Raw genomic sequence first — 144,179 nt, 5'->3', positions numbered from 1 at the left:
CTTTTTCAGAGTAAGTTACTAGGTTATTAATTACTAGCCGCCTTTGGCGACCAGTCGGTTCGCCAATCTTAATGCTCGTTAAAATTTTAATAATTAAATATTTTATGTAATTCCTACTTTAATTGCTTCTTCATCAAAATATTTTAAAACTTCAAATTTTGATAGTCATATAATTTATTCATAATATTATAAGGGCCTTCAGCCATACCGTAATATCTATCTCCCTAATTTTCTGTTAGCTCCCGTAGAATTTATGCTTTAAATGAAAAAGGAAATGATTAATCTGCAATTAATATAATAATATTTTTTTACTGAAACAAAGCATTTTTTATAATATGATTACTGAAAACAGAGTCACTGAGCATTTAAACCTTATGGGCACTAAAGAATATCTTTCTTAATTTATATAATATCTGAAGAATTTGTTAACAAAATTTCATGAGCAGATTCCTCATGGGCAGATCGATTCATTAACAATGTTTAATTTTAAATGCATCAAACACTAAGAAAATAAACAGAAAAGTTTAAAATAATAGGTTGAAAGCAGGTTAAAAAAAACTATTTAAAAAATATGCTTTAAGCATATATAAAAAATATATAACTAATATAAATACAATTTAATTACAAAAGCATACAACAATCTAAAAATAAATTAAATCAAGTCCGCATCTGTTTAAAATAGTTGTCAACAATCAGAACACAATACGCATGCGTGAATTTTCAACTATAGTTATGTTAACGCAAATGAGTGAATTTTTCTTCACCAGTTGGGGTAACGCTATGCTGATTAGAAATTTTTACTTTCCTTTATTCTGTTCTATTTTAATTCCAAAGTACTTCAGAATGAATGTAAAAGATTGATTAATTAACAATGTTTAATTTAAAATGCATCAAACATTAAGAAAATAAACAGAATCATTTGAAATAATTGGTCGAAAAATGTTAAGCGTAGCCTCATTAGCGTAGGAAAAAAACTGAAGTCTTACTCATTTGGCGCTGAGGAATTTTTTGGCGGGAAAGTTAGTTTCAAATTAATAATTAAAATTCTAATGAAAAATTCATAAAACGGGACCCCAGGTACACATTCCCGACCTCCAAGGTATACATGTACCAAATTTGGTAGCTGTAGGTCAAACGGTCTGGCCTGTAGAGCGCCAACACACACACACACACACACACACACACACACACACACACATTGAGCTTTATTATAAGTATAGATTAGGTTTCCTGACTTCAGCTGGGACGCTATACAATTTGAAAAGACAATTGGTGAGAATTGGGTGGGAGGGGGGGATATTAGGTGAAAATAGAAAAGACTGATAAAATAAAGATTAAGAAACAATGATACAATAGGTTAGTAAAAAAAATTCAGCAAAAGCCTTTTCTTATTTCTTTTACTATTTCTCCTTCAAGCTGATTTATTCCCTTTGGTCATATTATATTTTGTATTATTCTAAGCAACGTACTGTGAAAGGTAATTCTTCAGAAGCTACCTTTTTGCATAATAGTTCCATCTTTTTGCTTTTTGTTGACAAAGTATCACAATCGTCAAAAAATTTGATTCCAGATTTTGACGAATCTCCACTTTTCAGACCTTTGAGTTCGGAGAACACAATTTTGGAGTTATGTCTGTCTTTCTGTGAACAATGAATTTGATGTGTGGTCTTTATACCAAATTTATAGATTTCTATCAAATTTTGAATGCAATCCATGCGATTTATGATTATTAATATCTATTACATTTCTATCAGTGTCTGCCATTACATCTTTTCCTTTTCCTCCTGGATATCCCCTGAAACCATTGTTCATACTCCTAGGGAATGCGTAAACCACAGATTGAGAAACGCTACTATAAAAGAATTCCGAAAATTAAATGATTACGAATTTTTTGGTTTAGTTTTTTGGTTTTCCTTTTTTTCTTCTCATTCGGTCTGGTGTATAGATTATTTAAAGAAATCATGACTCTAATTTTAGCAAAAATTCAATATTAAAACGCAACAACACAATTTTTTTTAAGAAAGGGTGGTTTTTTTTTGTTGTTGTTTTTGTCTTTGGAAACCTATCTTTATAATTCATTTGTTGAATTATATATTTTTATTTGAAAAAAAAACTGAATTTTTAATACTGAGCAGAAATATTTTGACTTCTATTTAAATAAAAAAAATTAAAAATCTGAAATAATATTAATATTTTTAATTAAGAATAATTACAAATATACATGAATAGAGACCAAATTAATAAGCAGAGCAAAAAGAATTCTGTAACACGATTTTAAAGGGAGAACGGAATATTTTATCATTTTTTATCTTTATAAATGAAACACGATTCAAATAGATAGTGTATTTTCTTTCACTTGTGCGCCATATAAAATTTGGCTGGAAAGCTAATTTTCTATTTCGATCGCAGATTTTGTCTTTCGATTTATTTCTGTGTACTTGTTTTTGATTTCGATTACTGATTTTGTCTCTCGACTTATTTCCATATACTTGTTTTTCTTTTGGCAAAATCAGTCATTTGAAGAATAAAATGTCTAGGTCGAAACTTCAGCAAAACAAATATAATTAAGCAACTAGATCCGGTTCCTTAATCGTGTCACTTAATTTCAACCTCTCCCACATCTTATAATACTTTCACTCGTTTTCTAAGACAGTGTATTAAAAATTTAAAAAATCTTCCTGTTTTCCTTTACGTCAAAAAAATTAAAGAATATTTCACCGTTCGTAAAAGAAAAAGATTGATTTGTGTTTTTAATGCAATAGCGATACATTTAATTAATTCATCTGTGAAATTTCAGATTTAAATTCAGTGTTGATTATAGTGTTAATTCTCTTAAAGAAGTAATACAGTTTCAAGCGGTGTAGGATTACAGTAGACGTTCAAACATATTGTAGACTTCAGGACTAACAAAGATTGAAGAGGCAACAAAAACTTTTGATTTATGTGTTGCGTGCGCACTTGAGCTGCCCAAATTCAAGTTTTGCGACTTGCCCATTTTTCTTCCTGGCAACTTATGCTTTGCACGACTGGGTGAACCGGGCCTGCAGGCAGCCACTAAAAAAGCATTCTGCTCGCGTTCATTTTCTACTGAGTGCTGAAGCTTATAATTAAAATTCAGAAAATATGAGTTCCAATGCCTGTAGATGCTCATAACCAATGATGGATTTTTAATTGTTTTTTATTCCATTATTTATTTATTTTCTATTTCTCACACCCCATCATGTCCAAAGGGTAAAAAGCTTGTCATTCGGCAGTATCCAATCGGTATGACACTTACAGGATCATAGATAATGAAAAAAGATTCGATAAAAAAAATTGTGAGGTAATATCTGCAACGTTTGACGTCAGAATACTAATCAATATTGATTACAACATAATATAGTTGTTTAATTTCAGCATATGTTTCGCTTTATGAAGATCAAAATAAAAAATCAGCTGGCTTTCAAAGCATCCGCCACACGAATTTTGAAATGATTTTGTTGTTTGCGCTTTGTAGTAGAGCATCCAGTGATCAAATATCACTTTTGCATAAATTTATTTAAATTTCTTTCTATTTCGTGAGTAAAGATCTTTTTTTAATAATCATAAGGATGAAACAGTGAATAAAGAACAAATTGCAACCAATTCTATGAAACACAGAAAGAGGTATGTAAAGAAATAATTTATTTCAATAAAAGCTTAAGTGAAAAGTTATGAAGAACAGTTCTGCAAAAATGGATTCAAAATGCTTCATTCTAAAATTAAATATTTCCGATTGATCCTTATTACTTCGTTTTTGTTGATTGTTTTTTTTAAAAATTTCATCGTTGGAGATAAAATCTTGTTGAAATCTTCTATCTCATGCTTTAATTAAGATCGAATCTTCTATTTAGCTTCCTCATTAAGAAAATAACGCCGACGGCCACAACTAGGGATTCCAATATCGGACAAAAAGTTCAATACCGGTATTCGGTATTTTTTAGATTCTAATACCGGGATACCGGTTTTAATACCGATAGTAGAAATTTTGAAAAACAAAGAAAACACAGGCGTTTCTTACTTTTATTTGCCAGTTTTATTAGAGAGTGTAAATATCACACACACAAAAAAAATTTGTAACTTATAAATTATAACAGTATATAAAGAATCACAAAAAAAGTAAAGGAATATCTTATTTATTTAAATCACAAAAAAGTGGAAATATCACTATTCAATCTGTGATACTATTCCAAATTTTTGAAACGCGATCTTAAAAAAACATAATGCATCAATTGTACTGTCATTAAGCCTGGAACGTAATTTTGTGCAAAAATTACCGGCTGTCGAAAACGCTCTTTCGGTATCTACGCTAGTTGGTGGTAATGTTAGCAATGCGCGATATACTTTTTACAAGTATTTACCTCTAAATCCCTCATCTTCAAATAAATCGATTTCTCGTCGGATGGTTTTGGATATAGCTGATTTCTGTATTGTATTTTGGTTTGTTGAAATTTTTTTTATTTATCGCTAATTCTAATTTTTGTCCAAGAGACAATTCCTTTCCACTCTCAACATTATGGTCATCATAATCTTCGATAACAGTACCGAATTCTTCTGAATGTGGATAGGTTTGTGGTTAAAAATTTTTTAGAAAATTTTCTATAAACTTGATCAGATTTGAATTGGTTAATCTCTTTTCTTCTTTTTCATTTTTATTTTTAAAATCATTATAATTATGAAAATACCGTAAGACATTTTCTATTTCGGTATGCCTTGCTTCTGTGCAATTTTTAATGTAATATATAATTCTTCAGATAGCAATGTGTGCTGTTCTTTCAGTGACTGCCACACGGAATTTATTGTTGCATTAGCTGTTAATAAATTAAAATCCCTCCGACATCTCCTCCTTTCATCTTTCCTCTCATCCCTATTTTGTCTAATTAAACATATCCTAACGAATTTTAGAATCCGTTGTCAAACGGCATTTTATCACTTCTCTTGACTGTACGATGCAACTTTGTATTCACAGTCTAATCAATTTCGCCCGTTAGGCAGGCATAAAAACAAAAACGTATACTATTTTGCTATGATGGCGATTCCTGAACAAAATAGTCAAGACAATTTAAAAAAATTTCTAGTAAATACCGAAAAAACGGTATTTAAACTTGTGAATACTGGTATTACAAAATTGTGCAAATGGCTCAAAATACCAGTATTCGGTATCCCGGTATACCAGAATTGCAATCCCTAGCCACAACAAAATGGTGCTTACTTTTTTTCCTGTTCAAACCGGGACGGTTCAAATTCTATCCAGAACCGTTCTGTGCAGAAAATTGTGTTATCCAATTCTTTTTGCCCTCTCCTAGAATTTGACCTCCATTGACCGTACTTGCAATTATGTCTTTTTGACCCCCTGATAAGATGATGCTTTTTAAAGATGTAATCATCTTTAAACTCTACTTCATTTATTCTTGTATGTAATCTATGCAATATAATCATTACTCACCAGAACTTCAAAAAAAAATGAATAACATTCTCGCTTTAGTAGTTTTATTATTTTTTTTAGTCATTTAACTGAAAAAAAGAAGATCATTAATTTTGAGTTTTTGAAAGCCAATCAAGCAAACAAAGCTTCACCTTAGTTTAAATGGATTCACATTTTCCTAAATAGAGTCAGTGATTCCGTAATTGCAAATCTAGTTTCACCGCATGAACGCCCTTTTTTTTTTTTTTCGGCCGACAAGCGTAGGTGTGAAGACTATTATTCGGTAATTAAGATCTCATTAATCAACTATGCTGTCTGTCCTTCACCCACTGATTTCTAAATTTACCTAAAGTAGGCTTAACGGCTCTTCAGGAAGAGCGTAAAAATGCATTTTTTTTTTTGGGGGGGGGGGGTGATTCGTGCAAAGAGTATAAATAACCCGACACGAAATTTGCAGGCGCAACCCATGAAAAATGAAAAATGCCATTATGAAATGGTCTAAGATGAGAAAAAAAAATGAGAAGAAACATGTAGGGAAATTTTTCGAAAGTAGATTTTCCTGTAATGATACGATGAAAATTATGCAGAATATTTCAAGGTTAAAATCTGTTAGTATGTTTATTTCTTATCGCGATTCTGAATACTAATAATTCTTTTTCATTCCTCAGTACCTCGTCAAGTATCATAACTTTTATTTTAGAATGGATTACTGTTAGAATTTCAATGGCTTATTTACTTATTTCAAACCAAAGTCTTTTTCTTTCATGCATTCATAAATTAAGGATTCGTCAAAGCGATTGCAAAAGAACTCAAAAGGAAAAGTTAATTTTAATTTATCAGAAAAACATGCTTATTTCCTGATTTTAAATCCAGTCTTTAGCATATTTGATCAGCTTATCGCCCATTCCTTTCCCGTAGTTTGTTTGTTGGCTCTCTAATTCTCTACAGACAATTTTATTTTTTCTTCAATCTTTTTCGAATATTAGTATTAGAGAAATGCTATGTGTTTCTGTCAACAGACCGAAACAAGAATAGGCTGAAGAATCTATCTAAAAAGCAAAATCCACACCAAAAAATGTTTTTATTTTCTGTGCAAACGATTACCAGTCAAAATCTAACAGTGGTCTAACTCGCAGCACTTATAATTCACATTCATTGAAGGGCCGCTGTGACCTAGTGGTAAAATCTCGAAATCAGGGCCAGAATCGCGATCTTAGATCAGAACTGGTTCAAGTTCAATCTGAAGTCGTAGGCCAATTGTTCTCTCACTGATGTGGCGCGGAAGTTTGGAGAGGAGGGTGCAAGCTCAGGTGTCGTCCTCGTTTTCTGACCAAGGCTCTAATTCCATAATTAGAACCCCGGTTCCGCTCCGAAATCATTCTAGCGTTGCTTTCAAAAGGGATGTTAATATGACTAAATTAAGCCCTTATTCATTGAAAGCAACCATTCATTCCACTAATATGGCTTGCTATCGCTCTGAAACTGTATGTGAATGTGGAAACAAGACACAATTGGAGGTCTCGGATGGCTCACCGAATATTCAACCTTTCTCATATTCCATTTTCAGTGTGCGTACTTAAACGTAGAAATACGGTGTGAAGTAAATACGTGTGGTAGGGAAATTTGGGATGCTTGATTCTCTCTAAAATACGAAATCGGGGAGACTGACACGGCACGTTCGTCAGTGCCCCTACTAAATTGAAGGATTTAAAAAATTGAGAGATGTGGAGTAACATGGCGTGGAGTGGTCTTGAATTTCTAACCAAAGAAAAAGCACCGTTTAGTTAAGGCTTAATAGGAGCTAACTTCACTGAGTAAAGAATTCCATTTCCGCTCAACCAACCGAATGGAATTGAATGGCCTATCCGCTCAACCAACCGAACCAAAATTTCAGACATGGTTGTTTGAAGGTATGCGCTGGAGATTGTGATGATTCTAAACAACACAGGGTTCACGGTTACAGTGAGAGAATTTTGAAATTTTCGAATGGCAACACCCTTTTTTTCCATTTCAATTTTTTAAGCAATTTTCTAGATTTTAAAAGATGGGTTCATTCTGCAATACGAAACAAATAAAAATACATACAGTTCAAATTCATGAATAAACCTAAGCTTCTACAAATATCTTTTTTAATCTTCCAATACTATATCCCTTTATTTAAACGGATTGGAAATTAGAATTATTTCTACTGGTTAGTGCGCTTACTTTTTATATAGTTATAGTCTGTGGAGAATTACCAATTAGACAGACGCTAGGAGTGCTCGGCTAAGAGGGAACCACAAGCACCTCGCTTTAAATCTTTATTTTCCTATTTGACAAATAAATTTGTAAGATCGTATGAGTCATAGCATATTAAATAATATTAACACTTTAACAAGTAAAATAATTAAAGTCTCCATATGTTTCATCAAATGTTCTTAGATATTAGAATATTTATAAAACAGAGCATCTGTTTCCATAATGATGTTAATAAACGTGGAGTCGTAACAAGTAAATAAAAAGAAATGCAAATCTTCGATGTTAATAAAATGAAAAATATATTAAGCTAATATAAATCATTAGAACGTTAAAAATGTATTGAGGTATGAAAGTTAACTAAAAGGTTAATGTAATGAGGTTAATGTAATGAGGTTAATGTACTAAAACAGGGACCTGATAATGTGCGTTGTCTAGAGTCATAAAATACTTAAATCCACCCTTGGTTATAGCGGTGCATATAAGTAACAGTTCACTTCGTTTTGAAAATATGGGGACTTGCTTGTAAGCTTTGCATCTAAATACTTATTTTACAAAAATTGACAGTTACAGGGTAAATTTAATTAAACTGTCCGATCTTATTAAAATACTATTTATTAGTTTGCTGACGCGGAAAATAAATGTTTTGAACTTCCCTGTTTCGAAAACCTTTGAATATTAAATCATTATTTACAATTGATGCTATTAAAGTATACTTGAACTTCTGAATAAATTAATACTAAAAGTGGATAGATTATTTATATTTTACCAGTAGGCAATTTAATTTCTCAGATACAAATAGACTTATATACCAAATAAATGGAACATTTTGTTGAAAATTAATACATATTTTCTCTGTAAATAGTTTGTAACTTCTGAAGAATGATACTGTATAGATTTGAAAAAGTCTTTTATAGTGTTTATGTAAAGAAATTAGTAATATACTGTTGAATAATACTAAATAGCATGTTTTATGATGTATTGTGCAAAAGCTATTTTTGAATTTTTATTTAGTTTAATATTTGTTAAAATGGAATTTTGTAATCAAAATTTCACTCGCTTGCTCATGTATTAGAATTTGCAAATTTTGTACACTTGGGTGTTCTCGATGAAAATATTCGACTTTAATATTTCAGGCTTTAATTACAAGTTTATTGATTAATTTATTTAAATTTTGATTTCGTATTAGTTGAACCACTTGGAAGTGAATTTAAGTAAAATGAATTCTAAGATTCTGTAATATTTATAATTATTGCATTATAAATTAAAAATTAGAAAATAATTTAAATAAAACGTTTCTACATTTTAGTGCACTTATAAAAGTATGCCGTTTTTACTGTTCTTACATATTTCTTTACTTTTAACCCTCCCGTAACCTGCACATCCCGCAATTTCCGCGGATTGTCAATCAGTCCATTTTCTGTTGCATTCCACGTTTTTAGCAGTTTAGAGTGTTTATTTTACGATTATAGAATTTTATTATATTATATTAATATCATGTAACATATAGTACCAGTTCTTTGAAAAATATTTCAACTTATTTGCAAACATCGCATCTAAATAGTGATTTTAAAGAATTACGTAGCCAGAGGGTTAATGTATTATGAATGAAATAGTTGGATGTTCTAAACTTCTTGCGGGGAAGGAAGGGGAATATTAGGCAAAATTTAAAATATGTAATTAATTGAATAAAATTAAAAATTCCAGAACCATAAGATACTTAATTATCAAACGTTTTTTAAAAAGTGGGAAGAGATAAAAAAAGCATAAATGTTATATTTTTTATTAGTTTTACATTTTTCCTTCAAGCTATTTTATCCATTTTGTTCTAGAAAAAAATGACCTTATTCCATGTTTAGTGGAAGTTAAGGAAGAGAATTCTTCAAAAGATTTTCGAAGAAAAAAATCCCAGACTACCTTTTTCTTAATAAACACTTGAGAAGTGAGAGACGTGTTAATCCGAGGCATTTATATTCGATATATTTTTTCAATCCGTTGCAAGAGACAAAATTCACGATTGGTCTTAATAATACAAACCATTTAGTTGCCAAAGCACAGCTAAAGCTGGGAAAATTCATTTAACTTTTTTAAAGATTAAATTTAATTAATATATATATTTTTTTAATTTCAGCTAATAAGTGAAATTTGGAATAGTCTAAAATATTTAACATTTTTTTTTGGGGGGGGGGGTGTAAGTATAGTGGTCTACTGTAATGAGTTTCATTTTTCTTTTAAAAATTGTTTACACTCAAATGGTATGTTTTTCTTTTCTCTGTATTTGATCTTATTCTTAATGATGATTTTTGACTTTATTGTTTGATAATTTTTTTGTAGTTTGATTTGATTTGATTTGATTTTGCTGTGTTTTTACTGGGTTGGAATTTTGAAATAATTTTGTCTATGGTGTTGTGTATTTTGTTTACTGTCTGGTTTTAATGTCTTTGCTTTGTGTTCATTCACTCAAAAAAAACCGAAATTGCTGAGATTTTCGAGTCACGAGGGGTCAATACTTAGCCGAAAGTCAAATCCCTCACAGAAAAAGTTCTTGGTTTGAATCCATGCTTAAAGATGATCCTTGATAAAGTCTTCATTCCGGTTTCATTTTCTTACAATTTAAACTTTATATTTCGCTAATTTGATTAATTTCATGGTATTTTAAATGTAGCAGCATTAGGGTGCTCTAAACACAATGTTCTTTCCTTTTAAAGTTTTCTTTAAACTTTAAAAAGATTTACTTTTTAAACGACGTGATTTACTTTTTAATTGACGTGATTTCATAAATATTGCTTGAATTTTTGTTTGTAGTTTCTAAAATATTTAACATTTGTGACAAAACCTTGATTGTCGGTCTAATCCAGGACATCTCACCCCTGATTAGTCGGATCATCCATTTTCTCTTGACCTATGAATTACGAGTTTTATGTAAAAATCAAAATTACTGTCCATTTTTCTAAAAATAAATGAAAAAGATAATATTTTTAAAACACACTTTATATTTATTTTTTTACTTTTTAAACTTCAGTTATTTATAATTATTTTGAAAACGAAATCACGTTTCCTCAAATTCTCTAGCAATTGGCGCTATGAGTATAGAATCTGAATATAAGTAAAGTAATCAATTAAATGATAGCTAATTTCTGGAAATATTAAAGTTGTATATTATCGTTGAAAATACATGAATGTACAAAATTCAAAAATTTAATCCAGTAGAAAATAAGTATAAAATCAAATATAAAATTCCTACTTTTGAACGTGAATAAGTTAAATAAAATTGTATAATAATCGAAGAAAAGCATTAAAGTGTTTAGAAATATTCCACGACAGGAAAATGACCCATAACAAGATACTGACGATCATTTATTATTTCAGCATCTCTATGATTATAGTGTATGTCACTATCTTTAAGAAACAAGCATAGATCTATGTAATAAATGAAGTAACAAATCGTTTTTCAATGAAACCGAATCGAAAGAAACTATGTTCTAATCCCTACCCAACTCACTTGTAGACGAATTAAAGAAACTCCTTATGACATTTAAACAAACTCATAATGAATGAATATTTGCTCAGGTTGTAAACATGATTGCTCTGATAGAGCTAAAATTGCTGAATCGAGAGTAATTTGGTTTAATACAGCGACAACTAAAGATAGCCCACAGATGTTTTCTTTGTTTACTTTTCTACTGTATTTTTTCCTCTCTCTCTCTCTCTCTCTCTTGTTGCCTTGCGTGATGAAGGGAAGAAAAAAAACAGACGATTTTTTTTTTCCACATCTTTTACGACTTGCGAAAAATATATCATCCTACCATTAACCTTTCCCTCCTTCATTTGATCTTAACCGGTAGATTCTAAACACATACGATTTTTTTTTATCTTGTACTTTAAATGGGTAAGGCAAAGCATGGGATATTCTTAAGCTACGATCAGTAAATTTGAGACCTGTTTAGTTTGTTAGGCATTATGAATATTTTAAAGTTCTATTTATATCTTAAAAATAGATAAATGTATCTATGAGGGAAATTCATTACGTTTTGATGTGTTGCGCATTTGTTAAACTTAGGGATAGTTGCTAATTTGTGAGTAATTAAAAAGTCTGTTAGGATCTTGAATGTAATAAGTATCTTTGTACTAATAATAATCTTTTGTAGTAGTAGCAACCTTTTGCAGTAATTCGTATTTTTGTAATAGTGTTAACCTTTTGTAGTAGTTCGTATTTTTGAAGTAGTAATAACCTTTTGTAGTAGTTCGTATTTTTGTAGTACTAATTAATCTTTTTTTATTTTATTTTTTAGTTTTACTGTTTTTATTTAAATATTTGTCTGTTATTTTGAATAGAGCCATCAAAAAATAATATTTACATGATACTTTCATAAAAATGTAAGAACTTATTACTTTTTTTTTTTTTTGCCTTACACAACGGTAATAGTCATTTAGCAGAATTGAAAGCACAATGCAGAATGTTGTAATTTATTGCGCAATCAACCGCATCGATCCATTCAATCAAGCGAAAAAAAGCTAAGCTAAGTAAAAAAGGCATTTTAAAGAATCTTTTTACGTTTTTTTTAATCGTTTTCATTCATTTTTCTTCTGAATATAAACTGTTTTTGCATTTTTCATATACATTTATTTATTTTATCTATCATAATTTCATATAAATATATATTTATTAATTTTTAAACTTTTTTACATGACAGAGTGAGGCATAAATGTTGCTTTAAAAGTAATTCAAAATCTTATTCTGGATTAACTGCTCATTAAAGTCATTCAGGGACTGAATTTTGAAAGGTGGCCTGGTCCAAGGCTAAAGTGCTTTTCTCTTGGTTTCAATGGAAGTAACCTGATCCGTTCCGGCTTTTATTCTAATCCTTTTGGGAGAACAAAGCATTAAAATAAAAGATATAAAAATTACTGCGAAAGACTTGGATGCAGACGAGAAAATTTCTGAAAACTGTTGTTCTAAAAATCTATGATTTATAAAAAAAATTCTTTTTAATGTCAACTTCTTCGCTTACTCGTTTTGCTACATTTATTTTTTTAATTTTTCCTACAATAAATGTTAAAAAGTTATGTTTAACTTTCCATATCCTCATTATCTAAAACACGCATATTCTTTTCCAGTTTCAACCATATGTAATTTGTTCTATATAAAAGTTTAAAAGCATTGTTTGACCTTTAATCTTTTACACACATATCTATATTAGCAATATAAAACAAGAATATTTTAATTATAATTAATATTTATAAATCCCTCTTTCCGTTACTAAAACTTGTATTTTCTTATATCCAGTTGATGTATATATTTATTGGATATCGGGATTTGAAAAGAAATTCTGACATCATTTCATCCTTTCCTCCAGAATGTAATTATAGTCACATCAAAAACATTTTTCTGTTGTTTTCTATTCTTTGTTCCATTACTCAAGTGAACACGTCAATATATGTTGCAGTATGTCATGTTTTGAATTGATGAGAAACACGTTGCGCGATTTGACAGCACGCGCCTGCGCAACTTATTTTAGAACTATTCTAAGAAATTAAGATACGAAACTGGGGTTACTCTATGAAATAAACCAACAGAAGTTATCTCCCCGAAATTTTCTAGAACACTTTCTAAAAAAAATGTATTATCTCTCTCTTTCCCCAGCATAAAAATTATGTACCTGGGCACAGCCATGAACGCCACGAGTCGTCAAATTTTTTATTTTCAGTGTCTCAGAACATGAGCGTTTTGTGCTTCGTAGCATAGCGAAGAAAACCGAGTGTGCATTTTGTGACTTGTTTTCGACCGACTGAAAGCAAATTTTGTCACTGAGCTAAAATTTTAGAAACAAGATCACATTCCAAATTCCATTTATCTAAGTTGTGTTTTTAAAGTATCATGTTTACATGCATGAAACTGTACAAACGGTCCATCTCATGACATATTTGTTTCAAAATTTGATCAAATCTGCAATTTAAATGCTAAAACTGTGAATCAAATTTGTTTCACCTGGCTGCTTGTATTTCGTATTTAACACATCCATTTGGCATACAGGCAAAAAACTTTCGACGTACAAATTTCGTTCAAAATTTGATAAATATTTACATATTTGATATAAAGACCAAATACCAAATTTCATCTGTCTATCTCAAGGCTTTTTTGAATTGTTGTGTTCATAGCCAGACATAATTTTTAAAAAATGTATTTTTTCGACTCGGGCATGTCTTAAACGAGGAGATATGTCACAATCTCAAGGTCAAAATTTTTGGCGACCGAAATATTGTCTCTTTGCCCGTATATACGAGAAAGAAAAAGGTCGATTGTATTCAATGTATAGTAAAATCCAGCAGCTTCTCTTAAATTAAGTCAAATGAATCCTCTTAAAAATTAATATGAACAGTCAGTTTAAAGTTTTAAAAAAACATGGTTAATTCTGAATGTTTTATTCAAAATCAAGAAGAAAAATTCCGGAATAATTTCCCTGGCTGGTACAAAGAATCTAAAATCAGGACAGTCCTGACTAGTTGAATGTCTAATCACTTTACCAATGGCACCACTGATAGCCGATATATCAATAAATTCCAATATACCAATAGTAGAGTGTAGTAATATTAAAAAAATAACTAGTATGGATATCACTTAAAGAAATAGGGTAACTATATTGTATGCATTAGTAAAAATGAGGAAGTAAAATTCATTTGGGACTTTTTAAAATTAAAATCAAATCAAAATGAGGTAACGCTATTGTATGCATAGTAAAAAAGTGGAAATAAAATTAATTTTGGACTTTTTAAAATTAAAATCAAATAAATCTTTTAAAATAAGAAATATGAGCAATTCAGTTTAAATAAAAAAAATAGTAACAATTCGACGCATTATTTATATTCCGAGACATTTATCCAATCTTGAACAAAAAATTAAAATCGTGAATGCCAATTATTATCCAGGACCTCTAGTCGCATGATAACCAGCCTTAACAGAATTGTCGAATCGTGATGATTCTTTTTTGTGTGTGTTAGTACGATAGATTCTCAATAAGAGACGAAAAAACTGCCAGGTATGCAGAATAAAAAAAAGTACAGAAAGATAGTGGAGGTTCATAAAAAAATGTATTTTAACTGAAAAACCTATTTTTTTCTCTCACAAACTTATTCTATATTTAATTAATATTATAAAATATGATTAAAAATCTGAACAGTTTCTTATTATTTACGCTGCGCCATGGTCACTTACACGCATGCATAGATTTATATTCCTTTAACGCTCCACACAATGAAAACAACAGTCTACAAGAGACTGGATAAAGCAGTGGCAGATTATTGAGAGTCTACTGTAATTGTTTTTAGTCAGTTTTTATCAAAATATAGCTGATCCGATACAACGGCGGAGACCGCAGTGGTCTGGTGGTAAGGTTTCGGCTTCCGAACTGGAGAGATTCAGGTTCGAGACCCGATTCCCCCGAAGATCCGTCGTGTAAGCGGGTCTGGTGCAAGTTAAATCCGTCGGTACCAAACGTCCTCCCGCGGGTGTGGAGCGGAAGTTTGGAGGGGGAGGTGCGTCCTCGTCATCTGACCGCTGTTCAAAATTACGAGGTCTGTCCCAAAATAACCCTAGTGTTACCTTAAAACGGGGTGTTAATATAACTGAACTGATGCAATGGCGGATTTCCGACTAGGCGACCTAGGGCTGCAAGCTGGTCGATTATAGCAAAAGAGATTGGATAAAACAGTAGCAGATTAGCGAGAGTTTATTATAATTATTATCAGTCAGATTTAAACAAAGTATAGCTCATCTTATGCAATGGCGGATTTCCGATTAAGCAGAATAGGCAGCTGCTAGGTCGATTAACAAACTTTATTTCCCTGATTTCCAAATAAATGTATGTAAAAATACAATTTCTATGAATTATAAGATATTAAAATAATGTTATCACTTTATCAAGTATAATTGATCCGATTCCTATATGCTTTAGTTTATGTTCACTTACAATGTTTAGAGGCACTGGTCATTTGCTTCAATACTGTTGTGTACAAATGTGGATGCTGGTAGTTTGGAATCATAATATATATAAAAACAAATACCTATTCACACAGTTAATAATATAAAAAAAAGGTAATGTAAAATAAATCATTAGGATGTTAAAAATGTTTTGAAGTGTTAAATGTCTTCAACAATTTATCAACCCATTGGCTGCGTAATTCTTTAAAATCTCTATTTAGATGCGATGTTTGCAAAGAAGTTCAAATATTTTTCAAACAAAGTGAACTGATACTATATGTTACACGATAATAACATAATATAATAAAAATCTGTAATCGTAAAAATAAACACTCTAAAAGGCGAAAAACGCGGGATGCAACAGAAAATGGACTGATTGCCAACTCTCAGGAATCGCGGGATACGCAACTGGAGGGTTAAAACAAGAGCCACTTCCTAGGACAGCAAAATATCGAAATCCACTACTGATGTCTTGGAAAAACTGGGACAACCCCGAAATTTGTCTGTTTTCCTCAGACCAAAAAAAAAAAAAAAAATGTTCCGCATTTTACTTATAGTTCATTCTAAAAGGACTAATTATATTTCATTATTAAATTAATTAATTAAAATAGTTTGTTCTAAATAAATATAAAGTAAAGCTGAATTCTACTTTCTACCTTTTACTCTGGACTACATGTACTGGATAAACTAGAACAGTTACAATTGCCGATTCTTTTTCTTTTCTAGAAAAATAGTCCTGAATTGAAATAGTGCCCTTTATTTGAATTCAGTTTCCTGAAAGATCCCAAATTATACCTATTAGCTATTTCCCGAAAGAAGGGGACTTTACAAGGATGTGGATGAGAGGTCGCGGAATAAGTAAATGGGTTCTCGCTTCTTCATGATATATAATAAAGATTTAGCGTCGAGTCACCTCCATTCCGATGAAGGGACGTATTTCCTGCAGAATGGATTAGGTCACAGACAATTAAGGCTCTTATGATCCCATGCTTTGATGTAGTGATGACATTTATATTAAATTTGAGATGGCGGGAATACTCTTTATGGTTACACCTATTAGTTAATAGTCCCAGTTAAAAAAAAAGATTAGCTTGATTTAACGTGTAAAAAAGTTAGCTTCTGGAGAATTCTCCTCTCGAACTTTTATTTTACGTAAGATCAAATTTCCTTAATGTGACTAAGGTAGTTAAGGGAAACGGAAAGAAAAATATCGGAAGTAAAAGTAAAATACAGAATGGCTATAATATAACTTTTTCCTGTTTAAAGGTATCTGCAACGAGTTAACAGAATGAAATCAATTTTACGTACAAACTGTGGAAGGTGTAGGGTGAAAAATTCATTAACAAAAGAAAAAAAAATATATTATTAACAGGGAAGGTCATGTTTTACATGGTTCAGGAAGCTCTAATTTTAATTAATAAAGAATTATTCCCTTTTATTTTCCTACTACACATGTCATTTATTACTTTATATTAGCATATTTATTTCTCAAACAATGATGAATTTTTGCTAATCATTAATGTATGTTCAGCGTAATTTTTTACCTTTTTTCAGTTAAGTTTGCGCCAAAATTTTTCCTACAGCAACTTTTAGAACTTTTTTTTTTTTCCTGTTCGTTTCTCCATTTCAGTCTGCATATGAAACTCGATTTTGTACTGTTCATTAGTTTTAAATAAAAATGCCCCCAAGCAGGGGAAGTTATTTTATGGGCGATCATATAATTTATTTTTGCTTTTCAGATCTTTTTTTTATGTTCTTTTAGAAATTTTTATAATTAACTATTTCACTGTTAATTATATATATACTTAACTATTTTAATGACTGACTTTTTCATTTTTTTAAATCGGTGAGGATTTTATTCAAGACCATTTCTGCTTACCAACACAGAATGTTTTCTCGGTCTCTAGAGCATCCCAGATTCAATTCTAGAAGTGAAATTTAAATTTCAAAACTAATGACTAAGGCTGTGCCAATTTCCGATGTATAGAAAAAAAAAATAGATTTTTCGATGCCAGTCTCCGAAAAATATCGATATATCGAAATCATGATCATGAATAATAGTTCACGATAAATCGCGATACAATAAATCGATATTCACAATTAAATTGCGTTTTCGATTTCGTTTTTGTTGCCGTTTAATATTTATTGATGTTGCTCTTCATTCTTATTGGGCTTCATAGAGAATTTTTGTTAATATTTCTATAAATACTGTCATATTCTAATATATAAAAATACTTGTTTTAAACGCAATGCTATAAATTATAAAATACAGATATTTCTTTGGCATTGACACGCTTTATTAAAGGTGTTTTAACAAAATTATTTTCTAATTATTTTTATTCAAAAGGAAACAAATGTTTTTACTATATAAATTGAAACTTCCTTTTATTTGGCGTCGTTCTAATCAGTCAATATGTTAAGAGATATCATTTATAACTTATAATAGCTATAAATAAATAATGATATCACGATATATCGAAAAATATCGATATATGCTGGACGATACATCGGGATGATGAAGTTCCGTCTTCTCCCAGCCCTACTAATGACTACTACTAACTAATGACTTTAATGACTACTTCTAGATATTGTTAACTATACACTAGAGAGCTTTTTTAGTTGCTCTATTTATAAAAAAAGAGGAGGGAAACTGAACACTCATTATCTCGACCTTCAATACAGAGCTTGCTTTGAAGCGTTTGTTCCCTTGGGGTTTGCTCTGATAAGAATTCACTTTTTCTTCCAGAAACACAAGATGTAACCTTGTCATGTGTAAATATGTTGGTCATTAGGGAAAGTATACTCTAAACTTTTCTGACTTTTTTCCCCGACTCAGCATGCTATGACATGCAAGTGCACGCATTCATTAACATGATTTCTGTCGAGGCCAAACAATAGGTGTGGTTCAGTTCAGATACTGCGTTTTTCAAAATTATGTTATTGAAAAATCTGGGCAACTGGAAAGTATATTCGTTTGCAATCTTATGAGTGTACAATACTAAAAAAGAAATGTACATGATTGATTTTCTGAAAAATTATATGCTAACATAATTCTTTTGGTTTCTGTGAAGTGTTGCAGAAATTGAATCTTTGGAAAAAGTTAATTGATAAAAATGTAGTAAATACTTTTTCAATTGATTTCAAGATTCATTCAATTAACCCGTTAACGCCCAGCATCCTATTTATAAGACAGTTGCATTTTATTTCCGTGACTAAATCGAAAGCATTCATTTTTTTCCCACCTAACTAGTCAAAATATATATACTTAAATTCCTAAATAATTTTTAGCTGATGTGTTACCTATTTGCCAGATTTTGATATCAGAGATTCGTTATTTTGAATTTTTTTTTCCTTTGGTTTATTTCCAAACTTTATTTCGCAATCCTACGCATACATGTAAACCATTGCATAACCTTGATTAATCACTATTATGAACCATTTTCTGAAAATAGTGGTGAAACTAACGACATTGGGATGCAACCTGGTTGCCGAAAAGGAGAGAGAATGTAAGGAAGACAAAAATAAAAAGAAAGGTTTTTTTAAATCTGGCACTGTGTGTTTTTTTATTTTTTAGAATGCAGATACATAAATCTAAATATTTTAGATTTAGGAATACATGCAAAATGATTTAAAAATTAATTTTGAATTTAATCTTTAATTCAAATGAATTGATTGAAAGTTTTCAAATTAATTAATTAGAAGTTTTAAAAAAATTCTTCGCTACAAATCTTTTACGCTTCAAGTCAAAATTGTAAGAAAAAATAGTTATTAAACCAATTATTAAATTATTCAAAATCAATTGAAAAGTTGCGAAATATGTTTTAAATATGAATCATTGATCAGTGCAGAACTAATAAATAATATAAAACATTGAGAATATTAATGTTTTTTTAAGCCAAAACACCCAAATTATAGATCTGTATCATATTTTGGACGAAATTCAATGGGGACTGTTGTCTATGAGCCTGCGCAATATATGAAGATGATAACTCAAAATGCCAAATAGATTAAGTTTGGTATATAGCTTTATCAGCAGAATTGTACTGTACCACATTTTGGACCAAATCCATTGAAAGATTCATGTACTTGTAAGATTGTCTATTCCTGTGTGCGCAAATTGCTGCGTTTATCAACCTAAAAACGCAACAAGGTTGATAAATGAAATTTAGTGTGAAGTTCCTTCGCCAAAATTACACGTCCGTCACAAAATTTGGATCCAATAGCTGAAAAGGAATAAATGTCCCCAAAAATAATCGCTTTTTTTTTCACTATACTTCTATAGAAGATATTGTTCACTTTACTATCAATATACTTTTTTCACTATACTACTATACTAAAGAAGTATAAAACGTTCCGTATTATAAAAGAATACTAAAAAGACTAAGGGGGCGCATTCTCCATGGCTTACTTAATGTTTTCAGCCAAATGAATTCTTTATAAATAATAGATAATAAAAAATATATTAATCAAATAGAAATTAATTATCTTTATAATAACAAAAATAATTTTTTATAAATAATAGCTTTTTAAATTCAATCAACGGAAACGATTCGACCCCATGTGACATACGCATTAATACAATTTTAGAACTGTTTGCGCATCCTGTTGGATCGAGTAGGAGATGACAACATATCATACCATAATAACACGCCGTTAGATGACAGAAAAAGTGACGTCAAAATCACCCGCGAGTCGTGTGATTATGACGTCATGTAAAAGGAGTTTATTGTATTTTCTAAAATTTATTTATTAAAAAGTTTCAATAAATTTTATTTAATAAAAATCAGAGACACAAGTAAATATTTTGAGTGTATACTAAATGGATTTTGTAAAAATGAATACCATGACAAATGGCCTGTTTTTTCAGCGATTAATTTTGAACAGCGGCTACAAAAAAAAAATCTAGTTACAACGAAAATATTTATCTTTTTAGACAAAAGCGTTGCATTTATTTCAATACATTCATTTTATCGATATCGTGTAATCTATAAATAAGTAGGACGGTAAATATTTTAGCTTGTATAATTTGTCTTAAAAAATAAGATGCTTAGCTAAGGAATTTTATCAAAAATATTTTATCCTTATAAAAACATAACTCGATAAAATCATATAATGAAACTGACACCAATATGAGGATGGATATGGGGGGGGGCGTCATCCATGTCATGACCGATTTTCGATTTATTGAAAAAAATGGTTATTTTTGAAACATTGATTTTTTATGCCAATTTTCGAAAAATATCGGTATATAGAAATCATATTCATGGATAACAGTTCACGATAAATCGCGATAAAAAAAATCAATATTCACAATTAATTTGCGTTTTTGATTTCGTTTTGATTATCGGTTAGTGTTTATTTTTGTTGCTTGTCCTTTATACAGTATTTTTGTTAATATTTCTATAAATGCTATCATATTCTTATATATAAAAACACTTATTTGACGCATATCATTTTGGAATGAACTGTTTTCTGTTCCCTAAATGAATGATACCATTACGGTTATGGAAAAATAATTGCGGTTATCAGAAGGTTGTAGGCTGTGCTTTGTTTAAACGCTAAAAATTCATCTTTAGAAATAAAAGGGTAAAGGATTAATTTAGATCAAATTCACAATTTCATTCGCAGCTCAAATTTTCACACTTAAGCGCACTCGCATTAAAAAAAAAAAAGTATATTTACGCTTTTGCCTAGCCGCTAACGATAAATCGCGATACAATAAATCTATATTCACAATTAATTTACGTTTTCGATTTCGTTTTGGTTGCTGGTTAGTGTTTTTTTTTTTTCTGTTCATTCTTATTGAGCTATAATGCAATGCTATAAATTGTAACATGTAGACATTTCTTTGGCATTGACACGCTTTATTAAAGGGGTTTTAACTAAATTATTTTCTAATTATTTTTATTCAAAAGAAAACACATATTTTTACTATATAAATTGAAACTTTCCTTGGAGTCGTTCTGATCAGTCAATATGTTAAGAGATGCTATTTATAACTTATAATAGCTATAAATAAATAATGATACCATGATATATCTAAAAATATCGATATGTGTTGGACGATATATCGCGATGATGAAGTTCAATCATCGTTCAGCCCTAGTCATGACCCCCCCCCCCTACCAAATATTTAAGCATTATTTTGAAGTCTAGAAGAAAATGCTTGCCGTATGCTTTATCGCATTTAAGCAATTGATTGGGCCATATATGGTTTTTTGATGATGACAAAAAAAAAAAAGGAACCTTGATCGAAACCGATTAAGTGAAAGAACTAATTAAATTGGTTTATTTTTATAATCTTTTTTTTTGTGTGTGTGTGTGTGGCCTTACATATCTAAGCTTCTTAAAAAAGATTTTAAAAAACTAAATTCATGAACAGTCAATTCGTCGCTGTGGACTCTGGTGTTAAGTCGCTGTTATGAAAACTAGATATATATATTCTATGTAATCGAGTCAAATGGCATATATGATCGAAGTTCGGGGTAAATTGAATGTTGAAAGTTAACAATCATGGAAGCTTTAACTGGTTATTTTCTCTAATAATTCCATTTATTTTCTACGATTAATTAACTAAAGCTTGAAAATATCATCACTAATTTTGCGTTTAACATAAAGTTATAAGATGTATACGGCACAATTTAGTCCCAGACGCCTTATTTCCTTCCGTTTTGATGTTTTTTAATGACACCCAAACCCTTCCAAAAAGTTTCCGTACTCGGAACTATATTCTTAAGCGTGGACCCCCACCCCACCCCAAAAGAAAGGTTAGTATGTATCCACCCCTGCACCGATATCTATCAATCTCGAACAAGATTTTTGAAATTAATCTAAAATCGAAACGATTATATTTCTTCATTATCGATCAATGTAGTTTATTGGCAAAACGTGAATGGATGAATCAGCCATGAAAAAAAACCATTTCTAACTAGCTCTTATCTTTCATTTTACAAGAACTGAAGACTAAAAGTGATAAATGATTTACTAAAAAATTTAAATAGCATTTTTCACGTTAAAGTGTAAAATGAGCAATACTTTATAATGTGGTAAATGTTTTGAGTGCATAGTAATCCACTAAATAATTCACAAAAGGGGATAAAGAGGGCGCTAATGAGATGGATTGATCGATTTTTTTTTAATTTTATTTTTCATTTCCGAACATTTTCACTGTTGGCATTTATAATGTCCACTATTTTTAACTATCTTTTTATATCTTTCAACTATCTAAATTTAACTCTTTGCACTCGGAAAAGTAATTCGATGCATATTTATTCACTTAAGACAAGGACTTGTTCATTGCTCTGAAAAATAAATATATATAAAATTGTCTTAATTTATATTTTCCAGAATTATTTTCCACGTCTTCTTACCATTTTGTTTATATTTTTAGCAATTAACATTTAAAAATAAATAAAACGTCAAAATGATGCACCGTCTGAGAGTCACCATCCGAGTGCAAAGGGTTAAAAATAATATTCTCTTTATATCAAGGAAAAATAGCTAATGTTTTTTTCACCAAAAATACAATAATGTGTTTTTTACACAGTAAGTAGTATTAGATCGTAATATTAAGGTAAATAGAATCAAATCATGTTGGTGGGATACATTTCAAATGAGCTGCGCCAACTTCATTTTTGAATCCACCGTGTGACTTTTAACACTTTCATCTCTACCGACGAGATATCTCGTCTTTCAGATACTACCAGTTACAGGTTTCTGTGGGCTAAAATTTACCTCTTACGCCAGTTTATATAGGTTGAACTTTCTAATACATAATTGAAAAATACCTTTACTTTTTTCATTTATTTATTTATTTCTGTATAAAAAATGCCAACAGCAGGAAGAATTGATATTTGTCTTTTCATGGAGTTTTTATCTAATTCATTTTTAGCGATGAATGTGTTAATAGCTAAAAAATGTAAAACCAAGAACAAATGCATGTTAAATCGAGTGTAATTCCGGTTGCCATTACTTCCCGACATCACGCGAATAGATTCTTTTTAGATTAAACACAATGTTCATCAAATATTTTTAAAAATATAATTGAAAACATATACGTTTCAATCTCAAAAAGGATATTCTCTTGGCAACGTGGGTTCAATAATGAAATGCTTGATTGCAAACTGCAAAAAGGCAACAGAAGCATTTGAACAGGTTACTAGAATATTTGATCTTCAGCCTAGGTAATTGCAATCATTTCCTATCTTTTTTTTTTATCACAATGATTACTTGAGTAGCCTCAGCCTTCACCACTACAAAATTGCCTTCCTGTATCGTTTCCTTGAAGATTTTTTAGATAAGGCTGGTGAGCAAAAAAAAAAAAAAAAAAAAAAACTGGTTGAATCCGCCCCCACGAAATCAGAGAGCAAAATAGCAGTGTCTGATGTAACGACACTTAAAGTAAGCTAATGACAGATATTAAAAAACGTTACGTTTTCTGCCCGAAAAAGCATTATCATTATTTCGTTCAATTGTCAATATTATTATACGTCACTGTGTAAGAAAACGTGTTCGGTTCCCATTTCTTGCTGTGAACGTCGTGAATGACTAGTTTTAAAACGTGAATTACGCGTCATGATTTTACTACTCTTTAATTGAAGAGATTAGCTTTCTTGGCTGCCAATCATCTATTCACTTTTTCAGTGACTTGTTAGCTGCCGGATTAATCTTTAAAAATTGATTTTTAGTTCAGACAGTGAAATCAAGCAATGAAGAGCTGCCTAAATGTTGAATATATTAATGGCTTTCAGTTTTGCTTTCTCCATAATCTAAGATGACACCACCCCTTTTGAGAATATGTTGTATTGCTGATCCAGTTTAAGAATCCAGAGAATATCTGAAGTGCTTGCGCGTAATTTTTGTATCGAATTAAAGAGTCTGAATAATTTAATTTCAGCTTATAAGTTTGAGAAGTGAATGTTTAAATTGAGCTTTATTTTATTGTGATTGCTTTAGATAGTTTTCATATATACAGGATGGTTATAATTAAAATTCCCCTATAAATAGTATCCTACAACGCGAACGGATTGCAACGAAATTTGGTGTATAGACTAAACACAAGATGCATTCACGGAATTTTGAAAAAAAAAAATTTAGTTCCGAAATGTCCACCAGAGGGCGCCTTTTCAGGGGGAAAAAATTAAATTTAACACAATAAATGACCAAAATGAAATACAGAAATGATATTAACAATCCAGAACAAGAATTATGAGTAATAAAATGTAAAACCGGAAAAGCTGTCAGTTCTAGGAAAAAATGTCAAGATTTGCATACTTGCAAAGAAGAGGAAGATTTGTGCAAAACAGGTTAGGGTAAGAAACGTTTTCAGTCATTGTCATGTTTTATGTCGATGTTTCCGGCTGTAATGATGACAGTATCTTGTTGCGACATTGAATGACTTAAAGAACTGCATATCGCTTCATGTGCGAAGCATCACAACTGATGAGTTACGATCTGCTATTGAACACACTGTCCATCGACTTGAAATGTTGCAGGTGAATGAAGGTGATCACTTGGAGCACCTTTCCCTACATCATCCTGGATACAATTAACAACTGCTCCTCTTTTGCAATTTCGTCCTAATCTGTTCTTGCTTCTGCAAACTGAACTGTTGTCGTTTTTTTGGGGGGTCCCCTCCCCCCTCAAACAGCTTACTGTTATTTTTTTTCCTTACCTTTACTTAATGTGGTTCGATGACAAGGTGATCAGAAACTAGTCAAAAAATGTGAATATTGTGTTTGTATTCCGCTTTTGTCATTTATTGTGTCTTTCCTTGGAAAGAGCACTCTGTTGGACATTTTGAAACTAATTTTTTTTTTTTTTCGAAATTCCGTGAGCGCATCTCGTGCATAGTCTATATACCAAATTTCTTTTTAATCCGTTCACCCGTTTGCGTTGTATGATGCCGTTTATAGGAGAAGTTTAATTATAACCATCCTGTATATATTTGTTATTCGTTGTTTTATATTTATATAGAAAAAAAAAAAAGATCACTTTTCGAGAGTGGGTCATTTTTGTTCCATCGTCTTACTCTCTAAGCAAGCAAAGAATCAGCTGTTTAATAACTTACCTGTGATACTCGAGCTTGTGGCGTATCGAGGATAGCAAGCTCTCGGGACATCATACAGTTTTTCACTCCTAGTTGTCATCAGAGCATATAGAAAGAAAGCATGGAGCTTGGCATTATCTTTTCGCTCCTTCATGATATTTCATTTCAGAAAATATATACGTACTATTTTTTTTTCCCAATGACGCACTATAAAACTTTTTCCCGGGGCATTTTGCACCTCCCTTGTCCCACATTCTCTTAGCCACTGACCCGAGCCTCACTCACGCATTAAATAATGATGCTTTCCAATAAATAAATTCAAATTAAATCGTTCAGAGGTGTTACAGTCCGATAGAAAAGTGGCGTGGAATGTGTTAAAATCTGAATATTCCATGAATTAATTGTAAAAAATGCGGCAATACCTTCCTAAAATCCAAGGTATATTTAACCGAATAGCAGTGAAAATAATGCATTTATATTTAAAGAATTGATTTTTATATTGTTTAGTCACATTCTAAATGAAAATGGGAGACAATTTCGAGGAATTAAGCATATATATTTTACTATTTGGATAATAGATATCGTGTAGCTGAAGAGGTGTGCATTTTCAAATGAGAAACTATGTGGAGAAAGTGAATTTACGATCACAGGTAACCAAAATGAAAATTTTAAGAAAATGCATGACATTCGGAACATGTTGTCAATGTGTTTCTGCATACAAATTTATAGTGTAGAAATCATGGACTTAAGTCTCTAAAAATCAATATTTTTGGAGGAGGAAGAAATGGAGATAGCCAAGACACATATGCTCAACTGGCATTGAAGCTAAGAGAAGCAACCAGCTGAGTATTTTTTATAATGTTAATCATATAGTCATAATGTTGGTCATATCATTAGTTAATCTATAATTTAAATAAGGGTGGGAGGCTCTTTTAGGGATAATGAAGCATGTACTTCCCATTAATTTTACTAACTGGGGTAGCATATGCTTTTCGCATTCTTGCTAAGAGATAACTACAAACAAACGCTAATGCAATAATACTTTATTTTGAAAAAGAATACTATAGTGTTTATAGTATGGAAACTTACTGTCATGTAATGTATAATAAGATGTAAAGCATGTCTTTTTCGGAATGTGATTATTATTATGATTTATAGGTAGTATATAGTCAACGACAGTAATAGTAGCCTAATTCTGAAGCTACATGAGGGCTATTTTGGGACAGACTTCCTAATTAGCATCAACGTAGTCAGATGACGAAAACGATATCTGAATCGGTACTCTCTCTCCTAAATTCCATAGAACCCTTCAGTAGAGCAGTAGGACCCTTCATTCCGATAGATTTAGTGCGCTCAAAGCCCAAGTACTCGGTGGATCTTTAAATATACTGTATCTCGAACTAATGATTTCCATTCTGAGGCCAAGATTTCCTCCAGAATATCATCCTGTGCATTATAAAATTGCTTTTTTGCCTTGTGTCATTTTTCTGAGGACCCTTGGACTACATATGTGTTTCTTAAGCAATCTAGGAGTTAAACATCTGTTCTTAAGAGTTAAAATCAAATAATGGCAAATTACAGTGGTGTAAAGATGGAGAGGGTGCAAGAATGGTATAGGTGTCTTGAGGGGTGTATACCATATGGACAAAGCATTACTACATTTATGTCGCTCTTTTAAGAGAAATACAGGGTGGCTATAATTAAAGTTTCACTTTTAAATGGTCATAAAATGAAAACTACTGAACCAAATGTTATCTAACTTGGTAATAGTTTAAAAGAAGTCATGGGAATTTCTTTCCCGCCAAAAAAGTTCAAAAACTTACAACTAGGGGTGAAATGGCTCTGCATGCAATATTATTAAGCAAAATATGACATGAAGACATCGGTTTGAAGTTTGTTTAATCGTTTCTGAAATGTGTTATGTAAAGCATATTCAATATGGCGTCCACCATTTTCTGAAAGCAAGTTAATGCATATTACTGCATTCTCAATCGTAGCTCTTAGCATATCAGGAGGAAAGTTACGCACAAGTCGGTGCATCGCTTCTTTCAGTTTCGCCAAATTGTTTAGATCATCAACCTAAACAATGCTTTTGAGATAAAACACATTAAACATGTTTTAAAACACGTTTCATAAACGATTAAACACATTTTAAACTGATGTCTTCATGTCCTATTTTGCTTACTAATATTGCATACTACACAATTTCACACCTGGTAGTGAGTATTTGAACTTTTTTTTTGATAGAAAAGAAATTTCCATGACCTCCTTTAAATTATTACCAAGTTTGATAACATTTGGTCCAGTAGTTTTCATTTTATGACCATTTCAAAGTGGAACTTTAATTATAACCATCTTGTATATATGAGAGAGCGAGAAAATGTCATTCCCCGAGCACCCCCTGTTCTCGCTGTGCCACTGTAGCTATAAGAACAAAGAGTGAAACTGCTTTATAGGACGAAATGCAAGCAGTAGACTGGTATACAGGATGAGGAGGAAAATCATGAGACAAATGTTAAGGCTAGATAAGGCATACAGAAAAAGACCATTTTTTTAACAGAACATAGGGGAGGGTCGCATGTACAAAAAGGCGGCCGAAAAAGCTCTTTAAGAATAAATACAGAAAGCTCTTGGTCATTAAATTAAATAAAAGAAGCGGTTGCATTCGATAAAAGAGAGCAACAAAAATTTAACGAAATGCAAATTCATAACACCACAACAATACAGTAGCATGAATAAATCATCACACATTGTAGACAGTATATCAGATACAGTGGAAGTAAGACGTAGCATGAACAACAATCCTTTGAATTACTTAAAGTGAGACTTCAAAGGATTTGCTGTCTGAACTTATACACATTTCGCTTGTTCTTATTGTTGATCCTGTGTTGGTATGCTATTGTAAATTTGTGTTCCATTAATCTTGGGGTGCACACTTTATCTGATGTATCCTTTTCTCTTGCTTAACCCTTTAAAGGGCCATTTTTTTCTAGTCATATTATGTTAAAATATTTTTTGGCTTGAAATTAGAATAAGAAAAGGGATTCATTTAGCTTATTAGATAAATTTAATTTGATTAATTAATTAATTTGGTTAATTAATAATTAAGTAACAAATCAAGACTCATCATTTTGTGTGAGATAAAGAACTGAAGCTTCTAAGTTTCTGTCTTTCTAAAAAAATTTGTCAGAACTGATGCCAACCTACACAAATTCATACAAAGATTGATAAATTTGGTGGGAAGCATACTTCCCACGGCCCTAGAAAGGGTTAATTAATTGGCAATAATCCCTCTTTAGCGCCTCCCCTCCTATGTGTTTGCGAACCTATGTTCTATTGTAAAAATAACTTGTCTCTATACGCCTCATTAGGCCGCCAATAGCCTAACCGGGCCTCAGGAATAAAATACAGTCATGTTCCCCATACACACCCTCAGTGACCCCCTTGCCTATCCTTATAATGAAACAGTGGGATCCTCTTTCTGAGTCAGGAATATTGTTTCCCTCTCCGTCTCGGTAGCCTCGCACAACACAGAAGTTTGAATTTATTTGATTAGAAAACAATTTAAATATATTAAATAAATATTTACTGAAGGAGCTCCTTCCCTATACTTGAGAACTTTCAAAAATATATTATAAATATTGAGTTAAAAAGTTGCGATCAACTTGGATACTAATAATAGCAGTCTGCAGATGAGAATAACTGGTTAACCTATATTTGAAGGACAAGTTTTATTATTGAATTAGAAATTAGACAAAAAATTAAGGTATGCTTGATACGGATTTAATACATTTATTTTCTAAATTTTTCTTTAAAAATAATATTACTAATATAAAAGCTTTGAGAAATCGTGGTGATTTGGAAATCTGGAGCACAAATTCTTTGTCATTAACAGGCGAAAAAGTGAGGATCTTTAATATGGAGTGGCAGGAGCTGCCGCATTGAGTGATAAAATTTATATAAAAGCAATAAAGACCGTGAAAGTCGACCATTCTCAAGCCCTGCAAGATTAAAACAAGCGGTTTATGATCAATCGATATAAAACTCTTGAAATCGGAAAGGTTAAAACTAAATAACCATATTACTGCCATCTACGAGAAGAAATGGAAACTAAAAAGGTATTTTTGAAATCGATTGCTATTTTACATTTGAGAGGTAAAGAAGAATAGCCAGGTTACCATTTCCAGCAAAGGAGAAAAACCTTTACAGAAGTGTCGCCAAATCTGATTCAATTTGCTTTACAAAAGTGTCTGGCTTTACAGAAATGTCGCCAAATCTGATTCAGTTTGCTTTACAGAAGTGTCTGGCTTTACAGAAATGTCTCCAAATCAGCCCTGTTATTCCTGTCTTCCCTGTCAACTGAGAGCTTTAAATTCAATCCCAAAGTTTAAGTTAAGTTTCGTGAATATATATATAACATGTATATTAATGGCTGTATTACACTGAGAGATGTTAATTCTAAATTCCTTATTATTGTTATAGATCATGTTTTACATTATAGAGTAGAAAAAGTATCAATGGAAGATAGGAAAATTTTAAAGTCTGAAATAGCGATACTCGTTCAATTAGGGAGAGCGATTTGATGTGCTAGATTAAAATCTCGTTTTTGAGTTGAACGAAGAGCGTAGCGATAGGGGGTGGGAGGAACAGTGGAATATAGATGACCCGGCGCCAGTATAAGGGGGCGCGAAGGAGAAAAAATGCTGGCACGTACTGTTCGTTTCAGTATTCTGAAATGACCACTTTTCGATGATTCTATCTCATTAAGGGGAGAGACGCGGAAGGATGAGAGCATTTCCGGAATTCTTCGTCATTCTTTGACCTTGATTTTCGCCCTATTAGATACTTTTTCGTTCAATTTCTTTTCCACATGTATATGAGTATCGTGTCATTTCTGACCGTATTATTTTAATTCAGTCTGCGAGCAATCCGAGTTTATTTTATTGTTAAATATAAACATCCCCTCCTTTCATATTTCTTCTCACCCCTATTTTGACGAATTAAATCCATCCTAACGCATGCGCAAAAGCGCGGAGGGTTTTAAAATCTGTTGTCAAACAATACATGTAACTTTTTAAAGAAAAATATGGTGAGGGTAAAAAAATATCATGTCCCGAGCGCGACTTACACTTGTGAAGCCGTCGCTAATGGCTAGAGGCGAAAAAGAATATAATACCCCAAGCGCCACTTTAGTCCTCTTTGTACAGTTATTTAAGGCTGGACATCAAGTTCGACCAACAAATAGACGGTAAATATTACAGCTGAGGCAGCATTCCATTTTCCAAATTACCCTTCAACATCGAGATGAAAAGTTAAATACAGGAAGTTTAACGCACTTAAACGTCAATCACGCCCACATGCACAACAGATTTTCGAAAGATCCGGGCCTCGAACCCGTGATCCTGTAACCCCTAGACTTTATCACTAAACTACTGTGCGAAAATAATGGGGGGGGGCTTATTACTGAAACCAATGAAGAATATACATTATAAATATTTATGCAAAATTCATAATCCGTGCTTACAAATAAGAAATTTCATATAAATAATTTGAATGATATTTTTATATTATTTAACACTTTGCACTCGGTGAATTTTCCCGATTTAAAAAACAAATACTTTTAAAGTCATTTCATTGGTAAATTTAGGAATTTTGAACCTTTATACAGGGCGCATTATGAGGTCCTCTTTTAATAAACTGTTCAATATAGATTCGCATTTAGATACGTGTTTTGTTAATTATATATTTTAGATTTTTTTTTTATTTTGGTAACTTTATTGAAATACACATTATTATTTATATATATATTGACTCATAATTGCATGTTTGTTCACAATGATGTTTTAGCAAATATTTGCTGTTTATAAATAATGTAATGAACGTAATGAAACAAATAAGAACAGATTACATCTGGCAAAATGTTAATATAGTCCTAATATTTTAGAATTCATAGAGTTCTAAAATAATTCAAGGCGAATGCTGAAATCAAATCGATGAATTTTATTATCTTTTTAAAATTTTTTAGCAGTTGTAGATGATAAGGCTTTCATTTTTAATAATTCTCGTAAGATTTTACATACCGTTCTTTCATTTTCTAAAAAAAATAATAATAACGACAAAAACAACACGTTTTCTAGCACACAAACATTTATCTACTATTATCGTCATTTTTAACCACTTCGAAATCCTTTTGTCAGAGAATCGCCAACGACGAGCTACACACGTCAGCAGGCAATTGTTTCCGATGTAAAAATGATGTTCGTGACAAGTCGACTGAGATTGTTTGCCCGGACACAGTTTACAGGAGCACAGTTTTAAGTCGAAAATTAATTCTTATATAAGATATAAATCTTTTTCCTATTTCTATAAGATATCGGATACTTTGTGTGGCCTCGCTGAAAAGTTTCAATAAACTGTTTTGGCACGCGCATCTAAGAATTTCTTGCCACCGCAATCTTCGGGGGCATTGTCATCTTTTGAGAGAAGCTGGGAAAGAAAAAAAGAAAAACGTGGAATGTTTTACTTTATTTCCATGTATAACTTTAACTTATGTATCACAGTTTTGAAAATGTAAATTTTTAAAATTCAATCATTTGTGCTAACCTCGCATTTTTTTAGGTATCTGGTATTACATCAATTTAACCCTCTCGATTCCAGCGGGGCGGTTTGAGAATTTACCCCATAACATCCACGTGGGTCGGTTTGGGGCGGCTGTAAGCCGTTTTAGGGGTGATGGGTATTAAAAGAGGCTACTCTACAGAACACTCCAGGAGGTCCTCGTTATCTTTGACAATCGCGGCTTTTTCACAGTAGTTTCCCCTGTTCCTTAGGGCGGTAGGGGTTGAGGAGGAATTCACTAAATGGGTTGTTGGCGTACATTTTGTATTTTGAAAGGGTTTTAGTTTCTGTTTTCACGTGTTGTTAGCTCAAAATTGGAAAGATTTTATGGCCATTTATAAAAGAAATTTTCCACTGAAGTTCTCTGGTAACGATGAATGATATATAAGGATACCGACACGTTGTTTATTTTTCGGACAAGCATCAAAAGCCCTTTTCAGTAGTAAGACTATTGTAATGATATAAAGACAAACCATTGCATTGTCAATGCGGCCTATTCACATCGCAGTTTTCTCACAAAATGGGTAGCGACAGTTGTTACTATGGAAGGAAGTCGTTTTACACTCCAAGCATCTTATTCTTTCATCAAAGGACTGTCGGAAATTCTGAGGCCGTGTACAAACTACCGCTTTTAAAATAGAATTAAAAGATTAAAAAAAAAAAAAAAAAGATTGGATGTATCGCCCTCTTTAAAGAATGAGATAAGTTATATAAATACTGAGTTTCTTTTTACAATGCCATTCTGAAAAAATTTTTTCAGTTGTGAATTTTTGAATCTTTATTTTATGTACTGTGAATCGGGTGTTTGGATTATCAGAGTAATTTTTCTATTGAAACGTTTATTATTTCTTCATTATGAGTAAAAGAAATCGTGAACACACTGAAGAAGAAATTAAAGCAATTTTACTTGATTCTGATGAAAGTGACAGTGATCTATCAACGAAGATGATGGTTGGCCAAAAAATGATACTTTAGCTGATCTCTCGTTTATTCTAAGCAAAGAAGCAGGAGATGAAACTAACGAGGGTCAGATGAACGAGACAGATAGAGATGAGGAGTCAAAAAATGCTATATAATGTACATATTATCAAAAATTTGCAAATGATTCCCTCGTGTGGAAATTTAATATGAAGCTTTCGTTCAAAAATTTATCTTGTCTTAACAATACTATAGAAAACTTCACGTAACATTTTAAAATCAGAAATTCAGCTTGAAAAATTCAACATGACAGTTCATACTAAAAATGTAATATGTAATTTTAAATGTGTTAAATCTTCATATTTAGTTTATGAAGAATGTAATGTTTTAGTAAAATGTTCAGGCTGAAAACTGAAGGAATGTATTTTCGAAATATATTTCGCTGAGTAATTTTTCCCCCGAATTTTATTTCATTATTAAATGAAGTTTTAAAAATATGTTATCTGATCTATCGAAACAATTCGATAGATGAGATATATAACGTTTGACGTAATATATTCCCTTGGTTAGAAAAAAAATTTAATAGTTATATTTTAAAAGATTAGTAAAAATAAGTGGCAAAATAAAGATATTTTTGGAATTTATATTTACCCTACATTCTTTTTCGATTATTTAATGTAAAAGCAAGAATGCGTAAGGTTTTGGGGGAAAAAATGTGAAAACTTCTTTAAAAATTTAATTAAAGTTCTAAAACTTTTCTCTTAGTATCACTATCGAAAATGCAAAGTAATATTTTATATTTAAAAATTCAATAAATATAATCGTTTATACTAAAAAAAAAATGCTAAAGACAATAAAAAAAAATCTTAGCTGAGTGTTGAAAGAACATATTATTTTCGAAACATCTTTCAAAAAGAGCAATAACATTTTTTTTATCCAACGATTGTTTTTATTTCGGTATTAAATGAAGATTTAAAACATTATCTTGTTTATCACTCGAAAGCATTGACATCTATACTATGTAAAAAAATGTACTAATTGCATTGATATATGTATAATGTATGTTTTACATTACTATGTAAAAATTTTTTACATGGTAATATATGACATATTATTTAATTTTGGCAATAAAAAAAGTGTAAAAGCCTATTAAGAATTAAATGGAACATAAAGATGTTTTTGAAATTGCTAGTAAAGCCAGTTTTTATTTAAATGGTTTGGAAGCCTAACATGAAACTTACAAAAAAAAATTTAATTATAGAATAAATTTCAAATTTTTTGTAAAAAAATATACCCCACAAAGATGATGAGCGAAACACTTCACACTAAAAAATATAAATACATTAGAAACAAACTCTTAAGCTGATGGAAAATGAATCTCGTTGTCGAAAACCGCAAGGCAATTATTCAAGGTAGAGCGTCGACAGTTTTATTACTTCAGAGTGCGGGGGGTAACTGCCCCTCAGCTAGGAAGAGTCCATGTCTTTCAGAGACACGTTGAGAAAGTCTGGATGTTAAAGGGAGTGCCACTTGAAAAGTGCTTGGATGTTAAAGAGTTAAAAGTCAAAATACCCTATATTCAGTGAATAATTTTAGATCTTATTTTTCGAAGAGCAAAGTGTTGACCGGAGACTTGTATTCCAAGTAAAGCCTTTCATAACACATTTCATCATTATTATTAGAACTAACATTTTGAATTCATCTTTCTATATTTATTCTATGATGTTAAATTAAATGTCGGGACTTAACTTATATAGAAACGCCACTCCTAAAGAACCCCTGAGCACCCGAGGGCAGAAGTCTGACTTCTAGCTCATATGAAGATGACACTCACACACTCGCTTGCACAACCCCTTTTACGGCGGGGCTCATTCACACACCTCACAGATAGAACACAGGGTGAAGAACGACCATACCCGAACCAGGACTCGAATCCGGGACGCTCAGATCACGGGGAAGACGCGCTACCCCTAAGCCGGCTAAAGAATCCCTTGACTCACGAAATTCCTAAATGGATCAAACATCCTATTTGACACATTTATTGTTATTTTAATTCATATAATAATAAAATCTCTTCAGTATCTGAAGTGACCTTCATAAGTGAAATTTGCATTTTAAATTACTTAATACTTTCACTTCGTTACACGTTTAAAACTAAAAATTCAGTAATTTGATACGCGTGTCAGATACACCATTGCATGCGAAAGAGTAACCAAATTCGGAACTTGACAACATTTGATGTGTTTTTCCGATCTTTATATTTAACCGAAATTCAATTTGTTATTCCAGTCCATTTTAGCAACATTAATAATAGGCGAAATTAAAATACAATATTCAACTTTTATAATATATCTTAGAGTTCTCACGACAATGCTTTCTGAAATCTAGAATAGAAGTGCAAATGCTCTTTCGTTATGCTACTTCTTTGAAAAAATGAGTATAACATTAAAAAAATTTCAAGATTTTTTTTATTTCGTAAGCAAAATGTTTTGTTCAAAATAAATTCTATAGCCTCAAATCATCTTTCTTCTATTGACAAATCAATATGGAGGATTATCATTTCCTCTTTCTCAGTAAAAATAATAGATTGTGAAATTAGGTTGTATGATAAATGCTGTTCGTTTCGGTGTGTATGACTACCTTTCTTATTGAAAGAATTCGTGGGCATCATATATACGTCTGCCAGTGAGGACACATCAAGTTCGAAGGTGAGTAAATACATTGTAAGTAGGCTTCTGGTTTCTGAGGCAGCACAATAATAGCAGTGTGGTTGATAAATGGTCCCATCGCTGATGATGGGAAATACCTTTTTAAAAGGGTTTCTTCACTCCATGCGCTTGTATTAAGGTCTGTTTTGCTAGATTATCATCGCTTATATTGGTATTAATGGCGCTTTGGTCATTCTGTATAACAACAAATCTTATGGCTATGCAGTAATTTTATAGATATATTAACCGGTTTCTGCAAAATAAAGTTTCAGAGACGTGTCATAAGTCAATTTAAAATAAAGTCACTTGTCAAAAATAGAGTCTTAACAGTGAATTCACAGCATCTCTAGCAGTATCCTGTCTACAGAGAACAAAAAACAAAGCTCATTAAATTGTTAAAAGACCTATACTACAAAATTAGAAAGAACCAAAACCAAAACAACGCACTGTGTAAAGATATTTACATTAAATTTAAGGTTTAATAAACCCTAGTGCCATAAATTAAATTTATCTTTGATTGTCCAGCTATTTATAGTCATAATATACATTGAAGGCAATAATGTACCTACTAGGAAAGAAGGAGGGGGTATATATGTTTTAGACGACGCCATGGAGACAAAAAATTGTGTTTATATCCATTTTGATGAGGGGAGAAAAAATAATTGCATGCCTCATTTACCTTTGCTAAACCATCGATCAGGATTGGGGACAAAATAATCATTTAACACCTCCAGCACCGCTAACCATCACAACCTTACACATTAAAAATCTATATTTTGTTGTAGAACGCTTGTGAGATGCTGGCTGCAAAACTGGATTCATTTTTACAACTAGAAAGTATATAAAAAGTATGATTTTACACAGAAAAATAGATTGTTTCATATAAGAGCGCTGTTTTCATCAGAATTTTAAGATGCTGAAAAAAAGTCAAGAAGTGAATGAAAAAGGAGGTATGATGAACAACCTTCGAGATGGGGTTATAGGGACAATGAAATATTTTTTAATGAAATCGTCATTATCACATGTTTTATTTTCATTAATATCGTTTTGATAACTTCTATGAAATTTTCCTTCAGTTTGAATACTGTAATGGTGACACTATCGCACAGAATTTTATAGGCGAGCCAGTATTCAGAAAAAGAATGGTCTAGGTTATATCCTGGCTTTATATTCTATTTCCTTTAGTTGTAAATAAAGATTCATTTTCTTGTTCAGCCATTGAAGTTACAAATAGCATTCACTGGATGAACAATCATTTGCTACAAATTTCTTTTCCTCGCTGAAACTCAAATATAACATTCTATTAAATTTAGAGAAACGATTGGATAACCAACTTCAAAACTTTTACAGGTGTATTAAATATTAGCATAATGTACTTGCTCTTCTTGAAAGAGATTTGTTGGGGTCTTATGAGACAGTCAGGAAAGAAATAATGAAATGTGTTCAAAAATGTATAATGCCTAACTTATTAACACACACATTAAGCAAATAAAACGCATACATGATATATTTCGTTCCACTGAGAGCAAATTTAATCAACCAGAATATATTTATAATTTTTTGATTGTGTATGCAAATAAACAGAGAAAATTATAAATAAAAGTTTTAAAATTAGATATTTTTTCTGGTACTAATCATGTTAATGAAGTAATAAGTATCACGCATTTTTAACATCAGAATATAAAAAACAGTCGGTATCTTTGAAAATAATCACATAAAACAAAGGTACTTTTGTAAATTACTAGTATCAATAAATATGCAGACACACTATCTATCCTTTACATTTCAAATACTAATTGGAAGCAAAAGTTATTTTCAATTGCAAAAAATATTTTTAAAAAAACAACGATAAAGACAACAGACAATCCTGGTGAGAAATTATTTTGTTCCACATGGAATCGCAGCTGTCCTCTCTACTAAAACATATTTTAATAATTTTCAAAATCAATTTATCACGAATGTTAAATGATTGATCATTACATCTGTAAAATGAGACAACGTCACAGTATAAAATTTAAAAATAAAGAATTTCTTCATAAATGATTAAAAGTGGTAGGTTAAAATTAATGTCAGAATGGCAACTAAGACCAGAAGTAAATTAAATGTCATTTATTTTAAAGAATCGGCCATATAAAATGATATAACAAATTTAAATAGAAACAATAACAGTACAAGACTAACCTTTACTTAAAACACTGGCGCACAATGCTCAAGACATTATGAGTGAAAAATTTCTTTACTTATAAAAAATTTAACTCCCTCTACATATTAAATAAAGAGAATAAATAAACAATGAGTATGTGACATCAACTATATTTTTAAAAGCATCACAGTAAAAGTTTTCTTTCGTCACTAGTACAGAAAATACTGCTACTTTGTGACACAGAGAACATTCAAGATGAGTATTATGGAGCAATATGTATTATTTACACTATGAAATACGATGGATTTACATAAAAATCTGGTTCTTGTATACCTGCTAAAATATATTTTTGGTTCACATATGAAAATATAAGGCTAATATTACAAACTGAAGTGCACAGGTGAAATAATCATTAAAAAATTCATTATGGGAAGGACAATTAAAGAAATTGCCTTTGATATATAAAATTATTTATAATTAAATTATAAAAACAACATACAATGGAAACCATTACATTGGTATATTAAATACAAATTGAATAGTTGTGATAAAATAAATCTACTTAGTGGGGATAAATACAAACATATTATGAAACAACAAATGTTTTAACCATTTTTTATGTGCCTAAAACCAGACATTTTTCATTTTACAATACACTTTTAGCTCACCAGTGTACAATAAATATATCGAATAGCACATTCATGACTTAATATATAATTTACTTACTACATATGATTTACAAGCAAGCTCAGCACAGACTAGGAAAAAAATCAATAACAATATCCTTCCTTGAAAAATCACACGTTAAGGATGGATACAGAAATTTGCAACATACATTTATCCATAAATTTTTAATTATTGATCACATTTTATACAAAAGTTAGAGGTAAATCGAAATAATTGATCAATGAAATATTAGCAACTTAATGCTATGCTGTTACTATTGCACTGGAGCTGCACAATGAAACTGATTATTCCTCATGGAATCTTCTGTTAATGCAAGTGTATTCTTATTTAATTTAATATAACATGCAAGAAAAATAACACCCCAATTTAAAAACAGCAATAAAACCAAAAACAAGAACGAAATTCAACAGATAAAAGTTACCATAACATTAGAAATAAATATTAACAAAGTTTTTTTCTTAACAAATAACAATTTTTTGAAGACATAACATATATATAAACTACTTTCAAGTTTTACAAAATTAGTAAGAAGAAATAGTTTTAATCATTAAACCTTTAATGGGAGAACCTTTAACATTAAAAGTAAACTTCACAATAGTCAACATTGCCTTAAATCATAACATAATATGCCGGATTTTTCATTCCCCTCTTCTCTTTCAATATAAACTGTGTATTTGATGAGTTAGAAATCGCAATTCAGAAAAATTACGATACAACAGAATACAAGAAACAACTGCTGATTAAGCCAATAAAAAAAATTCGATTATAAATATTTAAATATAATTGTACAAAATGAATAGTATTAAAAATATTTTACATTAACTGTTCCCAATAGAAATTCATTAAATAACACATCAATGTTTCACAGAAAGCATTCATTTAGTTTGTACCATCTAGAATTTAAATAACGCATTTTTATTCATATTATGTACCGAAAGAAAATAAAGCTTTTATATTAAAAATTTAAAAAATTATGGTAAGAATACTTTTGAAACATATCATTAAATAAACGCCTTATGTTTCAGGTATAAAGATTTGTCTGAAGTGGATTTCAGAAATTAAACAAGTAGGCAACGTAATAAAAATGGAAAATTAAGTAAATTTAATGCCAGTAATCTGTATCGCTTTGATGATTTAAGATGTTTTCAAAATCAAAATTTTAACTTTTGAAATGTAGCTCAAACGTATAGTAATAATTTCTATCCAATGCATTGTACAAAATGGAATAAAATTGTACGAAAAAATTCATTAACATTAAAAATTTACTTCAATACAGTTATAATCTTTTTTATGCATAAGATTATAAGTGATAACCGGTTGTAAAAAATTGTGTTAGTTATAGGAGGTAGATAATCAGTATATTTTGCATATCAATACTTTTAAAAAGATTATGTTGATTTTAATAGCATACAATATATTTATAAATAAAAATATAAAAAGACTAAACTTATATCACACAAGGTAAATTTTATTTTATCCACAGAATTTTTAATGCACACAGCTCTTGGTAGTATAAGGAACAATTTGAATTTGTTGGCAGTTCTGGACATAACACAGCAAAAGCTGCCATTTTATATATTTTATTGTAGAAAATACACAAGTAAATATGTAAATCATATATCCATTACAGAACTTCTGGATGAATTTTTAGATTCATTAGATACTGCATGTAATAGAGGCGCTTTTTGATGCACAGCATCAAAAGCACGCTTGGACTGTACGAGTGCTTCTTGAAGATTTCTTATAATTTGATTTTGTTGTTCTACCTGTAAATAAATTTAAAAATATATATTTAATTGATTTCTTATACTATAGTCAGATTAATATAAAAACATACACACTAATCCGAACAATGGTACATATTAACTCTTTATTTATTAAATTATTTTACCATGAGTTTTTCAATTTTATTTTTGCATCATTAGTTAAGTTTAGGTATAAAATGAGCCGAAGAATGAGGAAAAAATTGCTTCAATTAAAAAAAAAACTTTATTAAAATAATTAATTTAATAAAGTTTGCCATTAGATACAAAAGAAGAGTATTTAGAAAACAATACAAAAAATAAAAGTTAAGGCTAAAACTATTGATATCTACTGCATGCAGTTGGAACTAAGCTCATCATATTCTTTTGAATACCGCCAGGAAAAATAGTCAAATTAGGAAGATGTCAGCCTGATTTACTTTTAAGTACCGTTGATAAAGCGAAATTTTGCTTAACCTCTTATTTATCAGAGATGAAGGCAATACAAAAAATAAAAGTCAAGGCTGAAACTATTGATATTCAAATGATTATTATACTAACATACTAGAATCGGAATAGAAATTTCTACTTGTCTTTATCGTCATTATGTAACAAAGATGAAATTCCAAAATAATCTTTAAAACAACATGGGATTTTCTTAATAAATTTGAAAATTTGCCATTTCAGAAACTGATATCTCGTGTTTAATGCTTCGACAAGCACAGAAAAAGTAAGCTACAACTAGAACTACAGAGCAATAATAAGAAATAAAGCAATATCAATGCAAATAGTGAATATTTTCTGTCCTTCTTGGGATACGACATTTTGGTTCTAAACGTATAGGCAGTTCCTTAAAATGATTAAATATAGTTCAACAACGGATTGTAAAACCCTCCGCGTTTATGCGCATGCGTTAGGATGGGTTTAATTCTTCAAAATAGAGGTGAAAGGAAAGATAAAAGGAGGAGATGTTTACATTTACTAGTATCTAATAGGCGAAATCCAAGGTCAAAGGGAATACCGAAAATGCACTCATCGTTCCGCGTCTCACCCCTTAATGAGATGGAGTCGTTGAAATGTGGTCGTCTCAGAATCCGTTGACGAACTATAATCATGCGTGTTTTTCAAATGGCAGTCAGCAAAACATATTTAATTAGTAAAATTTAAATGGTCATAAGTACTGTAACATATTGTAAAATATTTCACTCTGTTTATTTTCTGTTTTATGTATGTGTTCAATTTATGATTGTGCAATATTATTTTCAATGTTTGAATTTAAACCATCCACCTATAACTTAGGAAATAATTGTTTTGTTTTGATTTAGCTTGTGCCATATGGCAACATCTTGTAAATAGTGTAGTTTGTTTTTTAATGTGTTTGTCCGTTAATAAAGAGCTGTGATATGCAATCAGGTCGTTAATTGCATTTAAGAACACTGATTTGATACACTTTTTTGATAAGTATATCACTCATCTGGAGATCTTTTGATCATTTGAGTGAATTGTAATAGAAAAGGCGTCCGCAACGATATTTTTACTGACATTGTTTACATTTCTGGCTTTACGCGACAGGACATTGTTTTTGAATACAAACATGTTTAAAACAGCTAAGGGCTTCTTGAAAGAGGGCTTGTTGTTTGTAGCAGAAGAAATTGGAGAGACACTGCCTGATAAGGTAAAAATTTCTGAACTGAAAGATATTATTTTGAATAGCAAAGAGTATTTGGATGATCCAGACTTTGTGACAAATATTTTAGAAACGGCCGTGAGCCAGCGAAAACTGAAAGAAGAACAAAAACAAAAGCAAACAGAATACGAAGAAAGTGGAAAAATAAGAGAACACGAACTGGAATTGGCGAGAATCAGAGCAACGTTGCCAATTACAGGTGAGTCTCAAAATACTGTTATATCTGGTGCTAAAAAGAAATTTAATCAGCCAAAATTAGAATTTAGACAGTTTAATGGCGATATTAAAGATTGGCTACAATTTTGGAGCCAATTTCAACACATTCATAACGATGATGAAATCGCGCCTGAGAACAAATTTCAATATCTTGTGCAAGCTACTGTAAATGGATCACGAGCCCGAGAAGTAGTAGAAAGCTTCCCGGCAACAGCAGCCAATTATGCCAAAGCAGTTGAAAGTTTAAAAGCACGATTTGGGAATAATGAACTATTAGTAGAAGTTTATGTTCGGGAATTATTAAAGCTGATAATCTCAGTTCAGAAACATGAGAAAATATCGATGACATCTCTCTATGATAAACTCGAATCTTATCTGAGAGCCTTAGAGACTTTAGGAGTGACTACTGATAAATGTGCTTCAATTCTTTATCCCATGGTGGAGTCTTGTTTTCAAGAGGACTTTTTGAAAGCATGGAATAGAAGTGCTTCTTCGGCAGTCTCAACTGATGCTAAAGACCGTTTAACCAACTTGATGACTTTTCTTAAAGCAGAAACGGAGGGCGAAGAAAGAATTAACTTGGCTATGGCTGGTTTTGGCTTGGGTGCAGATGAAAGATTTTCCAATGAAAAAGGTATCTACAGCTGCCAATTTATTGACTACAGCTTCAAACGAAGTGAAGAAAGAATGTGTTTTCTGTACTGGGAAACACTTGAGCCCAGACTGTTTTCAAGCTCAGAAGATGAGTTTGGCTGAAAGGTATAATATTTTAATAGAGAAGCAATGTTGTTTTGCTTGCTTAACACCAAAGCATACATCTCGTTCTTGTAAGGCATTTTTAAGATGTGTAATATGTGGGAAAAAGCATGTCCCACTTATGTGTGAGTCTCTAGAGGCTAAGAATCAAGATTCATTCAAGAGTGAGAATAAGAGTCCAAATGTTGAAGTTAATATGGCCAACAACACTTCTAGTCCCAGGGTGTTCCTCCAAACGTTGAAATTAAAAATGGTGTGTGGCAACAAAGAAATCCCAGTTAGGGCAATTCTAGATTCTGGGTCACAAAAGACTTGTGTATTAAAGAATGTTGTTGAGAAAATGGGATATATCCCACTCAGAAAAGAAATTCTGATGAACTCATTGTTTGGGGGCATTAAATCTGACAAGTGCGAACATAATTGCTATAGGATTAAGCTGAGAAATCAAGACAACAGTGTTACATGCAACCTGGAAGCATTAGACCAGCCATCTATATGCGACAAAATTTCATCAGTCACTCCAGGTTCATGGATTACAGAGCTTCATAAGATGAAGATCAGGCTATCAGATATAGGGGAGGAGCCACAATCTATTCAAGTGCTTCTTGGTTCAGATGTGATAGGGAAGCTCATGACTGGCCAACGCAGAGTTCTATCCTGTGGGCTTGTTGCCATGGAGACACTACTTGGCTGGACTCTGTCAGGTAAAGTTCCTGAGAATGAGATGTCGTCATACAATGCTATGCTGGTGGCCTCCCTATTTGTGAAAGAGATGGATATCTCCCAATTATGGAGATTGGATTCTTTAGGGATTCAAGATCCTTCAGAACAAAAATCCAAAGAGGAGCTTCATAAGGCGTCAATGGAGCACTTAAGAACTGTCAAGGTCGATGAAGAAGAGCGATTCCTTGTCTCCCTACCTTGGCTCGACGGTCATTTGCCTCTTCCAGACAACTTCAATTTGGCATTCAAAGGGTTGCAAGTGACAACCCATAAGCTGAAGAAGGAAAACTTATTTCAAGAATACGGTGATGTCTTTAAAGAATGGGAACGAGAAGGCATAATTGAAGAAGTTTCCCTAGAGGAAATAAAGTCTGCTTGTCACTATCTGCCCCATCGACATGTAGTGAAACCTAACAGCACTACGAAAATTAGGCCCGTCTTTAACGCTTCATCAAAACAAAAGGGAACGGTCAGCGTCAATGACTGTTTGGAAAAGGGATTAAACTTGATTGAATTGATCCCTTCCATGTTAACAAGGTTTCGACTGTATAGGTTTGGCATTTCTGCTGATATACGGAAGGCCTTCTTACAAATAAGTCTATATAAGGAGGATCGAAATTTCCTGCGATTTTTGTGGCATAGTGAAGTAAGAGAGCTCATACATTACCGACATTGCCAAGTGGTGTTTAGTGTTTCCAGCAGCCCGTTCTTGCTTGGGTCAACAATCCAATACTACTTGGAGAGAAAATTGGAAGAAGCGAAGCAAGACCGGGGAAGATACCCTGAGTGCATTATTCAAAAATTGATGAACAGCTTTTATGTGGACAATTGTTTAGAAAGCGTCAAAACCAAATCGAAGCTAGAACGATTTATTGACATAGCTACTGAGGTCATGGCTGAAAGAAAATTCGACTTACGAGGGTGGAAGCACTCTAGTCCATCTGATCCAATAACAAGTCCTACAATCATTCTGGGAACGATTTGGGACAGGCATTGTGATACTCTTTCAATAAATATTCCTGATTCGAGAGAACTAATGGAAGAGGTTATCACGAAAAGAAATATTCTCGCTGCTTCCCACAAAGTGTTTGATTCCTTGGGGATTACTAGTCCAGTGTTGCTACTACCAAAACTCTGGCTACAAAATTTGTGGAAATCTAAAATTGGTTGGGATAAAGTAGATAGATCTTCGTTGGTAAAGGGCACTAAATATTTGCAGAAGTTGCGTGAAAATCTTCGACAAAGATTTAGAAATGAATATCTTGCTCTTCTGGTCCACAGAGGGACAAGGAAAAGTGATGTTTTAGAAGTGGGCGATGTTGTACTGATTGGGCATGACAATATTCGACGCATTGACTGGCCTCTTGGTGTTATCTTGGATGTTTATCCTGGCAAAGATTGTGTTCCTAGAGTAGCGAGAATTAGAACCTCCCGTGGTGAGAGGATCCGTCCCTTCCAAAGGCTTTATCCATTAGAAGTATCAGCTAAAACTGAAATTGGTGTTTTGAAGGCCTCAGGGAAAAGTAGCTTATCTGTTGATGAGACTCCTGATTCACCTGCTGATCATGTTCCTGATTCACCTGCTAATCATGTTCCTGATTCACCTGCTAATCATGTTCCTGATTCACCTGCTAATCATGTTCCTGATTCACCTGCTAATCATGTTCCTGATTCACCTGCAGACCAGGTTCCCAATTCTCCTGTTGAAAGGACTGATAATTCTGAGGAGATACACCATACCAAAACCAGATTGGGAAGGACCATAAAATTCTTAGTAAATTGGACTTGTGAACTCCTTTCAATTTTACAGATTTCACAAGGAATTAAGTGTTATGTATATCAATTTGTTTTAGATTGCAAAGTTCAGTTTGTAACCCTTCACTTTGCAAGGTGGGAGTATGTAATATATTGTAAAATATTTCACTCTGTTTATTTTCTGTTTTATGTATGTGTTCAATTTATGATTGTGCAATATTATTTTCAATGTTTGAATTTAAACCATCCACCTATAACTTAGGAAATAATTGTTTTATTTTGATTTAGCTTGTGCCGTATGGCAACATCTTGTAAATAGTGTAGTTTGTTTTTGAATGTGTTTGTCCGTTAATAAAGAGCTGTGATATGCAATCAGGTCGTTAATTGCATTTAAGAACACTGATTTGATACACTTTTTCATAAGTATATCACTCATCTGGAGATCTTTTGATCATTTGAGTGAATTGTAATAGAAAAGGCGTCCACAACGATATTTTTACTGACATTGTTTACAAGTACTAAATTCTTTTAACTTAATTCTGATTCATAAAAAGACAAAATGTAATTCAGAAATAAACAGTTTTCACGTGCGTTCAGAATTACAGAATGATCAACAATGAAAAAGATATCGATTCTATCAATTTTATATGACCTTAAAATTAATTTGCGATCATGCCACAACAATTGAGCCATTTTCTGATCATCAGCAGTTATGGATGATTCTTAATTCTAGATACTTTCAAACTGAAAGCTAAACAGTTGTCAGAGATCATAAGGATGCAATTTACTGCATTAAAGGTTTACCGAATTAAATCCATCCAAAATTATTTCCTGATTAATCAAATGAGTGAGGATTTAGTCAATGCCAGTTATTGCTTATGCATTATTACTGATTAAAAACCAGTTTATTTCAAATACTAATACTTGTGCAAGAAAATATATTTATTTCAATGGCCAATTACAGGGAAGTCTAGAATGGATTATGGGAACAGGACACATTTTAGAAATGTCAGTATTTATGTAAACACAGTATTACACCGCTTTTATGTTTCAGTCTTTAACAACACTTTTTGTTGATTTCCTCAAACTTCTTATGCTTACAATGTATTAATGTCCTTGAGCTTATACTTTATGGCATTTACCCAATGTTATGCAGATTGTGTTGGAAAAGAATTAAGTAATAATAGTATCCTAACCAAATAGAAACGCTTTGAGAGATCATAGTGTCATCTGTAGAGGAGGTGAAACAATATCAATAATCTTGATGAACTTGAAAGACAAATACAGGATATAAGGAAAGCAAAAATCAATTTTGAATTACATATTTGGATCAGAAACAGTAATTATGTTTTTCATTTGCAATAAATGTTTGTTTTCTAGCTTGTACCGTCTTTAAAAATTTTTTTAGCTAGTACTATATTTTCATGTTTTCAGTAGAGAGAACATTTAGTGCATTTTTAATGTTTAATAGTAGTTAACAGTTAATTTTATAATAGTTCTATGAAAGATAACCAAATTAAAAGAATATATTGCATAATATTTAAACTACTACCTTCTCCTAGCCAGGGGTTAAACAAAGTTACAAAGACAAAATAATTCGAGCACTAAATTTGAATATTTATTTGAGGTATCAGGAACTATTTATAAAATGAATTTGTAAAGCGTTCATCTTTTTTTTTTCAGCGCATTTTTATCTAAATAATTGGTACACACTCCCCTCCCCCTCTCTAATTTACAGTAATATTTACCTGGTCCTTTGAAAAAAATAAAAGCGGCATAATATTGTATGTGTTATATGAAAATAATTCCCTCTTTCACACTGGTTCTTTAAGTCTAGAAATTTGTTAAAGGCCTATTATATTTTTGCAATTAAAAGTAATACATAAAGATTTGGATAAAAATTGTTTTAAATAAAATTTGTCACCATAACACCTATGAGTCAACGACATGTCTTGGCAGTATTTTCATCCACTGATTTAAGATCAGCATAATACTTTTTTGAGGTGGGGAGGGGGGGGGAATCTCTAGAAATATGTATACCTTAGACATTTTTAGCAGTAAGATCTTTATAGCATACAACCAAACTGTCATAAAGACCCTGAATCATCATATTGTTTTAGGGGGGGGGGGAATCTCCTTTTAAGAAATACAACTCCATCTGTTTCGATATGTCTAACAAGGGAAGGGCGCGAGGTTGAAAACTGAGTTCAGAATGAGATTTAGTATAATGGTAGTATGCATTTAGAATGTTCATTTACAAAAATATTTAAGCGCAATAGCTAAACAATTTCAAGAAAGTGGTCCTCAAATTTTCAGCATAGCTTATATACTAATAATATCTCGCCGCTGCCGAGGCGAGGATAGTATAGTGGATAATGCATTGTCGGAGCATTCGCAAGACCCGAGTTCGGTCCTAGGCTAATATTTTTTGATTTTTTTTTTCTAAATTATTTCAAATTATTAATTAAAACTATTTGTAAATTGCTATGCTTTTCACTAATTTATTATGCAAAAATAAATATTTATTCTCCTAATTCTTGCATTATAATTAATATTTTAGAAAAAATTATAAATATGAATGCGATTTTTTTAATATTCAGAATTACTTAAATTAACAATTTAAAGATGGTTTCATTCAACATACTACTTTTTGTATGGAAAATTAAATGTATTTTCTCTGAATACCTGTTATATATTATATATTTTTTTAAAATATGGCAGCGTTTTTGTTTTAAAAAATTATTTAAATAAAATTACAGACAGATTTAATTAATATGTAATTCTCTTATCAATCAAAAATAAATGTTCTCAAAATTAATCTTTCTCAAAAATAAATGTTCTTTCACCTAATACTTGAATTATAATTTTATTTTTAATCATGAAAAATAATTACAATATAACTTAAATGATGATAAATGCTAATTAAATTGCTGACATGATAAAAATATTTCATTGATTTTTTTATTACATGCAAGAGACAGAATGGTAATTATCGTAATAACATTTCAAACAACATAGATATATTTTGATATTTTGCACAATTTATAAATAAAGATTATCAATAAGAGAAACCTTAGAGGAATCGATTAAAAACAAATTTTATTTACCTTCAAAAAATATTTGTTTTTCTTCAGGAAATCGGGTAGGGAACAAAGCTATCTTATGTTATTACAAATTTTGAACCATCTGCCTATTCATTCCATAACTTAACACCTGCTTTCGATTATTAATATTTAGAATATTTACCGATATAATTTTATTAATTTCAGCTGCTCTCTTTAATTCCAGGTATAAATGCAACTTCGTTATGTTTTAATAAATAATTTATCACTATTAAAACCCAAAAATTTAAAACTTTTAAGATAAAAAATAGTTATTTTGAAATATTTTTATAATTAAATTTATATTTATAATTATTTTAACACTTAAAAATTAAATTAAAATTATTAATTTAAGAACCATTTAAATGAAAATCATCATTTTGCTTTTAAAAAATAAGTTATAACAGGTGCATTAAGAGAAAATACATTTACTTTTCCAGACAAAAATGAGTATTTCATTAATTGAAACTATCTTTAAATTATTAATTTGATTTAAATAATTGTGAATATTTAAAAAAAAAGCATTCACAGTTATTTTCTTCTAAAAATTAAATTATAATACAAGAATTAGGAGAATAAATATTTATTTTTGCATAAAAAATCAAAAACATATTAATTAAAACTGTTTGTAAATTGTTAAATTAATTAGAAATAAATAATAAAAAAAAAAGCCCAGAATCGAACTCCGATCTCCTGAATGCTGCGCCGGCATCTTAACCACTATATTATTCGCCTCTCTGCAACGGCGTACATTATTAGTATATAAACTATACTGAAAGTTTGTGGGCCACTATCTCGAAATTGACTTGCTATTGCGCTTTTATATTTCCAAGAATGAACATTCTAAATGTATGCTACAATCATATTAAATCTCATCCCGAATTCAATTTTCAAACTCGTGCCTCTCCTTGGAAGACATTTCCACCCATACTTTTCTCTTTCTTCTTTCATTATGCACTATATTATATTGCATTTATTATTTGGGAATATCGAAGTTTAAATGGTTTGTTTCAGGGAAAACTTTCAACACATATCTCGTTTCTAATTCCCGGATTATGCCACAACGAAATTGTTATAGAAGTTCGTTCTTAAACTGGGCTTGCCTATAATTGTTGTTGTTGTTTCTTATGGCACTTGCCATGGACAAGCCCGCTGTTACGAAGACAGCGATTTTAAGCCGGTGGGGGGGGGCGTCTCTTGTTTGTTTAGTAGCGCCAATTAGGGCCCAGAGCACGACTTAGCTACTCACGCATCACTCATTCGCTTGCACAACCCCTTTTTACAGGAGGGCACATTCACAGATCTCACAGATAGAACAACCATGCCCAAACCGGGACTCGAACCCAGGACGTCCAGATCACGGGGAAGACGCGCTACCCCTATGCCAGGACGCCGGCGCTTGCCTATAATAGTGTAGGCTATTGATATTTTTAAAAAACCGAACGCTACAAGAATTAATTTTAAAACTATACCCTATATGCAAAAAGAAAAATACTTTTACAAAATCACAAACGTTTTGATGGCAATAAAAACATCTTCTTTGTATCAAAATTACTCAAAGATCACAGTACTATAAAATATTCTTACAGTTTTCGCTGAAAACGTCTTAAAGCAATTTATCTAGACAGATTTAACAAAAGGCCTTTACAAGTTTCCTTAAAAATAAATCAGAAAACTATATAGGGTTTGGAAAAAAATCACTTTATATTTTGGCTTGATCTAACTTATTAAAATGTTACCGAAACAAAGTCTGCACATCATCTTTTGTTATTATAGATGACACTAGTTTAGCCCTGTTTGTGAAAATTCTCATAAAATAAATTTTAAAAAAGAAAAGAACTTTTATACTAACCTGCAAAGAGCATGAATCTGCCTTATTCTTAAATGTTTGAAGTTCTTTTTTGGTATTTTCCAATTCATCTTCCTGTGCATCTAACTATAAAGACAAAATATAAGCAAGCGGATACACCAAAATATGACGAATTAAATAATTAAATTCGAATATATCCTTTATCAATTTTACAAGAATATATTATTAAGCAGGAAGTAAAATTAGGCACACTATTTACAAAAAAAGAAGAAAATAGGAAGGGAGGAAATACTAAAATAAAAAGAGAATACAGTAAAATGCAGCTTTATCAGGTCTTAAATATATAATTTGTTATCTGAGAATGTCATAAACTAGATACAATGATTTTTGGAAGAAAATCATTAAAAAATGTAGAACAAAAAGTTAAATCACTTTTAAAATATGAATAATTTCTCCATAAAAGGAGCCTATTTTAAAGTAAGTTAAAATAGGGACATCCATCAACCACATACCCTGCCAGAATAGCTCTAATAAACAATGTTTCATTGGCTCGGGATATGTAGAAATCATAGCAATCAACCGACCCGCCCGAACGTACACGGAAAATATTTGAATGACCAGATGCCGCGACAGCATGGACGGGAGCTATGATTCTGTCCAAAGGGCCCTCACCGGTCATGGTACAATCCCTCCCGTAGGAGGCACGTTCCGTCAGAAGAGATAACCATCCCACAGCATTTCTATACCCACAAGAGAGGTGAGGAACCACGTATGTCCCACATCGATTCCTGCGGTTATTTTATGCAGTGTTGTTTGTCTGTTAATGACCAAACCCAGCGAAATGTGTGTGGATCAGTGTTAAGTGCAAGTGATAAACCACTACATTGTCCATGATGGGAGATTATGCCTGAAAAATTAGGTATTCATGGCACAATATTGATACTGAGGATCTCGGAATGTTGAATTCCTTAACGATTTCCGAAATAGAATAACCATTTGCGTCTAGCTCCAGCTACCATTCCACGTTCAAAGTCTGTTAATTCTCGTCGTGCGGAAATAATCACGTCAAAAACCTTTTCACATCCATCACTTGAATATAAATGAAAGCCCTACCAATGCACTGATCATTTATGCATTTGCATGTTGCTATCCAATGACTTTTGTCACCTCAGTGTATAATACAAATATTAAGTTTTTTTTTTTTTTCTTTTTTTTATAATTATTTCTACATTATGAGTTTCCTATTTAATGCAAAATGTAACTGAATGACATAATCAAGATATACAAAGAATATGTCAACAATACCCCTATTTGTAGAAAGATATTAACATAAGTGCTTCAAAATTATCTTTGAAAGAAATTCATTATTAATCTGAATTTTAAACCCAGAGAAAAAAAATTTAAACAACCCAGTCTCTTTACAGCACCATTAATCAAATATAATATTCTACAAAAAATGTTTTAAAATATTTAAAACGCATCTTTAATCTAACTTCCAATACAGAACATCTACTTTCCCTTTCATATGCTTTCATTTCGCAAAAAACAAATAGTTCTCAAATTTGAAATGAGAATAATACACATTGGTTTTGCATATGAATAGCTGAAGATGTTTCAATCTGTGGATTATATTCCCTCGCATTGAAATAAAATATTATAAAAAACAGATAATTTAGAATATGTGTAACCAATAATCACAAAAAAAAATTTTTTTTAATTTAAAAAAATGACAATTTCTTCACCAATTTACTAACAATGTCATCAAAGAATGTTTTAGTAAAATATTTACCCTGGTCAATAAGGCACGTTTCTGATCTTGCAATTCCTTTTGTTCTATTAAAATTTCTTGAATTTTCTCCTCCTTAGCATCGAGCTTAAAACAGAGTAACCAAAGAATATTAAAAAACTTAAATACAAACAAATTAGTAAATAATATTGTCCAAAGAAGATAATCTTGCCTTTTTAAAAAGAAACTTTAATATAATTTTTATGTCAGTAAATTAGCAAATTCTATTTTTAACTGAAGAATAAATTTATCTTGGAATATCAATCATGATTCAAATGCTATGCTGAAGCTTTTAATTTTTTACCAAGTTTTTTCATATAAGATCCTTTGGGATCTGTTCATTTTCCGAAGCGGAAAATTCGGCTATAAGTCGAGTCTTTAACGCATCATATTTGTTGGTGTCAGGGGGTATGAGTAAAATATCAGCTACCGCAGATAAAGTTTCCGGATCAATAGTTGCAATCAAATGATTGTATTTTGTAAGATCATTGGTTATTTTAGCTAGAGCGAAATTGCTTTCCACTTGGATGAACGATAATTTTATATTGTTCCTCCACAGCGGTGGTATTTTCACCGAAAGATGGGATACCTGCGACTCTGTCGGAGCGTCAGCATTGACAGTTTCGTTTTCAGAATTAAGCATTTTTGGTTTCTCGTTGTGGAAAACTAATAATTTTTACAATATTTACGAATATCAGAAAATTTATGATTATTTAAATACACGTGTTTTTAAAAAAATTTGGGAGTTAAGAATCATAATAATAAACATGGTAGCCAAAACGAAAGGAATAAGAAATTAATACTTCGAATATGAAAAATAACACAAAAATTAATACTGAATATAAATATTACGATTTCTTCGCCAAAATAATGGGGAAATGAAATATTGACCAATCACAGAGAAATGAAAATAATATTCGAACACATACCTGATCCTTGATGCATTACTTCTCGGCACAATAATCCATAACGAAAAGTAATTGAGAAGCTCAATCACCAAAATCTGATTTCAGCATATTTTAGAAATTTTGAGGCTGGACTTCGTAAATTTTAGAAAAGTAAAAAAGAAAGTACCGGGTCACCAGTTTGGTGCGTGGTTTAACACGCATTGCCAAATTTACTTTAAATTAAAGTATTAAAACATTTTACTTAATGAAAACTGCCAGCCATGTAAATAACAAAAATAAATTTTAATTACAAATTAAATTAACAAATATAGAATATGATACATTGGCCGTAATTCCATCGACCAGCACGAGACAGAAGTTCTAAGCCAGCTGGCGAAGGCAGGAAGTGAGTCACTCGTGATCGTAGGAGAGCAAAGTTCATCTCCATAGGTATGATTGATGCAAACAGTCATTTATCGCCTGTTTGGCCGCTGCAATCCTTTTACAACATTACTTCATTTATTTCAATAACTATCCTTTACAAACTTATTTACATAAGTGAAACATGACTGAACTGCAACAATAAAATACAAATGCAAATTATAAAAAACAGAGGCGTAATATTTTCAATTACCTTTAAACATAGATTGTCATTCATCATTTGCATATCTTCTAAGTCTTTCAAAACACGGTGAATTTCTAAATTTAAGTCGCTTATTTGCTGCCTTAAAGAAGCACATTCTTGACGAGATAAGTCAAGTTTTTTCTCAAGATTATTTAATGCAGTATCCTTCAATTCTACCTATGGAAAAGAAATTTTTCAATTAATTTAATAATTTCCTCTAAGGATGTTAAATAATAAATCAACACTAATCACTACATTTGCAAAATAAATGAAATGTGAAATGCCTAACAATATACTCTATGAACTTTAAGAACGAGCCTAATAATTGTAAATCGGTAATTTGAAAAAGAATACGATTTCGAAAATTGTTTTCTCGGCGAAATTAAAAAACATTCCCGATTTTTCTTATTTTTTTTAAGAAACTTTTATATTAGATTATATACATCAATGGCTTACTAAGCGATTTTCTTTGATTTTTCCCGTCCAATAATGATCATCTGTATGATAATTTACATTTCGTATACATTGTGTGTATTTTGATTTTTTGGCACTTTTCCTTCTTCAAATTGCTGGCTTAATTTTGAATTACAATCAAATAAATAATATGCAGTTGAAGCTAAAATCCACATTTTTTAAGCTTCCACATAAAATCAATATTAGAGCAATTGATTCATGAGTTGAAAAGGTCCAAGACTTCCATTCATAAACAAATACCCCATTTAATTAAGATTCAAACCTGTAATGTGACCGTAAAATTGAAACTTTTTACAATGCCATCACAATCGAGATATTTTTTTTATAAAATGAATAGTTAATTTGTAACGAATTCACAATGCAGTAGCGTGATAATTGATTTTTAACTGTACTATCTTTCTTTGCAATAATAAACAGCAGAAATAATTTATTACTTTTAATAACAAAATATGATTACAATTAAGGAATAGCCATGCTTTTAAATAGAACACGTTGGCTTACATGGCAACATAGAAATAGTTTTGACGCAAATGTAGAATTACAAAAAAAAAAAAAAAAAAAAAAAAAAAAAAAACCCAAACCTCTTTTACAGCAGATGTTAGATGTTCTTGTAATTGAGTTACCAGCATTTCTTTTGCTTGAGCCTGAAAAAAAATCCAATGAATAGCTAATTTAGCGAATTTTCGAACGTAAAAAAAAAGTTTATCTTGTAAAATATATAAGAACAATGCATATGGTATAAACATGGTTAAATACACCTCGTGTTGGTTTAATACAACTCTCAAAATATTAACACATTATTGACCAGAGATTTCATATGATGTCTTTCGATAACTGAAATTTGACTGGATATTATATATTTTAATTGTAGCTCTAGAGTATTTAAGATATAATTGTGGCTAAAAGATATTAAAAATTCTCATTTTATAAACAGATGTTATTTAAGTGAGTTAAAGTTGTCTTTAATTCTTCAATTGCGTTATTCCCTTCGCGCTTTTTATTATCATGCTAAAATGTTTAAAAATAACACAGCGCGAATTTTTTAGGAAAATTTCCCACTGAATTTTGTGATAATTTATCTGACTATCCAAGCGATATCTATTTTATTGATAGAGAAGATCATAGTTTTTCAAAGTATAGTTCTATAGGATTCAAGTGTCATTTTACAGAAAAATTCCCCGGTCAATAATATTCTAATTTATTTTATTATTTATTCATTTTTCATTCAAAAGAAAAGCTACTCAAATTTCGTTAAAGCTTTCATTTTTTGCATAAAATTTTATATGCATGCATATAAAGGTCTCGCTCCAAAACGTTCCAGAAAATTTACTAATTCAAACACTAAATATTTTATTTCAAATTAAAATGCTGAGCAATATTGAATAACGCATAATCGTATAATGCAGTGAATTCATCTTATAATAAGAGAATAAAGAAAGTTAACATTTTTCAACTAATAAACCATGATTTACTTTACACATATTACTACAGCATTATATTATAGTATTAAGCTGATAAATTGATGGCTATTAGCTTTATCAGCATCATTTAAAAAAAGAACAGGATTATATATATAATTTATTTAGTTGTGTCAAATTCTCTCTCATATGCTTTCATATATTTAATTTTCATATTTTATTCGCTGGCAAGTTTAGATTAGTTTAATTAATGTTTTGTTTCAAAGTTTGTCACAACAATTATTTTTGAGCAGACATCATGATTTCGGATTGAATGAAAAGGGCCCCATGGCATCAACACATGACAGTCGATAACAGATTTAATACGCACCAAAGCACACATAAACGTCGAATTTTCGGAATAATTGAATGTCGAATCCTGTGCTAAAATTGAAACATTACCAAGTTGACAGGGCAGAGTCTTAATACAGCTTCTCAAATTTTAAGCAAACAAATGAATTGTATGGTAAATGATGAAAATGATGATAGTATTGTAAATTATGGAAACAAACTATTAAAAAAATTGAAAAACAATTTACTTAAAGTTGAAACCACACAAAATATTGTTATACTTTATCTTCCGCTCTTGTAAGACTTTCTTTCAAGGTTTGTATTGCACTCATCATCTTAGGAACATCCATTTTATAAGAGCCATTTTCTATTTTGTCTTCAACTTTTACCTAGAACAAAATGTATAATACACTTAGGATATTATAAGTGCTAGTAGTATTTATAAATGAGAAAACATAAACTGTATTAATAAATTAAACAAACAACAAATATATTACAGAACTTGCATATTTGAGATCTCAGATAAGAAATCAGTATTATAATATTATTACACATAACAATGGTCTTTCAATACAGTTGGGATAAGGATGCTACCAAGGGAAGACAAGATGGGCAAATACTTACTTTGGCCAATTGAAAGGAAAATACAAGTAGATTGCTGTCGTTGAAATTTTTATATGAATGCCGAAACAATGAAACTGTTTGAACTGCAAGTGAATATATTTGTACAAAACACAAAAAGTGTACAAAATCATTGCTGAGTGTTGATTGTCTTTTAAATGGACAGCCTAGATAGACAACTAACATAACATACTAAGAAATTACACATACGCTTTAACACAACTTTGATTATTTTATTCAATTTTTACTTATTTTATTCTTTAATTTTAGTTAACATTTCAGTTTTTTCAGCACTTCTACTTTCACTTATGCTGTGGAATCTGTATTTAATAAAATACTTATTTTATTCTTAGAATAATGATAGATAAATATAATAAAACCCAGATACAAAGAAAAAAACATTGTGTTGAAATTATTTGTAGATTAGAATGTTCTTGAAAAAACAAGAAAATTTAACTCGTTTGTAATCAGGAAAAACAAGATTTATTCAATCACTTGTTTCTCAAAGAACAAAAATCGTGCATTCATGGACAATGTTGAACATGGGATTTGCTTGTTCTAAGGCAGTTTCATAGCGAAATAAGCAGTTCTTCCGACATTCTGGTGGAATGGCGCAGCTATTCCGGATGCAAGAGCTAAGTCTATGTCATTTTGGAATCGAATTGCTGCCAGAATCAATCCAATTAGAAACATTTTACGAATTTCTTCTGGCGCATCTAAGATTTCTCCAATTCCGTTATTGGCAGTTGCATTATACTACTTTAAATGCCTTTCCTTAGCTAACGCTTGTGCAAAATCTTTAACTGCACATATGATAAAAGATCACCAGTGTTGTAATTTTGCTAACGACATAATTCTAAATCGAACGAAGCAGTAACAGGTCGATTCGGGCATGGTATTCGTAATTAATTGAGAACTTTATTCACGCTTTCTAAGCAAAAATCTTCAATCATTATCACTGGTTCGTTAGATTTCTGCTGTGAAATCCATGTTCATTTATAAATTTTACTTCCTTACTCAACGCAAAATATCTTCATCAGTTTGCGATTTACATTTTCCCTACAACTCTGTAGAAGGAGAAAGAGAGCCCGTGGTAAATACGATTGCCAACAATGCGCAAATTTAATTTGGATGTGATATATTACACGTGTTATTAATGCATACAACCCTGTGTCAGTCGTTTTCCAATAAATTCAGAACTGTACATGCACTGCGGCAAGTGGAATGTGTAACGCTGTTAGACAATTCTCAATTTCTGGAAAGATGTTAGACAGGGCACATTTACCAATAGCATGCGAAGAAAGCAGCATTCATTTTGATTTGAATGTCTGTCGTAATTGACCATCAACTCGCTTTCCTTGTTTGCATCGTTCAAAGGATATTCTTCTCGTATTCGATGTGTAATACCTATGCAACTTTGAATGCAGCAGTGTTTTTATAAACGCATCATTTTAACATAACATGAAGAAAGCAGTTAAAGTTGTAGCCGGAGGATTCAGGGTTATTTGTTGCACATTCACAGCTGTGAAATAAATGCTTTATCCATTTTCTGCATGCACTTTTAAGTGAACAACAATTGTACTTCATTCTTGTATAGGAAATGAAGTAATTCTCCATACACTTCACTGCTGCTTTTGTATCTTTCAGCCTGTTCGATTTCATCGATATGTGTGGCCGCATTCCTATCACTTCTTTCTGGTTGGATGCCCAAAAACAGCCGTGTCGCTGCCTATATTCATGCAATTACAAATGGATTTTCAGTAATACATGTTTATGTACGCTTTGCATGTTTTTGAGAGCAAAGGCGAATACGGAACAACCCAGCAATTATCTACTTCGATGACACCGTTTGACATTTATATGGTTGCTTATCTCCATCTGTATTATATATCTCTATGATTTTTTATAACTGTATTGGATACAAATGTTTGAGGATATAGCTTAGAGCATTTCCAGTATATCATACATGGTGAAATTGGTTAAGTGTACCGCAAGGTTCATGCATCATATTTTTCGTCACAGCTTCATGTAAATCCTTATCGATGTCAGCTTTGGGTATTTCAGCGTATATCACATCGTCGATTTCCTTTAAAGTGATTTTGTTATACAGATTAGTATGTATGCTTATGAACATTTTTTCTTTTGTCATTCCACTGAGTACACGAAATGAACGCTGTGATAAAACACAAAGCTCATTTCCAAATCAGTATCAAACGAAATAATTAAATCAAAATGAAAATAAATTGAAATTTATGAAAATTCAATTTAACAATGGAATTGGAAAAACTGAAATGGAATAATAAACTACTCAGTATAACATGTGTTGCTTTTGTGTTCAACAGATGGCGCTTTTCTTAATAGCATGTTTTTTACCTGTCACAAGTGCGACATCTACATGATAGGTATAAAAAAAACACGCATATTTGAACGCCATATTATGTCCAAATTCCAAAGCTCTTGGTGAAGAACTTACGGAGATTTAAAATTTTGAACAAACGAACATTTACATTTTTATTTATATGGATGTTAGTTGTGTACAAATTTTAGATTTAACTCTATTTTCAATCTCAGAATTGTGTGCATTACTACATTTTTTTGCATTTAACGAATAAATGTAAAAGAATTGAAATATAACTTTTAAACAAAATTTTAAAATCAATCCTGTTATGATATCAAGGGTAATGGAAGATGGTTTGCCTTTTTTTGAAAAGGCCCTCATTTGGAAAATTGAAGAGAATATGTGACATTTTTCTTAATTATTTTAGTAGATGTTTTTGTTAGGCCAGAAGTGCTGAAATTCCTACTTGCTATTCTAATAGAGGGTCAAACGACAAGAGCGTTTAAATTTGTCAAGACAGTCCTGCCCTCAGTAATGTCTGGCTCATCTGTTGCATGTCCGGTTGTAGTCCATTGTTAAATTACATACCATTTGATTAGACATATTTGAAGATAATTGCATTATATATGAATATTTTGAAATATTAAATGACAGACAGTGGCAGTATATCTTACAGAATGTTGTTTAATATAAATGGAGAAACAAAATGGAGGTGAAATTGTTAACAGATATGTATATTAATATATTTCTTGAATAATATAAAAACTAACGTTTGGAATTACATCATTCTTTCAAAAACCAAACAGTTTTTTTAACCACAAGACAGTATATGTAATACAAAATTCTCCAGAATGGAACTACTTCCTTTTTAAGGCAAACGCAATTAAGCTGAAACGCGATTTATACTGAAACCGGATTCAAAACTCATAAAATGATAATCCGATTCATTATATAATATTATTAAACTATCCGATTAACGGTTTGATATTGTATCCTCATCTTTTTACCACACGAAATTGCTTCTGATTGTTTATAAATTCCAAGTTATGTATTTTTATTTTTAAAGAAAATGATTCTACGGTTGTTTTTTTTTCTTTTTATTTACTCTATAGTAACTCTCAATGTTTGATTCGCTTCTTTAGAATACTATTTGCTTTTTTTCTGATTAATAATAGTTTTTAATGAATGAAAATAAATACAATCTTTTGAAATTTATTTATATCTGCCCTGGGTCTATTTTTTTCTTTCTTTCTTTTCCTCCCTTTGCATTTAAAATAAAATTTCCCACCTTTTCATTTGATTTTGAATATTTCAGTATTATTCACACAAATGTGTATTTTATTATTAATCACAATTATAATTATTCCTCATTATCCTGTTGCTTAATAATCTTTCACAGTTTAAACTAGAAAGTGTTTTTACTCTTAAAAGTCTAGGAGCTACAGAGGCAATTATTTCCTCATTTCTTGCATATAAACCATATCAAAAAGCTAGACAACTGAATTTTATTAACATTTGCTATTAAATATTCACAGATTTTTATTATTTCATAATGTGTGAGTCTTTAACAACGTTTCCACAAAGATCCACGTTTCCACGTTGACTTACAAAAAGCTTTTAGTAGATCTTTAAACGACCTATTGTTCATTTTCAATAAATCCCAGCATGGTTCTTGAAGACAGCACATTTATTAGAAAAAGAAAAGAATATAACACAGGTATTGACGGTTACGCACAAAGCATGTTAAGCAATTCGCGGGGGGAATGCGCCGAAACGAAGCCAGAAGCGTAATCACACAGATATTCTTATGCGAGAAAAAAATAGCTCACTCGCTTCATCCCAACACGATCCATTAATGTAACATTTAATGTGACGTTGGGACGAAGAACCGCGCTCTCTATCTGATGTCATCAATGCATTCGCTCTAGTCATCTGCATTCACTCTTACTATTCTCAAGTAACTTTGATCTAAACCCCCTTAGCCTCCTGACCGCTATGCCTCTGCGTGTAAGGCAAGGAATATTCATGCAGAAATTTGAATAACATTAACGCTACAATAGATGATAATGATTCAATTCGAAATATATACTGAGAACTATTTATTGTTCATTGTTATATAATAGGTTCATAGTTCTATGCCCTTCGCTGCTTTTTGCGATTATCACTTCCGACATCAATACAAAGTCTAAAATTAAATTCACCAGAGTACTGTTGAAAGCAAGCCAAATTTTCTGTTAAGTTTAGAGCCCATGATTAATCTTATCATAAAATATTTATAGAGTCCCGAAATAGTGCAGTGTGATCATGCTTAACACATACTCCCTTCTTCTATGAGTCGCATATATTACAATCAATGGAGTTATAGAAAAGAAACCAACAACTCTTTCAGAACATTTAACTTTTTCTAAAAGAAAAAAAGTTATAACTCGTTATGGTACGCACACATACACTGCCCTACATTTCTTCACAGACTATGAAATAACCCATTTGGACTCATCCATTTACTTGCTTTGGTTCCGAGATCGAGCATGAGTGGAATATATTGGGTAGAAAATTAACTTGCATTGCATTGACTGCAATTTAGATTTCCAAATGCATACAGTAAGTGTTGGCATATCCATTAAGACTGCAGTTACTCAATATAATTTTTAAAACTTTTATTTCTTGTTTTAATATTTTCTTTTTACATTGAGAGCTTTATGAACAGTGGAAATAAATAATAATAAAAGTGAGGAATGAATGCAGAAAATGTATAAAGTAGGTGATGTAAAGGCTGGGAGACGCATGTAAATTTTCTCTCAAAAATATCAAAAATTGGCTCACTGCATATCACTAAATAACAGATCAGAAAGCAAAAAGTGGCTTTCTCTCCTCATGAATTCAATAGTAGTTCGGCAAAAGTTTTCAGGGTCCGGATTTGGCCACATTTAAGACTTTCTCTTTAATTTAAGACTCAATTAGATCTCTCTTTTTTTCTCTTTGTTCTTCCTCTTTCGCTGTGTTTCTCTGTATTATGGTTCCGGGTGCACTTTCATATTTCCCTGTCAGAATCGCATATGGTTTAACGTATATTCGTTTTTTTGGGGGGGGGGCTAGAAATGACTTATCAATTTAAAGATACACTGGTAGTTTTTTTAATACTGTTCAGATGATCACAAATAAAAAAAAATTAGACTAGTCAGAAGTAAAGCTGTTTTTTACATTGTATCTTCAGAAGAATTTTTTTTTTTTTTGCATCATTACTAGTTTCTGAGCTGATAAGCCCCCCTGTAAGTGAAATAGCATTCCACAAACAGTGGTCCCGATTATAAATTAGTAAATGCCATAGCATGTCCAATGAGTTACATATGACAAAAGGAATGTTCGGTATGCTGCTCACCTTTAAGACAGATTTTTGTAATTAAGCATTTTTCTTCCCATATTTCCTCACTATAATTAACACAGTTCCTAAATTATTATTTGTAAGCAATATGTAAAATAAAACACTAATACTCTATAAAATCAAGTTAATAAAAATATATTACTGGACTAATGTCTGCTTGAAGACCAATAGATTGCACTGCTGGCTTATTATTCATTTCAACACATGAAGCATCAGATTTTAATAATTCTTCAAATGCCTTTCTTCCAATACTATTAATATTAGGATCAGAAGAGCTGCAGAAAGTATTCGGATTGTCATCCTAAAAAAGTCATAAAAAAACAAAATTAATTCAACTAAAAATCTAATTACCAGTAAATTATTGTCATTTTTATTAATAGTGATTATATATAATTCAATTTTAAAACTGAATGTACTTGCTCGTACTGAATGTAAATAATAAGCTTTGCTTCATGGAATGGTTCAGGTTATGAAAAGTATAAAAGAATATGTGATAGAACTTCTCAAAATGGAAGATAAAATAATTTATTTTTAAACAAAAGCAGACATAATAAACCAGCTTCAGATTCGACACAGCTAAACTAATTTTGATATTCAAAACTGTATATAATTTTATCTAATGTATAAAACATAATTTACTAAGAAAAACTCAAGAAGAACGAAAAGCTTGAATGCACAGTTTCGAATTTATATAATAAGTCTCGAAGGTGGATTTCTTGCTATATTAAGTAATATCACTATAATTTATATAATTTTTCGGTTTTAGAAAATTTTTAAAAGATAATTAAATATATATAAAATGCCTTGAATAACAATAATGACATTCTATGCCTCGGAAGATAATTTGTATATTTGAATGATTGAAAAAATTCAGCCTCATCAGTTTTTATGTGTTTTTTCAATTCATTAATTTTTTTAAAATCATTTTGTAATTTACTGCATTATGACGTGTCTATAATAAACTGTTTCAAATGGTTATAATCAATATTATAAACTGCCATCTAGCTTCAGTTTTACAAATAAAAAAACATTTGCTTAATGATAGCACAGAAAACCATCAAATATTTACACACCTAAAAATATAAATTGTCAAAACGCATTTGAGAATACTGTATTTTAAAAAAAATCCTAGCAACAAAGACAACTGTCTTTATATATTTAAGGCTGATATATATTTAAAGTAGACAATTCTTTAATGCAGAAAGAATGAACCCAGGATTACAACTATATATATATATATATATATATATCCACAAAATTGGTGTATCTTGTTTCCTCTCATTATCTGTGTTTTAAAATCACAACATGGAATTCATTGAAAAAAAAATTTCCAGTTTAGAGTTAGAAGCACAAATAATGTTAAAATGGCATTAACATGACTATTTAAACAGTTATCTTCTTTCTGAAGGAAAAAAACCTCTGCTTCAAGCACTATTGGTAAAACAAATCTTTTTTTTATATTAATATAAATGTAGAAATAATAAAATTAAAAACATAAAAATGCAACAGAATAGAAAAATTAACTTATTTAACACTTACCTGCTTTATAGCAGCTTGTAACCCAATTGAATATGTCACCTTATCATCAGTTTGGACAGAAGATGACACTTTTTCTCCAAAAAATTGAGCAAACATTTCCTTATTTAAAGTTTCAATTTCGGGATCAGAGCAAGTACATGAACTACTTGAATCTTCATCCTTAAATAATAATAATGTTTTAAATACCCAAAGTGAATAATAATCAAAGAAATATCAATAGTATAAAAATCAAGCAAAAAATTAAAATGGACTGTTCTTTTATTTAAAACAACAGCTGTGCAACTGAATACAGTCCGAAACTAAGCATACAGTTTAATACATCAAATAATCCATATGAGAAAAAAAAATTCAAAATCTGTTCAGATCTTGCCTTTATAGTAAAATAAATATAGTATTTTTTTAGAAAGCTTGATTTTAAAAGTTTCACTCAAAAAGAAGCAAAATATAAATAACAGGCTGCCACACTTGGGTGCTAATAGTACATGCATCAACTACAATAATAGCAGTTTTATAAATAAAATACATAATTTTCGATTCTACTGCAGCTAATGTAAAACTAATAAAACTTCAAAATAAAATGTACAGAAATTTGAAATATCCTGCCATATTACAGAGGGATAAAACATTCATGGATACACAAAATATCTATCTATTTTGTAGTTTATAGTATGCAAAAAAAAATATACTGCCCTTTTTAATGAGTGTTAAACATTATAGAATTGAACTGAAGAAACTCACACTCTTTTATACTGATGAGAATATGCCACAAAAATCTTATACCTAATTGTTCATTGAATTCTTAAATGATTTAATATTCCATTCTACATTCTAAATCTATTTTTCTATCTTCACAATTATTAATTAACAGCTGTAATGCAAATTAATAAGCACATATATCCAAATAAACTAAAATGCACCCAATAAGTACTATTACATAAATTTTACAGCGATATATTTATAAAAAAACGGGTAGGTAACAACATATGAGATTCATTCAATATAAATAATCCTTTATAACCAAAAAAGTTTCCATTCCTTGGCAAACAATTTGCAAATAATAAATTTTACTAATAATCTCTGATAACATGCCTTATAACATTGAGGAAAATAATCATACTTGTTTAGATAGCCTTCAGATTGTTCTAATGGTTAAAAGCGTTTTCATAAAATATATAATAAGAATTTTTTTCTCTGCTACTAAAAAATATTTAATGTATGACATTTATTGAGAATAATTCACAGTTTAAACTGAAAAATATTATAAGAAACAGCCTTATTTCTAAAAACTTTTTATAATTCACAATCCTTGCTATATTCAAAAATTGATTGAAAGAACTGAACTGTTTAGTAGTTTTTGATTAGATATGAATTCATTTAATGCACTTTAATTCTTTGCAATGCATAATATTTGAATAATTCTCTCATTTACACTTCATTGAATATTATAAAAATCAAACATATACTTCAGCTAAAATAAATCTGATGAGCAAAGATTAATTTCACAAAAATGCCATAAAAAGAAATGCTTCATATTAATCAAATTATTATATTATTTGTTTCAGAAGATGTAGTTGAATGTTAATTTGCACTATACATGTTAGTGCAATTTAACACTTTTTCTCTAATTCTCTTTAAGAAATAATTAAGATAGCCTTCAGAAATTTTCATAAATTACTCTGAATAGAATTAAGTTGCTTTATCGTAACACAATGAAATACTTACTTTGTAATATGAATGTTGAGGAGCACCAAATGACTCAGTTTTATTTAAGGTTGCCCAATCGCATACATTCGTTCTTGATTCTTCAGTAGGAAATTTCAAGTCAATACTCTCACATGGTGGAAGGCTCATTTCATAATCATCATGTAAGGCAATATTGGAAGCTTTTTTTATAGGTTCACATGGTCTATACACATATATATTATCTCCAAACATAAATAGATGAGGTTCACTTTGTCCTTTACGTACGCATGGTACATGTTCAGAGTTTTTATCAGTTGAATTGCACCTCCGAGTCTCAGATATATCATCATCATTACAAACTGGTTTATCACAGTTTTTCCTCTCCATCTGTGACGGTTCGTTTGTTGGTGGAGCTACACCAAATGTACTATATGAATATGATTTACGCACTACATTAGTGAAACTGTATATGTTTCCAATGTCAGGCAATGAAATACATTTTGGTAAAGAAGTTCCACTTGATGGTAAATCAGGAGGGAAAATTTGACGATTCTGTTAAAAAATTAAACATTAAGAATTAGTATACTAATAAAGTTGAAGATATCTAAATTAATTTTAAAAACATATCACAGAATAAGTTAAACTAAACAGATTTCTTATAACACGTTAAGAGCAAGAAATTAATTTTTCAAGATAAAGAATAAATTTGTATGAAACAATTTAATGATTGTTTCTACTTTATTATGTTGCATCAGCATCTCCAATTTCCACAGATGACATTCACACTCTGCTTCTTTCATTGACAACTGGTGTCTAAGTTCAGACAGCTGTGATTCCAAAAATCTTATCCTTTTACCCCTTTCAAAAAGCTGCAGGAGGGGAAAAAATCAAATTATTAAAAAAACAATCAAAACTACGTGCACACCATACTATAGAAGCAGAATAAATCCTTCAAAGGAACAACATAAATGCAACTAAAGTTTGGTCAGAACAGATTAAAATCTGTAACAGAAAGTTTCAGTTTACAGATGATTAAGTTAGCAATAATGAAATTTTAGCTTTATAATGGAACTAAAAAATATGATTGATAGTGATATCCTAGCACTTGGCATAAAATTATATAACAAAATCTTTGACAGCATACTTTGAATACAAATTTTGCAATTGATAAATATATTAGTAAAAACTTCAGATTGCTAGTCAAAAACCAAACTAATTTATTATTTCCTTTATCATATGGAACAAATAACAGATCAAACTGAAATAAAGCAGAACTTATAATCAATGGTGTAGCGACCAGTGGAAAAGACGATATTCACGCCTGAGGTATCATCGGAACAAAACATTAGTGCGCTTATATCATTTTTAAAAATAAAATGACTATCGGCAAATAAATTATGCATACTTCAGGCGTTTGCTTTTTTTCACTATGCCACTGCTTATAATCTACATTTGAAAATGTAAGCATACTTAATATAATTTACAGGCAAGAAAGCATTCAAATTCATTTCATGAAAAAATTTAGGGACACATTACATAAGAAGATACAGTACTAATAGAAATATTAGCCTATTAAGGGAAGGATCTGCAACAATTTTGTTAAGAAAATTCATCATTTAGAAGCAATTGACCAATATAATTCAAATCACTATTGATAATAATAGACTAGTAGATCTATGAATCTTGTCACACTGGAAAATCTCACTATAAAAAATAACTAAATGCTTTGAGGATTGTTATTTCATATTATTTCATACTATTATTATAGGAATCAAGCACATACAATATTCTACACTATGAATATGAACAGAAAACAGGTTTTTCCCGATAAAGAAACGGTAAAATTCAGTCATTTTATTCGGAATAATTACATTTTTGTTTCATTCCAAAAAGTTTTACTTTTCTCGTCTGTATTTAGATTTATTAAGAAACTTTTCTTTTATTAATTTTTATTTCAAACTATTGGATACTTTAATATTATATATATTTGTTTTAATAAAATTTTACTTGTAGAATATTCTCAAACACTTACGCAGAGTTCATCAATACATGCTATTTCCTAATATTAAATCATTTTCAAGATAAATAATAGCAAGCTTTCCAGTATCCTCAGCATAAAAATAAATTGGTAAGTAAAAAAAAAATATTTTTAAATTTAATGTAAACAAAACACTAACAGAAAACTAATATTATATAGAGTTTTGGCGAATTATTGCCATTAACACAAGTACAGCAATATTTCATAGAAAAAAAAATCAATAGGAAATGCTAAAACAAAACATTGATTGGTGAAAAATTAATAAAATATGAAAATTGCCTTTTCTTTCAAATGTTCTTAGCAAATGCTTCAGCTTCAGATGTTTCCCAGATTTTGATTTATTTTTGACATCTATTCAAAATATATGATATAATTCTTTATCTTTACCTGATACTATTAAATATATGCTGGTAATTTCCCCAGAAAATGACAACTGAATATGAGAACAGCAATAATTATTATGAATCATAAATTATTTCATTAAATAATAAAAATTTGAATGAAGTTTAATTATTTAAAAAATATGGTAAAAGGCAATAATTTTCTACTTAAAAAAAACCGAGAAAATTATAAAATAATGCTAAAAAAATAGTTAATCCCTGGGGCTTTAAAAAATAGAAAATTAAATAGAATCTACATATTAAATTAATAATAATTTTAATCAATTTAGTCCATTATATAGCCAGTATAAAAATATGATAAAAAGAATGTTTAAAAAACCTCAATACAGCTGCCTTCACTGCATGAATGACAATTTGAATTCGCATTGCTTAATGGAGCCCTCACAGGATGAACCATATAAGGACTGGAAGTATTAGAATCTGTATTTTCTTGAGAAGAGATATCAGAACTCAAACCCTGAAAATATATATGCAAATTTTAGACTAATGCAATTATTTATAAATCAAGTTAAAAATCATACCAAATGCAAAAGCGCTATTTCTATATCGAAAGATTTTTTTTAAATCTCACTTTAATGATTGTACAACACTTTTTGTTTTTAAAAAATTATATTCATTATAAAAATTTAAACTAATGTATCAATTGATAAAGTCATGCAGATGATGAATCAAAATTAAACTAACATGGAACCTAGCTGAGCTTAAATAAACCTGCTCAGATAAGATGAATCTGAATTAAAATCACTTAAAATTATATACAACATGAAGTAAGCTAATCAACTTTGTAATAAGGTGAAGCGCCACTTATAAGTTTCCCATGTACTGGTCACTTCATCATAGTCCTGCTTCATTCAAAATCATACAATACTACGTTTAGTAATGATAAAATAATAGTCGAATAATACTTTGTTTATATTCGTGAAACTTCGTTTGTAAATGGTCTCCCCACTGGTTTCGAGGTGCACGGCAATGGGGTCAATTCATGTGACGTAAAAGTCACATGTCATGAGCTATCCGCGCATGGCATTTAAGTTTCATCCGCACCGCTTTCGTCGATTAGTCTGCCATTAACGTTCTCCGCCGAGTATGAAGCGGATTTTTTTTTTTGTTTACATTTGAAGTTATAATTTTTCAGTCATTTTCTTTCCTCTTATTATGTGTTAAAAGAGGATATACTGGTGTGCTGATGGATGTTTTAATGCGAAACACAAGAGTGACTGTCATGATAAAATGTTTTCTTATTTTCCTTTCAACAATCCTGCCTAAGGTTGGTACCTTTGGTATAGATTTTTTCAAGCCTTCGAAGTCGGTGATATGTTTCGATCATTTTGAAGAATTCATTCAATGTGTGTTCATTTATTAAATCGTAAATGGAATTCCAGTAATCGCAAATGTTTCAGTAATTTTTTAGAAATATTCTTCGAAAAAAAGAATTTGGTAAGCGATTTGCCAACAAAAACAATCAAACAAAATCGTGAGAGCATTTCTAATTCACTTTATTCACATTTGATGATATTTCTGATAATTTTGAATATGCTTAGAAGGTTTTAAAATGTTTACACGAATATTACATTGCATTTTATAAAAAAATCTTATCTAAATTTAATTAATGTAAGTAAACAAACTCCTGCTGCAAAAATAACTACTGCTATAATGCTAAATTTAGGTGGAAGTGAATAAATTTCTTAAAGATTTATTTAATAAGAAAAATCTTTACTAACTACTGAAAATTGAATTTTCTTATTGACTGTTAGAATATATATATAATTGAAGTATTTTATTAAATGTGCTCTTAATTTGATAAATTAAATGCTATATTATATATATATATATATATTTAAGTTTTGAAAACACATGTCATTTAATTAAGTATATAAATTAGTTAAGTATAAAAACCATTAATTAACGTCAAATAATTTTTGCATTTGATTTTTAGTTTTTGGCATTATAATAAAATGCATTATGAGGTTTTACTTTTTTATTATGAACCTTAAAGTTTTCTTTATCTTTTAGTAATTCATGTTATTCAGTTATTGCTGGGTAATCATGTCTAATAACAAAAGAGCAAAATGGATGGCTCCAGAAAGCATTATTACTAGTTTTCTAATTACATTTGCAGATTTGTGATGGATTCAAAGTGAATTTATATCAAACAACTTTTCTATTGTTAAAAATGAAATGTCAATAGTTTATTGTATTTAAACTGAAATTGACTGTTATCATAATATCATGTTATACTATTGTGCACCTCAGTGATTTCTGTTTTAATAAATACAGGTATTTTCATTGAAAATCAATTTCCATATCAGCATTTATTATGTAATTTTTATTCCCAACTTCATTGCTACATGCATGTTTCACTTTTTTTTTCCTTTCTATTTTTTTAACATATCAATTTTGAATTACAAAATTCTGTAAAAGCATAAAAGTGTTTCTTCTAACTCATCTTTATATCCTATTTAACTTCTCTCTCTATATATATATATATGTATATGTCATGACCTTATTCTTGTTTATTAAATTTACTGTATTGTATGTTTTATTTTATGATATTCATTCAATGCAATTTTTATCAATGTAACTTTAACATTTAAAAAAAAAATTCATAAATGTTCTGCTTTAAAAGTATATTGTTCAACATAATGTTTTTATTCGTGATAAAAAAAAAACTGTTGTTTAGTATTTAGAATGTTTCTGTTGGATAAAATTGATTTCAGCATTTACATTGACATTCTTGTCATACTGTGTTTATATTTTTTCTAAGTCTCTAGGAAAAAAATGTTCATAAATAGTTTGAGTTTTTTTTTTTAACAGGCGAGTACATTGAAACATCCTTTTGATCATATTTTTTTCAAATAATTATCATATGTATTTTATCTATATTTTTTTGTAATGTGTAAATAAAAATTATGAAGGCGTAATTTTGCTTATTTGTCCTTTAATAATTTCTATAAATTAAAATGAAATAACTGATTCATAAGTTGCATAGATTTTTAAAAAAAATGGTATCTATACCTTTTATATTTCATAATTTGAAATTGTAAACATAATTTATTAGTATTTAGAGTAGTAATTAGTATTTAGAAGGTTTCTGTTCTATAAAATTGATTTCATCATTTACATTGACATTCTTGTCATACTGTGTTTATATTTTTTCTAAGTGTCTAGAAAAATAAATGTTGATAAATAGTTTTTTGAATTAGTGAGTACATTGAAACATCCATTTGATCACATTTTATAAAATAATTATTATATATATATATATATATATATATATATATATATATATATATATATATATATATATACAAAAGTATTAGAATCAAGTTAATAGGAAAAACAAAAAAATCAAATAAAAATTATAAAAAATATTAAAAAAGAATCCGGCCTGAAGACTTTTTCAAGGGTCACCCTCAGGCAGGGATTCAAAGAAAGGGATTTTTTCTGTGATGAAATGCAGACATTGTCTAATAATAATTCCTCGTGACCCGAAAATCCCCTGAAATTATGCTCAAGAGATATACCATTTTAACAGAAAGGAAATATAAAACAACAAATAAGAAGAAATTAACCACAACAAAGTAAAAATACAATAACAAAAATAACAATAAAAACAAAAGATAGCACTGAAATTAAAAATTAAAAACGAAAAGGCCAGTACATACCATCAACAGTCAAGGAAACTTTAACCTATTGATTGTGATTCCCTGTTTTTAAAAAACTAGCGGTAAATTACGTAAACAGATGTAGGCTCCCAGCGCCATCTATTGAGTGATCCAATATGCAAGGAAAGTTCTATTTTTATTTAAGCCAAAGGATTAATCCCAAACCATACCTTGTTTAATTAAAAAATTGACATTACAGTAATTTCTAGGAAATTCATTTTTAATTAAATTTTTAAGGAGGTTGTTTGATGCTTCAATATAAGAATTTTTATTATTGCAAACCCTTTTGATCCTTTTAACTTGTGAGAAAATTAGATTTTTGAAAATTTTAGAGTTTAGATTGGAATGGTAGTTACATAGTTTTGTTATTTTAAAGTTGAAATCATCCCTTTTATCGTATATACCAACTATTGTTTTATCATTAGCAATTTCGATTTTTAAATCCAGAAAGGTAGCCTCAAGTTGATTTTTATTTGTATCTTTTAGAATTAAATCTTTTGGATAGCAATTAGTAATAATATTAGTATTGTCGAAGTTAATCAAAAGTAGGTCATCAATATATCTCCACCCGTTTATTAAATTATATTTAATTATTTTTTTCTCACAGTAATGCAGGAAAATATTAGCTAAAGCACTTGAGAAAGCTGTTCCCATTGGAATGCCCTTGACTAGTTTATAAAAATTAATACCATTAAACACGTAATTTTCAGTAATATTAAAATTACATAACTGAAGCCAGTTATTTTTAGGAATGATATTTTCATTTAAATATTCGTCATATATATATGACGAATATTTAAATGAAAATATCATTCCTAAAAATAACTGGCTATATGACGAATATTTAATAATTTCAGGGGATTTTCGGGTCACGAGGAATCATTATTAGACAATGTCTGTATTTCCTCACAGAAAAAATCCCTTTCTTTGAATCCCTGCCTGAGGGTGACCCTTGAAAAAGTCTTCAGGCCGGATTCTTTTTTAATATTTTTTATAATTTTTTTGGTTTAATTTTTATTTGATTTTTTGTTTTTCCTATTAACTTGATTCTAATACTTTTGTATCAATTCATCTGTGTTTTAGAAGTAGCTGCAATTGCGCTCTCTAAATACTATGAAGTTCTTTTTTGGTTTTAGTTTAAATAGGTTATAAATTTTAGTTGCGACTTCGAAACTGTTTTTGTTTCGTTTTCATTTTAGTTTCGTTTTCAAACTTTTTCTTACTTAAGATTGGTTATATATATATATATATATATATATATTGTAATGTGTAAATAAAAAATATGAAACTGTAATTTTGTTTGCTTTCCTTTAATGATCTCTACAAATTAAAATGAAATAACTGATTCATAAGTTGCATAGATTTAAAAAAAGGTATCTATACCTTTAATAATTCATAATTTGAAATTGTAAACATAATTTATTCTATATATACTCATTTGAGTTTCATGTTCCTTCCTCTGAGCAAACTGATAACATCAAAGTCTCAATATTAATAAAAATAATTACATAAGAAAAAAAATGTAATAATTTTATTAGTAAGCTTTAAAATATTAACTTATCTAAGAGTAATAATTTATTTTTAAAAAGAACTATATAAGATTCAACATTCAATAATATTTAAATAATATGTAAAAAAAGAACATATGTAATTTTTCAAAAACACTGCCATAGTCATTTGTCAAAATGTATCCTTTGGATAAAAAAAAAGGGCGGAAGGATATGAGAAAGGAAAGAATAAAGCAGCATCAAACGAATTAAAAGGCGACGTTAATTAATTATGCAAAAACAATAATTCCATTGAAAATACTAATTAAAATTTTAATATAAGAAATAAAATTATATAACTACGAAAATTTGGAGAAAATAATTCAAAATAATATCTTTAAAAAAATCAGAAGTGTTTAATAATTGATCGGCTAGCGTAACATTTACTAAACAATGGTTTCATCAACGTTATCGGCAGACATCCCGACATGCGCAGAACGGTTGAAAATTGAACAGAAACGGTTTGTTTGGTACCTGACACGTGACCGTGAATTGACCCCATTGCGATTATAATATATTGGTTTCGGAATTATTTACAGTTGGTGAATTAATGAAAGCGGAATTTTCTAGTGCCGATTTAAATTATGATAATGAAAAATGAAAGGAAGATATTTCACCTTCCTTTAAATATACAATGGATTCATTGAAAACTTTTTTGTCGTAACACAAGTTTAAAAAAAACAAACTAGTAATGAAATTCATTCGATTTCAAGACTCAGATAATCAGCACATTAGATGACGATTAAAAGTGTTTTCAATTAAATGCCAACCGAATGCTTATAATTAGTATAAAATTTGAAATGTATAATTAGGCAGTAAATGTATGATTTTTCAGTTTTATGAAAAATATTTCAAATTTAATTCTTATTTACAGTACTTTGCAGTAATATACTAGACTATCCAATAAAATTATTATTTTTAAATGAAACTGAATTTATGCAAATGAGTCATTTATTAAAATTTCGATTATGCACCTTTTCATTCATACTTCGTTTTACCTCAGTCATTTGAAGAATGTATACAGTAATTACTTTTTTCCCCTAAAAAAGTAGGAATCGCTTTTCGGTCATGAATGCTTTAGGCGCGGGGGGGGGGGTGCATCTTCAGCCTTATCATATGCTAATATATATTAAATCATTCTTGAAGTGTGCTAATACATAATAAGAACAATAAAAAAGTATAATTAGTGAATAAATAAATGCCTAACCTTTTTTGTCCCTTCAGCACTATCATTCTCAGATTGTGGTGACTCTGAAACATACCTGCAAAGGTCGAACAAAAGGAAAGTTTATGCTCAAAACCACCATAAGTTGTAAATTATTACAAAGACAATTTACTAATATATATATAGTATTTTGATAATTAATAAAGAACAATTTATTTTATATCATTCACTATAATTTCTTTCCCTCTTCACATGAAATAAAAAGTACAAAAAAAAATCAGATTTTATATTTGTAGGGAGTTTATGGTGAAACATCCTCTTTAAACCCCTCATAATTCCCCACTTAAGCCCCTCTATGAATATATCCTACGAAACCCACGCTCAATTACATGATGTCAGAGACAAGATATGAAATAAAGACTAATGAAAGTGAACACTAAAATGTTCCGCCCATCTTTTAACAACAGTAGTAAATTACCAGAAAATGAATAAATATTAAGTAAAACAATCATTTATGACATTTTGATAAGAAATAATTTATCACTTAAATTCATTTATGTCTGCAATAAGAAATACATCTAATTTTTTTATTCATATATAATTGATTCAATTACTGATTTTGAAAGATAGACTGACGATATTTTTCAATATCAGCAAAAATTCATATGCATATGTTCAATAAAAATTCCCATGCATTGTGATTAAAATTTAAAAATGCGCACAAAACAATAAAACATTTTGCAATTGAGTTTTATCATTTGAAACAGAATTTAATGTTCTACAACAGCATGCTAGATGCTGCTTTCCGAAAATTGAAGACAAAAACCAATGGAAGAAAAGTACTTTTAAAGAAAGTGAAAGTACCATCAATGGGTTAATTCATGTGACGTAAAAGTTACATGTCATGTTCTTCTGCGCATGGCATTTAAACTTTCATCCGCAACGCTTTCGTCGATGAGACTCCATTAACGCCCTGCGCCAAGTATGAAGCGGATTTTCTATTTACATTTGAAGTTATATTTTTGAGTCATTTTCTTTCCTCTTATCATATGCTAAAAGATAAAACACTGGTGTGCTGCTGGATGCTTTAATGCGACACCCAAAGCTGTTCCAGTATTTTTTTAGAAAAACCCTTCGAAGATAAAGAGATCTGTAAGCGATTTGCCGTCAAAAACAAATGAGGACAAACAAACAAAATTCTTGAGTGCATTTCTAATTTACTTTATTGACATTTGATGAAATTTCTGATAATTTTTTATATACTTAGAAGGTTTAAAAACGTTTATATGAATATTACATTACATGTTTCCTGTAAAATCTGATCTAAATTTAATTGATATAAGTAAACGAACTCCTGTTGCCAAAAATATCACTCCTAACTTAAAATTAACACCTGCTATAATGCTACACTGAGATGAAATTGAATAAATTTCCTAAAGATTTATTTAATAAGTGAATCATTTACTAACTACTGAAAATCCAACTTTCTTATTGGCTGTTATCAGCATTTATAATTGATGTATTTTATTAAAAATGTTCTTAATCTGATAAACTGAATGCTACACATAAGAAATATATACAGGATGCGGCACAAAAACTCGGACAAAGTTATTACACCATAGAATAGAAGTTAATTTACTTTTAATTTTTGTTCATTTCTTTTTTTCTCCTACTTCAATTATAACATATTTTATAATGTATCTTTTAGTTTATGTACTGATATTTGGCCTATTTACGATGCCAAGCAAAAGATATGCTATTTTAAAGTTGGAAAACAAACAGTATGAAGTCGTTCGTTTGCTTAATGTGTTTGCAAATAATGTCTGATGCAATCTATCGTTTCAAAGAGCTTGGCAATAAAGATCAAAGTCATCAATAAGGGACCGACAAGAACAACGAATGGTAAAATCAAAACTTGGACTAAAGCCTTACAAGGTCCAGAAAGTTCAGCTTCTCACTGAAGAAAACAAACTCGTGCGGCTCCATATACGCCGAAAACTTTTGAAACGGGCCGCATGTCAGAACCAAGAGAGATTCCTTTTCACTATTGAGAATCTCTTTACCGTCCAAAAGTTCGTAACTCCTAGAATTATAGGATCTGGTCTGTAGACGCACAAAGCACTTCAGCAATTGGAGAACAACGCAAAAATCCAAAGTCGGTCATGGTTTGAAGCCGAATTTGCGAAAGCTGCAAAACATCTCTGGTTTTTGTGGATGAGGGAGCTAAAATAATTCAAAAAGTATACCAATGGGACATTCTAGAAGCTGTTATATTTCCGTGGGCCAAAACGCACTTCTGCAGTGTAAGGTAGGAGTTTCAACAAGACTCTGCATCAGCTCACAAGGCTAAAAAGAGAAGAGTGGTGGAAGGAACATTTTCTGGACGTGATATCATCTGGAGAATGGGCACAATACTCGCCGAATCTCAATCCCGTGATTAAAGTATACGGTCCATTTTGGAGTCTAGGGCTTGCACTAAGCGACATAAAAGTTTGATCTCTCTAAAGCAATGGCTTCTGCTGGAATGGGATAGATCAAAGGAAGAAGACTTGCGGCCCATTGTTGAAAATTCCAATAAGCGTTTGCGCCTTTGCATCACTGCAAAAGTCGGTCACTTTGAAACCAAGTAAATTTATTTATCAGTAAAAGTCTACTCTTATTTGTTATATTTTATTAATTTATTATTTGCTATAGTTTGTTAATTTATTAATTTTTAGTCAAGTTATATTAAAATTTGTTTGTCTGGGGTTTTCTGCTGCACGCTGTATATATATATATATATATATATAAGTTTTGAAAATACATGTCATTTAGTTAAGTACATAAATATATAAATGCAAGAGAACTGATTATTAAACAAAATTATATGAATTCTGATTTCAGTGGAATGCACTCTACTTCTTCCCAGACTATTACTTTTTCTGAAACAAGATCAGCAATTTGCAAAATGAGCTGCAAGAACAGGATTCTGCGAGATAGAAAGAGTTTCATTCTAGAGAATATTATTGGTGATATTAAAGTGAGGGCATTGATAGTTAAAGAAAGGTTTTTCTGTCTCTCTCTCTCTATATATATATATATTCTTTTTTGAATTCTCAAGCAGATCAAAAATTGAATTTGTCGAAACATCCAGTTGATATATATGTTCTGTTCCTTGTTAAATTAAGGACTGGAATTTCAAATGAATTTTTGTCTATTTGGTTTGAGATTTCAGATTCTACTGTTTCAAGGTATTTTAATTTTGTAACAACAGTTTTTTATGAAAAGTTGAAATTGATACCTATATTTCCTCCAAAATCATTAGTTACCACTAATGACTTTGGAGGAAACTAAATTTTTCACTAAAACCATGACAAAACAGTTTAGTTTTGAAAATGAAGGCTCCAGAGTCATTACTGACTGCACTGAATTTCCTATATGGAAACCTAGCAATCCAGAAGAACAGCAAATGACTTTCAGTTTTTATAAGAAAACAAATACTTAAAAAGATATGCTAGTCGTAATATCTTCAGGAGCCATCAGCTTCATTTCACCATTATATGTACTGTGGTAGCATATCTGACAAGGAACTTTTTATTAAAAGCCATTAGAACTGAATGATGTTGCGATTGCAGATAAAGGTTTCCAAATTGAAGAAGAACTACAATAAATAGGATATAAATTGAAATGTCCTAAATTTTTAAAGGACTGTATTCAGTTTAATATTAATTATAGAATTGATAACTGCAAGATATGCCATGTAAGGGATATAGTAGAAAGAGCTATTTCAAGAATTAAAATTTACAAATATTTTGCAGGGGCTCTCCCTTATACATGTTTATAGAAGATTAATTCAGTATTTTTTATTAATTGCATGTTGTGTAACTTTCAAAGACCATTAATTAACATCAAATAATTTTTGTATTTGATTTTTAGTTGTTGGCATTATAATAAAATGCATTATGAGGTTTCACTTTTTTTATTATGAACCTTAAAGTTTTCTTTATCTTTTAGTAATTCATATTATTTATTTACTGCTAGGTAATCATATCTAATAACAAAAGAGTAATCTGTTTATTCTTATCAGTGTTTTTTTTATAATTATCATTTTGTTTCATCTTGTTTCTTGTATTTAAACTGAATTTTTTATCAATGTAACTTTAGGATTTTTAAATACATTTCAGAAATGTTCTGCTTTAAAAGTATATTGCTCAACATTATGTTTTTATTGGTGATAAAAATTGTTGTTCAGTATCTAGGATGTTTCTGGTCAATAAAATTGATTTTATCATTTACTTTGACATTCTTGTCATGATGTGTTTATATTCGTTCTAAGTCTCTAGGAAAAAATGTTCATAAATAGTTTTTGAGTTTCTTTTAACAGGCGAGTACATTGAAACATCCTTTTGATCATATTTTTTTCAAATAATTATCATATGTATTTTATCTATATTTTTTTGTAATGTGTAAATAAAAATTATGAAGGCATAATTTTGCTTATTTGTCCTTTAATAATTTCTATAAATTAAAAGGAAATAACTGATTCATAAGTTGCATAGATTTTTTAAAAAAATGGTATCTATACCTTTTATATTTCATAATTTGAAATTGTAAACATAATTTATTTAATATATACAAATTTGAGTTTCATGTTCTTTACTCTAAGCAAACTGAAAACATCAAAATCTCAATATTAATAAAAATCATTACGTAAGAAAAAATGTAATAGTTGTATTAGTAAGCTTCAAAATGTTAACTTATCTAAGAGTAATAATTATTTTTAAAAATATATATAAAATTCAACATTCAATAACATTTAAATAATATGTAAAAAAGAACATATGTAATTTTTCAAAAACACTGCCATAGCCATTTGTTAAAACGTATCTTGGACCAAAACAAAAATATCGGAAAATAAAGAATAAAATGGCACCAAACTAATTAAAAATTAATTTATCATGCAAAAACAATAATTACATTGAAAATACTAATGAAAAATTGTAATATAAGAAATAAAATTACATTACTACGAAAATTTGGAGAAAATTATTCAAAATATTACTATATTTTTTAAAAAATCAAACATTTTTAATAATTATTCGGCCAGCGTAACTTTCAACGTCAATGCTTTCATCAACGTTATCGGCAGACATCTCGGCATGCGCAGAACGGTTGCAATTGAAGCGGTTTGTTTGGTATCTGTCACGTGACCGTGAATTAACCCCATTGAAAAGAATCGTTAACTATCATGAGACCAGAGTTTAAAATCGTTTCGAGGAACAACATCATTAGTGCCATTCAGTTTACTTTGGGCAACAATATCCAGAAATTGCCATATTTACACTGAGAGAATTAATGGTATTCTTGGGCACTTATCGGAGTGAATGTGCTTTCACAACTTGGGATTTTTAAAAACATAAATATAGAAACAAACTGATTGAAGAAAAACACATGGGGCTGAAACTGTCATATGTTAATCTGGGTTATGACTATCCCATAACGGAGAAACAATGTCAAAAATCCCTCTAATTTTTTTTCTTTATTTTTTAAAATCTTAATCGGATTTTTTGAATTTTATAATACTGGTACACCTGAGTAATAGCAAAGTTTTTCGCTTTCTAAAAATATTTTTAATTCTTTTACAATAATATTTATTAATTACTGACATGTAATATACAGGGTGATTACAAATACATATTCCAACTTTAAAGCGATATATTTACAGAATTACAGAAAATACATGCATTTTGAAAAGAAAAGAAGAAAAAATAACATTGTAAAGTTACTAACAGTATAAAAGTTATAAATGTTCAATGTTACTATCACCACAAATACGAATGATATCCATTTTATAGCGTAATTCATTCCACACTCTTTTCAGCATATCTAGTGTTTCGATGATTGCAATTATCCTTGATTTCAATTCAACAATATCAGCTGGTAAAGGGCAGAAAAAATATTTTATCTTTTATGTAGCCATGGCTAAAATAGATTAAATGATCCTACATTGGACCATGTAACCTGTTCTCTTTCCAACAGCTGCTCGAAGCGCCATCCCTCGCCAAAAAATGAATTAAATAACTAATGAAACTTTATAATTTCTCACTCAAAGCGAAGTGTGGAAATGGAACGCTGCCTTGTATTGTTTAAAAGACATAGGATTTGAACGTTTGGATATTCGTTTGAAATCACACTGAATATTACTGTATTATATGTGTTTGTACACTTTTAATACCATATTTAATTAAGAGGTCTCAAATACTTTTTATACAAGAAGGAGTTTGCTTACCCAAAAAGGTTGGGGGCCCTGCTTTACAAGATAACACATTGATTTTTGTGTATTTATTAAAATAAAATATCAAGTGGACATAATTGAGAAATTTTGACATTTTTTCTTTTGCATCTAATCGAAATTTTAAGAAAGCGGAAATTACTCGCGACATCTATGCTATGATATGGAGAATGAGCAGTGCCTCAATGAGTTATCCAGATTTAATTTCCTAGCCTTAAAATGGGTAGAAAAATTAAGAGCAAATGACGCATTTCTTTCATCAAAAGATCAGAGTAATAAATAAAACACTCAGAGTAATTTTCTAAAAAGCGTGAAAATGTAAAATAAAGTTTGAAAACTCTTTTGAATTGTTATTCAACCCAATATATCACATCTCTGCTCATTTCGACATTTATCAGTTGCTGCCACAGACATACTGGGATAAATAATATCATTCTGAACTAAAAACTTAATATTCTGCGCTTCAACATAAATGTCTTATATTTGTAAAAAGGGTCTTTTCAGTAACTTCTTTAGATGAAAATTTAAACTGGAAAAATGTAACAGCACCAATAAATAATGTTTCATCCAAAGGTATAGCACCTATAAATTACATAATCCAAAAATAAACAGCTTCTCCATACCACAGTTTTAAACAATGAATTGAAAACAAAAAAATAAATATTTGTAGACATAATGAGAATAGTTTGAATCCAAATCCAATAATGAAAATTATTGTTGAGAGTTATATTTTTAATTATCAAAATTAGGGAAATAATTCAGATAGTTTACAATTTATTTCTGAATTGAAAACGTTTTGTCCATGGGTACCGTACTAGCAAACAATGTTATTCTAAAACTTTATTAGAAAATTACTATTTAAAAAAATATAAAATGTTAAATCGATGCAAGCAATCAATTACTATGTCCCAAAAAAGTGGAACAAACGCTTAATTCTTTAAATATTGCACCTAGAAGCATACTTTTAGTTACAAAATTCCATTAAATAAGTTGGGTAATTGTATAAATACACAGATTTGTGAAGAAGATAATAAAGATACAAAAATTAAATTTTTATGCGATCCCCATCGTGTAAAAGTATGAATTGGTAAAATGCTTTTATTTTCTATCATCAAAATTTACTGATATATTAAAAGACAAATTTATTGATTTCAAAACGTTTCTCATGATTGAAATACGTCATTCTTCCGAAAGTCTTAATATCACACACATAGCTGCGAGCAAGGAATTTCATTTTCTGCTTCGGAAGATACTTTTCTTCTGAGATACTTCAAATGTTCAATTTCTTATTTTCCTCTTCCAATCTTTATTCAGTTGAAGTTACAGTTGTCGATATTGTTGAACCAAAACATGAACAGCATTATGTGTGATAACCAAACTTGTTTAAAGCCATAATAACTGAATGATACACAAACGGAAAAATAATTGCATATAATAGTGTTTTTTTTTTGTATTAATAAATTTCCATCCCTAAAAAATTTATCTACCTGCAATTATGAAAAATTTAAAAATGAGATATTTCTGTAAATTTTGTAAGAACATTGTCGATATCATAAAAAGTTGCATTCTTTTAACAATATTTCCTCACATGCGATTGAATTCACATCTTGCAACTTGAAAGATAAGACCTTTTAAATCCGTCGATAACGATCTACCGAACTTGTACTGCCAAAGCCAATTCATCCCTTAGTTTAGACATAATAATAATCAAAACTAACTAAATATATCGGCCACCATTTATATACTGTTGTACAAAATGGTACAAACCAAAGCGTTTCTAAAAATGCCCTACCACACATTTATAGAAAATTCCTCTGATGATGAACCTCTTGTATTATTAACATATTTTTACTGTCCTAAAAAAGACATTTTTGAAGATTGGTGTTTCCCTCTCGATTAAAGCAACATTCGTCAGTCCAAATTGCATTTCTCTGAAAAGAGATATATAATTTAACCTACGGTAAAATCCAAATTTAAAATTTTAGACGTCGATCGTTTAGTTGTGTATGTAGCTGTTGTAACAATTTATGAACTCCACGTATATTTTATGGATGACAGTTATTACGTTGAAATATTCTCTACACTGTCAGTTTTGGAATATTGAATTCTAGACTGACTGTTCGCACACTAGCACGTGGATAGCTTGAAAAGTAAACCCAAATATCAGTTTCTGTGTCATATATATAGCATTTTATTATCCCCATTCCTGTTTGGGATAGTAAGGATCCCATGATTTCTAATCGCTAAACCATTCTATAAAGACTCTTCCTAGAATGATGCCAGAAATTCCTAAAATGATGTTTTTATTCTTCAGACTTTAGGCCGGCATTGCGATTACATATAGCATAAATCGTCAGCATATCAAAACGTTCCTTGTTACTGAAATACATCGTTTTTTAAAGCACAAAAGCCTCGAGCGAGGAATTTTTTTTTTTTTATTGCTCTGCATTCGAATTGGGTGCTTCTCTGATATATCTTACATTTCCAGTTTCTCAAGTTTCTCTTCCCTTCCGTATGAGGTCGACCAATCAAAGTGATCAACATCTTGTGTGATTAGCAAATTTCTGTGAAGTCTGATGATTGGATGATGTACAACTGAGCAAATATTTACATATGATACTTTTTTATGTATTGAATAAATTTACATTTCTAAAATAAGTGCTTTCATCTAAATTTTGATTAGTCCTTCTAAATTTAAAAATGAAAATATCTTTCCAAATTTTGTAAATGGAAACTTGCAACTTCTGTGTGTACATAGATGAAAGCAAGAGAAACATTTTACTAACCGGCATTTTTACACTAAGGGGTCGAGTACAATTTTAACTTTTGTAACTTTTTAGTATCAAACTGCACAGAAGCTCAATGTGTTTTTATATAGCTACCGCCTTATTTAGTAAAATAAACGCTTGTTACATTTTTTGAAGACCTTGCATATTATATAATTAAATATACCACGATTTCTTTTTCTTTTTCGAAACAGTTTCTCAGTAATTTTATTAAAAGGACTAAAACTTAGCTAATTCGATTACTTACACATTAGATATAGATTGCACAGGGCCAAACACCTGTTCAGGAGTAACTTCACAAAATGTAACACAGCTCATCTGAAAAGAAGTATTAAGTTATTATCACTTTACTGTCAACTATGATCAATAACATTTTTGAAAAATTGTTTTCTAAAATTTGTAAAGATAGGGCTAAGTGCAATTCACCTCAATATTCAGAATATATATTGGTTACATAAAAAAGAGATTAAAGCAAATTTCAGATTTCATACAGCATTTAAATTTCTATACATTAAATATAATTTTTTCAAGCAGATAATTAAGCCATATAACAAGACAGTAAAATATTTTACTTGGAAATCTGAATGTACTAAACAGGGTAAATGAATAAATTTTTAAAAAGTATGATAATATTACAGAAATGTAATATTATTCTTGGTTATCTTGTTTGAAATTCCATTTTCCATTTCATTAGTAAAATTCCATTGCCCGAAATTTATGATTTTAAGGGAAGATAAAGCAATTTATTTTAAAATGAATAAGATAATGCTATTCGAGAAATCCAAAATTCAAATAGTAGTAGAAGTGCTATAGTAAATTTGATTTATTCCAATTCAAAAAGTTCTATAAATTTCTCTTCTTGGCTAAAATATTTTTTAAATATTTGGGGATTGCCAGAACAGTATCTTCACACATTGTATTAATTTTTATAATAAAAAATAATGTGTAATTTACTTATTTTTAATCGAAAAATATAGCCTTAAGTAACACCTTCTAGTGACTATTTTAGTGAAAAATTTTATCGAAAGTAAAGAAATAACAATATTTGGAACTTACAGATAGGGCTGTGTCGAGTTTCGATTTATCGAGAAAAAAAAAAAAAACCCGATGTTTTTGAAAAATCGATTTTTCGATGCCAATTTCCAAAAAATATTGATATATCGAAATCATGATCATGAATAATAGTTCAAGATAAATCGCGATACAATAAATCGATATTCACAATTAATTTACGTTTTCGATTTAAACGCAATGTTATAAATTGTAACATGCCAAATTTGCTTTGGTATTGACACACTTTATTAAAGCAGGGGTGTTTGTGGGACCCCAAAAAATCCCCGGAAACTTTTACGGACTTACTACCGACATTTTGCAGTTTCGAGAAAGGGGGGGGGAGAAATGAAAAATTACGATTATTAAGTATTGAATGACCTAATTATAAAAGTTCAATGAATTACTTTTTTTGCAAAATTAATAACCATTAATTTTGCAAAATTAAGACCTTTGAACCCAGGTCACGTGATCGCACATCTGGTCGAACGAAGTCTCTCCCTTTTTTTTCTGCCGCGCCTACTTGCCGAAAAGAATCCAGAAGAGAATGTCCGAGAACCGGGGGAATGAGTCATAACTCGCAATAAGGAAAGAACAAAAAAGAAGTTTTTTCCCCCTTTTCACGCATTATCACTGCCTTTGGAGAAAGAAAGGAAAAGTTTTCACCACACACACTGACCTTGCGTTTTCTGCTTTCAAAGCAAACAAAATTACCCAGATCAAAATAAATAATTCATTATTATTCCTACTTCCTTTTGAACGACGATCCCCGGAATTTCCGGGGATCGAAGTTCAAAATCCCCGGAATTCCGGGGTTTCCCCGGAGCACAAACACCCCTGTTAAAGGGATTTTAACAAAATTATTTTCTATTTTTATTTTTAAAAAAAACAAATATTTTTATAATATAAATGGAAACTTCCTTTTATTGGGTCTCGTTCTGATCAGTCAATATGTTAAGAGATGTTATTTATAACTTAAAATAACCATAAACAAATAATGATATCACGATATATCGAAAAATATCGTTATGTGTTGGACGATATATCGCGTTGATGAAATTCCATCATCGCCCAGCCCTACCTTTCTCGACCAATTTAATTTAGTCCTTACTATTAACAAAATTGCTTCCAATAAGAAAAGGCATAATATAGACAAAAAATTTAGCAAAATACAGGGCATTTTCATAGATTCTTCCTCACATATGATACTAAAATATAAATTGTATTTCTTTTATGTGCTTTGCATAATGTTATATTTTTAAAATACATTCAATATAAATCACCTCCCAATGTCCAGTAGAACGTGCATGGTGAATTATATGCAGTAATGCTTGAACATCATGGCTTAAATTGCAGTTTTGATCTCGAAGGAAGCTATTTTCTTCTTTACAAGTAGTTAAATGTTGTTGAGTATCCTGAAAAAGTTTATAATCATCTAACTTTTAAAACATCACATTGGCTGAAAAGAATGTAAAGATAGCATTGATAATTTTTTGGTCACACAAAATATTAATAAATTAAAACTTAAGTTTTAATAAGTATTTTTAAACATTTTTAAGCATTTTTTAAGTTTTTTTTATCTAAAACTTTTATGCAACAGCTTGGCCAGACAAAATTCTGAACTTTTCACAGTAATTCAATATATATATATATATATATATATATATATATATATATATATATATATATATATAACATATAGACACAAACACAAGACAACATATCTTTTGTTCACATCACTTTCCATCAGAGCTGATAGCTAAGGTGATGAATTAGGTGCAGAAAAATTGAACTTATTTAGAATCCTTACAATATACATATTGTTGAAGACAAAGAAAATAATACTTCTTTTAAAAGAACAAAGTTTGATTTAAACTTCTATGCTTGAAAATTCAATAATTTCATACCTGACACACAAGGCATGACAGCCAAGAAACTAAAGATTCACCAACAAATGATAAAAGCATTCTTTTCCCATAACAATAGAATAAATAAACAGTTTTAAGTAATAGTAAAATCATCTTCAATAAAAAAAAATTGCAGGTATTTATAGTAAATTAAAAGAAAGGATTTCCCAAAATAATTCTTGAATTGTACTTACATTATATAGTGATTCTATGTATAATCTTTCTTCGACTAATCTTCTCATTTCTTTTTCACATTCATGAACATTAATCACGGCTTCCTATAAATTAATGAGTAAAAGAAAAATACAATAAACAGTACTTCAAATTACACATTTCTATATATGGAGCAAAATTGTGAATTTCAAGTTTTGATTTCTTTTAAAACATTTTATTGTATATTCACTTGTAAAAAAACTTACAAAATGAGCATCAACAAAAAGAGGGGAGATTGACGCCCATGGCTTGGGCACTGTAGCTGTGGAGGTACTTAACTAATAATACATTGCATAATGATGCCTTTTGCCATAACTAAAATTTTGCCTTTAGGTTTGAATAATTTAATTATCAGTTAATAATAAATAACTAAGATTTTTGTCTTGAAAAATAATCAATTTACATAATACAAATAATGTAAAATATTTATACATATCATACCACAATACAAATTGAATGAAATCTAAAATATCTACTATATATTATCTAGCCTACACCCAAAGATCCCACAGCATGATATTTCACCACCATCAAAAACTTTTTTAAACTGAATGCATCCTTAACTGGACGTCAGATATGTGGAATTTATGCTTGATCTTTATGCTCTCCAATTCCAGAATTCACTTCTTTTGCAGAATACACAAAAAAGTTGGAGAACAAAATGCCACTGAACTATTATCAAACATCTCACCATGGGAATATTTTGCAACGGACTCCAAGAGGAGCCTCCTAAGTAAGAGATTTGCTATTATGTCCGGGAATGTTCCTTTCAGAAGAATAGCACGGTGTTATATATTTGTTAATTTATACACTGTCTATTTTATTGTTGCTCTAATAAAAAATCAACAGAAAAATTTAATACTTCTCTTTTGTTCCTATATGAGAGTGATTAAAACCTTAGGTTCTATGATGAACATTATTATATTATTATATACTGCTACCCTCATTTATTTGTCGTAGTTCCTCGTTTATTTGTCGTCTCATTTATTTGGTGAGTGAGTTTGCTGCTCCATCTTAATTCATGAAGAGTTCAAACAGATTTTAATTTATATAAATCTATATGAACTTGATGTTAGAGTTTTGATTCCCTCCGGTGGAGAAAAGGGAAAAATCTGTTCCCCTAACCAGATGTATTCGAAACGCCGAGCGGCGACATGTACTCTCTCTCTCTCTCGTCTTTGTGTTTTGTTGTGCTTGTGTGGTAGTTTAGAAATGTTCGTGTCCGTATATGTGTGAAAATAAAACCTATGAAAGTTTCAACTCCTGCTTCATCATTAATGGAATCGTCATGCACGGACATCGTGGTGAAATTTGCAAATTGGATTTATTTTTTTTGGGGGGGGGGGGAAGCACGACAATTTGGAGGAAGCGCAGTGAGGAGCTGAAACAAGAGGTGGGCACATTTTTTATTTGTTCTAAGTTTTTGGAATTATTTAGTTTAAAATGGATATTAATAGATTAAAGGAAAAAAAGAAAGGATAACGAACTATCTTCACGAAACATTTAACTAAAATAAAAAATACCATAAGTAAAGAAATTTCTAATGAATATACACAAGAAACAAACTTAATGAGCTTGTGAGTTTAAAGGATTTAATTAGCTTGGATGACAGTATTCAATTAACTATAGATTTAAGCGAAATAGATGGCAAAATTGAGTTATGAGAAGACTACAAAGACAAAGCAATCGAACTAACATCTAAGCTAGAAAGACAAATAGAAAATTTGAAGGATATTTCACAAGTAAGGACAAACAGTTTAATTACAAATAACGCGGAAAATTTTATCCCCACAGAAAATAATACCGCTTCTACCATGATATCTTTCAGCACCGCAATAACCCAAGTCACGATGTACGGTCAGTGCATGACAATTCCATTAATGACGAAGCAGGAGTTGAAACTTTCATTGGTTTTATTTTCACACATATACGGACATTTCTAAACTACCACACAACACAACACAACACAAAGACGAGAGAGAGAGAGTACATGTCGCCGCGTCGGCGTCTAGAATACATCTGGTTAGGGGTACAGATTTTTCCTTTTTCTCCATCATAGGGAATCAAACTCTAACATTCACCCCCTGGATGAAGACCTTCACAATTCTGATTATTAAATTCCATTATATATATATTATAAACTAAAACAAATAACAATAACATTAATACACTTAATTTCCAGAGGGTAAAATAGCTATATCACGAACATTTCGTTTTAGGATATTTGGTAATTTAATACTGACTACTCTAATTTGGTTGTCACAGCCGCGGAAAACTTCAGTAATTCTTCCTAACAACCACTTTGTTCCAGGTAAATTTTCATTTTTTATCAGAATAAGTGTTCCGAGTTTTACATCATTTTTTTTTTTTTTTTTTGAATTTCCATTCGTAACGTTGTTGTAAACTGCAAAGATAATCGCGTTTCCATATTTTCCATATATTTTGAGAAAATTTTGTAATTTTTTGCAGTTTTGATAATCGATTTTCATTTAAGTTAAATAATAATGGTTCGGCAATTCCACTAATTGGTCTGCCAATCAAAAAAATGACCAGGTGACAAAGTTTCATAATCGTCGAATTCTGGAGATAGCGGAGTAAGGGGTCTAGAATTTAGGACACTTTCAATTTCAGCCAAAATTGTTAGAAATTCTTCCAGAGTTAGTTTTTTATTTAAAAGTACACGTTTTAAATGGAATTTAAAGGATTTTACTCCAGTTTCCCAAATACCTCCAAAATTCGGTGATTTAAGTGGAGTGAACGTCCATTCAATATATTCTGAAATTAAAAATTCACTTAAACATTGATCAGGAGAGTTGACAAGATTATACAGCTTTTTAAGTTCTTTGTTTGCACCGACAAATGTTTTGGAATTGTCAGTAAGAATTTTTGCACATTTACCTCTCCTTCCAAAGAAACGCTTTAAACTTGCAATAAAACAGTCAGATGTTTTATCAGTTACGGAATCAAGATGCAAGGCTTTAGTACATAAGCACACAGAAATTACAACATAAACTTTGATCAGTATACCTTTTTTCTGATTTTTGAATTTTAAGAAGAATGGGCCGGCAAAGTCAATACCAGTAATATTGAATACATGATTAGGAGTTACACGATCAGTTGGTAAATCACCCATTAATTGGGATGTTAAAATAGGTTTGTTTTTCACACGAGTAATGCAATTAAATATCACCTTTTTACAATTATGTTTACCACTGATTGGCCAAAATTTATGCCGTACTTGATACAACAAAGCTTGTGCTCCCAAATGTAAATATTTCCTATGATAATGAACTAAAATTTTGTAAGTTAAAATATGATTTGACGGTAACACAATAAGATATTTTGAATAAACATTTAATTTGGAATTTTTTAACCTGCCTCCCACTCTTAGAATATTATTTTCGTCCAAAAATACATTTAAAGTTTACAGTTTACTTTTCTTTAAAATATTCTTACCTCTTTTCAAATCTCTGATTTCCTCCTTAAACTTACCACGTCAAACCAACGTTTTAATAAAATTTTATAAAATGTTAAAAGCCACAAGTAATTAGAGAACAAACAAAAAAAAAGACATGATTCAAAGTAAAGCACCTAAATAACAAACTGCACACACCTTGTAATAAAAGGAATGGTTGATTAGTATCAATACTAGTATTCTAATGTGGCAACAATAATAATTAGATTCAACGACTTTATGCTTTTTTGAAAATTAAATGCCAAAAACAGGAGATACGATAAATATCTAACAATTTATCTGAACTTTTGGAATGAACTAATACATAAAATCAAGATTACCATGGTGGTTTTAGCACTGGATTTCAACCTCTTTTCCATTTGTTTCACTCTTTGTTGAGCTTCTGTTTCTAACTCAAGCATGGTTGAAACAAATGTATCATTTTGCTCAAGTACATGTTGAATGTATTGTTCTAAAACAGTTACCTTTTCCTACAGAGGAAAAAAAAAATTTCTTAACCAATTACATTTCAAAGTAAATAACTGATAATTAAAGATTATAAATCCTGTTTAAGTTCTCTAAATATTTGAATAACTTGTATTTCAGAAAATTTAATTTTCAGAAAAAAAAAAAGCATTCAAGGCATTCAAATAATTTGCTTTTAATGCATGAATATGGAACCTAACAGCTAATTATATTCATTACTTCACTTCTCTAAATATAAATAGCCTTTACTGACATTACAATACAAATATAAATATTTTATAAAGAATATAATATAAAATAGTATAAATATATTATAAACAAGGTTATAAAAAATTTACTTTTATCAAAACAGGCTGAACACTACCAATCATGCACCAAGCAGAATTATCCTACATGCAAAATACTATATCACTTGATACTAAGATTAATATATATTTGAATTTAAATATAAATATGCATAATATATATGAAATAAACATGTTTACTTATGCTGTTTTTCTTTGAACAGCAGAAAGCAGATTTCCAACTAGATAGCTACTTTGGGCTATTGGTTTGAAACAATTGAGGTTATTGGATGGGGGAGCAGGAATAAACAAGTGAAGTAAAAATGACATTACCCTCATTTCCAAATAAGGGGAAATATGAATTCTAAGTATTATAAAGTATTAGGACTACTTTTGTGGTTATCATTGAATTATTAAATTCAATTTCAAATAAAGCATAAATAATTATTAATTCAACAGTATAATCGAATAATATATTAGATATATATATTAGAATATAGAATATATTAAAATAATATAAATTAATAATAATATTAATTTAGTTACATTCCACTTGACAAAGATAATTTTTAATGCTATATTTGTTTGAAGCTTATTATTTCTGCAGAATTATCATAACAATTAAACCCTTTTATTTGTAAATGAGGAAATTTTCCCCAATAATTGTGATTCTTTTTTCAATAAAATTATTACTTGTACTTTTTTCATGATATATATTAAAAAACAAATAAAAATATTCACACTTTCACAAAGAAATTAAAATAAAAAAAGCATACTAAAATAAATCATTAACATATTAAGTTAAAATGTGTTGTAAAGTAATCAAAATTGGCTATCTGTTAAAAAAGAGGCTTCATAGTACTGCCTAGACCGCAAAATGTTTATATCCATTGTTCAAACCCTTTTCTGGTCTAAATACAGAAAGCAAAAGTAATTGATTGTCAGTTTTAAATTAGCTATAGTTACATCCATTTAGAAGAAATGTGAATGCTATTTCAGGAATTATCCAAGGAATTTTGAAACATGATCAAAAGACGAAGATTTCATTTGAGTATACCTTGATTTAAAAAAAAAAAAAGAGCAAAGTAATTCCAGTGGCATAACACACTTTGGATGTGGAATATTGGAAGATATCAAGCATCATAGAACAAAATGTTTTTCAAATGATGGTAGTCTTGAAATTTTTATTATGCATTATAGCTTGAAGGATTGCAAAATAAGTAATCATTCCAAAAGAAGAATATGATTTTCTTATGAAATACACAGGTTTTTATTTTCATAGCAACAAGAGAATATATAAAAGATGATCAAAATAATATTATGTAACTTATGTGATGAGTCGAAATAACAAACAAAAACATTTTTAGGCTTGCTAGTTATCACAGAGCAAGAGCATACATTTATAACCACAGAATGACAATTATTGGACTACAGACAAACAAAAAGTCGTTTTTGTTTCAATAAATCAATGTTAATATATCATACTGAAAATAGGCTCACATGGATAGAGAGAAGAAATTAAATATTTTTGCTTACTTTATGTCGATTATTTACTTTGATGGGAATCTGTATTATTAAATAGAGAAATGTCTCCAAGATATGTATTGAGTTTACTAACATGGATATCACAACAAATTTTTACTGAAATAACACACTTTCAGTCACAAGAAAAAATAAAGAGGTTTTGAAGGCTATAGAAATGAACCACCAATTCTAAAAAAACTTATTACAAATTCGTTTGCATGGTTAACATATATATGGCATTCCATAAAACAATTAAAAAGAGAAGCAGTTACATAACCATTATCTTAGTAGTTAGTTACACAGCAGCCAGCTTTTTTTTTTTCTTTATGCTGTACTTATTTCATCAGTATGATGTACATAAATTCTAATAATTTTGAGTAATTTTTAAAAATTTATATTTCATAGATTAATGAAATTTTCATTTTTACTTTATTCTAATACCAGGGCATATTTCAAAGACCCACGTGGATGTATGTAATACACAGACCTAGTTCTGGAGGTGAAGACACTTTGGGGCCATTTAATTTCAGTCACCCTCACTCCCCCCCCCCCTTATAATTATTCATCGGTTTTTTATACTAGTGTATTTAAAATTAAAAATTTTAATCATTTTTTAATATCAAGAAAAACTGAAGAAAAAGTTTTTGTAAGAAGACAAAAACTTCACTTTTACATTTAATGAATGAGTGACATGTTTAATGATTTCACCATTAAAATTACAGAATACAAAACAAGTGCCAATTACAGTCTTAATTTTAAAAAAGAAAAAAAAAAAAAGGACATCACTTTATATTCTAGCAAATACAAAATTTAATAAGAATCTATTTCTTTATACCAGATCTGTGAAAAATATTCAGAACTTCTGAGCCAGTTTCTGGAGCAAAGCTCTGGTATGTGGCCACTCGTATTCAAATTATTAAAAAAAAAGAAACAAAGAAAGAAAGAAATTGTCGAGGGGCTTCACCATTTTAGAGGACCACAATCCCTCAGGTAATTTAATGTTGTACTTTTATTAAATTTATAAAGACCTTGCACTCAAGTTTATTTATATTAATGAAAAATATTATTTCAATTTTGGAACATTATTCTAATAACATTACTAATTAATTATAGTTTGTAAATTTTATATTATGTTGCTTGGTAATTCTAAAAAAAAACATGTTTATAATTTAAAAAAATGTCCTATATTTAAAAAGAGCTTAGATTGAATTAAAAAGTTGTCCTTTATTTTACATATATTTAGTCATTAGTTTTACATATACATAAATACTGATTTTATACAAAATTACTTTAAAATTTTAATGTTTGCATTTTTTTTTAATAAGTGATAGGCTAAAACAAACTCTCTTCAAAGTTATCCACAATCTAAAGTTTTACAATTCAGTTTGTCAAAATTTGCTACTTAAAACTGTATAGAGATTAAATCAAATCAATAAAAATATATATGACTTTAGATGGGAAGTGGGAAAAGTCGATCTTGAGATATCTATTATCTAAAGGCTCCTCGTTGGCTCAATCCAGTCCTGCCTACATCCAACACTTTCCCTACAACTATTTATCCTGGCCCCTGGGGATTTAGATCATCTTGCCACCCCCTCCCCCTGCAATCATCACATATATATACATTGAATTGCAAACATTTTATTTCACTAAATAAAATATAAATTTAAAATTGCACTCTGCTTGCTTTTTTACATTCTTATAAACTTAATTTACATATTGTTACATGCCTGTTACTCTTTGAAGCAAGTTGCTGACATTAAAAGGGAAAAGATGAGCCTATATCTTGTTAAGGCATTCACAACTGCAAATTATGTGTGGTTGCCTTCGTGTAGACACTTTTGCACAACTGGCAGAACTAGGCCTGGCAATACATGTTCAAATAAAAAGGTTAGCTAGCTGAAGCCATGCAAAAAAGAATTCAAAACATTTTCAAGAAAAAGAGGTTCAGCACATTACCATAAGCATGCTTCTATTAAATTTGTCGAACAAGGTACATTACAGATAAATATTTCTCATTTTCATTATTGTCATAGTTTAACATTGTTCAAAAAGAGATTTTTCTTCATCTTAATTTTAAATGAAGTCAAATATTTTTCAAAAATTTATACCTCATTTTTTCTATTTCTGTCAAAATCAGCATTGTTTTCAATTGATGCTATTCTTTGGTCATAAACATTTTTGAACACTTGTAGTAAGGTTGGTATGTCTGATTGCACTGAAGTTTCCTTATCAGATTTATTTTCTAAATTTTCTACAACAGGCCCAACAGGTGATAATTCTTTTAAACTGAAGGGATCAGCAACAGCAGAAAATCCATTTAAATGGTTTGTCTCAACAGATGCTATGTCTATCTTTTGACATTCCATTTTTTTTCACTTATATTCTCATTGCTTTATACATACCTGAAGAAAGAAAACAAAAAGCAGTAAACATTCTGAACTTACTGAAAACCTGAAGTTAGCATATTCATCATTTAAAAATAAGATAAAACTTTAAATGTAGAAGAATAAAAAAAAATGTTTAAAATTAGAAGTTTTCTCCTTTTTCTCCAACATATTGGTATATAAAAGTTATAAACTGATTTTTTCTTGGTAATTCTTCAGCATTGATGTATAATAATAAAAAAAAACATCAACTTTCTACATAAAATATATAAAAAAAATGCCATTATTTAAAGACAGTTCTCCCCAAAACTCAATTTGCATACTAATTCCAAAATTTAGAAAAGAAAAAAGCATTTATAATAAGTCAAGTGGTTGGCAAGATGTTTGATATTTTATATTCAATAAACTTATAGTTTCATCTGTTTGACCAGCTTTTGAAATTTTTGTTTGCATTTGTGAAATTAATTATTATTTCATTTATCCTGCAGATTATAATAGATGTATACAATAAGACCCCCTACAACTAGCAATAACATTGACACAAAGATTCAAATCTCGTATATAAATATTTTGCTTTGAATTATTACAATTTGATTTATCAGTCACAAAAGGATCCCCATTGGTAATTAAATTAAATCTTAAGTCATGAAATCTAATGAATATTAGAATTAATGAAATGTAATAAATATCAAAACAATAAAACTGAAAATTTGAAAGTCATCATCATTATCAAGCTATAATAAGCTAACTGAATATTAATAAGCTGTTTTGTAGGTTAATATGCACACACTTCTCACAGTTTTCATTTTTTTAATATATTTAAAACATAGAAGTTGTAAGACTTTGCACTTTGGCGGTTTGATAAGAATTACAGAACATTAAACTTTTTCTTTTATGTCAAAAATATAAACTTTTTAATTTTTTCTTGTGTATCATTTTCAGACATATGACATTAATAAAAAGATTTTTTTTATTCATAAGCATGTTTAAAATGTCATATTTAATTGCAACAGAAGTAAGACAATCAATTTTCAAAGAAATTTAAATGTAATATTACCAATCTGTAAATACATTTTTCATTTCAGTGACTCTGGCAATCAACATTTTTAAAACTCAGTTGTATGATATCATTTCTTCTTTCAGACAGCTTCTGTAAGAGAAAAGTAATGCATAAATATACATTAAATTTTAAAATTCTAATAGACATATATATTTTTAAACACAGGTAAAATTAATCAGTTTAGTTCAGTATTATTTCAGTATGCCATTCAAACAAACAACTTTGGGATTTACTGCTTAGTTTTAAAGAAAGTTGCGATAATAGAAAATTTAATCAGACAGCTCAAGATCAGATTTACAAAATCGGATATACTAGAATTTACTAGAATCAGATTACATAAAGGTAACAGTGATTACAAGGGACACAATCTTCATAAAGCTTAATAATGCTACTATCAATTATCCATACTACTATTTCAATTCAGTAGCACTGTAAAAAAAAACAGTTTCTGTATATTTAAAATCATTTCTATATATCAAATAGAATTTTTCTAATAAAAAAATTATGTATACCTGCTCCAATAAAAATCTAACTACTGGTTTTGTTCATAAGATGCCATTAAAAAAATTTTAAAAACTATTTCACTAATTATTATTACAACAGAAATTTTTAGAAGAGTAGAAATCATTTCTAAAAATGCAGTAAATACTTATTGAAGAATCATATCATTCTTACCTTCTGTTTTACAAATCCCTTCTCTAAACTGGAGCAAAATTTTTATTTTTAATTTAGTTTAAATTTAGATTTTTTATAGTGGTGCATGGTTCCTAAATGGAATTTTAAAGTATAAAAAAAAGTTCAGCTGAATAAAAGACACAGAAACAAGATGAATGGTGAAAAGTTAGAAAAAAATGAATCTAACTTCAAAAAATATAATATTAATTTTTTAAAAAAAGCATTGTGCATTTTTAAAATGAATTTCTTTGATAATTTAATTTTCAAAGATTTCTTTAACCCTAAAAAAGTAAGAGTACATGATTACTTTTAATAAGAAAATGGTGCCAAATTTGAAATTTTTTTAAATTTCATTTTTTGTAAGGGAGAGATTTCAGGAATGGGACAGATTTCACAAAAAAAAATTTTTTTTTATTCTATAGCGTAAAGTTACCAAGAGTGCAGTTCATAAAAATTTAATAGTATGTTTGTCCATTTATTTTTAAAAAAACACAGAAATAGCAAAATGCAAATAAATTGCTTTTATTTGCACAGTTAAAAATTGTAGCATTTTTGTCCCACACTTTCCTCATATGAGAGAGATATGGGACTCATATAAGGGAGGAATGGGAGCTTTGAGAAAATTAAAATTAATAAATATTCTATTTTGATATCCTTTTAATTCAATGATTTATGGATTTAAACATGCCAAACAAGAACTGATTTTGAAATCTTCATTAGTGCTATCAGATCTTGAAAACTTTTATTTTCTTTTACAAACATTTCCAGACTACAATATATTATTTAACATATTTTTCTCTTTCTGAATGCTTTTTCTTCCACATTCATGGCATTTTTATATAAAAAATATAAAATTAGTAATTCTTTTTAATTTAGAATGACAAAGGCTCTAATAAATAACATTCATAACTTAGCTTCATTTTTTTCATTGCTTAATATTTATTATATTGCTTATTACTCTATTGTATTTACAGTAGAATTTCCCTGAACTAAAATTAAGAGGTTAACGTTATTTTAGGTAGAAAATAATATTCTTTATGTGAAATGTAACAGAATGATCTATAATATGAATTCATATGTTATATGATACAATTATTAATAGAAATAATATAACAAAATATGTTTAGAGACACTTGTGTTATTAAATAAATTTTAAGTAAACAGTAAAATTTTATTTTATGCTTTTTGTTACGGTTAAACAGAAGCTCAACTTTTTTTTATTATACATTATTGTTTTAAATTATTTAAAATATATTATATAACATAATAATGTATACTAACATGTAATTTAATAATTTTAGAATCATCAACTTACTATTGTAACACCCCAACAACTAATTTTATTAAAAAGCATTAAGAAAAATTAAAAATTTTAATAATTAGCATATTTAGCTAATTAGAAAATGTACTGAAATGTAGTCAAGCATGTCTGATTCCTCCCTCTGTAGAGATTTTTGAAAAATGCATATCACTTAAAGCATGCTATATTTAAGCTTAATTTGACTGTTAGTTTATAAACACTATATCTTAGAGTTTATTATACATTTACAATACTTTTATTTTTAAAATAATAAGACTTATAAAACATTGAAAAATAAGAATTTGTATTTACTTCTGAGGCATAAAAATCAGATTCTCTGTTTTAAACACAAATAATATTATAGCTGGTGTAATATTTGGGATCAAGCAAGGGGGTATAGCTGCTCTATTTAATTGTGAAACTAAAAATAGATTCTGATCTTAGATTTAGAAATAAATAAAGCTGTCCCATTCCTCCCAACTCTCCCCTATTATGTATATATATGTGTAATGATATCTCTTCATCTACTTAAATCCCAATTAATTTTCAGTTTTTTAATCTTAAATTAGCTCCTGTTACTTTATTCTAAAATTTTCTCTTATTTCCTAATTTAAATCCCACTTCTTTATTTAATTATTCTGAACACAAGCTCTAATAAGTTGATGACCATTGCACTTCTCACACTCTAAGCATAGTGATAAATTCTTAATATCTACACATTCCTTTCAAAAATACCCAAGATCCTCTTTCCTAAATCAACATGTGCCAAAGAAATCAGAATCTCTTAGTAAAAGCCGTAAGAGAAAAATTTCAAACACTTTGCTTTTGTGATGCAGTGTGAATTGACATACTCTGTCTTTGACCGTGTGTAGAAATCATAACCTCCCATGGAAATATAAATTGAAGTTATTGCTAAATCCTTCTTTTTGGCCATGCATTTGCAAAATTATATTACATATATATATGAAATTGTTTACATCAGATTTTTTTTTTTGGGGGGGGGGAATCTTCAAGCTTGATATGTAGAGGTCCAACTGTATTCTATCATGCTGTGCAAAGTAAACATTACAAAAGAGAGTTTATTCTCCTTCTATAAAATCATTCTACAATCTAGGCTGAAACTAATTTTTTAAACATTTTTAGTTCTAGCAATAAAAATAAATTTTGAAGGATCTAAACGGGGTTTTAATTTTCTTTAATGATGCCATTCATGTTATGTAAAAACTTATGACAATTTTGCTATCCATCTTTTTAAAAAGGAAAAAAATTTTCAAAAATTAAATTTAATAATTAGAAATTTATAAGGAATTGGAAAAATATTACACCGTGGTTTTTACATAAAAAATGATGAAAATCATTAAGTAGCTTGTAAACACATACTAAATCAAATGAGTAAAACATACTTTTTAATGGAGGGTCAATAAAAATTTCAGAAATAAAGTTAAACATTTTCTGATATTTCTGAGTAGGTAAAAGAGTGATAATATTAAACAAGTGAAAAGCTATTTCCTCATATCAAAATAAAATTAATGACTAAAATAGTGTATAATTTTCTTTAAAAACCTATGAAATAACCCAAAACCAAAAATTAGCAAGAATAAAACGTAATCATTTTGTTATATTTCTGAATAGAATGACTGGAAGGTAGAATTGAAACTGAAACAGCCAACGTACTATTTCTAAACAAACATATAAAAAAGAAAAGTGCATTTATAAAATACTTTTTTCATCTAAAACTTATTTATCAGTAATGAAATAAATAAGATATTTTTCATAGACTTTCATTAAATGAAAACATTCATACTTTAATAATTCCACCAATCATTAATCTTATGTAGGATGCAACTAGTTTATTAAATGCAATTCCCATGCTTGATTACAATAGTTTCAAATATTGTGTCTGACCAAAATATATTTATAATACGAGAATAGATATTTGAAAAATTAAAAAAAAAAAACCCTAAAAGACATTAAAATAACAGTTTATAATATATAGCTATTCTGTGAATTGAAAGTAAGCAGAGAAAGGTGAAAAAATTGTATAAAATTTTAAAATGTTCTAATATCTATCAATAGATTAAAAAAATCTGTCAAATAAATTAGTGCATATGAAAAGAATTTATCTATTCAAGCTTATTGATGAAATTTCTGAAAAATGGAATTATGTTTCAATCAAATAATTTAATTAAAATTAAGCATATTTTTTTTTTAATTAAAAGTATATATTAACATTTTACAAATAATCATATATTTTTAATTGTATCTATCTATTTTTCTACTCGTATACAGAAATTTTTATTTTACCAAGTCAGATATTCATTCTGAATTCAACATGAAACTGGAAGGCTTTCAGTGTATTTCATGAAAGCTCTTGAACAAGTCTTAGTCTTTATGTTATTACAATATTGCTTGTTAGTTGGATATTTGCAATAGCAAATTTTGCAAAAAATTACCCGAATATTGCTTCAAAAGCAATAATAAAATTTAAATGATTTAACTATGCTATACATCTCCAAGCAGTATTAATAATTAACACAGAATGAAAATATGTACAAAATATTAGATACTTTACAATGGTACTCTTATGATAATGTATGTTTTAATCTCTCTCTATATATATAAAAACAGAAAGGCTGTTTGTTTGTTTGAACCTTATAAAATTCCATATACCTTAATGGATTTAAAGGAAATTTAATATGTTTCCTTAGCAAATAAAAGATACACTGAACTATCAAACAGTGTCTAGAGCCCTCTAAGGGGAGTGAAATGGTGCTGAAAGGATTTCTGATTTTTCTGCAATAATTTCTGACCAAATCATCCCAAAAACAATATTTTTACACCATTTTAAGAATTGGTTTCTGTGACATTAGATTTATTACCATCAAATGTTCCCTGATTTTTTATCAATTTTTGAGTTTTTATCATTTTTTTTTACAATGATAAATTGCACAACTAAAAGTATATGTGCTTTTCTTACATACATATAGATCAAATATACATAAACAAGCTGTAGAAAAAGCAGCTAGTGTAAAATTACTCATTATTATAAAGAAATATAAAATGAATTAAATTAATATATTTTATTTTAAAATGAATTTTATAAAATTTTCCTGATGTAAAAGAAATTATGTTACTCTTATTATTTAATTTAAACAATTATATTTTGCATTTTTCTAATAATAAATCTTAATGTGGTCTCTTATATTTCTCTTACCCCACATCCTCTTTCAAATTAATAAAAGTACAATTTGCATTTGTCACCCATATAAACAAAATTAACCTGCTACTAATAAATACTTTATACAAAAAAAAAAAAAAAAAAAAAATTGAATTACAACAAACAGCACTTAAACATGTTTATATATAAAAATATACAACTACAGCTATGGTGATACTGATAAAATGCATCAACATGTTTAAAAACTGAACTAAAATAACAATTGTTAAGACTTCACATAATATATGCATTAATTATATTAATAAGAAGAGTTACTATATATCATGACAATATTAAATCTAATTCATAATCGAAATTTCATTGAAAATAATAAGAATGTCTATTGCTCAGGCTACTATCTTATAATTTAAATACATTTGTTATCATATGTAGATTGTATTCAGATGATTCAAGATGACAGCAGCACAGTTTTTATAATAAATAAAACCACTTCAAACATCTTCCTCATCATTGCATTTGTAATTTTAATTTAAACACTTATTTCATTTAATTAAAAGCTGCAACAACTCTAGCACAATTTTTTATTTAGAATAAAGAATTTTTCTTTACTACTTAAAATAAATTTATATATAAAAATATTTAAAATAAATTTATATATGTTAAATATAAATTTTCCCAGCAAAAAAAGTGTTCCAGAAATATTGTACTTAGTATTTCTTTATTGTCTTCCTTAACTGACGACAGAAAATTATTTCATTGTTTTAATCAGAGATAAAAGTTCTTCAATAAAAACTTGCACATTTCAAGGTTTCAACAATGTGATTATAATATAGTTTATATATCAGACTACAGCAGCTATGCTTCACTCAATAAATAATGGCTCAAATTTTTACACAAATAGGATATTCATTAAAACAAACTATATAAAAGAAAATACTTTATTTACAAAAGCAATTATTCATTACCAGACTTACTTTAAAAAAATAAACAAACATCAAAACAAGCTTTATCGTTAAAAAATACAAGTACACATATGATAAAAAAGGCTAATGTATGTTACATAAAGCTATACTTCTCCTATTCTATACAACAAGATCTCTAATAAGGAAATCATTAAGAAGTGGAACATATGTTTACTTTTATACGTTTTGTTATAGGATGTCAGAATTGTTTATTATCGAACTAATCAAAAACCTAAACTTTATCCTAAAGTTTTAGCAAATATATCTAGATCTTATTAGTCCCAAAATCACCAACAGATTCACGATGATTTTTTTTTTAAATTTTACTCACGATGGAATATTTGTTCCATTATACGGAATTATTCATATCATAAATTATTATCATTTCAAAACAGCAGAATGATAAAAAAAAAAAGTATGTATTTTCTAAGCATTAATAACAAATTCTTACTTGTATGGGTGAAATTCAATGGAAATTAATGAAGCGAAGTTCCATAAAAATATTTTTAAAAAAAGGTCACTTTAACTTTTTCAATAAATGGATATCAAACTCTCCGCAAAAAAAAAATATGATTCTGTTTGTAAAGAATATTTAAAAACTTTATTTTAAAACAGTTGCAGCATATGATGTGCGAATGCTTCGTGGCATATCAGCTACAGTGACCGTAAATAACAACTAAGTTTCCGAATTCAAATTTTTACAACACATCATCTTCAGCAGACGATATCGTAACACTAGGGAGAGCTATATCATAAGCCAATTGCAAAGCAGCAAATGAATCTTTTTTCCTAATTGGTTAATAATTTTGTCGAAATCTTTTACAGAAGGACTCATGTGGCATTATTATTATTATCAAATTGTTAAATATGTCATACATCTTTGCAGTTTAAGCAGTAAAATACTGTATAACAAATGTTTTTAATGCAAATTGCTTAAAAGCAGGGCGGCCTTTAGAAGCTGCTGACACAATTGGAAATAATTTTCGTTAGTACCTGGTTCCCAGCTAACTCTCTCACAAAATATAAAATAAACTTAATAACAAAAGACTTTTTAAAAAGCATACTTATTAGTAAACTAAAAAGCAGAATTTCTTTAAATATTTTTTTTACTTTTTAGTCATTAATTATTATTATATGCAGCACGGAATAGTAAAATAATTTTTTTTTTCAAGTTCGCAACCAAGTGGTAGCATTCACAAATAAATAAGATTTAAGTAAATTAAAAGATCAACTCGTAAGTAAATAATGAATATTTAAAATTATGTATAGTTATAAAGTGTATTTAATATCAAAGTTCTACCACATCAAAAAAGGAGTGAAAACTTTATTACAAAGAAAGACACTCCATTAATTACATATATTAAGAATTAATTACATAGAAATAGAAATAAGTAATGCGTATGATATGCTTTATTTATAAAGATAAATAACTACCAGATTTGAATCAAAATTTGCGTTATTATTTAAATGACTTTATATGGGAAAAGAATTTAAATTGTATTAGTTCAGATTATCAAAATTGCTTTAAAGGACAAAAAAAAAAAAAAAAAAAAAAAAAAAAACCTTGATGTTGAAATAAAAAATTATGTTTCAATATCAATTCTAGATTAATTTCTGCTCATCATTAATATTTCTCCAACATTCAAATGTAAAAAGCTCTTATCTCTCATTCAAATATTTGAAAAATCTTCTTTTCATTTTCTTAAAGATTTATTTATTTTATCAGCTACATCCAGTGGTAGCAGATTATATCTGCATACACTATTTACAAAACTGTCTTAGATTTACTAAAATATATGTTTTTGTAAGCAAATAACGCAAAAAAAAAAAGAAATGCAAAATAATGAAAAGAGCGGAGTTTGACCTATTCTACACTGCCACAAAAACATGATTTATATACAGATTTGAATTAAGAAAAAACTTCTGAAAATCAGCAAAAGAAACCAATGAATATTAAACAAAAACTGGCAAAAAGCAATTCATTCATAATATTTAGCATTTTTAGTAAATATTTCATAATGAATACATGAACTGCGAAATTAAAAAAAAATAATGAAAATAATAAATATTGATAAAAAATAATATTTATTGAAAAAAAATGATTTGATTTTATAATAATAAATATAACAAACTTAGTTAAATTTTTAAAAATTATAGAAGTTAAGAAAATTTTGATCCTTTTTATTGGACATATTGAAAAACAGTCAAGCCAAACCATGCTGCACCAGATATGGGAGTTCAGTTATCAAACCTAACGCCTAATTTTAACAGAGTCATGGAATCAAAGAAGCAAGGGCATTCTTCACATTAAAGATTTTCCCTTTATTTTAGTTTATGTTTTGTATTTTTATTAATTATTTCTATGATGAATTGTTGTTGTTTTTTCGAGTTTTGCTTAATTCAATAAAATCTGAAATACCAAAATAATATTTGTTTCATTTAATATCAGATATTAAATTTTGAAAAGTCGTTGATTAAAAAATATTCAGGGTCCCGCCATCATTTGCAACAAATTTTGGGGTTCTACGACCAAAAAAATTTGGGAATCACTGTTCTAAGTGGTTAAAATAGAATAATAGAAAAAATTGTCGATTTTAATGTAGGATATTTTTAAAAGTTGTTTCATTATAGTGTATAAAAGAGCATTAAAAAAATCATTTCCGGTTTGCAAAAGAGTATAAAGTTTTCTTCAATGTTCACAACGCAATGACATAAATATCCTTCAGCCTCAGATATTCTTTTTAAATTATAAGCTACATAGTAAACAATTCACAATTCATAATGAATTTGGAAAAATCATTTGAAAAAAGTTTTTGTAAATTAACATTTCTTGGCTCCTTTCGGATAAAAATTTCGAGATTAAGAATTAAGAAATAATTTATTGAAGAAAATAAGGCAATATAAAAAGAATTTTTATTCTATTTTAGAATGGAGCAGTTGAAAGCAAACCATTATTTATTTCGCATTGATTTTTTTCGACCGATTGAGAAACAACAATTCGACAAATGTAGTCACAGAATCACACACTAACTGTCGTATATTCGTCATTGTGTTTTTGAGTTATCACACTTACATGCTTGTGAAAAACAGACCGACATATGGTCAATTTCTTAATAAATTTGGTTTCAAATTCAATACATATCTACACTTCAGATGTTAAATCTATGCACCCCATTTCATCCATCTAACTCTCTTCGTTTTGTATTATCGTGTTAGCTTATATTCGAACAACAGGATAGACAAATTTCCTCTGAATGAATTTCGTTCAAAATTTGGTAAAATTCTACAAATTTGGTGTACCAAATTTTATGTGTCTAGCTCAAAGCATTTTTGAATTGTCGGGCTCACAGGCAGACAGACAAGCATAATTCCACACCTGTTTTTCGGACTCTGGAAAATCTAGAATTTTAAAATTCGTCAAAATCTCTAATTCTAATTTTTTGACTATTGTAATAATTTTTCTTTGTATAGGCGAAAGTAAAAACGAATGAATTCAATTTTTAGGAAATTCATTTTATTGCTATATCTAAATTCGGAAAAGATCACATCTTCTATATGACATGAAATAATGAATGCATGACATGCCCTTCATTCATAACTTGGCAGAATTGTTAAGGGGTGGGGAATGCAATAGTTTAAATGTAATTTTAATTTTCTTTGATTTTTATGTTTTGAAATTCTAAATAAAATTATTTATGTATTTTATATTTAAATTTTAATTGAATGATTTTTGTTTTCAAAATAAGCAGTTTTTGATATTTCTTTTTAACACTTGTCAAACATATGGAAAAATCTTTTTAAATAACTAGTAAGTGAATGCGACTTGCATGAATTTTGTAGCATATCCATGCTTCTTCACGCCACTTCTTAAGTTTAAAACAATTTAATGTTTCTTTTTAGTTTGAGGAATTGAAAAATACTAACTGTTAACTAAAAAAAGTTAGAAATTAATCAGAGAGCATTTTTCTAAAAAAATTTTTAATTAAAATAAATTTATTATTAATATTCGAACTTTTACAAAGAAGAAGTAACTTTATTTTGAAGAAGAATTTATTTACTTTATCAATATAGCAATCATAACTATACTTGTTATTATCATTTAGTTAATAATGCAAATATGATTTCGAAAAATTTTTAGTATTTGATTCATTTATAGATGATCAAAACATCTTATAATATCTTTCAATAGTCAGATTTGATTATTTCATAATTATTTTTACTGATTTTAGCTATTATTTTATTTTGTTGTAAGATTTAAATGATATTGTGAAAATTTGTTTTCAGTATTAATGCGGCACATTTTATGAATTAATCTATGTGATTTATGAAATAATTTTTCATTTTCTATTACTGCCAGCCATTGATCGTGAAATATCATTGCTTTGGATAATTAAAAATAATTAATTATCCTAAATAATTATTTTTTAATTAAATTAGAAATGAAATACTTAATTATATTGATTTTACCCTCCAAGTTCCAAATTATTCTGAGTATAGCTTCTCTAAAATTTATCTCTATTCGACAAAAGATTACTTAAAAATATATCAGCTTCAAGCGAGAGAGAGTTCAAAAAACAAACCAGCATTTATCACTCCTCTTCCTTCCAACCGCGTGGGTCCAATTACAACAATGGGCAAAATGGATTTTTATCAATCTGGTTATCTTAACTCACTGACTGACCAATTTCCTTCCCAACTTTTTTCTTACATTACCAATATGTAGTTTTAAACTAACTCTGATCCGAATTCATTTTCGAAAAACTACCACACCTTGGAAAGGGAAAAAATATTTCCATTAGAGGTCTTAATTTTTCAAACTAAAAACATTAAGATTTTTCTATAATTAAATTGATTATTACCTATCTTACTTTATTTCAAAATTTTACAGAAGAAACCCTATTTTACAAGTTATCTTTTCATTAATAAAATAATATAAAAATGAAGAGGGGAAAAAAAGAAAAAAAAAACATTTATAATGCGTTAAAACCATGCTACATATTTACATTTTTCTGCTGTATAAGTAATGTTTAATGCAAATAAATAATGTTTTTAGAACACATATTAATTTTCAGAATATGTATCTCCTATACTTTATTTTTTTCTAGAGACTTAATTCATATTTTGTGTGTGTGTGTGTGTGTGTGTGTGTGTGTGTGTGTGTGTGTGTGTGTGTGTGTGTGTGTGTGTGTGTGTGTGTGTGTGTGTGTGTGTGTGTGTGTGTGTGTGTGTGTGTGTGTGTGTGTGTTGAAAGGCGAAAATTTAAAATCTTAATAATAAAACCTCACAATTTTTGTCTATGTCGTTTTATAGAGGAGAATATACTTTAACCATTCTTTGACAAACTATGAAAATATGAAAAGACGTAATTTTAAATTTCTTGTTTTGCATACCAACACAGCAGCTTAAAGCAATGAAATTGCTTTTGTGTGTTTGTTCCAGGTCAAGATAGAATTCGATTAGACTATTGTATACTATAACAAGCATTGGCAAAACGAGACGAAAATTTGGCATGTTCAAAAAATGAAATACATACTTTTCAATATTATATAAATAACTATACCTAATTAGTTCCTTTAAAATTAACATTAATTTATTTTATTTTCAATGTACAAGGCAATATAAATCCTTTTATTAACAAAATATGATATTTTTTCAAACCAAATTTCCGGTCATTTGAAAACATATTAAAATAGAAGTAATGTGTAGTATCATAAAATTAAATATAAAATGAAACATACTGTCATCACAACGTTGATCAATGTTGCTTTACGTAGAATGCACAATATGGTTTTCACAATATTCTTTAACATTGCTAAATATCGTATTTACAATATAGGTTACATAATATTGTACAATGTTATACAATATTCAGCTTCTTAATGAAAAATTGCCCCAGTGAATTTCTTGAAATAAAATTTCAAATAAACCGAATTATTAAGCAAAAACTTATATATTAAGGCGGGAGTCTTAAGTTTACAATACTTTAAAAAATTTCGGGCCATCTTTAATATTATTTGATATTGTATAATATTGTTGAAACGGTATCGGTATAACTTGGTATTCATAATATTGTTCAATATTTCAGAAATATTATGCAATATCGTGGTGCTACTAGGGCAGTTAATATGACAGATGAGACCACTAAATGAGCACTTGTGCATGGTTGGATATCTAGATTTGGAACACAAATAATAATCACTACAGACCAAGATTGAAATTTTGAATCCACATTTTTTCGTAAACTCACGACTATTTTAAGTAGTCACAGAGTATATTCAACTGCATACCATCCACAATTAAATGGTATGGTAGAAAGACTACATAGATATCTTAAAGATTCCATATGGCTCACGGAAATATAATGTGGACAGAAACGTTGCCTATAGTTTTGCTAGGTTTGTGTACTACTAGAAATGTATAATCCACGATTTTTTGAATAACAAATAATATTGCTATTGTTATTTTTAAATATGCGTTCCAAATATCTGTTATTTCAATCATATTATTAATTAAAAATTATTACTTATTATGAAATATAAAATTTATTAATTGTAATTAATACTTAATTTACTAATTTAATTAACGTGTGATTGAATTAATTTATCTGTTTCAACTTACTTCTTAAATTTTATTTTTTTTCTCAAAACTATTTATTTAATTTATTTATTAGAGTGAACCATTTTCTGGAAAAGATGAGTTAAAAATTTATGTCATTTCTTTAAAATGTTTACTTTAGTCCTATATTCTACCAATAGATGGCGCCAGCAGTAAACAGAGTACATGTAATCAAAGTCAATCATGTCACAAGCAATTAAAAATGATCTGTATGGAATAGTGCATCATCAAATACGAATATCGGCCACTCCCGTAAAGTGCAGCGGTGACTTCGCACTTTCCAGTGAAGCCTCGCACTTTCCGGTGAAATCACCGCTCCGATAAATTTCAGTGATATGCAATTCAATGATACGATACGATAATTCCAATATCCGGTCCGTTCACTTTTCAATCTAATCACAGATTTCTTTCGAGATCTTCCATTGGACAGATCGTATCGATTCTTACTTTCCAGTAAAGTCACCGTTCCGGCAAATTTCAGTGATATCGTATCGTTTGTTACTTTCTATCGTGATCCAAAACCTGTAATCGAAATATCATCAGTAAGATCGTATCAAGGATTTGAATCACACCCCTCTTTGAAAAGTATTGATCACTTGTATTTGTGACTTTTTGATATTGGTTACGTAATAACCGCTCTGAAAATATTCGTCATCCCTACGTACTACTATTAAAAAAGATCTCAATGCTACTAGTTCTCAAATCGTATATGGTACTACATTGTGTTTACCATCTGATCTGTTTAGTGATGATTATATTGTGAATGCAACTGTAACACTCACTTATGTGACAAATTTAGTTTCAATAATGAAAAAAACTAAATCCCACAAATTCTATTCTTTATGAAAATTCTAATTTCCTCATAAATCCATCCTGAATTTCATGCAGTCACATATTTCTTAGAAATGCTAGAGTTCGACCACCATTTACTGCTCTTTATTCTGGACTGCACTGGGTCAAATCTCGGAGAGATAAAAATTTCATAATAGATATAAATGATAACAATGTTACTGTCACCATAGACAAGTGCAAACCTGCCTATGAAATTTTGGAAACACCGCCAAAAGTAGCTTTGCCAAACGGACATTTGAAACAAAACGGTAATCTAAAAATATGAAAATAACCAGATATGGCAAAGTTGTTCATTTTCCTAAACGCTTGATCAAAGGAAGTTTAAAACATTTTTATATTCTATAATTCTTGTTCTGTAATAATATAATTCATTTTTCTATTCATATGTAATTACTTTCTTATGATTGCATTCACTTCCAAGTAATTTTCGTTCCCTTCGTCTCTAGGGAGATACTACCTTATACTGAATGCCTATCATAAATCATATATCAATATGAATCTGTAAACTACAGGCTCCTTTGAGACTGTGTATGACGTAACTGGCGCGCTGCCCATCATCCGGATAATGACACGCTCGATGCTTCTAAAAAGCCATTCTCTCCTTTTTTTTCTTCAGAAAGCTCTCGCTCTCGCCTCGATGAAGCTTATAGTCAAAATCAGTTGTTTAATTTCTTAAGTTTAAAAGTAAATAAAACTATTTTTCTACCATGTCGTAATAATTGAAGTCAACCACAACTACATGCAACCCTAATTACGACAGGTGCTTTCTGCCTATTGTCAGTAAAATGAACATACATAAAAGAACCTCGGAAAACCACAAGCGGGGGGAATGAGGGTGAAATGCTCCAGATAGAAGGAGCGCACGGGGCTCTTCATAAAATGAGAAACTCACTGCTTGTGATCAATAAGCCCTTCAACAACAATGGGGGGGAGGTATTTTCCTGGAATGTAAGTCAGTGTGTAAGAGACTTTCCCTATTCATGACTGAATTCTTGTTCCTTAGTTGCAATTGGACAGATCGTATCGATTGTTACTTTCTATCGTGATACAGGATCTGTATCAAAGGTTCGAATCACACCTCTCTTTGAAAAGTATTGATCACTGGTATTTGCGACTTTTTGATATTGCTCATATAATAACCGTTCGTAAAATATTCGACATCCCTAGTTGGTTGAAGTCGCGCGATGTCATTCCTTCCGCTGTAAGGCTTTCATACCTCTCAGAAAAAGCGATCTTAGAGTAAACGTGTGCCGCACAAATACAAGATGTGTAGTCTAAAGTAATTTGAAAGCTGAGTTTGGCAACTGCATCGGAGTAGGAACGCTCGTTGTAGAAAGAATAGCATTTCGATATTCAACGTCTTCATTATAAGCTACTGGCCCTTAGCTGAAATTTATTTTCATTACGATTGAAATTTATTTAGTAGAATTTCTCTCATATTGATAAACCTAAGTATTGGACTCTTTTTTTTTTCTGTAGTTCTTTCCTTAAATTAGAATTTAATGAGAAACATATTTTAGTTGAATGTCCAACTTAGTTTTCGCCGCCATTACTTTTTTTCATTCGTCTTCTCTAAGTTTACATGACTTTGTGCTTGAGAAATACCACCCAAAGGTTTTTAATTTTTTAAAAGGCTATTGGATATTTTGTGTGCATTTTATTCTCTACTTTTTTTTTCATTATTTTTAGCTTATAATTTTTTGAATTGAACAATTATTTTTTTTAATCACCTGTCCAACATAATTTTATCAAATTTCCTTTTTTTTACTTATATTAGTGACTACACTTTTATACACTTTTATCCGCAATTTAACCATTACTGACTGTTGTGCTACAAACCTCCAACAACAAAAGCAGCCAATCCTGTAATTTGAAACAGGAATTCATAAAAATCGTAGTGTGTATATTCACAACATGTACTGAATTTCTACTTTAAAGTATTCTCTTTTGAAAGATTAAAGGCGAGATTTTCTGTTCCAAAAAAAGAAAAAAAATGCTTTATAAAAGGAATCTGGAATCTTTTTCATTTTTCATCACATACTCCTAATACATCAGAGTTATCAAATTCTGAGCAATTAATATAAACATTGTTTCTTTATTTCATGATAATTTTAAACTCAAAACAGTCATTTATTTAAGTTCAACTTTATTTAAATGTAATATAGGGATCTTTATTTTATTCTAGAAGTTTAAGGAATATTCAATGCAAAAGTAGTTCTTTATAATAAAACTAGTATGACCCTTCATTATTTATAATAATTTTCATCTTTGCATGCTATAATGTATTTTATGTATATACATTTTATACCATAATAAGTTCATTTGACATTAATGATTTTTTTAATTATAACTATGATAATCAGGCCTAATGAGATCCTAAATGAGTATTCTGTTAAAAAATTGTAATAATGTAAGAAAAAGGAAAGATGTATTAAAATTAGAGTAGGATCCCGTAATCTTGTCTATGTATGTGTTAAAAATTTTACAAACTGTAGGGTTATTATGTGTTTTTTACTTTATAAAAAGGTAGCAAATTAATTTTTTGTATAAAGTAACCATTTTCTTATAGAGAAGATGGGAAATACTCATGAAATTCATATTTTGAAAGAGAATGAGTTTTAATTTAAGTTCAAAGTGGATATAAATATAAACAATTCAATGTTGGAAACTACTATTAGAGATGTTTACATAACAAACATGTTGTTTTCATGTTTTGTTGTTATGGACAAAGCTTATAATAGAGCACGGTGCTGTAGCTATTGGCGATAGCGAGGATCGAACAAGTAACCTTATGGTTCGTAGCCGTTGTAATATGACCACTAGACAAAAGTGATCATGCCTGTCCAGAGGCTGTTATCTGGCTTATAAAACTTCATCACATTACTTACATTTTTTATTTACATTATTTTTTTCTTCGGGTAGAGGGCACCACAACAGGTGTATGAAGGTTGCGTAATTTTCGTCATCGGGCCAACAATGCAGCTATTTGGTAATAGCGAAGATCGAACTCGTAACTTTATGGTTCGTAGCCGTCGTAACATGACCACTAGACAAAAGTGATCACTCCTGTCTAGAGGCTGTTATCTGGCTTATAAAGCTTCACCACAGTGCTATGACATTGTAAAAGATTCATATAAAATATTTTTCCAAGGAAGCTTATCATTTTTCATAAAAATCTTTCTTAGACGAGAGCATTACAAATTTGTATAGCTACGTAATATAAGATGATTTTTTGCAGGTAGTTCCTCAAGAAAGCGTATTGTCATTTTATTCATCATTAAATTAAAATGCATTATATAACAACTACTACAGTATGCACATAATTCACTATATATAGATAATTTTTGTAATATATCTTGCAGGCATAAACATGAATTTCATTGAGTGGTAGTTTTACAAATAGCAGCAAGAAATATTACTATTTGTGCAGAGACAAAATGGATTTAGAAAAATGGAATCAGAAGTATATGAAGGTTTTAACTTAATATTAAACCACATAAACACATATACTTTCACAATGCCCTCAGCCAAAGTCTTAAGATATATTTGAAGGATCTGGTTGGTTTGCCTCTTTTTTGTTAAGAATATTGTTGATCTTCAGCGCTGTCATTGTCACCAGTAATCGTTTCGGAAACATTAATATTTTTTGTCCGTTCTTGATTAAACAACTATTTTTTGTAGTTCTTTACTTTTTCTTGTTTCTTTCTTCCTCAAAGAGCTTGTGGTAACTAACTAGGCATGGCATCAATATTGCCTATAACCATTTAGGTAATATTGGTATTATATTTAACTGGTAACATTATATTTATATGCAAGACATTTGAAGCTGAACCAAATAGTATAGTGGACCTGGTTATCGACTTTCCTCGGTTTCCTTGTTGCACGCAAGCAGTGAAAAGAGTGTTGAAACTTGAGACCGAATGGGCTGAAAAGTCTATAATTTAATAGCAAGAGAAGGATATATAAGAGCAAAAATTGATTCACGAGTGAGTATGCCAAAAGTTAATACAAAAAAGACAGTTAAATGAAGGCATTGAAGCAGATACCAGCATTTTGCAGTTGTAACATCTGTAATCATTAAGGATACGATGTAAAAAAACACAACATTTGATATTAAAAAATATTTTATTACTATTATTTTAATTTGTAAGTAATATTTTTTTTGTTGTTATCTTTATATATGTATTTAAAACCCTTTTTTGTAACATTATATGTACGAAAAATTCATAAAAAATATTTTCTCAAAGTTTATAATTTTTCAATTTTTTTACAAACTTTTAAGTCTTTTGCAGCACCTCAAGATGTTGTAGTATTGCAACCAAATTTTAAAAAATTCTTCTTGAACCTAAAAGGCAACTTTCCGCCACTATTACGAAACAAAAATCTAAACAAATTTTTTAAAGGCCCATTTTAAAAGTTGTCATTTTTTCCCCATTTTTTACAAACTTTAAGCTCTTTGCTGCACCTCAAGATGTTGTGGTATTGCAACCAAATTTTTTAAAATCCTTTTTTAACCAAAAAGGCAACTTTTTCCCACTATTACCAAACTAAAATCTTAAAAAAAAAAAAAAAAAAAAAAATTATAAGGTTATTTTCGTTCTACCCTAATGTACAGAAAATAGGATTGTTCTTGTTAGCGCCTGTAGATGGATGCAGACTGTTCCGCCCTCTACAGGCACTAACTGGAACCGGGCTTGATCCTCATACGTTAAAGGGGGGAGGGGAATGCATCCTCCGGTTAACGTTTCCCAATTATGGCTGATAACACACCATTTCATTATACTTGTGGCAAAAGTAACGTGAAATTTTTAATATTTATTGAAACTGTAATATGTAAAATCCTTATATAATTTTTTTTTTATATTGAAATTTCATATGAGTGCTGTAAACAATTTTATGCACATAATTTAAACTAAGAAATTTTTCGCATACAGTAAGCTTTAAGTTCTAGCTACAATAGAAAACATATTTTGAATTGATGAACAAATCATCCGTATTGTTACTGCAGACAACAATAATAAAATAATAAGTTCTGACGAAAATGATCTGAAAATATGTTTTGAATTAGCAAGAAGGAGTAAATTTTATAAACCACCAATATTTCTGGCCAAGCCTCTTTTATTTCGTAGCATCAGCCAGTAGAAAAACAACTCAACTTAACAGCAATCGTTCTTTTTATATCTGGGTAGCGTCATCTGAAGCATAAAGAAGGAGGTTGTCTTAGAAATAAACCCTCCCATAATTAAAGAATTGTTTCTTCCTACCGGCTGTTATCTTGTATTTACCCTGTCAAATGACAGCTGTTTTTTGTTTAGCCGTGAAAACTGTCAAACAGGTTTGTGCAACTTAAATATAATTACCTTGTTTTAGTGTTAGATAGACTACGTTTTAAAATTTTAGGTTGTATTTTTAAATAAATTTGGTTTGTTATTGGAAACCTAAAATTTTAAACTACAGTTTTTTTTCCTCCTCTCATTCATTCTCTTTATGACATTAACAAATCAAATCTATTTGACTAAATTTAAAGTTTAAAAAATTGCGAGTGTTTGTAATGTTGGCACGAGTATGTCTTGCTTGATGAGAAATTATGCATTAATATCAAGAAAAATAATCAATAGATTATTAAATCGATTCTAGTGTAGATTTGGGTGCCTCTTCGATTGGCGACAAATTTCAGCGATGAAGCAGTTCTTCTGGTTTCCATAATGTTTTGTTTTCATTGACGTGACTGTTGGGTTACCGACCGAAAATCTTCTTGGCGTCAGAAAAATCGCCCAAAAATCAAGGGGCACCCAATCGTTAAACATTTACCATGAAATCAAGCATTCAGTTATTGCCTTATAATAACATGGATAATAACAGGTTTAATAGTAATTTTATATTTTCATAATATATTACATTTTTATTGTATTCTGATTCATTAACAACGACCATTTTCTGTATGCACTTCATCATTAATGAGTAAAAGTAAAGTTTTCTTGAATGAATAGAATTTTCTTTGAATACTTTTGTATTCCTATTATATATTACCTTATTTAAAGTAATCATTCTTAACTAAACTTTTCAAAATGTACTCTTTATAGAAATGAAGAGTACCACTTATCCTGTTTCTTACAAATTTCTTATTTATATTTCCAAATGCTTGCTTATCTAAGAATGCAATCTTATGTTATGAAAAGTTTTGTTAATAATTTCAGTATTCTTGAGTATGTTTATTCAGGAATCTATATGAAAAATATACAAAAAAAAAAGAAAAGAAAAAAACAATACTTAGTGTATTATTAATACTATAATCATGTGTTCTAGAGCTTATTTTGAATTTATTTTCTATTATAATAATGGTTATGGTTGTTTTTAATTTATTTTATATTATAATTATGGTTTTATTGATAATTTATCATTTAAAGTAATGGTGGCCTTTGGTGGTAAATTAAAAAGCTAAATATACTTTTATTAGTAATAGCTTACAAAATACTGATTAGAATTTTAAGATTTTTCTTACATTGAAATTTTCGGTAAAATTTTAATTGTAGTTGCGAAATTGTAGATTTCGGATTTAATGGCAAATAATTATAGAAAAGGAATATCCTTCTTTGTGTGTTATGTAAAAATCATAAGTATTTGTAAATAAAAAAAAAATTAATGAATTCACAATTAAGGAAGCTGACATATTTCAGTTGAAAGAACGTTTGATTTAATAAAAGCATAGTTATGAAGAATAAAAACAAAGCACATGCAGTAAACTGTTAATTATTTGGGCTTGTTAAGCAAAATATTTTGTTTTGAAAACTGCAGCTTGAAATAAAAAGTTACTTTATCATATACAAAAAAACTAAATTTACCTTTTTTTGTGTGTAAAAAAAGTTACGAGTAGACTGGTAAATGCAGAAATCTGCTATTTATTAAGTCACATTTATACAAATAGGTCGCTGCTGTAAATAAAAATAATTCTAGATCATTTTTTTTTGTTGATTTTTTTTCGTCTATTTTTTTTCTTCTGGAATTTGTATTATCATACCATCTAGGCCCACAGATAATCTAGGATGTTTTTTTTTTTTAAGTTTATAGTTTTGTTTAATAATGTTGCAAAGATGAATGATCATACATAATCCTATTGACACATTGGTGTAAAAAAATTAATATTTTAACTTGTTTTTTTAGAATAGACAATAATGAGAAAATGTAGTGACATAGTGATTGAGAGGAAAAGAGGATATAGATGTTCCAAATGCCCCTCTTGAGGTTGTAGCACCATAGGAACAAATTATTAGTGCATTATTTTTTTAAGTAAAATGGATTGAAAGGTTAAAAAAAAAAAAAAAATCCATGCCTTAGATGTAATGTAAATAATTATATGATCTTCTTAGACCAACTGTTGATAAAAACAATATTTCCTAAGAATGGTAAGCATTCTTAACTTATAAGAAGATCCCCCCCCCCGGAGGGTACCTAAAAAAATGAGGATGAGAAGCTTTTGGCATGGTGTTTGATTCTCGTCGCTCTGCTGGGTAGAGAAATGGTATGGGGCTACCCCCTAATGAAGACAGGATGTACCTCCTATAGGAAAAGGGGCTACCCCCTAACGAAGACAGGATGTACCTCCTATAGGAAACATTGAAGCATGGCAGGTGCTGGGTCTTAAGACTTAATTATAGTTCCTGCCAATACTGTTGGAGTGTTCTGATCATTCAGATTTATTCAAATGTCCTAGTATGGGGCTGATTAGCTTTTTTCCTTGACTTATAAAAGTTTAAATAAATTGTAAAGCTGCTTTAGGAATTTTCTGATTTTTCAGTGGAGATTGATCCTAATGAAAGAAAAAGAGTCACTTTATGACAGATATTAAAAAATAATATGTACTTCTTACCATGAAACTTTTTGAATTATGCTACTATTTTGAATGCTAGTAATTGCTGTAAACAAAAATCGTCAGTTTCTTGATAAAATAAAATAAGTAATGGTATCATGTGTATTTTCTTATAATGGAGTAATAAAAATTCTTCCAGTTAGCATTTATTTCATATTTACCTTTTAATTGCAATATTATTTAGGTTTGTTTAGATTATACATATTTTTTAATTTGAACTGTGCTTAACATAACTAAACTCTTTTGGAACTGTGCTTGTGAAATATAATTTTACCTTGCACACATTATATTATAGCACAATTCTCACATCCGTTAGGATTTACTTATTTTATCATTTTGTGTAGATGACCAATATCATTTATTAAAAGTATGTTCTAGCAACTTGTAAAAATTGTAGTATAATATGGATATCTGCTGAATGGTTGCTAGGTGGCAAAATTGGAATTCAGCTTTTATTTTTATTGGCTTTACATGGTATTTTAACATGAAGTAAATTAAAAAGTATTTGAAAGTAGTGTATAAAAATACAACATGTGTATTCTTAATTTTGGAGGTCATTTTTAACCAAATGTGAACAATTCTATTCAGATGTATTTTTCAATCTGAAATATCAAAACCGAAAAGTATATAACAAATATATTAAAACTGTTTCCAGAATTGTATCTGATGATGAAATCATCTATTAAAAAGAGTCGACACAATTAGCTCAAGGAGAAATGAATAAATATACATCTTGGTCAACTGTTACATTTAACTCTTAATATACTTATTTGCAAATATTCTTTCTGAAATGTTTATAAATGTGATGATATAATTAGTTTTTAAAAGAAGAAATGAATGAAATATACTTAGAAAATGAGTACATTAATGCCATCTTCTACATTCTTTTAAGATCATTGACATTTATGATATATATGTATTGAGGAGCTGGTGGATGTATAGAAAAATTGAATTCTAAATTATAGTGCCTTATTAATTTTGTATTAGACTAAAAAAGACCAAATGGTAAATAATGTGCATGATTTGACTTTCTGCTTGTAATTTTTTTAATGTAAATGTTAGAAGATTTTTAATTTTAAAGCCTTTAATTAATATAAGTTCATTTCAATTTTTAAACAGAATCATTTATTTATGAGGGGCAACCCTGAATATATACCTTTTGCTGTTAAAGGCTTAAAATCTGAGTAGCGAAATTAAAAAAAAAAAAATTTAAATTCATCTATGCAATATTATCAAGATAGTTGCTGACTATATCGCCTAAAATTGAAAAATTTTTACACTGAATTAAAATTTAAACACTCATCCTTTCAATGATATATTTAGTTTGGTTCCTCAATTTTTGTAATATTTCCAGGCATGATTTACAACAGTAGTTTTATTTATTGAAATTGAAATTAGACCCAATTCCTTGCTTCACCAAACTTTTAAATAGTTTTTTTTTTCTTTTGAAAAAGTTTATTATATCTTGGATAAATTATTAAATCAAGAAATTTCTCTACTCTTTAGAAGTGAAAAGGTAGTGAGAGAATTTATATTTCAATTATTAGATTCTCTCTTTCTAATCTTAAGTTTAAAGTTTTTAATTATTAGATTTTTCATGTCCTTTTTATAAATTATACACATATTATTTAAGAGGTTTTCATAACTTTTAAGGTTATAGTTAATTTTAACTATGCATGTACAGTATTTGACATATAGTAATTAATCTAACAACTTGTCTACAGTTACAAAATCTCATTATGAATTTCTTAAAAATTCAAAATATTTTTATTTGTTCAAATTTAATATTAAATTCTTATATTTATTTTTTTAAATGCAGTATATTAACTCAATGTCTTCATTTAATTCAAATTAATATTTTTGAATTTTTTTAAAAAAAATTGAGTTTAGGTAATTTTGTATAAAATTAAAATTTTTAATCCCATTTTATTCTTTTTATATGCTTTTCATTTATGATGACATTAAATATAGAGTTATTCTCTTAAATTTAACTCAGTGTAAAACAATTTTCTGAATATTTGAAGTATGTTTTTAAAAAAATAGAACATCTTAAAGGCCATTGTGAAAGATTTGATTTGAAATGCAGTATTGTATTATGGGGGGGGGGGGTATCAAGATTTCTTTCTTGGTTATTTATACATGATTTTACAAAACAACAAATTAAAAAAAAAAAAAGTAAATTCATTCCAGCCTCAAAAAGTAACAAGGGTATCAAATTAATATCTCATTTCTCTATTCATGCTTTTTCTATGGTATAAAAGTTTGTGTGTTCTTTTTTTGTTAATAATTTTTGTACATGGCACTTATGTTATTAATGAAATTTGTTGTTGATTTTTCTCATTCAGCTCTATTTGAGCATTTCTAAACAATCTATGACATGTCAAAACACTAATAATTTTTTTGCTGATCAATAAGAATATTTGGTGAATAGAAATATGATAATCAGAACTTTATATTAAATCCAATATCATGTTGAGTCTAGCTTATCAAATTCTGCTTACATGATTATAGAGCCTTTAATTGTATTAATTAGAAAAAATTTTTAAAAAAATATTCATGAATCATTTGTCTATGTTGGAAACAATATTTGCACAAGAAATTTAAATGGTAGTTTAAATTTGCAGATTATCAAGATAATTAAATAAATTGAAATATTAAAATGAGAAAAAAAATCATTTTTAAGAAGTTTTATTTTAGTTTTGAGGAATAACTATTAAAAAAATACTGTTTGTTAAATTCAAATAATTTATTCCACAATTTTGTGCCTCCTGTTAATGGTGACCAGGGTTCTTGTTACATCACTACTCTAGTAAATAGATTTTGGATTTGTTGCCATAAATGCACCCAGTCAGCAAGATTGCTATAAAGTTCCCCTATGGGTAAACCTTTAAGGGTAATTCCATAATAATAGTTACCTTTCACACCTAAATAAAATTTCACTCTAATCATAATTGTGGTGGAACATTTTTTTCCCAGTGAAATCTCTAGTTTTTAAACCTGTTAATAGAATTTTCCAATAGTGGTTGACTTGAATTTTATTTTAGAAAGGACACATGCTTGTGTTTGAATGTTTTTAAACCCATTTTTTCTACTTTGTTCATAACTTATTTATAAAGTTATTTTCATTTTTCCTTTTTAGTTGAAGGCTTTGCAACTAACTGCCTGTTAAAAAGAGAAATCTGAATATCTTAAAAGGTAATTATATTTTTCTCAACAAATTTTTACTTAGTTGTTCTCTATTATGTTGTTTACAAAATTCTTAATTTTCTCTCTTAAATTAGAGTTAGCATTTCTAGAAAGTTTATTTTTGTAAATTTTCTTAACTTGTTAGCTAATTTATCTGAATCATTTAAAATTGTTAATGCAGTTCTATTTATTAATGATTTAGAGCTGTGGCTAATGTGACTTATCAAATGTGACAAATATAATAAATTTTATTGTTACATTAGTCACATTATTTTTTACTCGTTAAAATAACTTCACCCTTACAAAATTTCAAAAATAATGTTGCTAATATATTTTTTAAATTAAACTTCTTTTAACAAACTAAAAAGAGGAAACTGAAACAACAATGAGTATAAGAAAGTTGAAAGTGGGAAAAGTCAGTCTTTTAACTGACTTTTGCACATATTCATCACCCAAGAATTAGGTAAAGCAGTAAAAGAAGTCTTTGTTATCTAATTCCAGAGAAAGTAAGCAGTTATGATGAAATTATCTTAAACATTTGAATTTTTATTCCATCTATTAAATCCGAGAAGAAAAATGACTTTTCCAAAGATGCTAATGGGTGTGAGAAAAAATTTTTGAGATCAAGATAATGTATCAAAGCAGTTTCCTGGAAAAAAGATGTGAAATCCATTTAGAATATAGAAACCAATAGAAATGTGATTTTGCAGAAATCTTTATTAATGTAAATTTTAAGATGAATTTCAATTTTTTAAAATTGTTCATCTTAATGTTGAAATTGGATTCTCAGTTGAATCAGCAAGTTTACTACTGCTCATATTGTGAGAAGTTCACATTCCTTTCAAAATATGCTAATGGAAAAGGAACAAAATTAAAATTCCCATGCCTTAATTGTTTGAATGAAATAATGGCTCCCACTGAAATACTGATCAAGACTTATCTGAGATAAAGTACACTGTAATAATATATTTCAGATGTGTTGCTGATTAAAATTTAGAAATAAAATCTTATACAGACACATGTGATTGCTGCACACTTTTGCCACTGTAAAAGTGTTAAGTCAACAAACCATTAAAATATTTAAAAAAAAAGCAATCAGAATTTCAATATCAAAAAGGTATTAATTTTACCTTATAGTGCATCAGCACATTTTAAGAATTGCATTGGCAGATCTTGACAACATGAAGCTACGAGCGCTAAATTATTTTGAGGTCTCCTTCTATGTAAAATCTATTTATAACATGGAAGTAATATGAATTAAACTTATTTTAGCTTTTAATTTTAATTTTGCACTTACCTTTTAGCAATTCTTATATTATATGTATATATCAAATAAATAAAGAAAATTGCACCCTTTTTACAAAAAAAAAAAACATAAAAGGATAAAATGGCAGTTCTATTCAGTAACTATTAGAACAAAATATTCTTATTGATATTCCTCCGAAACTTTGAATTGGTATAAACAGTGTCAATATTCTTTGACCCCAAGATTGAGTGGTAATTTCGATTGACGATGCAGATAATAATAATAATTAAAAAAAGAAAATATTTAAAATTTTCTTTTCTAGATTTTTTAAGTAATACGTAGAGAAATTTTAAAATAGTTCTTAAAAATAATATTTATTTGAAACTCTACAACGCAGATCATTAAAAACATTTTCACCTTTTCTTCTAAAAAGTCCTCTTCTTAAAAAGTTGTAATATAAATTTTAAAAAAAGGAATTGAGCTCCAAAATAATATAATGAAACAAAAATATATCACAAAGTGCACTGATATCTAAATCCAGTTTATTCACATATTTTCTGATATAGAAAGTAAAATTAGGTTTCTATTTTTGGACGATGATGATAAAAATTATAATGCAAAATTATAACAAGAAATTGTATTTTTTTAAGAAGAGCAAAAATATATATTAAGTAGTATTAAAATAATAAATTATAATAAAAGAAACAGACTCCAAAAATAATGGAAATAAAATTTTTACAAATACAGAAACAAATATTGAAAGCCATAAAAAATTTAAAATATCACTTTTCTTGTTATCATTTAGCATTATAATTTGCAGTTGGAGAATTTTTGAACAACTTATAATTGGGAGAATTTGTTGATAAGTTTTTTATAATCTAATTCCTGTAGTACCTCATTTTCAATGAATAATAGTGAAAGCTCATTTAAATGGGGTTGACTCATTGTATTTCGTAAATAGTTCTTGATGCGTTTTAAAACCGAAAATGATCTCTTTCCGCTTGTATTGCAAATAGGCATGGCATGGAAAATTCTTAAAATTGTTTTCACATTGGGAAATGTTGATTGTAAGCTATCCACAATCAATTTATACATACCAGTTGGGTTTGAAATGTCTTCGTTTTTTGCATATCTAATAAAATATTGTACTTCATCCTTGAAATAATGTATTTCAATATCATCAAGATATTTTGTAGTTAAGTTCGTTATTCAATTGTTAAAAGCTTTTCCTTCTAAGTTGCCGTCAAAAAAGATTTGAAAATCATTTAAAATACTGTTATATATAGTGCTCCGTTGAGAAATTTCTGAAATAAGAATATCACATATTACATTATGAGCATGAATTATGAATTATTGTTTTTTGTCGGAGCAAGCTTCTTCTTCTTTCTTTGTGTGTGTTTCTTTATATTTCCTATTATCAGTAATCTGTTTGGCTTCAGTTTCAATATCTTGGAAGTTTTTCCTAACTTCAATATGAAATCTGATAAGGATTTAAGGAGAGATGGGCCTTTTAGTAAATTTGCTTTCATATCTTGTAGATATTTGCTGACGCAATTTATTCTTTGCAGAAGTTTGTTTCAAATCACGGTCAATAATGCAGTTTCATACTCATCAAATTTCTTTGCAAGTGTTTTAGTCTCTAATTTATATATTGGTTTTTTATTTACATTATCACTTATTTCAATGAAAGTATTTTTAATTTGTGTATAATTCCGCTTCAACAACGCTGCTACTGCATCGGCAGGCCATCTGGTATCACTTACTCTTTTGACGCTTTTCAAATTACTGTCTTGTATATTTTTTAGTAGAAAATTCCATCGTCTTGTAGAAGAAGTAAAAATATATATATATAAATATCTTTTGAAGGAAATCAAAGTAATTCATTGTAGCCATACAAGCTTCTGCTGCACAATTTCCTATTAAATTCAAAGTGTGGCTAGCACAGGTAACGTAAGTAGCCATGTTACAGTGCTCTTTCAATCTGGCTTGTAAGCTAGTATTTTTTTTTCAATATATATAAATATTTTTCAGTAAAAGAGTTTTTAAACAAAAAATATTAAAACAAGTTGAAATAACAGAAATATTTCATTTCCTGATATTGACTAATAAAGTCTAAATTATAAAACGAAATTTTAAAAAAGTGCACAGTTTCATAAAGATCCACAGATGGAGTAATATAGAAATATTGAAATTATTACTTTAAAATTTGATTAATCTGTTACATGGTTATGTAAAACCATACAGCTATCAATTCAAGTGGATTAAAAATGAAATAGAATGTTTAAAATAAATTAACACTATAATTACCAGAGAAAAACTAATAAAAAGCATTAACGTGTTATTTTGGTGAGTTTTAACATAAAAAAATTTGTAAATTATTGTTATATATTTAACAAACGGCAAACATTGTGTCGTGGCTGGTTCGTGAGTGCTTTGAAAAAATAGGCAAATAGAAAACTTAACAATTTTATTGCAGATTCGTTCGAGTTACTCTGCTCAGTAACTCCTTCTCCTCCAAGAGCAAACATTCAATTGACATCACTCTTTTAATTACACTCGCGCTAGTTGTCTAGTGCCATCTATGAACGTTTATTTCCTAACGCTTCAAAATCCAATCACTACACCCCCAACGTAAGAGTAGTGTTTATATGAAAACATAAACATACCTCTGAATTAAATTTATGAATTGGATTTTAAAACGTATCTAATAACATCAAATTTTCCAAATAAAAATAAGCACAAATGCAAAGTTAACTCGAATGAATAACTAATTACTATCAAACATTTAAGAAACCAATGAGGTAAAATAAGAAATGCACAATTGAATATAAATACCATCTTGATAATAAGAAACTCACTTATCAGTTAATATACATTAATATATACTTAATAATGTATATAATCACTTATCAACTAATAAACACAAGTTTATAATGAATATAATCACTTAGTAAACATTAATACATAATTAAGAAAAGATTTCACTTGATAAACATTACTCAAATGATATTTCAGATATAACCAAAACTGCTGAATGAAAATTTATAACAAACACTAGAAAAAGTTATATTCCTGTAACTAACCCTATTTCAAATAGTTTTGCACATTATACTCTTAACCAAACTTGCGAATACCAATTATTTAACATATTAAGAAAATGATAAACATAAAAAAAACATTAAAACAAATATACATAATATCAAGCATAAATTATTATTATTTTATAGTCACTAATCCCATATTGATATATAAAACAGAAAAATGATATTAGTACTAAAAAAATGTTTTTCAGTCTATTTTGGTAATAAACGTGACAGTGCATCAGCATGCGGCATTTTAGAACCAGGGCAATGTTTTAATGTTATGTTGAATCTCTGCAAGGCAAATACCCACCTTTGTAGTCGAGATGATTGAGGAGCGCACTTGGTCAGATAAGGAAGGGGGTTATGATCAGTAAAAATGTGGATCTCGGATCCAAACACAAGGGTTTCAAACTTTTTCAAGCTCCAAACTATAGCAAATGCTTCCCGTTCAATTGTCGACCAAGATTGTTGGCTTTTGTTTAATTTTTGACTTGAATAAGCGACAGGGCACATTTTTCCATCATCAGTCTGATAAACACGAGCCAATCCCGATTGACGAGGCATCACAATGAATCACAAAGGGTTTGCTCATATTCGGGGTGTGTAGAGTAGGAGCGTGTAACAATGCTGATTTTAATTTTTCAAAAGCAACACTATGCATTTCACACCACGGCAACACATCAGGGCTTCTTTTCTTTGTTAGTTCCGTTAATGGAAAGACAATCTCGGCGAAATTCGCAATATAATCACGTTAATAATTGAACAGGCCGAGAGCACTACGTAGTTGTTTCTTGGTTTCAGGTACGGGCAAACGAGAGATCGTTTCTAACTTAGCTGGATCAGCTTGATGCTTTCCTTTGCCAATTATATGTCCCAGGTATGAAATTTCAGATTTCGCGAAAGCACACTTTGAAAGATTAACAGTGAATTTAAGCTCTTCCAATCTATCCAGCACCAAATGAAGATGTTTCAAGTGAGAGGGAATATCATTGGAGAATATAGCAATGTCATCAATATAAGCACGGTAAAATTCTCTGTATGGTGACAATGCTTTGTTCATTTTCCTTTGAAAAGTTGCAGCTGCATTTTTCAGCCCAAAAGGCATTACCTTGAAACGATATTGTGATCTATGGGTCTTAAAAGGTGTATAATCCCGCGAATCTTTTTCCATGGGAAGCGAATAGTACCCCTTCAAAAGATCTAACACACTAATCACATTTGCCTGTCCTATGGAATATATTAATTCCGTTGCGTCTTCCATGGGGAAATCGTCGGTTTTAGTCGCTGCATTCAAAGCTCGATAATCCACGCACATCCTGATAGATCCATCCTTCTTGTTTACACAGACTATAGGATAAGCAATGTCAGCTGAGCTCTCTTCGATTAGATCTAGTTTTAGGAGTTCTTCGATTTGGGAGTCTATTTGAGGTTTCAGCGCTTCAGGAATCCTGTACACGTAAGGTTTTTCCCTTTCTTTATCGTCCTCTAACTTTATCTTGTGATGACCAACCTTTGCAACTCTAAATTGTCCGGTAAACATTGAATGATGATTCCGCAATAAGTTCAGGATTTGACATTTCACTTCCTCAGAAAGATGTCGCAAATCCACTTGATCAAATATCTCTTTCCAGTAACATACATTTTTATAACTGGGGGATGAATAAACTTCTCCAAAGTCTGCATCATCTTCAAAGATCATGCCTACAGCATTAATTCTTGGATAGTATTTCCGCATTTTATTTGCCGAATTTTCCATCGCTAAGTTTTACTTTATATGAATGTGGAAGGCAATGCTCAATAACTTCTCCAGGACCAGTCCTACGGGCATACAATTTGTTCGATGAATCAGGTATTAATAAATAAACTTGGTCACCTGGCTTAAATTCCTTAGAAGCGGTTCGGCGGTTAAAATATTCTGCATATCCCTGCTGTTTACCAGAAGCGATGAGAGAGGCTTCCTCTGCAGCTCTTTCTAAGTTTATTTTTTGCTCCTGTAAATAATCCACAACTGATTTCTCCATGTTTAACGGAATGGCAATATCACCACACCAGCTCGATTTTAGAACACTGAGAGGTCCTCGTGCTTCACGTCCCTACATCAACTTGAATGGCGAAACACCCGTCGTACAGTTAGGAACTTCTCTGTACGCAAAGAGCATATATGGAATGTATTTATCCCAATTACTCGGATCAGTTCTGATAATGTGATGGAGCGAATTTTTGAACACCCTATTATATCTTTCTATAAGGCCATTCCCAGCTGGATGGTTAGGTGTCGTAAACCGGGAGCACAACCTAATCTTTTCATGAATTCCTGGGTTAACTTACGGCAACGGCAACGTCGTGATGTTTCGGAGTTCCGCGATGTGACAAAGTGGTCACGAGCACCTCCACATCATAATTTGGAATAGATACTTTAATTTGTTAGTTTAGGGAAAGTTAAATTTAATTGAGCTAGTTTAGACGAGCGCAGTAAAGCTCTAACGTCATGAAATTTGGTAATTAATTTAATTTATACATATTTTTCAATATTTGATCTAGTTTAATTAATTAAAATAATAAAAATATTATTTATGGGGTAAATAGATAATTTTAATGGATTTACGTTGCACGTGCCTTTTTTCTATGGGGGACTGATCATAACTGGGCTGAATAAAAATTACAGAAAATTTTCACGCGTGTAGCACATCGTAGCTATCTAGGGCCTAAACAGTAATAATTTTGAGAATTTTAAGCCACCAGATTGGCAACAGAGTTACGATGTCCTCAGCTTTTTTACGGCTGGGAAATTTATGTAAACATTATCAATTGCAGCTCTAGGTCTTTTCCTAGAGCTGGGTAAAGCAGGATCGTATGCAGGTAGATTGAGTAACTCGTTGCGAATCTGGGGTAATTTTTCAAAGAACTTAATTGACGTTCTTTTAATAAATTCCGAAACAGGTTCAATTTTGAGGTCGTTATGTATTATTTTTCCTCTGACGTACCAGGGTGCGTTAACTATTTTCCTCAGTTGTCTGTTTTGAAAAACTTGCAACCTCTTGATGTTAGTGGCTGATGTCGCCCCCCATATTTGAGAGCCGTACATCAGTATTGGTCTTAAAATGGCTTTGTAGAGCAGAAGCTTGAGCCTAATCGATAGCTGGCTCCATGGAGCAATTAAGCTGTTGAGTTTACAACTCATTTTGGTAGCTTTGGAGAGGGCTGCTTTAATATGACTATTAAAGCTTAATTTTGCGTCTAAAACTAACCCTAAGTATTTGTATTCATTTACAAAGGGGACGGGTTGGCCGAATATTTGGATAGGGGCTAGGTCAGGCATATTCACTTTTTTAGTAAACAGGAGGCACGCGCATTTACTTGGGTTGACTTTTATTTTCCAGCCGATGAGCCAGCACTGCAAAATGGTCATGTACTGTTGAATGTTTGCTATGACTATGTTTGGATCTCTATGCTGTGTAAGAATGGCGGTATCGTCTGCAAAAATTGCTAAGTGACAATTGCTAGCTCTAGGTAGATCGTTAACATAAATGTTAAAAAGAGTTGGAGAGAGTAAACTTCCTTGCGCACAACCTCTTCGGATTGGTCTGGGGGAAGAAATTACATCATTAACTCGTACCCGAAAATTACGAGAAAGTAGGTACGAGCGTAAAATTTTGACAAATTGCGCCGAAAATCCAAGTCGCATGCACTTGAATAAAAGCCCTTCGTGCCAAATTTTATCAAAGGCTTTGGCTACGTCCAGAAAAAGTGCACCTGTGGTTTGGGACTTCACAAAGCCACTGTGAATCAATTCTGTAACACGAATTAGCTGGTGATTCGTCGACAGATTTTTACGAAATCCGAATTGCTCCATTCCCAGCTGGATGGTTAGGTGTCGTAAACCGGGAGCACAACCTAATCTTTTCATGAATTCCTGGGTTAACTTAGAAATAAAGTTCGTTCCATTATCACTTGCAATAACATTGGGTATTCCAGTCCGCATGAATATCTCCAATAAAGCATCACACGTAGCTTTAGCCGTTAACGAACGAAGAGGGATAGCCTCCGGCCATCGAAAATGCTGGTCCATTAGACATAATACATACTTATGCCAACGAGCAGAAGGGGGTTCAATGGGTCCTATTAGGTCTATATTTACTATCTCAAATGGCAATTCCGGACGGAGAACAGGAGTAATTGGAATTTTATCAATCATTTTTTCCGGACTCCTCAACTGGCATTCTTTACAGGATTTACAAAAGTTTTTAATATCATCTGTCATATTTGGCCAATAAAAACTGTATTTAATTCTTTCATTAGTCTTTTTTAATCCCATATGGCATCCGAAAATTGATTCATGTGCTAATTTAAGAACTTGCTGTCTCTTATTTTTGGGCAAAACCAACTGACTCACTTTTTCGCCTAATATTTTATCCCGATGGAATATTAATTCATCATTCATAAAAAAGTTTCCTTTTCCAAGCGATACATTTTTTCTTACTGACTGCAAAGTATCACATTTTCTTTGTTCTCCTTTCAACGCATTAATTTTGTTTTTCTTATCCAAAGAATCGCTTTCATTTCCGCTCGGTTGCTCTTCGCTCTGACTAACTCCACAACAAATCATAAATTCATCAAAGCTCTCTTCCATCGGCGCCTCTAATCCAGACGAGTTTTGGGTGCGGCTGTGGTTTATGCTTTCTCCCAATAAGTTTAATACAGAGGGGGGGGGAGTATAAATTGCTCTTGAATTCTATCCGTGATAGCTGCAACTATCTCAATAGGCCTGGAAAATCCTTCGTTGTTTTTATCTTTTAATGATATTTGAAAACTCGAAAGAGTAGCGTTAATCCTTTCTCCAAATGCACTTTTAAAAATAATCTTTCCTTTTTCTTTTTGTTCACTTGGCACATATTTAGAATTTAAAACTGGTATCATAGCACCTGAGTCAACTAGGGTTTTCAGTTCTCTATTGTCGACACAAATATCAACGTATTGTAAAGGGTTGATATTTAAGCTTTTTTCACCGTTAATTAATTCCGACTGAATTTCCGCGGTTAAAATGTCTTCCCGTTTCTTTTCTACCGCAGATTCTCTCAACTGTGATTTTTTATGTCTATTTGGGCAGTCTCTAGCAAAATGTGACAATCCACAAACGTAACAGTCTCTTGTTACTTTTCTTGAATTTGCAGTTTCGTTTTTATGAGTTTTTGTTTCTGAATTCCCGTTGATGCGGGGGTACATATTTCCGTTCCGAAAAATGTCTCTCTTCTCTTTCGTCGTAGGTTTGATGTTTAGAACAGTTATTCTCTTGATATAGTTCTTTCTTTTTCCTCACACTGTTTGATCGCACATTTTCATAATCATCTAATTTGCTTGCAGTTTCGTTTGGATTCGTGAATTGTGACCAAACATCAATAAAATGTTCTTTAATATCCGTAGGTACTTTTCGCTTTATCTGTTCTGTTATGATTAAACCCGACAAACTTTCAAAAGTAGTTATTTATAATCCTTGAATCCATTGCTCAAATAATTTTTAAGTTCGTAAGTAAAATCGCACCAGGTAGTCTCCGGTCTTTTAAAATGAATCATAAACTTTTGCCTGAATTTTTCCGGGCTGAGTTTAAATCGTTTCACTAATAAACTCTTGATATGGTCATAGTCTTTAACTTTCTCGATTGGCTCTCGAGCGATGAGTTGGGTTATATCCGTTGGCAGTAATCCTAATAGATGCGACACGTAATCTTCTCGTTTTATTTGAGCCCACTCGGCTTGCCTCTCGAACAACAGCAAATATAAACTGATATCACTGTTCTTTTCATCGAATTTTTGCATCACGTGCCTGAGTTCTATCTTGGGAGTTGGTAATTCGACATCCACGGGTACACTAGAATATTGAAGCTTCAGTTTCTCAAGTTCGAATTCTTGTTCTTCTTGGGCCTTTTTCTCCTGCAATTCCCACTCTTCTTTAATTTTACTTTCTTCAAATTCTCGTTCTTCTTGCTTTCGTTTTTGATCTTCTCTCTCTTTTCTATCCTCTATGATAACTATCATTTGTTTCTTCACAAACTCTTCCTCGTAATTTTTACTTCCAGTAATTAATTTTTTTAAGTCCACAATTTTCATCTCTAATGAAACAGTTTCACCCAGCTTTTCCGCCAACAACTTCAAATCTTCCTTTTTCGCACTGCCTAGGAAGGCCATATCGATACCGCAAGCACACACCTTTATCGAATAAAGTTCGATTTCAAGTTCGTCAAAAATAGCACTCGATTCTCAATCCTGCCGGCTGTGCCAAATGTCGTGGCTGGTTCGTGAGTGTTTTGAAAAAATAGGCAAATAGAAAACTTAACAATTTTATTGCAGATTCGTTCGAGTTACTCTGCGCAGTAACTCCTTCTCCTCCAAGAGCAAACACTCGATTGACATCACTCTTTTAATTACACTCACGCTAGTTGTCTAGCGCCATCTATGAACGTTTATTTCCTAACGCTTCAAAATCCAATCACTACACATTGCAAGACTTAAAATTTAAGATAAGCTAATAAAGATTTCACTTATAAAGGTTTAAGTGATATAATTGCAAAACACAACATTTCATGCCAGTGTAAGTTCTTTATTGTTATATTAAAAATCTTTTCTGCTCTGGTTATTAAACTTATAATAAAATAATCGTTTTAAAAGATTCATGGAATTTAACTTATTAAAGAGAGAAAGAGTTAATATTGTTACAAATTTTTTCTTCTACGACAAACACCGCTAATCAATTGTAATAGCGCAGCGCATTTAATCTCTATAGTTCAGCAGCTTTCTTGCTATCTAATCCTCCTGTTTCTCTACTTGTCGGCGACTCCGACTCCTCTCACACACAACTTCTGACGATCCACACCCGACTTCTCTCCAGATTCAGATTGCCTGTCTTTTATAGTTCCGGGAGGCGGGGCTGGAATCTTCAGACCAATCAGGGCGCACCTGGCTGTATCTTGGGTCTTAGTGGATGGATCGTGAAAGTTCTCGAACTTTCCAGTAGTATCCATTTAGTCGCCAAATTCATCGCCAAATGGTCGCCAAGCTCTCAGGTCATTTACGCGGCAGCTGCTCAGCACAGATCTTACAACGGTCTTTCTCACGATGACACTATTCATGCCGGGTAGCAAAAATACAGATTTGTAACAATATGTATCAAATGTACGAATGTAATGAATAAATATTTCACCAATTTATACAAAAGTCGCAGTAATTGTTTTAATGATCGTGCGGGAAAGAGTAAAATCTTGTTATTTCCGACATTTAAAATTGTTATATTATAAAAGAAATTATCACGATATATATATATTTATAAATGCTTCGATATCAAATTCAAATTGAATTGATATTCATAATTAAAATATTCACGATATTCAAATACATTAGATGCACTTTTTTATTTTGTCATGAATATTTATTATTAATTTATATTTGCAGATCTTTCTTGGAAATAGTTAAAAAAAATTATGTTTTTATAAGGAAATAATTAATACAACAAATTTATGTAAAATAATAAGATTTCTTATTTCTTTCAAAAGCAGTTTCAGGTTTAGCCATTTTTCAACGATTCGCATCACCTTTGTTCTTGTCCTTTAAATTTTTGTTCTTAATCTCTGTTCGTATTCTTAAAATTTTTCTTCTTAATCTTTGTTCTTATCCCTGTCTTGAACCATTGGCAACGGCTACAGATAGTTATTCAATGGGGCAGAATGATATAAAGATACCTCATTTCCCTCGAGCATAAACTTAGCAAGGTCAGCCTACTTTAACCCATTTTTTTCACAGATGTGGAGGCGTCATCAAATTACAAGACCCTCCCAGCTCATAAATGTGCCCCTGTGTAAAAAGAAGAAATACTCACGTTGAATCAGCTTTTTTTTACTGTCAATGCTTCTGAACGTTATTAAAAGATTTTATTCGCCAATGCGCACATTTTACTTAGGAGGACGAACACAAAAGGGAGTCGGTACTATATATTTTTCTAGCGTTATATGGCATTCAATTAAAATAAAACATTAAATTTTACTGCAGAATGATATATAATACAATTTTAAAAAATATATAGCATTCATATTTAAAGATGAGGTTTTCCCGAAACATTCAGCATGCTTTCAAATTATTTAATGCCGGCAGAAATAAAAAGCATATTTTCAACGACATAATTTTTTTTAAATGCCTTTTTTTTTTTTTTTTTTACAGGAATGAAGTGTTCACATTAAATTATAAGATTGACAGTTTTTAAATTTCCTGAAACAATATATGATTTGAATATTGTAAATATTAACGCGTCACATATAACACAAATTTGCTATACACAAAATGCATTTGATTATAACGCATTTAAAGAGACTAATATTTCAAAATTTCCAGAATGAATATGTAATTCGCTAGATTTAAATACAAGCCCCTCCCCCGAATCTAAATAGTATTTGAGGGGGGGGATGAAAAAAGGAAATAAAAGATTTCATAATTTAGTTTGAGAAAAAAACCTAATTTAAAAAAAAAAAAAAGCATAGCATAGAAAAGGTTAAATCAGCGACTTTAATTGCCAATTCTTTGGTTTTAATAAATGTTGGCATTCCCATTAATGAGTTCACTTTAATAAAAAACTCTACAGTTTAGCTAACAGTAATTATTCTTCTATTGAGTAATAAATACCATTTGTGTGAGTTTTGTATCAAAAGAATAAAATTTTTGCAACCTTTTTTTTTATTTTTTATAATATATATTTTGATGAAAGCTATTGCATAAAGTGTTTTTTTTTTTTTTTTTTTTCTACATTGGAAATAAATCCTCAGAATAATGCCTCAAATATTTTTGGTTGTTAAGTATGTTATCAGAAAATTTCAACAGGGTGATTTTAAATAGTTATATATTCCTTATTTATTATGCAATTTTTTTTAAAATAAGAATTCATGAAAGTTTTCTGTTATTTAAAAATATTAACTTAATACGAAAATGGCAAGCCACAAAATTAAAATTATCATTTCATTTTTTATTAATTTTGTTATCAAATAAGTTCAGTTCTTTAAAAAAATTAACACATATAGAAAACTACAGAATGAATTCTCTTTAAATCATTAGAAAATGGCACAGAATAAATATTTATGATGGCTGAGAAAATCCATATTTTTTAATTCTAAAAAATGGCTCGTTTGTTTGTCTCGATACTGGAAAAATGTATCTAGAAGCTGGCATCTTCAAAAATTCAGCGAAAAGAAAATCTCGTGAGAATAAAATATTGGGTTGGCAACTAAGTAATTGCGGATTTCACTCATAGATGGCTTCAATTGAATTTTTAGGTTTGCAGACGTAGTACAAATGTAAAACACATTTTGTTATTTGATAGTTGGCAATTCAGCTGTCAATCAGTACAAAAAAAATTTTGATCGGTTGTGTGGTTTTCGTTTGGCGTTCGTTGAAAAATTGAAAATCAAAAGGAACATTTTCGTCATATTTTGCTTTTTTATTTCCGCAAAGGGAAAAACGCATCGCAAGCTCATAAAAAGTTATGTGCTGTTTATGGTGACGAAGCCTTAAAAGAACGGCAGTGTCAAAATTGGTTTGCCAAATTTCGTTCTGGTGATTTTTCACTCAAAGATGAAAAACGCTCTGGTCGTCCAGTTGAAGTTGATGACGATGAAAAATGGGTTGTTTACAACAATATCAAGCGGAAAAGATCGTGGAGCAGGCCAGGTGAACCAGCTCAAACAACATCAAAAGCTGATATTCATCAAAAGAAGGTTTTGTTATCAGTTTGATGGGATTACAAAGGAATTGTCTACTTTGAACTCTTACCACCCAACCGAACGATCAATTCTGATGTCTACATTGAACAACTAACGAAATTAAACAATGCAGTTGAAGAAAAGCGGCCCGAATTGACAAATCGAAAAGGTGTTGTATTCCATCATGACAATGCAAGGCCACACACATCTTTGGTCACACGGCAAAAATTATTGAAGCTTGGTTGGGATGTTTTGCCACATCCACCATATAGTCCTGACCTTGCACCATCTGATTACTTTTTGTTTCGATCTTTACAGAACTTTTTGAATGGTAAAAATTTCAATAATGATGATGATGTCAAATCGTACCTGATTCAGTTTTTTGCTAATAAAAACTAGAAGTTTTATGAAAACGTGGGATTATGATGCTGCCTGAAAGATGGCAAAAGGTCATTGATCAAAATGGGCAATACATTACAGAATAAAGTTATTTAGTTCCATGAAAAAATTGTCTTTGATTTTCTAAAAAAAATCCGCAATTACTTAGTTGCCAACCCAATACTTTAATGCAAATGTAGACGATAGAAAACGGAAATACACAGAAGTTTCTACAAAACAATGTCATTCCCTCGACCTAAGATCAAGAGTGAAATCAACGTCACACCCTTTTGCTGGTGTAGGGAATGGCACTAACATTTCTTGTAAAAGAGGGCTCTTCCCTCCCCCCCCCCTTCTTATGTTAACTGAGAATTGTTGACTTGGGAGTCGGTTAACCAACGAAAAGAAAAAGGGATCTCACGGATCTGCAAACAAATTTGAAATAAATCATGAGAGAAATATTCTGAAATTTGACAGAAAGTTCATTTTAATTATAATGCATTTGAGTACACTAACCTTGTAAACCAAATAAATAAAACACAGTTGCTCATTTGTTCCCGAAAGAAAGAAAAAAGAAGAAAAGGAAAGAAAGCATTCAGATTATTCCTCGTCCCGGTCTACCATATCTCCCTCAGTTAATGAGAATATTCAAATCATATGATTTTGCTAATCATATTGCAATTTATTTGGAACAAATGGTTTTAATATTTCGGTTTTTTTTTTCTTTCCCCTTTAGGATTTTATAATTTTTTTATATCTTAGAAATTTTTTGAATATCACTACTTTTGAAGTTATTTATTTTTAGTTTTTCCATTCATAGTTATTTCCCCCTATGTTTGGTTTACTCTTTTCCTTTTCATTTAATTTCTTTCTTTTTCTGAATAAAAGGGGGAAAAATTCTGAGCAAATCTGCAATGAAAAAAAAAAAAAAACATTGCTGCCTATTCAGCTCTACGATATAGGTCTCAAGTCACGAGGCGACCGCCTCCAATGCCTGTGCGGAAATCTGCCACTGGATATAGCATATCATTGCTGTTTTCTAACGCAACATTTTGTGAGTGGAATTCCACTGTTTTATACTGCAGGGAAGGGCCAAGGAAAAAATGTGTAGGGTGAGCAATAGAGAATGATGTAAATTCAGAAATGGGCAAAATAAAATTTTTGCTAGAAACAGACTTATTCTTGAAGCGGCCAAGTTTTGACAATGCCCAAATAGTTAAAAAAAAAAAAAAAATCATGACCTATAGAATCAAGCGGAAATTTGCCACTGTACATCAAATCTGAAACTAGAAAAGGTATTATTGCCCTCTGTAAAAAATTTAAGAAAGGACTCCATATGTATTAAGATTGCTTTATATCATTTCTTCGTTTTTAAATGTTTTATTACTGATGGTCCAACTGTTGCGTTAGTCACACCATTGAAATAATGAAAATATCAATAATTATTGTTGATTATTAGTCAGTTCAAAACTATTCTTACTGCAAACTTAACATTTCCATATATTACTATTACTAAAATTCTCATGTATTACATATTTTTTTTATTATACAGATTTAGAAAAACTAAGTGCTTAAGTTTATATGTTAATATATATATATATAGATTTGTTAATTAAATTATTAATTGCTTTATATGTTGATTAAATTGCTATGTTAGTTACATAGCTAAACAATTTGATTTAATTTGTTTAAATCATTATCTTTTAAAATAATTTATGCATAGATATGTTATACTTATTAATGCAACATAAAATATAAGTATAAAGCATTTTCTGAGAGATTATTTAAGAATATTTTGTTATATGGCTTGTTAAAATCTTTCCAATGTTATATTAGTCACAATATAGAATTACCTTTAATTGATTTCATTTAGCGCTGCTCCATACTTAAAGAGTTTTATTTAAGTGTAAGACCGATCTTAATAGATATAGCCTAATGGTTGATGAAATATTCAACAAATCTTTTCAAATAAAGCAAATGGATTTACATCTTCGACTCTGAAAGGAGAGGGGGGGGGGAGAAAAGAAAAGAAATTGAAAATAGAGACTTCAACTTTCCCGGGTCATTCCACAGCCTGAGATATTTTATGAGACTTCTACAATTATATGGAAAAAGTTTGATTTGAGGAAGGTTTTATTTATCTTATGGATGGACCATCAATAAATTGGAAAATTGTAGTTTTCAAAGATTCAATTTGTCTATCAAAGATTCAATTTAAAGATTTTAATAAACCTGAAAAAAGGCCTGAATATGTGAATTCCGCATTTCACAGCCTTTACTTTTGGTTTTCAAATTAGTTAATTATACTATATTTTACTACAGAAAGTGAGGGAGTTCTGGTTTACAAGGTTGTTCCAGTAGTTGTAAAAACAGTAAAATGCAAAAAAAAAAAAAAAAAAAAAAAAAGAAAAGAAAAGAAAGAAAGAAATATCCAGTTACAAGTTTTCTTCCTGTTAAGATTGCAATGTTTAGATGGATATTGTACCTTATTCTGTCTTAGAAAGACTTCTAAAACCAATATAAATATGAATGTTTACTGCTTAAGCAGCCTTGGAAGGAAGAAGTTGTGTTTGTACCCTTAAACTGTTTGCTGTTTTATTAATTTTCTTGAAGAAAGACGTAGGGAACTTGTTTGTGCAAGTTCTTGCATTTTTCTATACAGCCCGAGAGCCATATTGTCTTATGTGTAAAGGACCTACTTACTATCAGACAACCTGGCTAATCCACCACTGATAATAACAATGCAGTGATTAATGTGAAAGGCTATTTCGATTTCAAAGTCCAATTTTGAACTGTATACGCACGATGAGCATAATATATGTCCTTATTGTTACGCACGATGAGCATAATATATGTCCTTAACGTTATTTCCTAAAGTATCTAGAAATTGTAAGCTAGAAAATCATGACTTATTTGAATGTTAATATAGAAAATATTTATTAAAATTTATCATTTACATTCCTATCTGTAAAATATGATTTTATGGTCTCTGAATTTTATAAAGAAAGATCCTTAAAACAGGGTTACCACGTCACTTTGAGAACAAGGATTTAAAAATCGTCTTAAAAAAACCCGGGAAAATGTAGGAAAATTTTCATAAAAACAGGGAATTTTCTTATTTTTTTCCACCCAAAAAATGACGATCTTAGTGTATCGTAAGAATAAAAGTTCGTGTCATAGTTGCCAAAAATGAAAAAATATCATTCGCAATTGTGTAATGCAGAAACTCGCCTCTTTTCTCTCTTCCCTTTTTTTTCTCTATAGATGATTCCAGTTTCGATTTGCGAGTCAGTTCTTCTTTTTCCATAAGATTTCCCAACTGCAGCTAAGGAACATGCGGAAGACTTCTGCTTCTGCGCAAAAGAATAGAATACATTTCTCTGGCGAGATTAACAACATTCAATCTATAGAAACAGTACGGTGGTGTTTAGTCTACCGTACTTGAGTATATTGAATGGTTTGTTTATTAATTGAGAAACTATGAGCTTATTCAAAGTATGTTAGAAAATATTTTTAAATCAGTGAGCTGCTCAAAATCCGTATCAATTGGACAGATAAAAAAAAAAAATCAATACTGATTTTGCTTAATGGGTTCGAGAAGTTCCGTAAAATCAATTTATTGCGTACTGCTTACTTTGTAAAAAGATAATAAGTCCAAGTAATACCGGAAAGCAGGCACTTACTAGTAATGCCAAAAGTGGAAAACATACAAGACTGCAGGCCAATTCAAAAGAGTCTTCATTGATGCTAGACTTAGTATCTAAAAGAAATGACACGTCAAATCCGAAAACATCAGGTTTAATGTACGAAAACCGGTTTAGAACTTTTTAGTTTAAGAAAAATTATTTAAGGCTTGAATTTTTATGGGCATTAAAACTTATTGCGTCACATTCGTCCTTTAATTCATTCAGTGATATATCGGAAATATTTTCACATATGCTCACTGAAAGTGAATAGCTGAAAATTGTACGTTAGGCTATATAGAAATGTTGTACCTTATTTGTTACGGATTATGTCCATTAGCTCCATAAAACTAATGACTGAAAAATCTGCAGAAATTGGTGCCCAAATTGAATTGGCAAAAATGAATAAATAAAAAAAAGCAATCTTGCTTTGTAACGTTCTTCGTTAAGTAATCATTAAATGATTTGCATCATGATAAAAATGCTTTATTTATTTTTATTCTTTATTTCACCCATCCTTAATTTTGTGTGACTTACAACTAAAGAGCATGAGAGGTAATATATACTCCCTCCTTAATATATAAATTTTGCCTTGCTAAATTCTAGATAATAAATAAAGATAAATTGTTTTTCTGTTAATGTAATTATCAAAATTCTTTTAATATACTATTATTTCAAATAATGTTAAATTGTTGCTTCATTTCTTTGCTTTTTCCTCTCCTTAAAATCATATTGCAGTATAACTAGCACATGAATGCTATTCTTGTATTTCCTCGTATCTTGAATATGCATACAAGAGGGAAAAAACAGGGATTTTTTTCTTCTTCCAGATTTGAGTGGCAACTCTGAATATATGCCCTTTGCAGTTAAAGGCTTAAAATCTGAGTTGCTAAATGAGAAAAACATTTCATGCTTATCTATGCAATATTCCTTTGTGTATTCCCTTTTGACAGGAATAGGAATCTTTAATGATCGGAACTTCTTGACTGATTTGTAGTTTTTATGCAGAATTTTCTCTATTTTTGATAGTTTAAAAGCTGTGAATGCATCTGCACACTTTACCTTTAGCTTTATTACAGTGAGCACTTTGATCTGAATTCTAGTCATGAATAAATATATGTTTTTAAAATTATTAGAAAAGGAAATTTGCCTCAAAAATATTAATGGGAATAATTAAAAAAACATCTTTTATTGTCTTCTATCTTTAGACTACATTTATATAGACATGAAGTGGGATGGAAAAAAAACCCTCTCGGAGTTATTTGTATTTGTTGTTTCATTCTTATTCAAATTTTAATTAATTTTTTTATTACATACTTAAATATATTGAGTTTTTTTATTTATTGTTTTATTAATTTTCCCCCCTGCTTTAGCACTTGTGCCTAGGTCATTTTATGAGTTATTAAATTTAAAAAATTATAATATTCAAAATTAAAAGAAATTGATATTGATTTTTCATTTCTATGGTCCTTCTTGTATATATTTAATTTAGTAGCTAATATTGTTTCGTTACAATTTTATTACCATTTTTATTTAGATATCAAATTGTCCTGAACACTATCATCAAATTGATGTTTCATGATACCATTTCTTTTCTTAACTCTTAAATCAGTAGTAAATTTGATAGTAAAAATAATATTTAGATCTTTTTTTTTTAGAAATTGAAATATTTGTTACGACTCCCTGATGCAGCTGAATCCTGTGTTCTAGGAACTAAATATTAGAAAATGAATAATAATCAACGAAATGAAATATTAACCAGAAGATATGCTAGTAATTACTTCCATCTGAACTTTCAGAATAATTCTAATCTTTGCTGGCTGAATTCATCAATGTCATTGTTAGCTTACAACAAGTCTCTACTCCCTTTTGTTAATGACTATTCCACAAAAGCTGCTACAATTATTAAAGGCTATGAAAGTGCTATTTCTGTTTATAATGATCGTTTCAATGAAAGTACCATGGAAGAAAAACTGCAGAAAGCAAAGCAGATAATGCAAAAAATTCAAGACATTGTACTTCAGTACTTGAAACCAATCCTGAAGTATAAGGAAGGACAGCCAGATTCAGCATTTTGTGCTCTTCTGAATTTGATCAAGGAGAATGAACAAATAAAAAATTTGTTCCTTGTGAAATATGCTTCGATTAGAAACTGCAAAAAATGTTTATTCTCACAAGTAATGGATTCGGAGAAAACAATTATCACATTGCCAAAGGTTAGGGCATTTAAACCAGATTCTCTTGTCTCTCTGTATAAGTGTCATATTTGTGGTGCTTTGGATGAAGAACTTGAAATCAAATATAAAACCTTGCCTCAGTGTTTGATTTTTCATTTTGAAAATGGAGTTGGAGAACGCTGGATTGAAAATGGAGTTGGAGTTGGAGAACGCTTTCGCGTACCACTTGAATTTAATTTAAATAATCGTACATATGAGTTATCTGGCTTGATAGAATTCAGAAAAGGCGGAATTAATCACTTTGTGACTTGGATAAGAGATATTTTATCCAATCAGTGGCTTGAACGGAATGATTTGGAAAGTGATATTTTGAGTTTTAGGAAGAAACTACCAGGTATTGCACTTCAAGATTTTTACATCGTCATGTATGAAGCTCTAGATAACAAGGGGAGTGTTTCTGTAGATGCTGCTAATATCAGTCGAGTGGATTTAGATGATACAAGTTCATATATTCCTATCATTGACTTGTCAGATGATGAAGAGGAATTTGACAAGAACAATCAAACAGAAAAGAATGCATCTAATTTGCCCTTAATGGGAAGCTTGCCTAAGTATGATGAAACTTACAGTTATAGTAATAATAAAGAAATGTTAAAACGACCAGATGAGATTTTTTCAGATCGTATTTCTGTTACACAAAGTGTTCTAGAATCATTAACAAAAATTAAATTATCTGAAGAATTCCCAAAAAATGAAGGACAAATGGATGTGTTTTCGAAATCAATCAACAATAATTCGCAACATAATGACAAAAATGAGTTTAAAGAGCAAAATATAAAACAATCTCTGCTTAAAGATAGTATTGTTGTACACAAGAGAGATGAAGGTAAATCCTTTGTTTTTCATAATACTGAAATAGCATCCTTTGCCAAGCCAGCTTTGGAAAATAATGTAAAAACTTCAAAAGGGAACTCTGGGAAAACTTTGGTTAGAACAACTTCCAGTATTGAAATACTGGAAATACAGACAAACATAAAAGACAATAGTTTTGGAAAAAAAGATATTCCATCTGCATTTGCAGAAAATTTTCTAGGAGGAGATCATACCATTTCTTCAAGTAAAAATGATGCTATCTTGACAAAAAATCCTGTTGCATATCAGGATAATAATGTTTTGATAGAAGAATCAAACGATCTTAATATGAAGGAGCCTATTAATGCAGCAGAAGATGAATCCTCTGCAAATGACGCTGTATCAACGTGTCCTAAGAAATTGATGAAAAAGTTTGCATCAAAATATGAAGAGATTGTTGTGGAGAAAACAAAGCCTGTTGCAGTAAAAAAAAAGAAAACTTATTCTAAATCAATTCTGAAACGAAAAGCTGGAAAAACAAATTATTTGAAAACAAAAGTTAGAAGAGTCGAGACAGTTCGCAAGAGGCTCAGAAAAATAAAAATGCCATGTAGTGTTTGCAATGAATGTGCGAACACTACAGGAAAAGCTAAGGTAAAAACTGTTTCCAAAAGGACTTTTAAGACTGAAAACATAAGAAAGAAATACAAAACGCATACAACTACAAAAGTTTATTCAGGTGTATCAAGCATTGGATCACAGAAGACCACAAAAAAGAAACTTTCAGATGATATTAATGCAGGTAATGATGCAAAGGCAGGGAACTCTGATCCTCCAAATGAATGTTCTTCTGGGTTAACAAATAAGAACCTTAACTCAGGTTATGATGTTGCTGGAGATACGATTCATAAGAGGCCGAGAAAAATGACGCGATGTAGGTTTTGCAGTGACGATAGTAAGGTAGAAACTGTTCAAAGAAAAGCAAAAAGAGCAACTTGATATTAATGTAGATTATGATTCAAAAGCAGGGAAGTCAAATGTGTTTTTCCACTACACTTACATTACATGTTATCAGTGCAAGTCAAATAAGTCAACATGAGTTAAGCAAGCAAGTCAACAAATAAAAACAATTTTGATCCTGAAAATACTGGAGACAAGATTCAACTGCAAAGTTATTATCTCAATCTAGTAATGTGCATAAACATCAGACAAGAAACTTGGTCCCTTGTATGTATTCATCTGTATTATATAAAACATTTTTACAATATTGAATTTGCTACAGTCATAATCTCTGTTATGCAATGTTTAAATGTACATATTATTGTATTAAAAATACGTATTCTTAAATTTTGTGTTGTAGTTATATCATTGTTCATCTTTCTGTTCAAAATTAATGCAAATCTCAGATGTTTAATATTTATTTACTAAGAGCCTGCCTGGAAAATTGTAATATGCATTAATAAGAAATTATAAATATTTTGTAACGTTTAATTAATTTTGGGCTTTTAAAAAAGTTATACCAGAATGTAATAAACATTATATTATCTAATTCATTAGAATTCTGAGAAATAAATGAGATCTATTCATAACTAGAACTTAAAGATCCGAATGGTTTAAATGATCCCAACCAAAAATAAAATTCACACGAAATAGTGCACCATCATGACATAAAAATCAAAAATGCGAGGAAAAGAAACATAAGATTTGGTTGTGAACATTTCATACAATCCTAATTTTGGTATAGCTGAAATTTTCAGTTTATATAACTGAACATGTAGATAAATTTTGGCTCTATATCCTAAAGATTATAAGGATTTTTTTTTTTAATTTATTAGTTTTAAGTTAAAATGTTGGACAACTTTTAAAATAAATGCTGCCAAATTTTTAGAAAATGAGCTTAGGAATGAACAAAAATAGCAGTAACAAACCATTAATATATTAAAAAGGATACCCAAGTTATTAACAACTGCTGAAATTGGAAAGAGTAATATTTAATTTCAATTTTGTGAACTTGCTATAAAAAAAAAAGAGTTGCAAATATTTAACACTTTTAAGTACCTTAGCCACAAAAATGAAACAACTTAGTGTTTCTAGGCATAGACTTTTGCCTGTTTTGTAATAATGCACAGTTTTTATTGAAAGATATATACTTCTTAGTTTTAAATGTGCATTTAAAAAAAATATTTATCTCTGTATTTTCACGTGTTCTGTTGTAAAATAAGAGATATTTTGATTTGCAAAAAAAATTAAAATTACAGTGTAAATTGCTGTTACTAAAAAATTAAGTCAACTTTTATAAAATTAGTAATAAAAATAACAAAAATAAAAAAACTCTGAACTTCTCCAACTTTTCTTAAAATTAACAAATCATCATGTGAATTGCATTTTGTTGGCACCTTTGTAAAAATATAACACTAATAAAAAATAATAATAATAATGTTCCTATCAAAAATCAGAAGAATAATTTTTAAAAAAATTAATAATCATTTGATTAATAATTTT

General features: G+C 29.7%; 2 protein-coding genes across 5 annotated transcripts; one reads left to right on the top strand and one right to left on the bottom strand.

Annotated features, from left to right (window-relative positions):
• Positions 1-38,042: 38,042 nt before the first annotated feature.
• Positions 38,043-102,875, bottom strand: LOC129958378 (uncharacterized). 3 transcript variants are annotated; one of them, XM_056070833.1, is made up of 19 exons: positions 102,456-102,875; positions 95,901-95,979; positions 94,554-94,847; positions 90,490-90,639; positions 86,676-86,759; positions 85,858-85,989; positions 83,772-83,842; positions 74,510-74,564; positions 68,410-68,547; positions 66,389-66,520; positions 65,691-66,203; positions 63,969-64,127; positions 62,572-62,730; positions 56,370-56,477; positions 54,922-54,984; positions 53,876-54,043; positions 52,358-52,441; positions 50,611-50,694; positions 38,043-40,544 (listed from the first exon to the last, which is right to left on the bottom strand). In XM_056070833.1, the coding sequence occupies exons 3-19, from the start codon at positions 94,809-94,811 to the stop codon at positions 40,392-40,394; spliced, it is 2,511 nt and encodes an 836-aa protein (XP_055926808.1). In that variant the 5' UTR covers positions 94,812-94,847; positions 95,901-95,979; positions 102,456-102,875; the 3' UTR covers positions 38,043-40,391. The 3 variants fall into 3 exon arrangements, with proteins under 3 accessions (XP_055926808.1, XP_055926807.1, XP_055926809.1); XM_056070832.1 differs by having other exon boundaries at positions 95,887-95,979; positions 102,456-102,874; XM_056070834.1 differs by lacking the exon at positions 94,554-94,847 and having other exon boundaries at positions 95,887-95,979; positions 102,456-102,873.
• An 11,783-nt stretch (positions 102,876-114,658) lies between these two features.
• Positions 114,659-143,027, top strand: LOC129958925 (uncharacterized). Of its 2 annotated transcripts, none has more exons than XM_056071668.1 (3): positions 114,659-114,806; positions 120,478-120,533; positions 140,307-143,027. In XM_056071668.1, exon 3 carries the CDS (start codon positions 140,376-140,378, stop codon positions 142,674-142,676), a length of 2,301 nt encoding a protein of 766 aa, XP_055927643.1. In that variant the 5' UTR covers positions 114,659-114,806; positions 120,478-120,533; positions 140,307-140,375; the 3' UTR covers positions 142,677-143,027. The 2 variants fall into 2 exon arrangements, with proteins under 2 accessions (XP_055927643.1, XP_055927644.1); XM_056071669.1 differs by lacking the exon at positions 114,659-114,806 and adding an exon at positions 115,184-115,333.
• Positions 143,028-144,179: the final 1,152 nt, after the last annotated feature.

Source organism: Argiope bruennichi, chromosome X1, assembly GCF_947563725.1.
Source record: "Argiope bruennichi chromosome X1, qqArgBrue1.1, whole genome shotgun sequence".
Lineage (NCBI taxonomy): Eukaryota > Metazoa > Arthropoda > Arachnida > Araneae > Araneidae > Argiope > Argiope bruennichi.
Note: the sequence above shows the minus strand (reverse complement) of the source record. Positions and strands in the feature narration are given on the sequence as shown.

Excerpts from the sequence above, each read along its gene's own strand:
- LOC129958378 (XM_056070833.1), bottom strand. The coding sequence starts at position 94,811 with ATGGAATGTCAAAAGATAGACATAGCATCTGTTGAGACAAACCATTTA. Across the intron at positions 62,731-63,968 it reads TACAAGCTGCTATAAAGCAG|GATGACAATCCGAATACTTT; the intron begins GTAAGTGTTAAA and ends TGACTTTTTTAG. Across the intron at positions 40,545-50,610 it reads CAGATTCATGCTCTTTGCAG|GTAGAACAACAAAATCAAAT; the intron begins GTTAGTATAAAA and ends ATTTATTTACAG.
- LOC129958925 (XM_056071668.1), top strand. The coding sequence starts at position 140,376 with ATGAATAATAATCAACGAAATGAAATATTAACCAGAAGATATGCTAGT.